The sequence below is a fragment of the Myotis myotis genome, unplaced genomic scaffold (genome assembly GCF_014108235.1).
Source record: "Myotis myotis isolate mMyoMyo1 unplaced genomic scaffold, mMyoMyo1.p scaffold_m19_p_11, whole genome shotgun sequence".
Lineage (NCBI taxonomy): Eukaryota > Metazoa > Chordata > Mammalia > Chiroptera > Vespertilionidae > Myotis > Myotis myotis.
The window spans coordinates 26143061-26287239 of record NW_023416315.1 but is presented as its reverse complement, the minus strand read 5'-3'; the positions used below and the strand labels follow the sequence as shown (position 1 = coordinate 26287239).

Genomic DNA, 144179 nt, shown 5'->3' with positions numbered 1-144179 from the left:
GCAGTCAGGTGAGCGGTTAGGAGCCAGGGGTCCTGGTTTGGAGAGGGTGCAGGCCGGGCTGAAGGACACCCCCCGGGTCCCCCCAGGCACAAATTTTGTGTACCGGGCCTCTAGTGATTATTAATAACTAGCTAATTATAATGATATCCCTTACTACCTACAGAATAAGATAAAACATGTTTTAAATAAAATAATTTTCAATGAAAGCTATCCAGAGACATGTAGATAAGACCTTGGTTACCAAGGAGATAACAAAAGCACAGGAGTTCTGTGGACACATTATTATATTTCAATTAGCTTTGTTCAAACAGACCAATAATATTTAAATATCTAATCTGTGAGTTATTGCAGGTAGCCTACAGAGAACATCTTGCATATACCTACACATTTTATTTTAATACCATGCAGAGATCAAAACAATGTCTCATTTGTATTGAATTAATTAGACATTATATTACTTTTAATTATAGAAAAGCAGGTGTCTATATCCTCAAAATAATACTTTTCTTAGGCATTCAATGATGTAAAAACCCACTATGTTAAAATTTGTCCAGAATATACCTCTAAATAAAAGTCCTAGTAGCAGCTAAGGAAAACAAGTTACAATGATCAAAATGTTATAAAGAAACAAAATTATAAGGGATATATTTTCTTTGGACATTGTAGAATGAATTCAAAATTGGAGAGAGGGCATGGACAGAGACTTTTGATTTAATTAGTTTAATACAATACCTTGAAATGTAAAAGGAAAAGGTACAAGACAAAATTTAAGAGCAGGGCAAGTTGGAATCCTTGAAAAAAAAACATTCTTTGTTTTAATCAAACTTGCTTGAATTTAAAACTTTCAAAGTCTTATTGTGTGTAGCTATGAGATGTCAGGTGGCAAATATTAACTCAGTGAAACAAAGGCATAAGCAAAGTGAGTAATACTGAATAAGAACTGTCAAGTATGAAGTGTTGCCCCTCACAGGGATGGTTTGCTATTATTTGACACAGTATATCATGTAATCTCCAGTAACGGCCTCCAGGATTGGAGGAACAAAGGGAGCACAACACAGAGGGTGTAGTAGAATACACTCACCCTGGCAACACACAGGTACAGGCAGCAACCACCTCCTCTTCCGTGTGTTTATATTAAACAAGTGGCCCAGTGCACAAATTTGTGCACATTGAAAGGAAATTAATTAGAAGAAATATTTTAATATCGCTATTCGCCCTTTCTCTAAAATAGAAGTGTCAACCAAATTCACGATCGACAATGACAGATCAAAACACATGCATGCGATTGGTGCCAGCGAGAGGTTTACATCCTATATAATAAAAGCTTAATATGCTAAGTGTCCGGTCGTTCGGTCAGCTGTTCAACCAATCAAAGCGTAATATGCTAATGATATGCTAAGGCCACTCAACCACTTGCACTGACCACCAGGGGGCAGTCAGTCAACTGGTCAACCAGTTGCTATAATGTGCACTGATCACCAGGGGGCAGATGCTCTGACTGGTAGGTTAGCTTGCTGCTGGGGTCCAGCTGATCAGGACTGAATGAAACAGGCCAGACAGGCCATGGAGCCCTCCCACGGTCCCCAGCTGGCCAACCTCCCATGCCCTTCCCTGGCCCCAATTGTGCACCGGTGGGTTCCTTCGGCCTGGCCTGCGCCCTCTCACAATCTGGGACCCTTCAGGAGATGTTGGAGAGCCAGTTTGGACCCGATCCTGCAGGCCAGGCCAAGGGACTCCACTGGGGCACAAAGTCATGCACTGGGCCTCTAGTATATTGATAAACTTATTTATTTAGACTTGATTTTTGATTTAGCTAAACTTTTTTCCAGCCCAGTGAAGCATCCCAATTTCTCTTTCAGGTAATTGTCAACAACACAGCAGTACATATCAACACAAAGCAGATTATTATTGTAGGTCACGTAGGGAGAACAAAGGGTAAAATATTTAACTGCAGCAGTGTTTGACTATATTCTGCGCAGTGAGAAAACCTGAAGTCATTTTCAAGGTCCACCAGTTCTTACTTCTTTTCAGTCAGGTCAAGTTTCTAAGCTTTCTAAATCTCCATTTTCCAGTTAATGAAAAGAAAGTAGGATTCCACTGAGTCTCCTATCTACCTACTCCTGGACCTCTGTGAGGATCAAATGAGATAAGGCACAGGAAAACGCATCACAGACATTTAGTTAATGTTTCCACTTGGCTATAAAGCAAGTTGTGTTCCTGGGCTGAAGAAACCCCAAGGAGGTTAGTCGCTAGGGAGAGGAAACTGGGCGTTGTTATGTGACATCATTACCTAGTGCCTATAGTGACAGTTTCTGGGCTAGGCTGGGCTGTAGGCTGCATTTTGCACCATGAGGTCTCAGCAGTGTAGGCTGCGATTTGGTAGGCTGTCGCTCTGGGATGGTGGCAGGGCCTGTGTCCCATTTGGGGGAAACAGAGTGTTGGTTTGTCGATGCCAGGTCCATGGTGCTGTTTCTCTGTAAATTGCCAGTGAGCGCCACGGCAGCTCCTGCATTGAGTGTCTGCCCCCTGGTGGTCAGTGTGTGTCATAGCGACCAGTTGAACTATTAGACAGTATATTAGCCTTTTATATATATAGATATTAATTGGGATTGCATCTAATGTTTCATTTCAAGTTCACAGAAACTACAGGAGTAGAATAACCACTTTGAGTTCAGAAACTGAACCACGTTAAAGTAGCAGTACTCTCACGAAGGGTCTTTTATAAGATGTACCATAGTAGCAATAACTTAGGCTTGGAATCGGATAGATCAGATAATTGCAGTCCCATAGATCAGCTGGGTGACTCTGGAAAATTTTTCTAACTTCAGGATTTTGGCTGAAAAGTGGTAATGTTCCATGTATCACGGATATGCTAAAACAATGTGTGTTCAGCACCTAATAAAATGTTCATGATATTGCAAAGTAAGTGGAAGTTGTTATTATAATATGGAAAGCTATTATTTTATTATTATTTTATCTCAGGATATTGAGGCAAATATTAAACCAATAAAAATATTGATATAGCTAAAACAGTCACCTATGGTTAGCCCTGTGAAACTCTTGCTTTGAAGTGTGGACAAAAGAAAGAGCATGTGTAAGAAAAATGACTCTATTTCTCTACGTGGACTTTAGGATTAGAATACCCAAGAAGAAGATTTTATGGATCTGACCCTTCTGTAACAGTTTACATAAATGAAAATCATTTTCAAAAGACTACCATTCATTAGTAGTTAACAGTGAAGGGAAATGAAGCATAATGTAATCAGGGTAAGATGTTTAAATTGTGGCTCTAGGTCCATCCATTTATGTCTAGCAATGCCCTGGAATCACTAGTTAGATATCAGAAATGAGTTTTGAATTTCTCTTATTTTAGACTAGAGGCTCAATGCACAAAATTCATGCAAGAATAGGCTGTCCTTCCCCCAGATGCTAGCACCAACTTCCCTCTGGCACCCAGGACCTGGGGTGGCTTCCTCTGGCTGCTGACAAGCACCCAGAACCCAGGCTTCGCTTCGGCCACCGGCATGCACCAGGGACCTGGGCTTCCCTCCGGCCCCGGCTTCGTCCAGAAGGATGTCTGGTCTAATTCGCATATTACCCTTTTATTATTATAGTTTGTGAAGTCAAGGTGTTAGTACTGGGGCTTAGTCCTTAACTCTGGTCACCTGCTAAATAATTCTTAGACATTTATAAGAGTATTTAATCTTTGTGAATCTCATTTCCTCACTTCTGACCCAAATGAATAATGCTATGTGTTTAATAGTCATGAAGATTAAATGAAACAATGTTTGTAAAGTGCCCAACTCATAGGGAAGCTGAGAAATATGAGCGTCCTTCCCTTCTACTCAGTCAAGGGAAATAGAATATTTATGAACTCAAGAGATCAGAAAAGCCTGACTTTTGAATTCTGAGAAACAACGAGTATCTTATTTTTACTAAAATGGTCCCATAGATTGTATAGAAGGGATAGTAAAGGAAGTATTTATGTTAGCCCTGGCTGGTGCTGCTCAATGGCTAGAGTATTGGTCTCCACAACAAAGGGTCAAAGGTTTGATTCCAGGTCAAGGACATGCAGCTGGTTGGGGTGTGTGCAAGGAGGCAACCAATAGATGTGTCTCTCTCACATCAAATTTTCACACACTCTCTCTCCTCCTAATCTCTCTAAAAACCAATGGGAAAATATCCTCAGATGAGGATTAACCCCCCAAAAAAGTATTTACTTTAACCATCTAAATACTATTTCTTGAATAGAAGTTTGGATGGGAATGGGAATAGCACTGCACACTAATATGTACAACTTCAAACTGTTTCTTACTATTTCATATTCACACACAACTAAGACAACTTGCTCCCTTTAAAAACTTTTAACAATCTTATGAAGGACACGTAGTTGAGGCTTAGAAACAAACAGCCTACCCTTTTTTGAATTATGAATAATGATTTCTGTTTTTAAGAACCACCCTTAGCTTGAGGAAAATTCTGTTTCTGATGCTGTGTTGGATGAAGCTGCTAACAGTAAGATGAGGCAGAATCTTCCCTTGCCTTCACTTATGTACAGGCTTTTGATGCCAAGAAGTGTTAACTTGGGTTTTCTCTCCATTTTCAAGGATACATTTTAGCACGCCTAGGCCTGGACTACCTGACAATGGCAATCTGACATTGGTTTAATGCCTGGGGATTAACATATATTTTCCATGGTTTCTGGGTGTGGAAAAAGGAGTCTTCTGAACACTGTCCGATATGTGGACATTACAAATCTGCTCCTGAGTTTTGGCAACATAGTGGTCTAATCTGGCAGGAAATGAGCCCTTTCTTACTAAAAATATTTGAAATGCTAGACAACAAATATCAACAATAAAATTAAACAAAAATTGGACAAAAGAGAAAAAGGTATGCCTGTGAGCAAGGAGTATGTTGGGTACTCAAGTGTGAGGTGGATAGAATTTGGCATTGCCACGTTCCTTCAATGTACTCAGCTGAATGTTACAGAGGCTGGGGCCAGGATTGTAATTCCACTGAAGGTGAACTGAGATTCATGTGGGTGCTAGAAACCTTACTGCATCTTCCAGGAAAGAGAAGGATTACATAGTGGTTTCAAGAACACGTGGAATATTTATAAGGATTTGCCCAATACTGGGCACAAAGGAAATCTGACCAATCATTAGGAAACAACAATGTAGATGCCCACTTAAACCTTAAACTTACACAAGCAGCACAATTTCCTTTATATAACAAACATCTTGTCCCTCTCCAAACAGAATCTATTGTCAATTTAACTTCCAAAAAATATCTGAAAGACTCAATATATCAGTCATTTAGGAAAGAATTATTCATTATTCAGTACCTACAATTTGCCAGCCTCCTGGCTCAGAGCTGGAGAGAATTAAAAAAAAAATTTTTTTTTCTGAAGTGACAAAAATTAAGGGAAATTATATAAATACTAGAGGCCCAATGCACAAAATTCATGCACTCAGGGGGAATCCCTCAACCTGGCCTGCACCCTCTCACAGTCTGGGACCCCTCAAGGGATGTCTGCCTGCCCTGAAGGCAGGAGAGGCTCCCGCCACTGCCGCTATGATTGCCAGTCATGAGCCCAGCTCAGGGATTCTGGCTGAGTGGCACTCCCCCTGGGGGAGCACACTGACCACCATGGGGTAGCTCCTGCATTGGGCGTCTGCCTCCTGGTGATCAGTGCGTGTCGTAGCGACCAGGCGTTCTACCATTTGGTAGATTTGCATATTACCCTTTTATTCTATAGGATACTAGAGGGCTGGTGCATGAAATTCGTGCACTTGGGGTGGGGGAGTCCCTCAGGCCAACCTGCGCCCTCTCGCGGTCTGGGGAGAGGGCCTAAGTGGGCAGTCGGACATCCTTAATGCTGCCACAGAGGCAGAAGAGGCTCCCGCTATTGCCACTGCACTCGTCAGCTGTCAGCCCAGCTTCTGGCTGAGCGGCGCTCCCCCTGTGGGAGCACACTGACTTCCCCCTGGTGATCAGTGTGCATCATAGCAACCGGCTGTTCTGCTGTTCAGTCGATTTGCATATTAGCCTTTTATTATATAGGATATACTACATAAGATAAAAGGTAATGCTGTAAAATTTGTATAGACTGAGTGAAGAAGTGACTCTGCAGCTGGGACTTAAAGAACAGATAAAATTGAACAGATACAGAGAGAGGGAGAAGAAGAAGGGGACATTTTCAGGTGGAGAGACTGGTAAGAGCAAATGTATGGAATCAGAGAATTGCACATTTTTAGAAAAACAGCAAGTCATCCAACTTGGTGGAAATTTACAGGGTGAAGGTGTACTGAATGGAAATTCTGAGAGCTTCAGATGCCATGCTAATGGCTGAGTGGATGGGATAAGGAACTGCAAAACGTCTTAAGGGAAAATGATGCCATCTAAATCATACTTCAGAAAATTTTATTTGGGTGAAGATATCTCTGTGCTCAGAACAGGGCCCACAGAGCTTGTGAAACACATGGACACAGTGAACACTGTGATGCAATGGGCTCCTGTACAGGACCTGAGCTTCATTTTCAGTTAGTGTGAGGGAGCGGGCCACTGCAGAGGTGAGCTTAGGCAATGCCACCTATTGGTTGTGGTCAGAGGGAGTGAGTAGTCACCAAACACCAAATCATTCTTTAACTTAAAAAAAAAAAATTGTGTATTATATAGGTCTAATGTCTAAAACACATTCTTTTTTAAAAAAAATATATTTTTATTAATTTCAGAGATGAAGGGAGAGGAAAAGAGAGATAAAAACATCAATGATGAAAGAGAATCACTGATTGGCCACCTCCTGTAACCCCGGGCATGTGTCCTGATTGGGAATTGAACCATGATCTCCTGGCTCATAGGTCAACACTCAACCACTGAGCCACAATGGCTGGGCTAAAACACATTCATAGATTCTGAAAAAGATAATCCACATCATGCTTCCTGCCCACATTTCTGTGGCAAAGAGAAAGATACTAGAGTGTCCCTTGTGATTTTACTCATTTCTAACCCGTTAGAAAAGCTAGAGTGTGAGAACCCTTAGCTTCAGAGTAAATGCCTCCTGGCTTCCATCACTGAGAATAAAGAAATCTCTGTTTTCACCCCTGAATGGGAGGTCACTAAGTGAGATGAATAATGTTCTGCAATTACTGCGCCATTCCGAATATGCTGAGTAATATATTTGTGTGCAGTTTGCACAACTTCTTAATTAGTTTTAAATATCAGCCTTATTCTAGATGACATCTAAACTTTAATATTATCCGATTCAAGCAAATCTGTGGTTTTGAATTTGCTTTGCAAATAGTATGTTCTTCAGGGTTGCTTATGCAGCAATATTCTGATCTCTGATGCCATATGATCTGTTTTAAGAATTTTGACCAGATACTTCTATTTAGCCACAAAAATAGAATACAAATCTCTGAATAGATCTGGTGAAATAATGATTCCAGAATATGGTATTCATCTGACTTTAAAAATTGCTAAAAATCTTTTCCAGGTTATAGTAAAAAGATCAAATAAACATATGTAATTTAGCTTCCTCCAGAAAAAGAAAAACAGTCATTCAAGCTTTTGCAAAGGGATCTTAAAAACAAAAAATATTCACAAAGAGGAGGTAAACAGCAGATGGGCCCGGGGGAACCATGGATACTGGGAATGACAGAGGCTGGGAAGAGGGCCAGGGGATATAGAATCCAGCTCTTTGCCCTGCCGTCACCAAGCAAGACCTGTGTCTTCTGGAGGGAACGCTTTTTCTTAATTCACAAAAGTAACTGGCTTAGCACGCCCAAGAAGGCCCAAACTAAAGTTGGCAGTGGAGAAAACAAAGAACCAACATGTTTATTTCAAGGAGCACAGGGACCGAGCACTAAGTGGGTCTGAGGCAAGTGACTAGTGTGAAGGCCATTTGAAAAGCTGGGTCCTTCTCCCACCCCATGCCTCGGGGGAGTGACTCCCACCCCCAGCAGAAATCTGGAGGTTTAGTCTCTGAGCAGGTGAAAAGGGGTCTCTGCTGGGGGGACCCCAGAGGAATTTCAGGGCTGCATTTCTGACATGAGGATGAAGTGACCACTGACATTCCAAACCTTGAACAGGGAGCACCCCCAGCCCTTTCCCTTCAGTTGGCTGCCTGAACAATGTCAGTTTCAGGATGTTGACCCTAGGGCAGTGATGGGGAACCTTTTGAGCTCGGCGTGTCAGCATTTTGAAAAACCCTAACTTAACTCTGGTGCTGTGTCACATATAGAAATTTTTTGATCTTTGCAACCATAGTAAAACAAAGATTTATATTTTTTGATATTTATTTTATATATTTAAATGCCATTTAACAAAGAAAAATCAACCAAAAAAATGAGTTCACGTGTCACCTCTGACACGCGTGTCATAGGTTCGCCATCACTGCCCTAGGGTGTCCTCAGAAACAACCCACTCAGGTAAACCTAGAGGCCAACCTAAGCCACACAGAGATTCCAGTCAGCTTTCTGTCTCTTACTCGTGCATGAGCCCAAGGCCAAGTCTTAACTGACCTCTGAGGGATGAGATGTCTTTAACGTGGACTATACAGTCTTGTACAAAGATGTTTTGGTCAACAAGGAACCACATATAGGATGGCGGTCCCTCATCATGGAGCTGAAAAATTCCTATCGCCTCGTGACGACATAGCTGAGGTAATGTCCTAGAGCTGCTGCAGGGACCTGTAGTGTGGCTGCCAGGCACCTGGTGCCTCCTACCTGACTTCCACTTAAGACTCAGCCCTCCCTTCTTCCTTCTCCCTCTTCTGCCTCCTCCTCCCTACTTTCCTTCTCTCTCTGTCCTCACTGCACCAGAGCACACTCCAGGAGGAACCTGGAGCCCAAAGCCTGACGTCACACCGCCAGGGTCCAGACACCTTTCAGGGAACAGGTCTGGTAGCGCCATGTATCCATTACTCACGCGTTTGTGGTGATGCTGGAGTAAACAACCCCACTGCACTGCCAGTGATGTAAAAATATTGTACTCACCGTGGTGTTACAACTGCCTACAGTGTTCAGTCAGTAACATGCTGTAGAGGCATGCGGCCTAGGAGCAACAGGCTGCCCGTGGTCGGCAAACTGCGGCTCGCGAGCCACATGCGGCTCTTTGGCCCCTTGAGTGTGGCTCTTCCTAAGCCTTAGGAGTACCCTAATTAAGTTAATAACAATGTACCTACCTATATAGTTTAAGTTTAAAAAATTTGGTTCTCAAAAGAAATTTTAATCGTTGTACTGTTGATATTTGGCTCTGTGGACTAATGAGTTTGCCGACCACTGGCTACACCATATAGCCTAAGTGGTTAGTAGGCTATACCATCTCTGTTTGGTAAGAGCAGTCTATGGTGACCCCACACTGATGAAATTGCCTAAGGACCCATTTCTCAGTACTCAGCTCTATCGTTAGGCCGTGCATGACTACAGTGATATAAGCAATAAAAAAGGGGACAAAACAAACTGGAAGAAACAGAAAAGACGAGGGACAGGGAAGCATTGAATATGTACAGATATGAGAAGATATTGCTTATAATGCTTTGGGTGGCTTAAATAAAATTGACAAATGAGGATGCTTAGAAATTAAAATATATTACAGTAAAAATGAAAAATTCAAAAGAAGGTGGGTAGTTGGAAGATATAATTGAGGAAATCTTCCCCAAAAGTACAGCAAGGAGACAAATAAATGATAAATAAGAAATTAGAGGAGCAGACGAGGCAGTCCAACATCTGATAGCATTTTTGTGTCCTATTTCTCTAACTCTTTTACTGCTAACATGAAACAGCATATATTCTCTTTTGAAGAATCTTTGAAAGGCATCTGTTGTCTTGGGTAGCAATAATCAAAGTTTGGAAGGCCATCAGCCTAATGAGTTATTCATTAGGGCCAATGCTACTCTTCTGTATAACCCTAAATTAGTACACACAGCACACCCACTTACAGGAGCAACACCATCCATACTGCACACTATCACTAAGTCACATACAGGAAGTTCTCTCCTCCATAACCAGATAGTCTGACCCTGAGTCACTGCTGTCCCCATGTTTAAACTTGTATCTCCTGGTACATAATGGACACCTACTAACATTCTGAATAAACATTGAGTGAATTTCCATAAACCTCCCTGTAGTGAAGGGATATGTTTTTCTCTGATATATATAGAAATTGAAGGTGACTCAACTTCAACAGCTGCAGTTAATTAAATAATTACTGTTTCCTTCACTTAATGCCTTTGGTGAGGTCATAGCAATTTAGTCACAAAAATAAACAAATAAACACCAACCCGCTTTGCAGAATTTATTCACAGAGCTCTGCAGCTGTCGAGTTACTCTATGATGAATGCATTTGGTGTTGAAGAACATGGAAATATACCAAACTGGCCAGAGACTGGCTATAGCATTGATGAGGCCTGGAAATTCTTTGTATTACTTAGTTACTATGTATTAAAATAATCAGGGGAAATCTGAGGTACACCACAACTTATTCTGATGCCAAGAATAAAGTATTATCAAACTATGGCAGCCCCAGAAGAAGCAGTAATGGAGGGGACTGTTCTGGGTATAGCTTCTCATTCCCTGCTTCTAGTTGCCACCATCAAATGAGAAGCTCACAGAATGGTTGAGTCACTAGCATGGGTTCCCACCTAATGTTGCCTCAGACAAAGGGACCCATCTTATAGCAAAGAAGTGGTAAAATTGGACACACAAACAAAGGTTCTACTAGTGTTTTACTCCAGCAATTTACAAATAATCAACTGCAGGCAAGTGTAACTCAGTGGTATTAGACCTGCGCTGCTCACTGGTGGCTCACTTTCTGCCCCCGTGCTGCTCTGTTTCCACCACACGGGATGCATGCAAGAACTTGCTCAGCCTTTCTGACACATGCACAGATCAGAAAAGGCAGGGACCTTTATACCCGGTGGGGGAGCATTGGACTGATAGCAGGAACTGGCCAGCGGCCAGCCTGAGCCCCCACCCCATCCACCCTGACCCCTCTTCAGGGTATTTTTTTTAACGTGGGTGATCTGCAGAGATGGGCATCTGGAGGGCTGGAGGGGTGGTGAGGGTGGGGAGAAGGTGACAAAGGTTCACCTGCCTGTCTGGCACCTCATATCTCAGCAGAGAAGCCAAAGCTAGCCATTCAGCCTTATAAAGTTGGGTTTGATTTCTACAAAAATAAGTCTTTTCATTGTTCTCCCGAATTAAATGATTCATGCTGAATCATCCCTAACAAAAGTCCAAAGTAATCATGAGATGGATTTAGAGGAAAATAATGGTCATTATGTCATAGACATATTATGAAATTAAAATAAAGTTGGGTTTTGAATATATCTAAGGAATCATCCTTATTATACTGAGATACAAATGTACCTGATTTGTTGAGTCCTATTGATTCCAGGCACTACTGTAAGCTATTAGAATAAATAAATCAGTGAAGCAAACAAAAGATCCCTGGCCTTGAGAACTGTACATTTTAAGGAAAGAGGAACACAGTAAACATTATAAAATTATATAATATTTTACCTGATGATATGTTACATCATCAGTAATTGCTGTGAAAATACAGTGAAGGATAGGGGAATTGCAAATGCTGTGATGAAAGGGGAGGAATCATTCTTAAATAGGGTTTTCAGGATATAGGAGGTATTTGAGCAAAGTCTAAAAACTGGGGCTAGAAATAGCCTTGTAGATATTTGAGGGAAGAGTGGTCCTGGAGGAGGAAATGACCCTAAGAAAACACGAACAACAACTTTAAAAATCATAAGGAGCTAGTGCCACTGAGAAAACTGAGCAAGGGGAAGAGTATAAAAAGATAAGGTAGCACCCAGCAATACATCCAAAAAATCATACACCATGACCAAATGAGAGTTATTCCAGGGATGCAAGGATGGTACAATATCCGCAAATCAATAAATGTGATACATCACATAAACAAGTTGAAAGACAAAGACGACGTGATCATATCAATTGATGCAGACAAAGCATTTGACAAAATCCAACACCCATTTTGATAAAAGCTCTCAGCAAAGTGGAAATAAAGGGATCATTCCTCAACATAATAAAAGCCTTATATGACAAACCCACAGCCAACATCATACTCAATGGGCAGAAACTAAACTAATGTCCCCTAAGAACAGGAACAAGACAGGGATGCCCACTTTCACCATTCCTGTTCGATAGAGTACTGGAAGTGCTAGCCATAGCGACCAGACAAGAAGAAGAAATAAAAGGTATCCAAATTGGAAAAGAAGCAAAACTGTCATTATTCGTAGATGACATGATATTGTACATAAAAAAACCCTAACGACTCCATCAAAAAAATACTAGACTTAATAAATGAATTTGTCAATATAGCAGGATACAAAATTAACACCCAGAAATCTGTGGCCTTTTTATAAACCAATAATGAACTCACAGAAAGAGAAACTAAAAAAATAAAAAATAAAAATAATCCCATTTACCATTACAACAAAGAAAATTAAGAAACCTAGGAGTAAACTTAACTAAGGAGGTAAAACACCTATACAGGACATTGAAAAAAGAGATAGAGGAAGATATAAACAAGTAGAAGATTATACTTTGTTCATGGATTGGTAGAATCAACATCATTAAAATGCCCATATTACCCAAAGCAATCTATAAATTCAATGCACTTCCCATTAAAATACCAATGGCATATTTCACATACCTAGAACAAACTCTCCAAAAACTTGTATAGAATACAATAAAAACTGAATAGCTGCAGCAATCCTGAGAAAGAACAACAAAGTTGGAGGGATCATAATACCAGATATCAAGCTATATTACAAAGCCACTGTCCTCAAAACTGCCTGGTACTGGCAAAGAACAGACATATAGACCAATGGAACAGAACAGAGAACCCAGAAATCAACCCAAGCCATTACGCTCAATTAATATTTGACAACAGAGGCAAAAGCATATAATGGAGTCAAGACAGTCTCTTCAATAAATGGTGTTGGGAAAATTGGACAGATACATGCAAAAATGAAACTAGACCACCAACTTACACCATACACAAAAATAAACTCAAAAGGGATAATGGACTTAAATGTAAGATAGGAAATCATAAAGATCTTAGAAGAATCCATAGGCAGCAAAATATCAGACATATGTCATAGCAATATGTTTACCAGCACATCTCCTAGGACAATGGAAACTATGGAGAAAATAAACAAATGGGACTACATCAAAATAAAAAGTTTCTGCACAGCAAAAGAAACCATCAACAAAATAAAAACAAAGCCCCCTGCATAGGAGAACATATTTGCCAATGTGACATCCGATAAGGGTTTAATCTCCAAAATTTATAGGGAACTCATACAACTCAACAAAAGGAAGATAAACAATCCAATCAAAAAAATGGGCAAAGGAATTAATAAACACTTCTCAAAGTGGACATACAGAAGGCCCAAAGTCACTAATCATCCAAGAGATGCAAAGCAAAACAACAATGAGGTGCCATCTCACACCTGTCAGAATGGCTATCATCAACAAACAACAAGTGCTGGCGAGGATGTGGAGAAAAGGAACTCTCATATACTGCTGGTGGGAAGTCAGACTGGTACAACAACTGTGGAAAACAGTATAGAGTTTCCTCAGAAAATTAAAAATGGAACTCCCATTTGACCCAGTAATCCCACTTATAGGAATATATCCTAAGAAATCAGAAACACCAATCAGAAAGAATATATGCATCCCTATGTTCATAGCAGCACAATTTACCATAGCTAAGATTTGGAAACAGCCTAAGAGCTCATCAGCAGATGAGTGGATTAGAAAACTATGGTACATCTACACAATGGAATACTATACTGCTGTAAAAAAAAAAAAAAAAAAAAAAAAGAACTCTTACCATTCGAAACAGAATGGATGGACCTGGAGAGCATTATGCTAAGTGAAATAAGCCTGTCAGAGAAGGATAAAAATCACATGATCTCACTCATTTGTGGAATATAATTAACAACATAAACCGATGAAAAAAAATAGATCCAGAGACATAGAAGCATCAAACAGACCATCAAACCTCAGAGGAAAGGAAGAGGAGGGTGGGAAGTGTGTGTGTGGAGTGGGGGAGGGAAGGTAAGAGATCAACCAAAGGACTTGTATGCATTCATATGAGCATAACCAATGGACACAGACAGTATGGGGGTGAGGGCATGTGTTGGGGGGTGGGAGCAGTTGGGGAGAGGTCAATGGGGGAAAAAAGGAGACATATGTAATATTTCCAACAATAAAGAATTTAAATAAATAAAAAAGAGAAGGTAAAGTGGATTAATTGGCCAAAGCAACTGAGAAGATGAGTTGACATTAAATCAGATGGAGAAGGTTGCAGAGAGACAGGAATATCATCAGTTTAGTGTTGTACATATTGATTTGTGATGTGTATTCCATATCCAAGTGGAGATGTTAAATGGGCATTTGGATGTCATTACAGATTTGGCTAGAGATCGAAATTTGAAATTCAGAAGTGATCAAATAGAATGAGATCATCAAGTGTGTGGGTAGAGGTGGAGACCAGGTGGAAGAACTGAGCCTGGGGGCACTTCAGGATACACTTGGGGAAAAGACAGGAATCAGCAAATGAGACAGTTAAAAAATGACCAGAAAGAGGAGGAAAACTAAGATAGTATGGTATCCTGGAAGGCATTTGAAGAAAGATTCTCAAGTGAAGGGGTGGTTACCTATGCTAAGTATTGCTGAAAGCTTAATGTGTATTGAGGAACGAATGCTTAATTTAGCAATATGGAGATCTGACCAAAAATCCTGGTGCAGTGGTGGGATGCAGAAATTTGATTAAGTTAAAAAGAAGTTAGAAGAGAAGTAATTTCAATAAACAGCTCACCAGGAAAGTGAATGAAGATATTTTTTAAATACGGGGGGGGCGGGGGGAGAGGAGGGCATAGCATGTTTGGATGCTATCCCCCCACCCTGATGTGAATGATCCAGGAGACAGTGAAGTAGGGATAATGTAGGAGAGAGAGGAAAATTTCTAGAGATGAATCAATGAATTGACTAGAGGGGATGAGTCCTAATGCACAAGTAGAGAGACCACCTTAAGTTATGTTAGCTACAGGAAGAGGCAGGATGGCAAATTAGGAAACTACAGATGCCCTTTTACATATGTTTTGCTTTCTTGGACAAAGTATTCTTTATTCCCTATTTAGGATTTATATATTACTTTTCCATGCCATTTATTGATAACCTTTCCATTGATGATGCCCATAAAAACCACCATCTATACATATGAAAACAATATGTCAACCATTTCCTCCACCAACATTCTCTATTCCCCTGATGTCCCACGCATAAAATGAAACCTTTAGAATACAGTAACTATCCCCAGTCTTTTCACTTCCTCTGCTTTCCTTCTTCCACCCCACCCCCACCCCCATTCTTTTCTTCCACCCTTAGGGGAAATCTTTGGAGTTGTTTTACTTCTCTTTTTTCATCATGAGTCTAACCCAACTTTTAAATTCTACTGAATTCACTTGACACTTTCAATTTCAAGCTATTATTAGAATCTCCCCACACAAGTTCAAGAACTTTATTAAAGTCTCTCAGGCCTCCAGTCACTATCTCTGTCATTGTACATTCAGATGTAACCAGATATTGTATGGCTCCTTGCTGACCACTGTTCCTATGCTCCTTGTCCTTATCCTTTTCTGACTAGTCTCATTTATTTGCTCTTTGAGGAGACAGCTTTTCCATTTCCTGACATTAGTGATAGATTTTTTAAAAAATATGTTTATCTGTAAATAGGCATTCCTTCACCTTAGCACATAGATAGAAAATAGGATTGGCTAGGCATAGGATTTTTTAAAATATATATTTTATTGATTTTAGAGGGAGGAGAGTGATAGAGAGACAGAAACATTGATGAGAGAGCTGTCTCCTGCATGCCCCCTAGTGGGGATCCAGCCTCAACCTGGCATGTGCCCTGACTGGGAATCAAACCATGACCTCCTGGTTCATGGGCCAATGCTCAACAACTGGCCTGGCTGAGCATAGCATTTGAGGATGCATTCCCTTTTCACCCAGTATTCTATAGACCAGATCGCAATGTTAGTCATTTATTAGAAACACCACGGTATCTAAAAAAAATACACCAATTCTTTACTCACCTCATTTTCTGAAGCTATCCAACAATTCTAAGGTGCAGCTAGGATTAAGAGCATATAGATGGTATTCTACTGTGATGCTGTTCTACTATTGACATTGCTGTACTGTGGTCTAGTATGGGAGACTAGAAGCCCATATTCCAGTCTGCCTTTATCATTTACAAGAGGCCCAGGGTACGAATTCATGCACCAGTGGGGTCCCTCAGCCTGGCCTGCGGGATCGGGCTGAAACCAGCTCTCTGACATCCCCCGAGGGGTCTCGGACTGTGAGAGGGCACAAGCCAGGCCGAGGGACTCCACAGGTGTATGATCTGGGCTGGGGAGTGATGCAGGAGGTTAGCCAACTGGGGAGGGACCGCGGGAGGGCTCCAGAGCATGTCCAGCCCATCTCTCCCAGTCCCGATTGGCCAGACCCCAGCAGCAAGCTAACCTACCAGTCAGAGCATCTGCCCCTGGTGGTCAGTGCACATCATAGCGACTGGTTGACTGGTCTACTGTCTGCCCCCGGGTGGTCAGTGCATGTCATAGTGAGCGGTTGAGCAGCCTTAGCATATCATTAGCATATTATGCTTTGATTGGTTGAATGGCTGACCAGTCCACCAGACTCTTAGTATATTAGGCTTTTATTATATAGGATTCTTTCCAAATAGAAACCTTAATCTTTTCTCTTTATGTCCAAACTTTTGGAATTTTACCCAACATAGTTATGAGGTGTGTTTTTTCTTATAAATCCTGACTAGAAATGGGAAATCCTTTTAATTGGGCTTTTTTTCAACACAGAGTTTTTCTTTATTATTCGATTAATTCATGTTTTGACATAATCTCCCCCCTTTTATTCTTCTGGAATTCCTGTTTTCTGACTATCTCCTTTATGTCACTTAGCTCTTCCCTTTTGTTTTCTAACCCTTTGTATTTTATTCTGTGATATTTCCTTTACTTTTCCTTCTATGCTACTAATTCAGTAATCAACAATAAACATCTCTTTCTATTAGCATGCTGAACTTTTAAACTTTTGAAGATGGTGTTATTTAAGTGCCATAAATTGCTTTGGATTATCCTTAAATTTTACTAAATGCTTTTTATCATTTATATACTCAAATGTCTAGAAGGTATGCCACAGCAGGAGTCTAGTTTGAGTGTCGATCAGTTATTTCTTTTTGTAAGTGAGTTGAGGTCTGCTTGAAGAGCTCCTTGCTAACATATTAACATGGCTCCTGTTGTGACATATTTTGTTGATACTTCTTTCTTATAATCTTTGTCAATCACGTGTAAAGCTTGGTGCTGGGTAACATTTCATGTGAGTCTTATTGACAACTCTGGCTGTTGTTATTTATGATATAGGTGGAATGCCTGTATTTCCACCTCATTGTCTCATGAGCTCCATGAAAGCAGAAAGATGACTCTTTTATCTGACAGCTATATTCCTGTGATATGTCTTGGTTCTAGAGTGAAGGGTGCTCACGCTGGCTTGAATTAGCAAAGAAAAGCCTCTTCGTGTGGTGGCCTGTGGTCTCACAGTTTACACATCTCATCATCTCACAATCCTAGCCACGTGATTAACTGGCATTCATCAGCACAGCTGCAGTTCATAAATCCATAACTTACAGATATATTTACAAGAAACAGTCCAGACAGATTGGGTACATTTGTTAAAAGCATTCCTAGTGACCGGGAGCTAGTAAATTTCATAGTCAATATTTGCAAGATGTGTGGTTGGGCTTAAAAGAAAAAGCACCTCAGCCGTTTCCAAGGTGAAAAGAATGTTACAGACCCACTGTCAACATCTTCCTGTGCAGCACCTGATCAAACAGTCAGCCAAACAAAAGCAAACCTGACACAGTGGTGAGGGCAAAAGGGAAAGGGCATCCTGCTAGGAAGGGGAGAACTGACAAGTCAAGGGAATCAGAGAAGATCTGTGTGAAAAAAGTGGCATTTGAACTGAGAATTGAAGGTGACAGAGAGTAAGAGAGAATTCTCCAGGGAAAGGAAATAGCATGTGGGTTGAGACTGGATTATGAGAATCAAGATAGACAATGGGGTAAAAATGCTTTCGGAGAGATCTGAAAGGGACAATCCATGGGTAGAGCACGATTAGTGATCAAAGAGAAACACTGCAGTGGTTTTAATGGGGGCGCACAGAGAATGATGTAAGCATTGGAGGTGAGAAGCAACTGGAAGTAAGGAGACGGGTTACGTCCTACAGACATCTTAGGAGAGAGGTGATGCCATGAATTGGGATCGTGTCATGTAGAGGAATGTGGTTTCATGCAAAAGATGGTTTGGTGGAAAAAGTGACTGAATTGGTGATCGGTTGTATATGGAGTGAAGGCTAGAGAGGTATCAATGACATCTCCGTGCATATCTCCATGACTTGCATTAACTAGATGATACCATTCCCACAATAGGAAACGCTGGAAGCAGAACAGGTCTGGGCCACAACGGGAGACAATTCAATACCGATTCAAAGCCAAGGAGCGGATTCTTGGCCTTAGCACTTAAGCGTGGTCAATCTAGATGTGTGTTGAGGTTGTCCAAAAGGCTCCTTTGGGAAGCAAATTATGACTGCATTTAAAACAAAGAGTATGTGCAAGAGTGGAAGGTCAATGTTGAGATCAGCAAACAGCTGCCCAAATATGAGAGAAATTAAACAGCAAATGGGTAATTGAAGCATCATTGTTGCATCTTTCATTTCATATCTCTTCAAACAGCTGAGGGCTACTGGAAAGGAGAAAATGGGAGTGGGATGATGAGAGCAGAGAGAAAGGGAGAGGGAGAGAATATTTTTGCTAAAATGTATGATATGTTGTGAGATATTAAACATTAAAGAGGGTAGAATGCCCTTGTTTTATATGTAGACGGTCCCTTTAAACATTAATCACAAAGAAAGAAATAGCTGTGCGCATAGGAAAGAGTAGGAGGGGTTTCCCAAACATTTGTCAAAGCTGTGCAGTAACTCAGTCCTAGATCCGTTGCTGGCATGTCATAGTTATGTGATCTTGGACAAGTTGCTAATTCAATACGTGCTTATTCAGTAAACATTCATTTATTCAACTTTATAATAATAGCTGCCCTATCCATATTAAATAAACTAGTGTATGAAGGTACTTTGAAAATAGTAAATCAGTTTTATATTTATACATATATCAATAATTATAAAATATTGTTACTATTAAATATAATTATTAACTCTCAGAACCAACAGCTACAGCCCAGAAGAAGCTGAAGGAATGAACAACAGATGAGACTCCAGTATAAACAGAGCAGGGTAAGTTCACAGTGGGAAATCCACATAAGGACAAATAAGGTGAAGTCAAGACTGTTTATGTTTTGGGAGGTTTTACTGGAAGTTCAAGTGCAGGAAAACTCAACTTTCAAGCAAATAACAAAAATCATGGAATTATCTTGCCAGGAATAAAATCTTAGAGGAGGGGACTTCCAAGTTTTTCTTTCTTTCCCAATTGTTTTTGTTTTTTTAAAAAGGTGTGAGGTCTGGGACAGCATGCAAGTTCCTGTAAATTGTGCAGAGTAAGTATGTGGTCACCTTTTCCCCCTCAAATTTAATCTACTGGGTAGTCCCATGGATTCTTCAGTAATAAAGATATCAACAGCTAACCCTGGGAACCTTTGAAGATGTGAGGGAAAGAAAGGTGGGTGTGTCATGAATGTGCAATGTAGTCATCAAGAAAGGCTGGGGAGAGGGACTTAATGCATGTCCATTCAATCATTTCTAAAATGCATTCCTTTTCAGTTTTTAATATTTCTGAAATTGGGATGCAACTTATGAGTATTTTTAGTGCATTATTTCTTGTACACATACACCCCTTCCACCATCAATAAAACCTTCAATTGTTAAATTGTCTTCATCTGGCATTGAAAACATATTTCAGCAAGGAAATACAATACTTTATATATAACTTAGAGTGATCACAATTTTTAATGATCTTGGCAATAAAAATAAAACAAATCATTCTTTTGCAAAAATGATATTTTGGAGAGGCTTGTCCATCTTCTTTCATTCATCTGAAAAACTTCATTAAATGCCTACTATGTGCTGGCTCTATCCCAGAAAAAAAATTTGATAGGCTCTTAGAGGAGGTGGTAAGGAGGTCAGCTTATGCTGAAAAGCCATCACTTCCAGATAGACCTGGGTTGCCTCTGCCATGTAGCAAGGAACTCACCCAGGAGGCATTTCTTTGCATCGTCTCTCATTTCCTCCTCTAGGCCTTTAATTCTCCAGACATGATTTATTTTAAGACCATGGAGTCTCTTAGAGGATACTCTTGACCAATTCTTGCCTAGGTTGAGATGAAGGTCATTGATTCTGACACTCCATGAGTAATCATGACTTACTAGAGGGTGTCCTTAAATAAGAACAACAATATGATTTCTGGAAGATTCCCAAACAATTCTAGTCATCAGTTCACCCCAATGATGTTCAAGATTAAGTGTTCAAGAATGGAATCCCCCAAATCTACCTCAGATATAAGGAATAAATTTTATTTTCTCATCATGACATTTAAGATTCTAAAGACTTAGTGTGAAAGAACATTTTCAACTCTTCCTTCCACTTACTTGTTATATATATCCATCCAAACCTCAAAATTATTCAATACCTGATTATTTTCTTATTACTGCCTAAGGTCTTTAATCATTATATTCTTCTATTTTTTAATAAAAGAGGAATACAGTAAATATATTAGTTCAGTGCACAAACTACTTCATTTTCACCCAATATAAGTAAACATATTTATTCACCACCCATACCAAGGTACAAGGCACTTAGACACCCCATAAGACTACCTCATCTGCCTCTCCAGTTATTAACATCCTTAGACATAATTATTTTTGTTGTGTGTCGCCATAGATTAGTTTTCTATAACGTAGCATGACTTAATTATCTAACAAGAATAAGACAATGAAAGAGAAGGGTAATATAGAAAGGAAAACATATTTTAATTTTTTCTGACTGGTTCCCTCTTTAAATAGCCATTCTACAACATACCAAGAACCATGAGTTGAACCTGGGTTATCATTTAGCGATAGCAGTGTCTCAAATTAATAAATACTGAATCCACAGTTTTACTGTTATCTTCATCTCTTCCATTATTTTCCCAGTAGTGTCTATGAAATAGGCTGACCAACATGTGACCCAGGAGAAAGAAAAAATTTCACTCTGAGAGAAGTGTCTTACGAAATGATTTATTTTATTTCACACGAAGATAGAAAGTTATAAAAGTGTGTTTGAAGAGACCATTAGGATTTTCCATGTTAATAGTATATTATTGACTACTTTTAAATGATGATACAAACCAGCCTTTAGAATGCTGTTCTAATTTGTATAACTCCAATAGAGAAGTTCCAGAATGGCATTCTAGAATGCTCTCTCACAAAATAGCCTTCCACTGAGCCATTAATCAAGAGACACTCTAATTAATTAGTTCAACAAGCTATAAATCTACTTAACCATATTATCACTGAGCTCCTTTTTCTTTGATTTTTACTTAAATATATCATATGACAATTCATTGAAACTATGTGTATTATGTTTCTGGCATCTTCTGATTGGCTTGTATAGTAATTCACAGAAAGGACAGGGAAGGAGAGGAGAAGTGAGGAGAGGGGAGGGGAGGGGAGGGGAGGGGAGGGGAGGGGAGGGGAGGGGAGGGGAGGGGAGGGGAGGGGAGGGGAGGGGAGGGGAGGGGAGGAAACACCAAACAAGCAAAAGGAAACAACTCCATTCTAATGTCAATTATAATCCGTGGTAGGGGAGATAAAAAATATGAAAATGACTACTACCGAGAGTCATGTCAAGATGAAGACACATTTCTCTATCAAGAAAAGACTGCAATTGGAGAGAGTGAAAGTTTAGGGCAGTTGTGCAGGCAGTCTGTAATAACTAAACTATGATTTAAGAGCATAAGTTGGGAATATGAGAAGGATAAGAGAGTCATTTTAGCAAAGGTAATAGGCACCGATAAGTATTCCTCAAAACCAAATATTTAGAACTGAAATGTCCAAACTCATAAAGCCCTTTCTACTTCTACCACCAATTCTATTATTGCTGGAGCTCAGAACAAACAAACAAAAAGGAAGTGATAGCCCAACAAATGCTGTCAGAGCCCTGTGTGGAAATATAAGGAATCTGATCCCAAGGGTCACCAGAGGGTCATCCCAAGGGTCATGCAGCAGGAAATAATATGCCAACTGACACAAATCCTCTTTTCCCTTTGGTTAATAGGAAGAAACTTAGAAGTCATCCAATGTCAGTTAATATCAAATCAATCACTATTAATAGAAAAGTCCAACTCAGCGTTGCATTTTCACTGGCCTGAAAAATGAGGCTGGGAACAGTCGGGCTGGTATCAGAGTTCAGCTTCTTTCCTTGTCTCTAGATTGAACCACTGTCCTGTGATATCAAGCAGAAGCATAATGAAAGCACTGGAGAGGCTATCCCACATCTACTCCTGACATTTTAAATGCACATTTTAAATGTATTTTTACGTATTTGTCAAAGAAATCTGTATACACATCTAGCTTCTTATACATCTCACTTCATCTATTGCATGATAGCACATTTTATATTTGTTCCGGCATTCTGCTGTACAGATGGTTCTTAATTCATGGAAAAGGGGGAAAAAGATTTGTCAGTTTTCTTTGCAACCTTTCTTTTTATATGCTCGGTGGATATATAACATTCCCAAATGGTTCAGCAAAAGAAATAGTATTCTTTGCTCTTTTTTCCCCCTCTCAGCTGCTCATTTCTCTCAGCCGGTCATGTCAGGCTTATTCAATGGAGTGGAATTCTCTTGTCTTGACTATTTGAGTCAATCCAAAATTGCTTTTGAGAAATAGTTGTTTGTCCGTTCTTAATTTCTTAGAGTAGGCACTCTGGTATACCTGGGAGCTACTTGTTTTTGAGCAGAACAAAAGAGCAAAAACTCACCTTCACTGTAAGTGAAGACTATTTATATATTTATCTTTGCTGCATATTTCTTAAGCAAGCCACCAACCTTCTTGGCACCTCTTTTATCACTGAAACTTAAGATGATATAATGATAATAGTAATGAAAATTGTTAATAATTGGTGATTGGCATTTTATGACATTTTCATTCAACTTTCTACATACATCATCTTCTGCATTCTTTCTCAACTGGGATGCTTTACATAAAGAGCACATGTAGACCGTCTCCAGGCTTCATGCTATGTGCCAGATGCCAAAAACACATACACGAGAGGATTCTGGAGCTCTCAGAAGAGGCCTTACAGAATATCACTAATTCTTTTCTCTGTTTTCCTTGTGTGAGTCTACCTATTATTGTCACATTTGAGTTTTAGCTCATTTGTTTAGCTTTCTTAAAAAAGTATTTTAGATCACAATAAGATAAGTCATATTATAAAGAAGGGTTAAACTCAACCCCTTTCCACTATTCTAGTTACTGAATCAAATGCTGGCAGTCAGGTAATACATGATATAAATGTGATTTCATCAGTCATTTATAGCAACATTTTCATAGTGACATGACAGTTTTATTTCTAAGATGCAAATCAGATCATGATGCTGTCTTCTCTAAAACGCTTCAGTGGCATCTTATACCTCATTGTTGAAATTAAAACTCCTTAGCATGAAATATATATAAGGGTCTTTGTTATTTTGCTTTTGCTTCTTGCTCCATTCTTTGTCACTTATTGCCACAACCCACCTTTCTTCACTTTGTCTTATAGTTGAGGCTGCAGCCTTACCAATCTATTTGCATTTTTCAAACACAACATACTCTCAACACCCATGTGTTGCTTGGGCTCCATAGAGAGTATACCTCCACCTCTTCACTTTCCCACTGACGTCACTTCTCTGGAAATGTCAGTCATCCAGAATATTGACTAATCTGAGATGAAATTAAAATAGGTTCTCAAAAAAACTAAAATCGATGTTACAAAGACCAAAGAGAGACCAAATTTAGAGCCTGTTAACTCTAAATTTAGACAAGACCTATTATCTGGTTTCTATGTCTATACCACATTAGAAATAGCTAATTTGAAAAAAGATGTGAACTGATTGATGAAGCCTGGTAATTAGCAAGAGTTGAAATAGGAAAAGCTGGAAAACATCAAAGGAAGAGACCAGAAAAAATTTAAAACTTTTATAAAAGATTGCAACATAGAGCAATGTGCATTATTCAGAAATAGCTAAATTATGCTTAGAATATACATTATATACAGGAGTAACATGCATTGGTAGAAAATTTTATCAGGCATTTTGCAAAAACTGTGATAAAGTATTTCATAACATGAAAGGGGATAATAAAGAATGGGAATTTATTATCTAATCAGATAAAACGTGTGGAATAATTGCATAATTATTGATAAGTATAGTATTTTATTTGGAAGTCTTAACACATAATAATAAAGTTATTCTATATTAAGGAAAGCTTCCAATAAACAATGACCAGATTTTTTTTTTTCTTAATTGTATTGACTCTTGACAATACTTTTTCAAAGCAAAAAGAAATATTTGTGTGGCATTCATAGATTTGGCTCTCAGTTATACCAACTCTTAATATTTGTACTTAAAGAGGGTCCTAGGCACAGGTTTCCATATAGGATAGCAGTCTGTTTAAGGTATAATACTAACATATTAGTTTAGATGTTTCATGATATGAATACCTATCAGGCTATTGAGGCAAGAAAGTCAGGAAAAAAGACTTCCCAGGTGCCCTGGTAGCTATTGGAGTCCATGAAGTTGTAAGAATACATGATAACTTGATGGAAGGAAATGGTAGCCCAGAAGAACATTCCATACCTCAGCATAGTTCCCCATTGGGAAAAGGTACATTTATTTTCATTAATGCACATTTCTGAAAAAAAAAAAAAAAAAAAAGCACATTTCTGCAAAATAAGTCCACAGGGTGTTTTGTATTGTGCCACAAGAAAAAGAGAAAATATTCTCAATGATGAAGGGTACCCTTTTCTCTTGCCAGTAACTAGATACTTCCTTATTGGCTGAAAGATATCATTAGTCATTTCCTTCTGAGCTATAACTAGAAAAACCTTTCATTTCACTGTCTATCACTAAGTAGGAATGAAAAGTGAATTTCCTCTAAATATTTCTGATTCACAGTCTCATTTCCATTTCTCCACTGTGACCTGCTTATACACTATACACTTCTGTGATTTAGGGTTCTTCTTGCCGTTCTTTTTTTAGCATCCCCCCCCCCCCAATACCATTTTGTCTGTCTTTTTTTATACATGATGTAATGAATGCATTGAAAAAGAGTGAAAATACATATAGCAACTTGCTATTTCTCTTCCTAAAAGAGTAAATCTTGGAAAAAATTAATTGGGCATTAAAAAAAACTGTCTAGTACATGACTGGGAAATTTAGAATATATTCAGAAAATAATCCTCTTATAATAGGTCCTCAGTCACAGTCTGATACCTAATGACTTTACTAATAACCCTGATAGCCATCTGGCATTGAAAGAGAGTTGGGCCCTGCCCAGTGAGTCTCAGTTGGTTGGAGCATTGTCCTGTACACTGAAAGGTGTGCATACCTACGCTGTGGTTTCACTCCCCAGTTGGGGTGCTCATGGTAGGCCACCACTGGAGCTTTCTATCTCACATGGATGTTTCTCTCTCTCTCCCTTCTCCTCTCTCTAAAATCAATAAGCATGTCCTTGGGTAAGAATTAAAAAAAGAATAAGAAAGAGTTGGGAACCTCATCGCATCGCCTCCGAGTGTTGCTGAGGCTAGTGTTGCTATTCCAAGTGGACCCTGAATCTGGGTTTGGAGTTTCCTTTTTCAAAACGATCTTGTTCACACAATGCAAGTGGCACCTGGCAGCGGCAGCAGCCTTGGACAGACCACAGCCTTTTTTAAGAACACTCCCCAAATGTGCTTCCTCTGGAGTTAGAGTCCAAAGACTCAAGTTTGACTCTAGGGCCTACCACTTAAGCTTGCAAGCTGTGTGACCATGAGCTATTTACTTAACTTCTCAGTGGTAAAGCCACGCATGAGAATGGCCCTACAGCTCGCAGGTGGTACTATGCACATGAAGGCACTGAGTAGAAACATCTGGCATATGCGGTAGTTAATGCATAATCAACGTTAGTTATTTCTATCATTAAGGTAAGGAGTTATGTAGAAAAGAAAGCATTGATAAAATTAAAAATCCCCTGCAAATCCATTTTCAGTACCTTTTGCTGATAACATCAGAGAGAACACAATTAGATCCTCACCCTCCTGAGCCATATATGGAGTCATCAGGGTCATTTCAGGAAGTGGCCGGAAATTTTGTGTTGTTTTAAGCCAAGTAGGAGTAAGAGGAAAAAATACATTAGTTCCAGCAATACGTCACTAATGGAAGGCTCTCAGATGCTTGGTGCCACTCTCCAAAGAGCCGCTTTCTGGCTACACTAAGAATACAGAGAACACCACGATGTGAGAACAGGCGTCAGTTATTATGCTGTGTAGCTTCCATTTAGTCAAATGCATAGGACTCTCTGCTTGTTCTTCCTTGTGAAAGGCGACACAAAGAAGGGATGGGAGAGTTTAGAAGATGTGAAAGTCTAAGAGCCTGCTGAAGTGAATAAAATGATTAGTATGGGACAAAAAGGAACACATTCACTCAGGCTGGATTCTAAATCAGCTTTCTGCAATCACCAACTCAGTTCAATGAAAACCCTCTTCAGAAAACAAAACAAAAAAACCCTCTTCATTCAAAAATGTTAACATCAAATGAGAAATTCAAATAACTAAAAAAAAAAAGGAAAACAAAAACTTAGATGTTGGGAGGACATGTCCAAGGGCTTTAAGAAAGAACAGCTGTAATCCTCACAGGAAAAAAGTTATTGAATGTGCACAACAGAGCATGGGCTGGGAAGCAAACACCATACTTCTTTCAATGGCTGAGGTGGAATAAAAAATGTGTGACTTGCCCTGGCTGGTGTGGCTCAGTTGCTTGAGCGTTGTCCCAAGCACTGAGAAAGAGGTCGCAGGTTCCATTCCTGATCCAGGCACATGTCCTGGTTGCAGGCTCAAACCCTAGTAGGGGGTGTGCCAGAGGCACCCAGTTGATGTTTCTCTCTCTCCTTCTCCCTTCCTCTTTCTAAAAAAAAAAAAAAAAAAAAAAAGTGTCTATTCTGTTCATAGCTGTCTCCTTTCTTTTAACTAACAAAAGTCTTGAATTTTCATTTCAATTATTTGAGATTTGAATTTCCTCTTTACATTTTCTAGAGAATAAAAGTAAAACATTAGATCTCCCTATTCTGAAACACAGTGGATTACTTGAATAAAAGAGTGGAAAAGGAAAGGTGATGGGAATTGTTATGAATATTAAAGTTTTATGTGCCACACAATTGGATAACTTTGAGTAGTTTCTTTTTCTAAGTATGTTCCATGAATTATCTTGTTCATTCTCACAATAATCCAATAAAATATATCCCCCCCCCCATTTTACAAATAAGGAAATAATCTAAGAGAAGCTAAGTGATTTGCCAAAATAAACTCAGTAGGTTGTAGAAAGTCGAGCGCAACCCAGATCTATCTGCCCCTGGGCCTTCGCTTCCTAGTTCACCACGCTCCAGTCGGCCAGAGAAAATCTACCGGAGCCTGATTCCTACCATGGACTAATCGCTGGCTCTGGAAGGAAAGCCAGGCCGCCTTCCTCCTGGGGGAAGGCACAGCCATGCTAGAAAACAGCGGTGGGCAGTAAGGCTCTGCTCCAGGCTTACTTCCTCCTTCTGTGGGGGCTGAATTTTTCTCTGGGTTCAACCTAAGCAGCATAAAACCAAATGCACTGCCTCATTGAGCAGGGTATCAGTAATGAGCCTGCACAGGATTCCTGGCAGAGAGGATTACAAAGTAAATAGCTTGTTTGGAAAGAGTATTTGAGCTTTCGAATGGAATGGAATTAATTCTCCTAAGTGGAGGAAAGTAAATTTTGGCACATAACTTCTTGCTTAAGAAAGAAGTTATCAATCCATGCCCTAAGTTGTAAATAATTAAGCCAGATTCTTCCCAGAAGCCAGAGCCTTCCTTGTTAGTGATGCAAGCACTCAGGACTTTATGATTCCATTTTATTAATTAGCTCTGCATGGTTGAGAAGAGACTAAGATAACAATGGACGCTGAGACTTAGTGAGGGTCCCAGGTTATTCAGTGAATCATTTTTTGTTCCAGCTCAAATGCCACCACTGCTGTCTTGTCCCTGATTTCCTCCTCTAGGTTGATGTAAACTTCACCATGTGGCTCTTCACCTCATAGAACCTTATATGGGTTAGGAATTGTCTCATATACTTTACCTTTCATATCTCAACTACACTGTTAACTCCTCAAGGCCCAGGACAAGAGCATATATGTCATTTCAATTCTGGGATGCAAGACATAGTGTGACAATACTTTACACACAATGAACCCAAACAAAGCATTTAACATCATGAGCTTTCATAAGCCTTGCTTCTGGGCATCTATAATAATAAAAGCATAATATGCTAATTAGACTGGACAGTCAGACATCCTTCTGGACAAAGCTGCGGCGGCTGCGAGGGCTGAGGGCAGACAGCTGCATCAGAGTAATGGGGGTGGTGCCTTCCCCTGATCAGCCCGGTTGCCTCCCGCAGAGGGAGGCCAGATTGCGGCTTAGGCCATTAGTAGGACATCCCCTAAGGGCTCCCGGACTGTGAGAGGGCGCAGGCCGGGCTGAGGGACCCCACCTCCCATGCATGAATTTCGTGCACCAGGCCTCTAGGACAGTCATAAAAAGAGCTGAGCCCTTTTAGATTTGCTGGGTACTGCAAATATAAAATAGTTATGTAAAATAGCAAATCCAATATAGTTCTAACAGCTATGTCTGGATGATTTAATTTAGTCCTCACAAGCATCCTACAAGGAAGGGCTCACAGTCCTCCCCAGTCTCACCTCAGAACCTACTTCCTTAACACTCTGCCACTTTGCCAACTACTGAGAGGACCCAGAACTAGAAAGAATTTCAAATTTTCCATTTACAGAAGGAGAACTGAAGACCCAGAGAAGGTAACTAGCTTGCCTATGGTTAAACTAATATTAAGTAGCAGAACTCAGCTAGACCCCAGTGTTCTGGTCCTGAGCTCAGTTCATCCACTACAGCATACTGCCCTATTTGGGAGGCAGTACATATATGTAATTTGTGTGCAGTTTTAATGTTTTAGAGGAAAACTGTAGTAATCACAAAGGTTATCAGTCCCTTGCATACTCCATTCATGGCATATGAGTGACCTTTACAAAATAGTAATACATAATAACTTATTGTTTTAAAGGTAGCATCCCTAACCACTTAATGTTGGAAGAAAGTGTATTTCTTAACTACTAAATGGAGAGGTCAGCTAGGAGTCCTGAGTGATGTGAGATTCTGCCTTGATGAGAAATCCTGCTAGGATTTTTCCACGCAGAAAAACAGGGGGTTAGGCTTTTTTGTTGTTCATTTGTTTTAATTTTTAATTTATTTTTGGTTACCAAGTATTTCAGACATAAAAGTAGAATACATATTGTCCATCCAAGCATCTATAGGTAAAAATAAATAGGTTAAATGCATGTTAATATTTTGCTGCATATGGTTCAAAGCTCCAATTAGAAAAAAACAAAAATGTAATAAAAAATAGCCAATGGGTACGCGTGCTTCCAGACCATGTGTGTGCACCCTTCTACGTAGAAGTAAAGATACTTGCCTTGCTGCCTGACTCCCGAGTATGTTTTGTGTTCTACGGGACCCCTGAATTTGGGGGCTCACCTTATCTCTTATAGGGATTAAAGTGAGAGTCCTGTTGTCCTTGGTCAGCTGCAGCCTGGCACTGACCGGGAGGCTCTGACTGCTGATCAGCCATAGAAGGCACATTCTACCCTGGCTGGAGCTGGAGATGCAACCCTTCCTCCCCATCTGGAGCTGCCTATTATCATGGGAAGATGAACAACTTTGCTGCAGAAACCAGAATTGCCAGCCCTTTGAAAATCCCCAGCCCTTTTGCAGACCTGCAGCCTTTGCAAACCTCCAGCCTGCTTACCTGTTAACTGCCCACCTGGCACTCCTTTTGGCTGCTTCCCCATGTAACCCAGCCCTTGCATATCACTAAGCCTTTGAAGACCTCTAGTCCTTTTGCATACCTATAAACTGCCCTTTTGCCTACTTTTCCTTTGTGCTTTTGCTATATAAGCAACTGGCTTATGGTGGGGCACAGAGCAGATTTCTGTGGCTGACCTGCTGCTCTACCATACTGCTGGCAGTATTGGAATAAACGCTTATATATGATTCAAACAAACTGCCAATGACCCACTGCCCATCTGCTTCTTCATCTCTAAATGTGATCACTCTTCTTGCTATGCATTTCCCCTATGTGTGTCTTTTATACTTCCTCTCTATATAAATGCATGTAATCATAAGTAACACAATGTATATATTTAAAATACATAGGAAGGGTCCCTTTCTCCAGTGGGAGGATGCTGGTGGTAAGGCAGATATAACTACCATGTCTTCTGGGGCTTTGACGAAACCTCAGATATGAGGCCTTATGGCCAACTGTCTGCGATTGCATATTGTTGGAGAGATCACTGTATCCCTGGGAGATTGCAGCTTTCTGTAACTTTACTGTGACTGAACCAAGAAAGACATCACACGTAGATCTCTACAGAGATTATGATCCCATGAAAGATTTTGAGGACATGAGGAAGGCTGGTATCTTTCAGAGTGCAGTGACCCCTGGAATGTCAAAAGCATCTTTGGGTTGAATTCCATGGAAGTTTGTCACTGACCTGTGTTCCTGAACAATGAAACATGACTATTTGGGCTAAGGACTACTTTTTATTGATAAATAAACAATTAAGAAATACTATGGATAGTAAGTCTTTTCTTAGTTATTTTAAATATAATTCTAGGCACTTGTGTCAGATTGGTTAGGGATCTAAACTGTTTATGAACCTTATGAAGATGGCTTAATTTAAGTATTAAAAATGTCATTATTTTAGGAAAAAACAAGTATAAGAAGTGTTACATATCGTACGAGTCTTTTTAGATCTTACTTTCTTCATTCAACCCATGCTTTTGTTTTAACCTTTAGGTACATAAATTATAACCTTAGGTGTTAAGGCATCCAACAAGAATGAGCATAAGATTATTTTGAAGGAAAAATCTTAAACAGCAGATCTCGTTAAGGCAAAGAATATTATATATCTTAAATTATGTATCTTGTAATCTTTAATGTAGGTGGTATACTTCTTAAAGGTGAAAAACTGACAGAATAAAATTGGGGTGGAGCCCTGGCCAGTGTGGCTCAGTTGGTTGGGCTTTGTCCCATGCACCAAAGGGCTGGCTGGTTTGATTCCTAGTCAGAGCACATGCCTAGGTTGCAGCCTGATCTCCAGTGGGGGGCACGCAGGGGGCATCTGATAGATGTTTCACCCACATCCACGTTTCTCTCTCTCTTGCCCCCTCTCTCTCTCTAAAAATCAATTTTAAGAAATCTGAAAAAAAAAAAATTGAAGTGGAGATCCCAGTCCTCTGAGGCTTTAGGCCTGCTGCCTACCCACTGCCTTTCCAAAACTCCCATCCCCACCCGCCATCATCTCCTTATTCTCTCTCCACCCAGTGGAAACTCATCTTCCTTTCCCTTGAAAACTTGCCACCCAACAAAATCTCCTAACAAGTCCCCCACCCCCTGCCCCAGGAGCTCTCTTGCAAATGTCCTCCCTATGACAAATTGTTTTGTACTTCTTGATACATTATTCATGCTTTTAGTGGGAGAAACCTCCTCAAGGCGTTTGACACAAATTTCTCATTTCCCACATCGGTTGTTGTGTGACTAAAGCATAAGCATTTATACGTAATTTTAAGAACTCAGTGGCTTCTTGAGTGATATTTCTCCAGGACTCCACTGTCGAATAGATGGTGTTGACTTTATAAAGAGGTAAAGAGATGAATAAGGCAGTCTGAAAATTAGAGACACCAGTAAGCATGCTGGTCTCTGACCCCAAAACTAGATGAAAGCCGAAACACCAGCACAGGGGCCAAATCACCTACAAAGTAATGATTTGCTTATGTAGAAGTCACGTAATAGTTTTGCAAAACACTCTTACTTATATTGCCTTATTTGATGTTCACAACAGGGAGATGTTTAAAAAAAAAAAAAAAAAAAAAAAAAAAAAGAGTGATATTTAATGCTGTAAACTAGACCCTGGCCAGGTAGCTCAGTTGGTTAGGACATTGTCCCTATCTTCCAAGGTTGTGGGTTTGATCCCGGTCAGGGCACATACAAGAACCAATTAATGAATGCATAATGGAACCACAAATTGATGTTTCTCTCTCTCTCTCTCTCTCAAAAAAAAACAACCAAAAACCTAGAAAAGTAATTTAAAGCTGTAGACTACTCTTCCTTCTAGTTTGCCTCTATCTTCACATGTATCATCCATTATAGAGTACTGAGACTCAAAGCTGGAGATAGGCTTGCCTTTTCGAATCCAAATCAAAGAGGTAAACACACAGCACCCCCTGAGAAAATAAGCATTTTTCAGACAATGTTCTCACAGGGAGGGGCCTGCTTGCCCTCTGACAAGGTCCACTTGGCTGTTGACATTTTGCTGAAATACTGAAATTGGGGCTAATTAGCCTAAACATCTGTAACAATATCTGGGAGATTTTACGCTGCTGCACTGCATTAAGATAACAAAAGATTAGGTGAGGATGTCACAATCTACACTTGGCAATTCTGTTTGTGCTACCGGGACCCCAGCCCCATGTCCCCGATAGGAGTGGGGGAAGGTGTGGCCCATAATAAAGGTCTGTGTCTGAGCCACATACACACCCTGGCAGCTGGAGAATGTTCTCTCGCTCCCCACACAGTAGTTCCTGGGATGTGAATGTCTTCTCTAGTCTATTTCACTTGTCTCTGGAAGGCCATACATTGCAGTGTTATAGGCTGAATTGTGTCCCTCCCTTTCCACTGGTAAAACCAGCCCTCTTTGCTGTTTCAACTTTGATATACAGCGCATTCCAAGAAGTTTCTTGAATTGGTTTTGGGAGGTTTAGAAAATTCATCTGACCGCACTCACAGTACTCTACAGTTATATTTGGTATTAAATATGTATCCTTACAATGGCTTAAGTCTGATTTCTGAAATTACTTTGCAGTTTCCAGTTTCTTCTTCTTAAGGTACTAGTGATAACCAGCCACCAAGGTAGCTTTATATTTGCCTCCTGCCTGAATTCCTCTTTGTCTAGTTTCTGTTTTCCATGCTGTTCTTTTCTTTTTAGGAATTGTCACTTCTTTGCATCTGAGTCCTTACTTCTCAATCCCAGCATATGCAGTTCCCCAAAATGAATGCAAGAGCAACATTTAGCAACAGATGTCTAGAAGAGCTTTCAGTATGTAAAACCTTGGCTGCCTATGTATGGATTGCCCTCTGAGTGATACCTGCCTGCTTTCTTAACTCGGCAACACTGCTCACCGACCTGAGAACCTGTGGCTTTTTCTCCATCATGTCGGAAGGACCGGAGGATCACTGTAAACCCCTCATGGGCAGAGACATTTCCAAAGGCCTGAGCTGAACTCATCGGGGCAGGGGTGATATTTACAATATTTAATAACAAATAAGGCATTAGCACACACTAATCAATACTGATACTTAATATTATGCAGCAATAATGAATCATCTTCAAAATGATCCTAAGAAAGGCCCAAAGGAATACTGAAGTCCATCAGATATCTTCCTGTAGGCCTGGTCTTATTAGGGGCATAGCAACATGACACTTGCTAGTCACTTGAAAAGCCCAGAATCATGTCAGAACCATAGCCACCTTGTCCCCCATTGGACTGCCACCTGACACTGTTGGCATCATTTCTCCATCCCAAATTTATGGCTTCCTGAGGCTACAAGAAACCCTATTCTTGTTCCTGCCTATTAAGCAGATGAATCTTAATCTACTGAGACAAGGGGTTGGTTAACTATGTCTTCTTTCATGCAGTCACTCATTCCACTAAAGTTAACTGAGTTCCAAATATAGACCAGGCACTGAATTTATTTAAAAATTTAATAAATAAAATGATTTGATTATGTGTAGGAATGAAAGGCTGACTAAGCCATTTTGTTCCCAAATTCTCTTTGTAGCACAGGTCTGCACTATACTTAAAATAAAAAGCCTTAACACAGAGCACAATGTGGGCAAGAGGCCTCCTCTCATTTACGGAAACTGGGAGAACAAAGAAGAGACACATATATCCAAGTCATCACCGATAAGACTGTGTTATAATCTCAGGAGTTGTCACTACTTGGTAGAAAGAGGAAGAAACAAAAATACGCCCTAACTTGGTTTGGCTCAGTGGATAGAGTGTCGACCTGCGGACTGAAGGGTCCTGGGTTCAATTCCAGTCAAGGGCATGTACCTTGGTTGCGGGTACATCCCTAGTAGGGGATGTGCAGGAGGCAGCTGATCAATGTTTCTCTCTCATTGATGTTTCTAACTCTCTATCCCTTTACCTTACTCTCTGTAAAAATATCAATAAAATATATAAATTTTAAAAAAGAAACAAAAATAAAATGTTATTAATTCATAATGGTGCCAATGTGTAAGGCTACTTAGTTTCATCATAAATATTTGTCTGTAGTCCTCCTATAGTCAGTATTGGCTAGAAATCTATTGCTTTGTTCGAACTTAGCGCAACCCTAAATAGCTTTGTGTCCCAAGGACTCCATTTTACATATTCAAAATTGACTGCTTTGTTATTTCTCGGGTCTTCAGTTGCAGATTATTGGCTCAGCTCGGTGAATTTTGCTGTATTTGGACCTGGGTCTTGGCCACAACTCCTTAATTTAACACAAGAAGGGTTAAGTCATAAGTCTATGGAGACCTACTTCCTTATCTGCAGAGCCCAGGCTGAATTAATGGGAGGTGTTCCCGCAATTAGAGAAGCAGTGCCTTGTGTACTCATTCTGGAACTTCCTTTAGAACATGAACTTCTTGAAAACAGGAGTTATGACCATATTTACACTTGTCTGTCAGGTGCTAAATACGTGTTTTAAATGAATGACTAAACGGATCAGTACGCTCTGGACAGACCATTAGGTTTAGTACTAGGCAAACATTTGAAGAGCAGTATGGGCAAACCAAAGAGAAAGTAACAAATGCAGGGAAGAATCTGGGAATTCTTTATTCGAAATGAAGGAAGTTGGGATGTGTAGCCTAACAAGAAAATACGTTAAGGTTGAGGGAATAATAGTTGTCTCAAATGTCTGAATATAGAATGTAGAATGGTGTTGGTGAAATAGGTTCCTCCCACTGACTACAAGATCCAGGAGAGCAGGGAATAGGTCCTTTTTGTCCTCAGCACTTATTTTTTTTAAAATATATTTTATTGATTTTTTTACAGAGAGGAAGGGAGAGGGATAGAGAGTTAGAAATATCAATCAGCTGCCTCCTGCACACCCCCTACTGGGGATGTGCCCACAACCAAGGTACAGGCCCTTGACCAGAATCAATCCTGGGACCCTTCAGTCTACAGGCTGATGCTCTATCCACTGAGCCAAACCAGTTAGGGCTATCTGAGCACTTATGCCACATATTAGGCACACAACCAGAATTATCCTATATAATAAAGAGGCAATATGCAAATTGACCATCACACCCTTGCACAAGATGGCTGCCCCCATGTGGGCACAAGATGGCTGGCAGGGGAGGGCAGTTGGGGGTGACCGGGCCAGCAGGGAAGCAGTTAGGCGCCGATCAGGCTGGCAGGGGAGTGCTTAGGGGGTGATCAGGCTGGCAGGCAGGCAAGTGGTTGGGAGCCAGCAGTCCTGGATTGTGAGAGGGATATCCGACTGCCGGTTTAGGCCCGATCTGTGTGGGATCGGGCCTAAACCAGCAGTCAGACATCCTCTGAGGGGTCCCAGATTGGAGATAGTGCAGGCTGGGCTGAGGGACACCCGCCCCCCCAACCCCCCCGCCCAGTGCACAAATTTCGTGCACTGGGCCTCTAGTTAAGTGATAAAGGAATGAAGGAACACGTTAATTAATGAGGTTCAGAAGTAGATTAGGGCTCAACTATAGGCGGACCTTCATAAATGGAGAAATGATCAAAACTTAAATGACCTGTCTTTCTGAGTGGTGAGTTTTGCAGTATTTAAGCTGTTGAAATACAATCTGGATGATCATATGGTAGGTTTCTTTCAATTGTAAGATTTTCTGATCTATTCTCTGGACTTCTAATGCGTTACCCTTTATTTTCTGGATCAATTGGTTCTGACAACTATACTCAATATGAATGTGACTGATATTCACCCAAACATCTTGGGAACCATGGTGAGTTTATCCAAACCTCTTGGAAATCATGGTGATTGACCCAAGAAACACCAGAAAAGAAGCAGAGACAGGAATTCAATCCCTCATTACTGGCAAAGGAAGACACAATGAAATAACAAAAATTTCTAAATAGATATTCTATTAGACTCTTTTTTTTGTAAAGAACTTCAAACAATTAAAAAGATATTTTTGTATGGAAAATAAACTTGTTTATAAAAATAGAGACATAAAAACATCAAAAATCAACTGCATTACATATATGTGTATATACTTTTTTTTTATATTGCTACAGTATGTTTACTGATTGGGATGGGCCACCCTACATAATCCTATATAATATACTAGAGGCCCGATACACGAAATTCATGCAAGGGGGTTGGCCCTTGCAGCTGCGGCAGCTTGCCTCAGCCCTCACTTCATCCAGAAGGTCATCTGGAAGGACATCCGGAAGGTCATTCAGCTGTCCCGTCTAATTAGCATATTTCGCTTTTATTATTATAGATAATTTTAGATAATCCTTTTACAGATGGCTTTGACAGTCTACACTTTTATTCATTAGAGTGTTTTAGGGAGATATATCAACCCCTTTGCTCTAGGGATTCTTTCCAATTACCTTATCCAATATCCAGAAAATATTTATTTTTTTTATATCCCAAAATGTTTACCATTTCTTTTCGAAAGACAGGAACAACTGTCAAAGCCACTTCTTCACAGTTAATTATAACTGGGCCTCTCTCAAGGTCTTTTCCTGTACAAAGTACTTAGTCACACAGAATTATTTCTACTTGAAATAATCCTGTTTAGACAGGGTTGTAGTTTGTCTAAGACTTTTTTAAGCAGTGGAATGTTTTGAAACACAATCTCCTTTATTAATGTAAGAGCCTTGCCCGTAAACTTGAGTTAATTCTGTCAAGTCAGGAATTACTGATAGATTCCTGAATTTACTCAGAGCTTTAAATGTTGTGTTCCAAGTGCCCTTTGCCCCCCAAAATCAAGGAGTGCATTAATGCAGTTGTCACTGTAATATTTAATAAGAAATCTTGTGTGCAATTTTTGAAACTTTCCATTTGAAGGTGTTTTCTTTTGCTCCTAAATAATACAGAAGCTATCAATATACAAATAGGGCTGAGAAAGCAGGCAAGCTGGTCGATGATGCTTACTCTGCATTCCCAGTACACAGAAAAATGGAATTTAAGAAGTCTGTAGTCCAGAGAGAAGAAAAGTCTTCAAGTCCTCTGTTTTTATTATGCACACAGTTGAAATTAACTGTCAAATGAGCTTTAAAGCTAGCTAAGTATAAACAGAAAAAAAAATAAGAACTTATGGTTAACACAAGCATGTCTGTTGTTATGCCGCAAAACCACGGGGGAAGCAACAGGAATGAATTGCAGTAATGATGACAACAGCTTGTGCTATTTTTCATGTTTAATGTTTTGTAAATCCTTTAAGATAGTGAGCATTCACTCAAGGCCTTTCTACATATAAATTGAACTTTTGACCAATTATCCAATTATTTTTTTTCTGCCTTCTCTGTAATTATTTGCATGCCCAGCTCCTCCACTGGATAGAAAATGAAGTAAGAATGGATTTTCTTTGTTTACATCTCATGCTGTGCATAGTGCTTTAGACACAGATAGACAATGAACACTGTTTTCTTGAAAGTAGTTACTTTGTATATAGTTCTAAGACTAATAGGTCTACTTCTATTCTTGTTGCCAATGAGAAAAAAAGAGGAGGATAAGGCAAATGGTGAGGAGAAAGGGAAAGGGGTGGAGGAGGAGACTAACATTGACTGGATTGTCATAATTAAAACAATGAATTTCCATTCAAATATATTTGGATCATTGCTCACATACATGGTACTTGACTTGGCATAATTTAGTGTTCCTTAAGTGCTAATTAATGGTTAAGTCACGGTCATGTTGTAGGGAATCTCGAGAAGGATTTCAAAAGATGCTTTACAAAAATTGTAAACACTGAAAAGTTTTTTACACCTTCTCCATATTTTAAATATAATGTGCAGATGAATACGGTATGCCTAACACTGGCCTTTGTAAATCGAAATAATGTTTGACAAGTACTTTTTCCATAAACTGGCCAGTGAAATTGCAAAACTGTAAGTATGTGTATGTGTGTGTGTGTATAAATATATATGTATATACTAGAGGCCTGGTGCACGAAATTCATGCACCTATGGGGGGGGGGGGCGGATCCTTCAGCCTGGATTGCGAGAGAGCGCAAGCCAGGCCAAGGGACCCACAGGGACACAATCAGGATCGGGGAGGGATGCAGGAGGTTGGCCAGTGGGGAGGGACCGAGGGAGGGCTCCAGGGCATGTCTGGCCCATCTCATTTAGTCCCAACTGGTTGGACCCCAGCAGCAAGCTAACCTACCAGTTGGAGCGTCTGCCCCCTGGTGGTCAGTGCATGTCATAGCGAATGGTTGAGGGGCCTTAGCATATCATTAGCATATTATGCTTTGATTGGTAGAATGGACATTTGGACACTTAGCATATTAGGCTTTTATTATATAGGATATATATATATCCTATATAATAAAAGAGTAATATGCAAACTAACCATCACTCTGACACAAAGATGGCAGCACCCATAGCTACAAGATGGCGGTGCCCAGTCCTCTCAGCCCACTGGAGTCCTCCAGTACCAGGGGGCGGCCACTGAGAGCAGGGCCTGCTTGGCCATCACTGTGGTGACCGGCCAAGCGGTCCCCACAGACAGCAGAGAACCAGGGGAGTGGGCCTAAGCCATCAGCAGGACATCCCCTGAGGGCTCCCAGACTGGAGTGGGTGCAGGTCGGGCTGAGGGACCCCCCCACTCCCCCACTGCCCCCTGTGCACGAATTTTGTGCACCAGGCCTCTAATATATATATTTGAATTAAGCGAATAATTCAGTGTTTTGTAATCAGGAAAATTGGTAACCGAGTAACTTACAGATGTCCTTGCAAAGATTATCCACATCAGAGTGGTGTGAGCTTTATCAGGTCTGGTCCTCAGCCAAAATGTTAATTAGCAGGGTTTGTTCTTAGTATATCTCCCTATCAACTTTTGCACCTTATATTTAAGTTTTTGCCCTTTCCTCAAAATAGTCGGTCTTCAAATCTGTGACACATTCTTGTTATGATAGTTTCCATAACTCCCTTCACCTATAAAAATATCCCAAATCCCTTTTGAGCGACAGTGCAAAAAGCATGATAATGATTTAAAGTGTTCTCATTCCCAGTTTTATTTTTAACAGTGGCTTTCAAGTCTCAGGAAATCCCTCTGTCCCAGTAAATTGAGAAAGGTTGCTTACCCTACTTGCACTAAAGAACCTAAAATATGACCACTGGGGAAGACTTTTTAGCCTTCTCTCTCAAATTGCAGCTCCCAGTCACAGGTTTTGCTGCCTCTTCTCTCACATCCTTGTTCTGAATAATCTGCTTGCCTCACTCAGAGTCAAACAAATTCTGCCTTTCTCCGAGACACTCCTCCACCCTCTGCCGACCCCCTAAGACACATTTCCTAGATTTGCCCAGTGTGATCTGCATGATCTAAGCCTTCCATTGTTTTGGTTGTCTCAGTAGCAGATGATAATCCCAGGCATTTCAGTGGTCAATAAAATATAAACAAATTTATAAAGGGGTCCAGGTTCGTGTCATAATCCCTACCGAGGACACCTAGTCTGTTCTTAGACTGTCTTCATAGTTTCCCACCTGTAGAAAGAGCATTCTTTATCCACAGCACTGAGATCCCATAGTGACAACAAAGAAGACCCAGAGGAAATTATCTACCAGTGCATATTATCTATACCAGTAGTTTTCATTAGTTCTAATAAGCAGAGTTTAATGATATAGCTTGCCTGAGGCCAGAGGACAATGTAGTGCAGTGGTTCTCAACCATGGCTGCACATTAGAATCACCTGGGAATCTTTTTAAAATCGTGATTTCTGGGCCTCATCCTCCGGAAATTCTGGTTCTTTGTTACTAATGTTGTGGCCACACCCCATAACAAAGAAACAGAATTTCCAGAGGATGAGGCCCAGAAATCAGGATTTTAAAAAGATTCCCAGGTGATTCTAATGTGCAGCCAAGGTTGAGAACCACTGATGTAGTGAGAGAGTTCCAGCTGTCTGCAATTCTGCTCATTACGTGGGTCTGAAACACCTACCACTTCTCTGGCATCTATGAGTTAGTTGCCTGTGCTAGAGAAGGAAACTCAAAAAAGCTCTTTGCAGGATTGTTCAAAAGTCATTTGAACAAAGTAGTTGATTTCAGTAAATAAAAAGAAACAAAAATTGACCAAATCATTTTTCTTATGGGCTGAATTATCATGTGTTTTAATACTAACCTCCAGAAGCTAGGAATATGACTGTATTTGGAGATAGCAACTTTCAAGAGGTAATTAAGTTAAAATGAGGTCACTAGGGTGGGTCTTAATCATGACTGGTGCCCTTAAAGAAGAGAAGATTGGGACACAGACTCAGGCAGGAGGTAAAAAAAACACGTGAAGACACAGGGAGATTACCATCACAAGCCGAGAGGCCTGGAACACATCCTCCCCTCATGCCCTCAGGAGAAACCAACCTTGACACAACTTTGCTCTTGGCCTTGAAGAAAATAAGTCTCTGTTGTGTAAGCCATCCAGTCTGTGGTATTGTGTTGTGGCAGCCCTGGCAAATTAATACACCTTTTCTAGTAGATAAACACAACATACTAAGGGCTTTACAGCGCTCTCATTAAGGACAGACTGGGAACCTTGCTCGAGGCAGCAGGCCAGAACAGGTGGCTTAATTTCTCACAGTTGGTTTGCAGCTCTCACATCTGAACTTGGACTCATATCCCTAAGCACACAGCAATCTTCTTGGCAATCAAATTGGGGGGGGGGGGGGGGAATAGAAAGGTTCTCTAAGAGAGTGAAAGGAGGACTTCAGATTTTTTTTTGTTTCAACTATCCATGAGAGCATTGAAAACAGCTTTAGGAGTGTAACATCAAGTGTTCTTCCCTCCTCTTCTCATGAATAACCTTGATCACTAATCTTTTATTTGTCACAACCCACAGCATTCCACTCAACCCTAAAAAACATAATAGTACCTCCTGAAGAGCATTCCTCCACACGGAGTAAATTGTGAATATAACCAAATGAACATTAAACAAACATTGTTTTAAGAAAGAAAATGCACGCCATCTTTGTATGCCCCTTTCATTTTGCCCCATTTTTCACTGTCTTAAGAATCATCAAATTCCTTTCGCTCATATTACCATGCCCCTTCCTCCTTGGACGGTATTTAGAAGTTATTACAGATTCAAAAGGGGAGGTACAGGTCTGCAATGAAAAATCAGGTGGCTGAGAAGGACAGAAATACCTGCTTTTGTAATTCCATTCAGAGAATGTTCAAAGAAGTTTTCCCTGCTGTTTTTCACTGGCTGGTCATGCCCTGCGATCTTAACTACAATTTTCTCATCGGGAGCCTCCTCCTCTATCCCTCTCTCCCAATTTCTTTGGGCAGCAGGTGAGGTGCATCTACCAGGTTATGGGTCCTGCTTGAGAGTGTGCAATTAAGGATATCTGTCCCTGGGCCTACTGGGCCAGGTGAACCCATAGTCTTGACAGGGTTTTAAATGGCTCTGTCATGTCATCAGCAACTTATTAATGGTTTATAGAATGCAGATACTGCTGGTCAAGTTCCATTTAGCTAGTGTTTGATTTATTGCAGAAGTTTGTAGAAGCTGGCCCATTGCCCACGCTCATAAGGACTCATATGACTAGTTTCTTGAATTACACGTGAAGCATAAAGGTTTCCTAACACAGAAAATAGTGTTGAGTTTAAACTCACTCACATTTTTAGTGGAAAATTGCTGTTGGTCTCCCCAATATCCATCTCTTCCCATTTCCAGGAACAGATCTTGATTAGACCTGGTGGTCTGGACAGGGTTAGAAGGAAAGAGCATGTGACCCAGATCTGACCAATCAGAGAGCCACTGATTACAGCCCTCAGTGATTGGCGGAGGGATCAACACAAAGCCTAAATGGTTCAATCATAGGGACTCTTTTTTTGAGTTATAAGGAAATAGTCTCTTGCCCTACCTATCAATCAGGGTTCATTCGGAAAAGCTGAGTCTCTGGCAATGATGTACAATAGGATTTATCACAATGATTTGACCAGACACATTACCTGGTTTTTTCTTTTGTTTCTGGCACTGAGCCGGAAGTTATAGGTCTGCTTGAGTGAAGGAAAAATGGGCGTGGGCTTGGGAAGAGCAGGGACAACTAGAATCTGCATTTGTCAGCCACTGACACCCATGTTGGTCCCTCCCAGGCGCCAAGCCTGCAACCCAGCTGCTGTGGATAACCCACAGAAGTGGTGCTCTGCTGCAGACTCACACCCACACGTGGCCAGGATTTGGGGAAGGGAAAGGCCGAGAACCTAGGGAAACTGGGCCTGCAGGCCCGGCAGCTGCCTCCCCGGCTGACAAGCTGAGTCAGCGGCTGCAATGGGGCCTGACCCACCTCTACCTTCCAGGAGTCACAATGGCTACTGTTCCACTGTGACCATCCAGATCTTCCAAGGATTTCTCTTGAGGCAAACTCTAACCAGAATATTCAGTGGAGAGAACAGAACTCTGGGAAACATCGTTTAGTTTGGCCAAGGTGACACATTACAAAGCCATGACACCTGAGACTGGAACAGTGGGAAAGGTGAGGCTGAGCTGCCGCAGCATCCTGCCCATAAAGAGAACACAGAACTGCTGGGCTGCTTTGTGGGGCCTGAGGGTGAAACATGTAATTAAAGGCAGAGAAAGGGGGAGGGGGAAACCCAAACAAGCAATTTGATTACTCCCCCAAGTCCTGGAATTCCTGAGACTACCCCTGGAGTTTTCAGTTGGGAGGGACAATACATTCTTTGTGCTGAAGCTGATTTGAAATGGGTTCTCTGACACCGGCTCCGGAGAACTGCTCAGTGAGTCTCAGCATAGGGTTGCTGAGGTTGCTCTAACTGAAGTTTCTTCGTAGTTTTAAAGAGCAGCCTTAAGTTGCATTAAATCAATCCTGGAGAAAACAAAGCAACAGTTATTTTGTATCTTATTATTGATTAGTTAAGGAGAAAAAGTAAAATATATATTCCATTTCTAAGAAGATCAGCACAAAGAGAGGAAGACAATGTTCCCATTGTCTCTGGATAGTCTTCTTTCATTAGAGCATTAGACCATAATCAAGTTCTCTGCTATCTCTCCCCTCACACTTTCCTCACTTTCCACCATGAAGTAAGAGGCCTGGGTGAGCACTGAATCATATTTTCTGGGAGTAAAATCCAACAGAATGGATTTTCTGACTATGACAAAGTGTAGTAACTAAGTGCATATCATTAAAACTTAACATGCATACAGTCAACATTACATGGAACTTGCCAATCTCAGATACTCCTTATAACACTGAATTTGGTAGAATCAGTATAAGTAAAACTAGTAACTTCATCGTGACTAAATTTTGATTTTCAACTACTAGTCATATATTTATATGAATATATTAAATGTCTCAGTACATTCCAAAGGTACAAGTCTGAACTTAAATATTAGAAACAATTAAAGTCTGCTTCCTGGTGGTCTCAAATGTCTCAGAACAGAAAGGAAGAAGCCACAGATCCTCCTACTCACCCCAGAAGAATAACCAAAAAGAGTACTATAGAAGGAAAATGAGATATAATACATTAAGGTCAATGTGAGGTTATTCAGCTCATCACCCCTCCTCAGAGTCACTATCCTTTTAAAAGTGGAACTACTCATTGGAGAGAGAATACCTGACTGTCTTTTTAGCAAGTGCCTGTAATCCTTTGTAATTCTACAATGAAAGTAAGGCATAATTAAGCTGATCACATTAGTTATAAATATATTTTTCAATGGGGAAAAATTAATTCAACATGAAATTTAACAAATGACAAATCACTGAAAAGAAGACTTTCTCCAAAAATATTTTATAGAAACAAAATCATTGAATATATTTGCAAAATCATCTTAATACACTGATAAATGTCTCAAATTCTTAATCTATTTTATTCTAATATCTTTACATTTCAAATAGGCAGATCTTAATTATTTTAATTAGTTTTACAATCAAAATGACTATTTTCAGGCTCTTAATAATTCATTTAGAAAAAGTTCAGTTTATATAAATAAATTAAGCTATTATATAATGTGATTTAGGTGTGTATTTTTACAGCTTAAAAATTATTTCTCTGGTGGGATGACAAAAATTTGTTTATCTAAAAGCATGTCTTTCCAGTTTAATATTCTCTTCTTCCTATAGAAATGGAGGAAATTAATGTAGTGGTTCTTGACTGGGGTCCCTGAACCAGAGGCATCTGCATCACCATCCTCGGGCACCTGGACCTGCCCCATCAGAAATTCTGAGGGTGGGGCTCAGCGGTCAGTGCCAACAAACTCTCCAGGTGGTTATTTTATTCTGATGAATGTCTTTGGAGTAAGCCCACCTGGTATAATGCCAACATATGATCTTGGAACATCACTCGCTAAGCTCTACAGCAGCACATGAGAAAACACTCCATATGGGAGAGCAGGGAAGAATTTTTATGTATAAGAAGAAACAAGATCTATTTTCATTAGAAAAGCCTCCAGCAACATAATTTTTCATTATTTTCCTTGTCCTTCGAATTGCTTCAAATATTCCTTAGGCATTACAAAAATTTAAGAAAATATAATTTACACGAGCGCAGTATAAAAATTCAAGTTTTGAATTTTCCAATTACAGTATTATACGATTTTGAGTGTACTTTCTCTATTGCATTTTCATATCACATAGTCAAAGCTGTTTACTAGCAGCAACTTTTTTTAGATCAACACCACCCATTAATGTAGTTCATTCTGCTCCTTCCAGGAAACTAGTCATCCCCTAGCTCAAAACTTCATATGGTATTTTCTACAAAAATGTGTTGTATCCGTTATCGATATGAGCAGTTAATGAGCCACTGTGGCAGGCACCTCCTTAATTGGCCTTCATATTAGGGCTTTAACAGATGGAAGTAGAGGATTGCGGCGTACACAGAAAAATTGTTATGTTGCAAGCTGAGCACTGAACTAAAATCTCATCCTGAGGCATCATTAGAGGGAAAGCCTGAGGAAACGAAAGAACTATCTATGCTTCCAAAATTGTTGAAGAAATTTTAGATTAATTGTTTTTGATGCTTTTAATGTTATCAAGGATGGGATTTAAGTGCTTTATTAATTCCCTTGATTTGCTGCCAGGTATTAAAGGCAATTCATGATTACTGAGCTAATCTTTTCTGATTATGGATATCCATTATGGAAAGAAAACTAGAAATGATTTATAAAATATTAGAATATATTTATAAGAACAGAAAGTTTGGACATGGGTTTAAAATTTGAGAGGATTTATTACAAGATTATAAAATATCTTTGTGTCTATTAATGTTGAAACCATCGCTTCATCCTTAAGTTACAAAGATCGTGTTTTTCATTTTTTAAACTCTTCTTAAACTTCCCAGCCACAATCACAACACATGATGCTATGTAAACCTGAAGTGACTTATTTCATCTTACTTCCTCAACCAGCTAACAAAATCTCTGTCTTCTCAGACCCTGGAGCCTGGAGAAACCCAGTTATTAATTCCTTCCCAAAATTCTCTGATTTGCTGACATGTTAATAAGATTCCAAGAATGTTCTAAAGAAAGCAAAATTACCACTCAATGACTGTGTCCTGAACTTCCAAGTCATTTTTTCCCTCTCCCAGAATTTAGTTTCAACTAAAATAAATTCCATCCTTAAATGTATGTATGTAACTCCTTGGTCAGGCTTTGTACTGTTATCATCAAATATAAATATAGAAAGCCGTAGAGATTGTTCTGAAACCCTAATTCAAGTTACCTTTTCCAGCATACCAAATGCCCCAGGGTGGATGTATTAAAAGCTCTGAAAAGATTCTGCTTTCACTTTTCAGCCAAATGGACATGTTTTATTCAGGATCCCAAACAAAATCCTTATTCAGCTTGTCCACATTACCTTTGAAGGTGTGTCTTTCTTTCCTTTACTCCTTCACCCTTTCAGGCATTGCCTGCCTTGCCTGCACTCCCTCCCTCCAGAGGGCTTCAGTGGTCTGAGGGACTCCATCTTCCACCATCCCAGACTGGAAGCAATGCCTCCTCCTCCTTCGGGCTCATCATGCCTTTCCCAGCGAAAACTCACTTGACCCCCCTGATTCAGATGATGGCCTCCTATCTATACTAGTATATCTTTTGGCATCCTAGCCTCTCCACTGCAGCCATTATTCCAGATGCCATTTGCATTTAACTGCATAATTTTTTTTTATTATTATCTGTATCCATCACTTGGCAATCCTGATGTCAGAGAGCATGCTGGTTTTATTTTCCCATTATTAACCTCAAGAATGTATGTGCCTACCACAAAAAAGGAACACTCACTCCATCTGTCAACTGAATGACAATAAATGAATAAGCATCCAAAATATATAAATACTGGCAGGTGTCCAGAGGGTTGAACCCATGAGTAAGCACAGACCATTTATTTCTGAGCTCTCTGCCAGTAGTTCACCTTTATACTGGCCCAGATTCCTATATCATCTTTATAAAACACTCTGGTACATAAACACACACATGTGTCTGCATGAGCATGTGAGCATGCACACACACAGGTATCAGTGTTTTGAGTGGTTAAGACTATTACATTCAACAGTGATAAAGGAAGGTTTTATTTTTAAAAATAACCCCTGTTATTAAAAATCCCTGAGACTTAATGAACTATTCTACATTAGGATCCTGAAGTAAGGTCAAGGATTAGCTGGTCCCAAGATGCTGGAGGAAGGTGGTGGAAACTCGTGTCCATGTTTGCAGGCAACAGATTTCTGATAACTCGCACATCCTTTTTGGCAGTCTGTCAAGAGATGGTGAACAAGAGCAGTGAGCTTTAATTAGAATGAAATAGCTACCGTTTCGCTGTAAGTTTTAATATGCATTTACTCTTATATTCTAGATTTTAAAAAAACAAAACCAGGTTTTTCAAAGAGAAATCCTACTTCACACTAGCGTTTAACCCTGAGCATCCTATCCAGTTCTTAGTTTCTTCATATGGAAAATGGGAATAATGCTGGCACACTCCACTGAGAAATAAGAGATCAGATTTAGGAAGCCTGCAGCCCTGTGCACAAAGTGTGTGTTTGCTTCTGCTCTCTCCCTGTCTGCCTCCTGGTAAAATGGCATGGTTCACATTGAGAGCTTCTAGTTTATCTGGGTATTGGGTGATGTGATCATGCTAATAGTCATTTGTTTTCACTTAAAGAAATTAAAAGTAACTTTGAAAAGGAGAGAGGGTTTTTCTTTCTCAACAACAAAGCAGCTCAATGTTTGCATCTGAAATAGATACAAAAATTCATGTCTGGTTATAAAACCCATTTTAGATTTTGTGTTCTGCTGTGCTTTCACATGGGAAATATATTTTCAAACGGGAAAAATAGAAGCACTATTTTTCTGAGGACTTTCTCTTTCACACACACACACACACACAAACACACACACACACACACATTTTCCCCTATTATTCTCCCTCCTCCACAAGACATACCCTTCATTTCTATACTTCTTCGGAAGTGGAGAATGCAGTTGCTCTCAAAACCTCTAAAGAATGTACTAGTAGTAAAGCTCCGGTTAAGTCTCGCCATTGTTTGGTCACAGGGTTTTTCATTCTGTCCAAAGCAGATTGCAGGTCTTGTAACACATCTCTGTAGCTATTTCCGTAGTGAGCACCCCAAGTATAGAGAAAATCATAAGCAGGTTTCCACATCATCTATAAAGAAAAAAAAATAGACTGGAGTAGTGTGGAAGGAAAACAGGGTGTGAAACAGATGCCTAAAAAGGGTTTAAAAGCCTCCTAAGACTTAAAAGAAAATGAAATAGTAATTATATATGGACTTACTTAATGTCATAGAAAACATGTTTTAATAACTATCAGTTTCCTATGACAGCCTTGTGTCTCTAAACCAAGGACTACAAGCAGGGTCTGACTTCCTCTTGATCCACCATCTATACATTGTGCCTTGCCTTGATGTGAATATAAAATTATTTGTGCAATATTTTGATGATAACATGTTATGAGATAATATTTTCATGCTCTGAGACACTTTTAAGCTTAAAATAATAATTCTTTTACTGTTATATGTATCTGTGTTGAGATTATGACCACATATCATAAGAAGGAGATGTGCAGTATTTCAATGCTTAAAGTCATTTTATTCAAGCAAGTCTATAAACAAGGGAAAATGTAGCCTCATGACCACGTCAAAGGGAAAGCAAAAATCTAATTATCTAATTAAAAATGTAATTTAATAATACATTTTATGACCAAAAGAAAGATCAATATTCAACACTTCATTATGCTTTCTCTCATTACCCACCCATACCAATGACATCATTGTTTCCATAGAAATAAATGCACGTCAAAGAGGATCTTCATGCACAGGAGAATATGTAATGGTAACCAGGGCAACCAGGCTGAGAGAGAATAGAGACAAAGGCTGACCAAATAAGACAAATTGTATAATACTCACACACACACAGACACCTTAAAATAAATTTTCTCTAGGAAAACAACAAAATGAACCATGCAGTTATAATTGGAATATTTGAAAAATAAACTTTATTACTTGCTACTTATTTGGGCTCACTAAACTAATTCATTTGTAATGTTATCACTTGCAAAATGCAGGAACACAGACTGAGCTAAATATTATGCAGAGTTGCTTTCTTAAAATAGGGCCCCCATTGACAGTAATAGCAAATGAAGTAGGGCCTTAGGATATAATTTTTCACCCTCCTCTGATATCCCCATATATGCTACTATGTAAGTTAAAAGAATGAAAGACCTATATAAGAAGTATCATTATGTTTCAAGTCAGTCTATACAAAAGGCCATTCATCAGGCTCAAAAGATCATTTGAAATTATTTGTCCACACTGGCATTGCTTGGGTGTCATGAACATCCATATCTTTACAAAGTTTGATTCTGCAAAGTAGAGAAGGGAAGACAATTATCAAATTATATCATATCAAGGTGGTCATGATGCAGCAACAGAAATCTTCCCAAATTTCTGTATAAGTTTTACCCAAACCAACCTACCACTCTGAAAGAATGTGAATGAGGTGTTCTCTCGCCTATTTTTCTAAGCACTGACTGAAATCAAACCTCCTAAAAGTACAGGCCACCACTAATAGCTCAGCAGTGGAAGATAAGTTGAGGCACATTAATAGAGCCTTTTTGCCAGACTCAATCTTGTCTGTTACAGCTCAGATGCAAAGAAGCACTAAGACATCAGGTTACTCTGGAGTTGGTAACCCTCTGTAAAAGCTTTGACACCTGTATTCTATGTTGCATTCACTTAATTTTCCCTGATGCTCAACTAACAGGTACATTATTTTTCAATTTGTCATGTATTGTTTAAAATAATGGTGTTTACATGTAAAAGATTCTAAGACTTTAACCTACGTCCCTTAGTGACAGAGTCTGACAAAAGATGTATTTGAGGACATTTAACAATAAACAACAACTGAGAGCATTTCAGTACCAAGGTGATAGCAGAGTATCACAGAAAACCGATGTCTCTTAAGAACTGTGGACACAGACACTAGGGTGATGAGGGTCTGCGGGGAGGAGGGGAGGACAGGAACGGGCTGGAAGAGGTTAATGAGAGGAAAAGGAGAACCTATGTAGTACTTTCAACAATAAATATCTTTAAAAATTAAAAAGAAATCACAAATAGGTAATTTTCTGGTTGTTCACTATTCTACAGATTCAGAATACCTTCACAGTCTAAACGGCCCCACTGACTTCTCAGGGAGAAAGCGCTGCATCCCGTGTCTTGCTGCTGCATGTGGATTGCTCTGTATAGACAAGCCCGAGGGATTCTTAACCAGGAAGCAGCCCTAGTGCTGCAGGGAACAGGAAATACACCAAGGTGATGCAGGAGTTGGAAACTGCTAATTCAGAAGTCCAGTGAGACATCTATCTACTCAGGCAGAGGGCAAGATAACCTCACTCATTATTCAATTTGTACTCATAGCAGGACAGTGAGGCCAGCTCTTACAATTTAGAAAAATTTGGATAGATTACTTCATCCTGGCCCTAATTAAGACTTCTGAAAGTGTAAAAAGACTTCTCAGAGGTCCCCTCAATGACTCTGAAGTGCAAGGAGGGATATTGCCCTAAACTCATTGGAAATTCCCTAGAGTCTAAGCCATAAGCGGCCTAGAAATGGATACAATTGCAATGGGCTGAAAACACTAGGAAAATGGTAAATTTCATGATCTGTACTAAAATATGAGCATATTTCGCATCCTATTTTTTTTCCTCTTTGCAGCAAACTAGACTTGAATATTTCTTCAGTGCTCAATTTGATTTTCTATATATAATATCATTGGTTGCTTGCAACACAGATGAAGAAAAGCACTATTGTAGCACAGATACAATGGAAATATTCAAAATACATTGTCGTTCATTATATAATTATTTCACTTTTTAAACTAAGAATTATTGAATACCTACCAATATAAGTGATTTTGTTACATGAAGGGATAAAATTATTACTAGAGTATGGCTCTTGTTTTTAGAAGTTTATAACATAGAAGGAAGATGGGTACTTGAACAAGTGCCCAATGTATAAAAAACAGGACTTGGTAAATAATAACAACTAAGAAAATGCAAAAAATTACTTGCATATTTTAATTCAGTGTGAGATAGAAATGATAGTTCCATTAACTGAGGACCTCTATGGTATAAAACAAAGAGAAATGGGTGTTGGCATCATACTACCAAAACCTGGCTTCACATCTGCGTTCCATTGCCTATTGAATGGGTCAATGTGAGTAAATTGATCAAATTATCTGGTTATTTTAATCCATAAAATATGGGTACTAACTTCCAAGTCCTGTTTCCAAGACGCTTCATGAAGTGTCTGGCACATAGTAGGAATCTGAGTACTTTTTGGGTGAGGTCAAGATAAGAAGTAAAGGCGGGGCTATCTGATAAGAAACTGAATGTGGAGATGACCTCCAGAGAGCAGTGGAGGGTTTAGCATCACTCATGATAAAGTAATGATAAAAGGCATGAGAGTAGAGGAGAATGCTAAGGAAGAGGATAAAGGGATGAAAAATTTAATCCTCAATTAAATCTACAATTAGGGGCACAGTATGAAATAAAAACAACAAAAAATGGAGAGAAACTGGAGCCAGAACGATGGAAAATGAAACAGGGTGCTACATATTGCAAAAGCCAAGGCCTACTGACATTCCAAAAAAAGATCGGCAGTGGTTTGCTGAAGCCAGGTCCCAGCAGCTCCCCAGAGCCCGCTGTTCACATAGCCTCCCAACTCCATGTTCAGTGACACATTGGGAGAGTAAAATCATCCATGTTAGAGTATTCACACTTTGGAAATTGGCAACAGCTACAATTGAAAAGTAGGTTGTTAAACATCTACCAACATGCCACTCACTGAGGACATCCCTTTTTTGTTACCTCCTCTGCTACCCCTAACATCAAGTAACGTGGAAACATGAAGGAAAACAAAAAAGCTAGGATTTGGGCAATTAGTCTTTGGAAACTTTGGAGAAGGCAGTTTAAAGAGAGAGGTGTAGGGAAGACTTCAGGAATGAGTAGGCGTCAAGGAACTAAAAGGCACACAACAAATGGGTCACATTTGGAATTTGAAAGTTAGAGAGACAAAGCTAGAAGGGGAAACAGTGAAAAATAAAAGTGTTTTTAAAAGGGAAAATATGTAAAAAGTAATATTCTACAATAACAAGGAAGGTTTGTTTTGAATCCTAACTTTGCTAGATGGAAAATTTCGGGTTGTTGAGAATTAAAGTGACAGCATATGTAAAACACTCAAGAAAAAAGAGTTAAATTCCTTTTAAGCAGGAAACCAAAGGCAAATATTAAAATTATTACGGAGCAGGGGTAGGTAATTAGGGGGCAAGTATCAAGAAAAAATTGAATGGGAATTGGGTCAAAAGTAAATGTTACAGTTATGTATCTTGACACACTGATAAAAAATGTTAAATTTGGGGAACTCTGTTTTCCTTTAATAAGCAAATGTCTGTCAGATATGGTAAAAATAACTTTCTTTATTGAGAATTGCCTTAACAACACTTGACAAAGTCCAGCTTTCATCAATGCAATAAACAATTGTTTGTTGTCCTTTATGATATAGATATATGACACCAGACTTCAAGCCCTTAAATACTTATTTTTTTTTCTTTTGGCATTTCTTATTATCTTATGTCATTTTAGTTTTCTTACTCAGCAAGTAAACATATATTATTAAAGGCAAAGACACAAGAGGTAACTTGAATATATTCATTAACTATGGACTTTATAAAGCTATGTTAAAAAATACATACAAATCAAGGCCACAGAGAATTCTAAACTGTGTGGCAAATTAAAGAGAAATGAAGTAATTTTCTCTGGAAATGTTTGAATGAATAAAATGAGTAAAATAAACAATATCCTTTCCAAGATAACCTGTTATGTCCTCCAAAAGCTGGAAATGAGTGGTGGACTGCCAGGACCTCTTCCAGGTTTATGTTATCTATCTATTCAGTGGTTTTAAAATAGTTCTGCTCTTGCTCAATGTTATGATTTAAGGGAAAATATTCAGAAATGCACTAATGCTTTGACAAATCAAAAGGAAAGCATGCTGCTGAGGGTTTGCTTTAGTAGAATTATTCTTAACCACAAAATAATTCCGCTCAGAGCCGTCTCACTTCTGTCACAAATACTGGACCCTCAGGCATCATTCTTACCCCTCTACTCTTAGATATTTTAAATGGTAACTTCATGGTGTTACTGGTTCATCTTTGAATGGGAAGCATAAGGCTGATCAAAATGCAGAGTTGCTAATTTCTCATCTCTGTGCTTTGATCTCTGTGTGGAAAGGGCAGCAGCATCAATAGGCATTTAACCTATCAGAGTTGAGCAGTTTTCTGAAGTCCCAGCATCTGTGTGGGAGAACTATGTGTTGCTTTAGTTTAAAGGAGACTTCCTCTTCAACAGCATTTGTGAACTTACCAATTATAGGTGCTGGAAGGACTGCCTGGAAATTGTAAATGATAAATAATTATTAATAAGGCAAATTTACCTTAATATCTCTGCAACTAATTATACTAAAAATGGAACATTGCTTTTATAGTACTAGAGGACAAAGACAAAGGTAAAGGAGCAATGAAAAAGTGATAAATGGAATAACAAAAGAAAAGAAACATGGGTAGAGATTTAAAAAATGAAGTTTTCCAAATTTAGAGTGACTATTCCCAGAAGCCAGTAAGATTTTAGATAATAGTCTAGATAATGAAATGCAACATGAATAAAAGCAATTCATATTGCAGCATAGCAGCTATGTCTTTTTTGAGCTTGTAAAATATGAATAGCATAAAGAAAGCAATTAGTTTTAACTACCTTTGGATAATTACATTTTACTACATTAAAGGATTAATAATCCACTTATTTTCCTCATAAAACTATAAAATCAATGTTCCATTTTTAGTATAATTAGTTGCAGAGATATTAAGGTAAATTTGCCTTATTAATAATTATTTATCATTTACAATTTCCAGGCAGTCCTTCCAGCACCTATAATTGGTAAGTTCATAAATGCTGTTGAAGGGGAAGTCACCTTTATATTCAGAATAAAACATATTAAGGGTCCCTATTTCCTCAGAAGGAAGATGATATTTGGATAAAACTTGACATAAGATTCTCTTGGAAAAGACTCTAAGACAACCATGCTTTGTTTGTTTTAGGAATAACCAACCACTTGGAATGCCAGGGGTTAAGAATGAGCCAGAGGAATATGGAAGACCCATTCCTTGTTAGTACATTTGCTCAAAATAGTCTAATATCATAAGGAAACCTGCTGGTCAAACCATTCTCACAAATTCCTAGTTAGGAAGATTCCAGGCTGCTTCCTTGTCATCCAACCCTCAACATCCATCACAACTATATATTGGTAGAAACTCTGAACATCATAGTTTAAAGAAACTGGGCTTCTCTAATCCAATCTTTCAATGTGGAGGTAAATGAAAGAAAATACAGGGTGTGGAAAAAGTAGGTTTATAGTTGTGAGTACGTGAAACACAGTTTATCTTGTATTATTATTTACTAGAGGCCTAGTACACAAAATTTGTGCACTTGGTGGGGGGGGGGTCCCCCAGCTTGCCCTATGCCCTCTCACAGTGCGGGAGCCCTGTGATCTATCGCCCCAAAGAGGTAGGCCCTATCCACCAATCAGGGGCTCCTCAATGGATTGCCCCAAAGAGGTAGGCCGGAGCCAGGGGTCCTGCCTCCATGCTGCGCAGAACCGCGGGACCCCCAGGCCTCACCACGCAGAGCCACTGGGACCCACTTCCACGTCACGCATGCAGCATCAAGTCCTCGCCCACCTGTGCGTGCCTGTTGCACACGGAGTCTCCTGGTGATGGATTGTGATGGCGTGAGAGAATCACGGTGTGATGGCATGAGGGCATGACAATCATTTGCATATTAGTTCTTTATTATATAGGATTAGTTATTGCATTATTTTCCATACAAACAACTGTAAACCTACTTTTGCCCCACCCTGGATAGTGGTAAGAGCTCTGGATTTAAAGAACCACATCATGGGTTTGAATCTAGACTCTTGACTTATTAGCTCTAGGATCTTGGATAAGTTGCAAAACTTCTCTACAGCCTTATTTCCTCCTACTGTAAAATAAAGGGTGGAGAGGAAGGGTACCCAAAGCCACAAAAGCACTGCCAAGTATACAAAGTAAACAGGTCAAGGGTCCTGGCACACACTAGGTGCTTGATTAATGCTAACTGGAGTTTGTACTTGAAATGACATTAAATAACAAAGTTGTGGCCAAACATCTAGAAAAGAAACCCAGATCACCTAGCCATAAATCTAGGGCCATTTCACTAAGGTATTCCCATGAATCTACCTCAATATTAAGCAGTTTGAATAAGCGTTGATTTGAGTCTTATACATAGGTGGACTTTGGTTTTCCGAAATTCATTATTGTTTGTGTTCCTTAATAAACCTCGATATAAAATATCTAAATCAAGTATTAGTGTCTCAAAATCCATTCTAAAATCTCTCCATAATATTTAACCTAATGTGATTACTATTTCTATTTGATATTCAGAATGGTAATGAGACATTCAATATATAATTAAATAAAATATCATAGGAATACAATGCTTAACCCCCTTAATTTTACTGTGATCTCTTTTTTCTTTGTTCCATCATTCCAAATAATGGAGTCTTTTGGAATTAAAGACTAGCAGCAGAGATAAAGTAGTGTAAAAACTAGACAATGGTAATCTAAATATTATGTCACTATGCCAAATCTCTAGTACAAACAACAAATATTTAGGGAATTGTTATGTACACTGGTAGGTACATTTCCATATAATACTTTTCCCTTTTTAAAGAAACTGCAAATATATGTCTTACTGAGAAGAACAGCAAACTATAGATTTCAGTGCCACTGCTAGAACTGAACCAGTTCCAGCAGATGCAGACAAAGCCACGTCTTTGTAAGCAGAATCTGGGAGTTGCCACATGAGCCAAAAAAACCATTCGAGTCCAAGGACATTCCTTTTACCTTTTTCAAAGAGATATTTTCCAAGGAAAATGAAATGGTGTTAAGCCAGTAAGAAAAAGCTGACCAGCCAAGACTTTTTCTCATTTGTTTCCATGTATAACAATCCTGCCAGTTTCTCAGAAGACATGCTGACTTTTCCCTTACCTGCATTCTTTCTATTGTTACTCTCAGACATTTTACTAAAAATTACCATTCAGTTCCTCATTCTCTTTCCAAAATCACTCAACGTCATCCAGTTGCCAAACTCACCTCTGCCTCTTAGTCAAAATAACAGATAATAATGTATTTAGTTATTATAATCTGCAAAGCATTGTCCCAAATATTTCAAATATATCTTTTTAAAATTTTATTTATTTATTTTAGAGAGAGGAAATGAGGGAGGGGCGGGAGAGAGAGGAAGTGTGTGTGTGTGTGTGTGTGAGAGAGAGAGAGAGAGAGAGAGAGAGAGAGAGAGAGAGAGAGAGAAGATTGATTGGTTGTTCCCTTATTTATGCATTTATTGGTTGATTCTTGTATGTGTCCTGACTGGGGATCAAACCTGCAACCTTGGTGTGTCAGCATGAAGCTCTAACCAACTGAGCTACCTAGCCAGGGCCACATATATTATATCTTTTAATTCTCCAAACATCTGATGAGTAAAAGAATATTATTTGCCTCAATTAAAATGAGTCCTACAAAAGTTAAAAATTTCCCAAGGTCCTAGAGCTAATAGATGGTAGAGCTGCAACTTGAATCCAGTCAAGAAATCTTAACCTCTATGCTATGGCAATCATTAGAGACTCCTTTCTCCACCAACATCAAAAAATATATATCTAACCACATATCCCAATAATTATTAGGATAAAGTCTACCCTCTAGCCCACATATCCTCCTTACTGGTCTCAAGAAGTCACTGAGGTCTCCATCTAGTCCTCTCCAATTATTCAACTGCTTCCCATCCTTCAGGATTAGGCTGTGTTCCCTGATGGTTCCTCCCAACTTTGATCTTTTTCATTTAGTTAATTCTGAAAGGGATTATCGGTAGAGCACAGTGGAAAGGACTGTGCATAAAATACCTGAATTTGAATCCTCATTCTGTCACTTAAGACCCATGTTACTCTGAATAACTTACACAAATTCATTCTCTTAGTCTGCATTCCTATAAAAAGCAGATGGTATAATGTCTTCCTTAGAAAGTTTGTTGAAATAAATGATATTGTAAAGAAAATGTTCATACACTCAGTTCATATACAATAAATTGCACAACTATTATCATTCTTATTCTTAGTTTCACTTTTTAAAGCATCTAACCATATACTTCTTTAAAATATAACAATTCAAATATAACAGTTTATCACAATTCCCAGGCCAAATAAAATTTGGCTTTAGAGAGAAAAATCATATTTTTCATTGTTGTGTTTTCTTTAGCTCCTAATGCTCCAATGCTGAGAACTGAAGTCCCTGGGGATGTGTTAAGTATGGTTGAATTAAATACTAAGAGAAAATATACAGAGGGGAAAAAATACTAAACAAGCAGGAGGAATTCCATATAGAATTTTTTTTAACTTATTAAACAATTAATAAAATTAGCTATTTGAGGTTGACCTACTCTCCCATGTCTTATCTGGACTTAGAATAAAGGGTTCTGAACACTACAGAAGCCAGTCATAAATGAGGAAAAACAGATTCCGGCTAGAAGATAAAACAGAGAATTAGATCCTCCCTGATTAAGTGTTGACCACAAAAAGACATAAACATACCTTGCCAGTTCTAAATCTATAGGTGAGTGGCTTCTGAGAAGGAAAAAAACTATTATAATTAGAAATATTGACTGTGTTGGGCTTCCGTAGGGAGGGTGGCCCACTCTGGCAGGTCAGATAAGAAATCAGCCTCAACTGATGGGTGCCTGTGGTTGAGGCAAGCATTGGTAAAAGGTATCTTAAAGGTGGAAGTGAACTTTTAGTGTCCTTGGTGAATAAGTGTCCATACTGAATAAGATGGAAAGAGCATAATCTATTCTTAGGCAGGGGGCCAATGAGAGAGCGTTGCTAGGATATGATCATAATCCCCAGAGGGCTAAGTGAAGAGTACCTAATTTAGGCCTGTGAATATCTTATCTTTGAAATCCCCAGCACTGCTCCTTGTAAAACCCAACCGTTTTTAAAAATGTGCTATTTTTCTAATATTTTATTGATTCCTATTTTGTTTAAATAGAAGATTTAAATATCTTCATAAAAACTCCAATTTTTACTAACTTTCACAGGAAAACCTTGGCAACAATTAAACATCTTTGCATAGCATAAGTGTCTAACGGTCATATTTCAAGTTTTATAGTTCTGTTTTTATGTAGGAATTGCAATGTCATTAGAAAAATTGAGTAATATTTATTAAAATTTAATATAGGGAGATGATTAATTTAAAAAGTGACCTTCTCAGAAGTCCCCAGAGAGAGGCTTTTCCCCCCCATCTTATAAAAGAGTAAGAAATGGCCAAAATACTCAACAAAAATCTAACAGACATACTATTAATAATCTCCATTCTTTAATTGGCCTGAGGCTTGATGAAGATGTTTAGGCAAATTTTAGTAGTATCATAACTTGAAAAAAGAAGAAAAAAGGTGAAATGAGATGCTTAAAGCCCCCATCCTAACCACGTCTACCAGCTCTGTCATTCAGCCACCACATTGGATTGGGAGTGGGTGGGAAGAGTGTAAAGCACAAGGACCCCAAAGTCAAAGGTCTGCTCTCTAAAAAAATGGTTCTACGCATGCTTTTAAGCAAGTAGCAGCCTCCCTACATTTTACATAATATTAGTGCCGACCCACAAGTTTTTGTTCAAAGGATTAAGTTTATCTTTGAAATGTGACCAGAACAGTGCCTGGCACAGAGTAAGTGCTAGACAAATGTTAGATACAATAAAAATAGAACAAAGGGAAAAGGAGACGTTGAAGAGAAGGGAAAGTGAGTGAGAGAGTTGGACTGTAGGCATTGGAAATTTTCGGAATGTGTGCCCTCTGAAGTGGTGAGATAAAGGAAATAAGAGACATTATTATCTCCCCAGCCCAATTCCACTTTCCTTCCTCTGAGTCCCCTACCCAGAACTACTATCAGTTTGTTTTCAAATCAACTACTTGACTTGTAAATTGATCATATTTAAGAATCATCTCCTTCCTGAGAGAAAAAATTATGCAGCCATGTTTTTTTCCAGGGGGATGGAAATTAGCATAGATTTACTCTTTAGTTTAAGTGGCCTAACAGGTAAAGATTCCCATAGATTATTTGGGGTGGTTTAGGCCAATATACTATGGATTATGTTTAAGAATTTAATAACCTGGATCAGAATGATGATGGTTAGTATTAATCACAATGAATTAAACATTAGTCCCTCAAAAGACACCTAGGGGTTTTCCTTTCTGCTTCTGAGAATTTATTAACTTTGGCACAGACTTAGTTATTTGGGATTCGGGCTGTGCAAATGTAAATAATGGAAAAGTAGGCTGTTTGGCCTCCATCAAGATTTGGGGAAAGACAAACTATAAACAACCATAATTAGAGAGAATTCAGATGCTTAACAAAGCTGAGAGAATAAATAACTCTGATAAATAACTTTCAACAAACCTTTTTAAAAACAGAGACTTATTAAGAAAAAAATTCCTGCTTTCAATTAGACAATTTTTAAAAAGATTTTTTACAGACCTTTTAGGTTTAAAGAAAAAGTGAGAGGAAGGCGCAGAGATTTCCCATATACTTCCTGACCCTCATAGGCATAGCCGCCCTATTATCAACAATTCTCCCCATAGGTGGTATATTTGTTACAATTGATGAACCTACAATGATACAGCATAATCACCCAAAGTCCGTAGTTTACATTAGGATTTACTCTTGGTATTGTGCATTCTATGGGTTTGGACAACTGTATAGTGACATATATCCATCATTATAGTATCACTGCCCTAAAAATCATGTGCTCTTCTTATTCATCCCTCCCTCCCAATCCCTGGCAACCACTGATCTTTTTACTGTCTTCATAGTTTTGCCTTTTCTAGAATGTCATATATTTGGAATCATACAGCATGTAGCCTTTTCAGGTTGGCTTATTTTGCTTAGTAATATGCATTCAAGGTTCCTCCATGTCTTTTCATGGATAACTTGTTTCATTTTAGTGCTTAATAATATTCCAAGTTCATTTTATCCATTCACCTACTGAAGGCATCTTGGTTGCTTCTAAATTTTGGTAAATGCATATATATATATATATATATATGTATATATTTAACCCTCACCCAAGGGTATTTTTCCATTGATTTTTAGAGAGGGAAAGACAGAGAGAAATCTCAATGTGAGAGAAACACATCAATTGGTTGCCTCCTGCATGTGCCGCCCCGACCAGGGCCTGGGCTGGGAAGGAGCCAGCAATTGAGGTATATGCCCTTGACCAGAATCTAACCCAAGACCCTTTGGTCTGCAGGCCAATGCTCTATCCACTGAGCCAAATCAGCTAGGGCTAAATTTCGGTAATTATAAATAAAGTTGTTATAAACATTCATGTGCAGGTTTTCGTGTAGACATGTTTTCAATGCCTTAGGGTAAATACCAAGGAGCACAAATAGAAGATATGGTAAGAGTATGTTTCATTTGTGAGAAACAGCCAAAGTCCCTTCCAAAGTGGCTGTACCATTTTGCATTCTCACCAGCAACGAATGAGGATTCCTGTTGCTCCATATCCTCAACAGCATTTGGTGCTATTAGTGTTCTGGATTTGTCGGTTAGAATAGGTGTGCAGTGATATCTCAGTTAGACAACTTTCTCATCAGTTAACTGATATATCAGAGCAGCATATCCCCCTAAATGTTGTTGTTCTTGTTTCTTATAAATTCCTCATCTTTTAGCTCATTCAGTAAAAAGTGATTTGTAAGTTGTAAGGGACTTCTTAGGGTACAGAGATAAATGTAGTCTAAGAGGAGGAAATATGTCAGCCTCCAGCTACTCTTGGCTGAAAGGTCTTGTTTAAAGGAGAGGTAGGCCCTAGGTTCTCAGAAGCCATCCTGCTGAGACCTCCACTGCACATGCTGGATTCAACTGACTTGATTTGACTCTTGTCCCTTCATGGAAAGGTTGTTTTGTTCTGCACACCCAGCTAGCATAGTTGCTTCAAAGTAAGAAAATTTTCTCCAGCTCTATTAATTTCCAGCTCTATGCCCCAAAAGGAAGTGGAGAACACAGCTTCTGCCTCTTACCAAGTCATCACTAATAAGAGAGATAATCTTCCCTTAACTGAAATACATATCTTGAAAATGCTTACACTCATGTGAGAGAAAAATACAGAACATTTTATAGGTGCTCATCACTGGAATATTTTTATTTAAGTCATAAAAATTGTCACAATTCATTTGCTAAATAGAGCAAATATGTATCTAACTTATGCCTAACAGTATACATTTAATATTAATAAAAATTAAATTTTATTTAATTTAATATTTGCAAGATAAATATTACTTTGTGTTATGTGCTGTCATTCTATATTTGATGTCTATAGTTTCTATTATACACAAAATTGTCAAAGAGACAATGAAGCTCTTAGAGATCTTTGTTTATCATTACCATCCACCCTCTTAATGCTTATTGTCACCAAATATTATTTATCACAAATTACTAAATCTCTGCCTAACGCTGATAAATACTTATTATTGTATAATTTTCCCTTGCCCTGACTGAGTCCAATCTCCTCACTTCAAAGTTATGTGTTCTCTGCCTCAAATTCTTCTAGGCCTGCCTAATAACTGACTAGCTATCCAATTTGGTCAATTCATTTGATTAAAGGCCATGTTAATATGCAATCCAATAAGATAAGCATCAATATATTTTACAGGCTCTCAATGCATATTTTAAAGGCCTTTAAAGAGTGATATGTGCATATTTCAGAAAATATCAATGATTATAGGGACTGTGACTTCAGTTAGGGGTCCTCTAGAACAGAACCCCAATTTATCCATGTAAGTGGTTCAGGATTGACTACATTTGGTTTACTTGGTCTGCAATTTTTCACTATTGAAGTAGACAAACAGAAATATTACCTCCACAGCAACAGCTCCAGCTTTTCCTCGGTGAGGAATTTCATATGCCTCCACTTGCTGCTTTGTGAATCGTACTAGCTTTTGAGCTAGTTCCCTCCAGCCTTTTCCCAGCTTGACAGCTGAAGTCAGGAGCGCAGCCTCTTGGATGATATGCGCTACTATCCCTTGGCAATCCATCTTCAGTAGGGCCTGCAGCAAGAATTACATGTCACAATTAAAAGCAACTAATGTGGGCTTTTCCCTAGAAACTCAATTTTTCATTACATAATCTAAAAACTGGCATCCTATTTTTCACCACACATATATTTGAGTTTCCTAAATTTTAAAAAGTTGATTTACTTTTAAGCAAATCCAACCAGCAAACTACAGAGGACACAGCTGGACCAAAATTAGAGGAGATTTAGGGCTAACTCAGTGGCTAAATATAGGGCCTTGGGTAAACCACTTAACTAATATGTTTCTTAATATCTTTAACTGCAAAAGGAGGATGTTGAACTAGACCAGTGATGGCGAACCTATGACACACGTGTCAGAGGTGACACGCGAACTCATTTTTTTGGTTGATTTTTCTTTGTTAAATGGCATTTAAATATATAAAATAAATATCAAAAATATAAATCTTTGTTTTACTATGGTTGCAAAGATCAAAAAATTTCTATATGTGACACGGCACCAAAGTTAAGTTAGGGTTTTTCAAAATGCTGACATGCCGAGCTCAAAAGGTTCGCCATCACTGAACTAGACACTTCTAAAGACATCCTGAGGTTCTAAGGGTCTATAGTTGATCAATTCAGGGATGATAATTCACTCTTCAAAAAATAATCCCTTTCCTTATCAGAGGATTGACTACAGTATTTCTCTGAGGAGCGAGCACATTGGTGCCAATAAACATTCTATTCTTCATTAAAATGTGATTTAAAATTCACAGAATTCTGCCATTGCATGTAAATGAGACACTACCACAACTTTGAACAAAGCTATTGATAATAATAACTTTAAAAAAATTATCCCTCTCCCTTCATCACTAGTGTAATTTTGCCTAATATAAACCATAAGGTATTAAAGATAAAACATTCAGTCTTCTATAATGCAAAATGGAATATCATCAGACTCTTCCTTAATTAGGCATCTAAGCCTTATCAATCATTACACATTTCAAACAAGTCCATGAGTTTCTTTTTTGCCTTGAATATATTTTTAAAATATGGGATTAAATCTATCTACATTTCTTTTTTGTTCAAATAAGCAAAAAAAAAAAAAAAATGTTGGGTGGCTCCTCATCATTTAATTGCACTTAAAAACACTGTCTATCATTATGAAACAATAAGTAAAAATAAATGACCAAGTAAAGTCACAGACGGTTCTTTCCCATGGAACCATTAGAAGGACTACCCATAGTCTTTATACTAGTACATAGCCCATACATTTATAGTGAGGATTTATAACTACAGGGAGAAGTAGTACTGAGCCATCAGGCCCCTAAGGTTCTTTTACTAAACTGAGGAGTGGGATTAGCTATGCTTATCTCAGTTTCTTGTTTCAAGGGGAAAAATCTGCACTTAGAATGCAAAACCTGAGTTTAAAGACCAGCTCCACATAGTACAGGACTTTAGGTAAATCTCAAAAGTATCTCTATTTAATGATTTTAAAAATAAATACAGCATTAATAACACCCCATCTAATTTCCTATAATCATTATGAAAGTTGAATCAGATGCTCAAGTACTTTGTAGAGTATCAAGTTGCAAGTATATAAGGACAGTCAGTCTCAATGTCTAGAGATGACTACAGAGTTTAGAACCCACAATCTTTATCAGCTCCAATCCAGCTACCCCAAATTAGGATACAATCCAAGAAAAATGTATACTTATTTGCAAATTAAGTTTCAAGAGGTGGCCTCTATACCATATTTTCCATCATCTTCTGGTCAGACAACCACACCTAAGCCCCTTCCATTTGGAAATCCTGAAGCCTCCCCTGGGACACCCTGGGAGTTTTTAGCAACTACATCCTTGAATAAGCCCTCCACCAGCACTGTCTAGTTTGTCACCAAAGCTACTCATTATCATACATCAACACAGTCAGGTTTAAACTTTCAGACCATTTGGCCAATATTACCTTTCTTGCCACTAAGTTCAACAAAGCAATTTTCAATTCAAATCTTCATGCAGTATATGAACTATGAGAGATAATGAGCTACTGCAAAATATATGTGCAGCTTTGACCTTGTAGATCAGCCAATGACTCTAAATGGCCCAGATTAAGTGATACTGCAGCACATCACCATAAAACTATACATTCAACTGCATAGGGGGCTTTTAAAATTTAACCCTTTCTGTATTACTGTAGAATCATCAAAATAATTGAAAGAGAAGAAATATTTTAAATATTCCTATTTCTTTATTACATAAATTATTGTTAATATCATTGAATAAACTCCTCTTTGACATCCCTCGAGGGGTCCCAGATTGTGAGAGGGCACAGGCCAGGCCGAGGGACTCCACTGGTGCACGATTGGGGCCAGGAAGGGATGTGGGAGGTTAGCCAGCTGGGGAGGGACCGCGGGAGGGCTCCAGGCCATGTCCAACCTGTCTCATTTAGTCCCGTTAGCTGGACCCCTATGGGTTGGAGTGTCTGCTCCTGGTGGTCAGTGCACATCATAGCAAGTGGTTGAGCCGCCTTAGCATATCATTAGCATATTATGCTTTGATTGGTTGAACAGATGACTGGATGACCAGACACTTAGCATATTAGGCTTTTATTATTATTTATACATTCACATTTTAGAAATTTTTAGAAGTATGCTCTTGATTTTTCTTATTTTTATAAAATACCAAATTTTCTTTTTAAGGCAAAATAGTTGATCATCTTCTTTATAACTCTCCACTGAGCCTTATACTAGGTTGAATATTATGAGGAAAAAAAATGATCCTGTGAGTTCTATTAAAACATGAGGATTAAGAAGAAAATAAGCAATATTATTTTGGCATTATGATGAATCACATACAGAAGAATATTAAATTGCTAAAGTAGAGGACATTGATTATATGTTTTTTAAAAACCACTATAAAGCAGACCTATAGCAAAGGCCAAGTTAATTAGTTTTGTTTCAGTTTGCTCTCATTCATGTAATTGGAATTTCTGATATTTTAAGAGTTATTCAAATATTTGGGAGAGAAAAAGAATCTCTTAACTATATGCTCTAGCACAAACAGAAACTTTAATCTTCCTTTAAAAGATGATCCTATGGGACTAGTTTCTGGATCTAAGAAACTAATTATATGGTCTTGCAGGAAAAGCTATATATGTATATACTGTAAATTGACTTCAAATTATTTGAGAATGCTAAGAATTTTTTATCTCCTTCTCTCATATGTTTGGTTATAAATATCACCAAGTTAATAAAGTTTTCTATGGTAAATTAATTACTGTGATCAAGCAATACTCACCACAACAAGCTCATAAAGAAACTTTCTGGTATTCTTGTCTCCGTGGCAATCTTCCTTTAACTTCTTTAAAACATAAGAAACTTTTTCTGATTCTTTGTCTGCATGTGTTCGTTCAAAACCTTCTAGTGCCAGATGTGAGTAACCCAGGACATCAGCTAAAACTTTCCAATCATAAACTTTTTCTGATACCAAAGTCAATATAACTGAGTAGATATAAGTCAGTTTTTTAAAGGGCAGGACAATTTGTTCAAGAAGGTTCCTGGTTGTGAAGACACGATCTGACATTGATATTACTTGCTCTTTTGTAATCACCTTGACATTTTTGCAGTGTACAAGTCCAATCTTACCTCGCAGGACTCCCACATACCATTCTTTCACTCTGGACTGCCCAATGGCTTTTATCTTACCTTCTCCAAGAAGAGCTATTGTGTCCCCTTTGATATATTCAAGTAAGTAGTCAATCTTGTTTTGTCTTAGCACTGTCTTCAGAGTCACTCCATATTTGGTAAAGTTTAATTTTTTGTCTTGAAATGTAGGGTATTTAACATACACTGCTGGTAATGAAGGAGCAGACTTTATTTCTTTCTCTTTCTGCAAATTACCTGGCAGATTTAAGTGTCTTTTTAGGTTTGGGGCTGGATCAGGTGTAGTGATAAAAAACTGTGTCACTGGTCTACCATTGGGAGGCCCCAACTGAACCTGGAAAACAAACAAGTGCATTTTTCTGGAGTCAACTAAAGAAAATAAAAATTGTTGATGAAGTACTTGACTTGCTTGCAAGTGCTTTTGTTTAAGTTCTTTCCTTTCTCCTTCTATCTTTACTTCAAAACCAGGATCACATGAAAAAACAGAAATACTTAAATCTTGCGGCTTGTCAAGTAAGAATGAATGCTTCCCCCAGAGCTGAAACACAACTGGAGAGGTGTTTTTTCCACCCTTCTTAATATCAGAGATTGTAAGCTTTCCTGGCATATAACTGTGTCCACAAACTGTGAAAACAATAGTGAAACTGGGATGGATATATTTGGGTCCATAAATTCCAATTGAGGTGGTTTTGTGGATATAATCCCAGATGGTGGCAGCTGGTGACTGAGTAGCTTTAGCTTGTGCAGCAACCACTAGATACATCACCTGACTCAAATCTATTAGCTTGACTTGGATGGTGTCTTTATAAATGTAGCAGTTGTTTAACACTGTGAAAGGGCCTTCTTTATTCGGGCTGTGTAAACACACCATTTCTGTCATGACTTGGCTGAAAGGATCCTTTCTCACTTCAGCCCCGATTTTCATCTCCAGCAAAATGGCTTCCATTGTGTTAAGGTTGCCTAACATGATTTCCAACAGTGGGCTTACAGTGCATGAAAGATCATGATTAAGCATTTGTGGAGGATCAAGAAAAACCCTTAGCGATACCTCTTGGAATTCACCCACAGCTACATGACCCTGGGGCACATGAACAGTGATATCTGATTCAGGTAATTGTACTGACCCTCCTTGGTGGTTTAACTTACAAACTACCACAGTCTCTGCAACTTGTGTTTGGGCCCATCCAGGACTCTGATTAATTATATTCAAATCCAGGCAGGAGCGGGCCAGCTGGCGTTGACTTAACCACGCCATTTTATAAGCCTCTCGATCATTTTGAAGCCATTCTAAGTCGTGTTCCAGGATCTGGTCAGAGTTACGTGTATTCTGATGGGCATGTGCTTTGTCATCTAATATGTCCAAAAGTTCTGAAACACTTTTAGATCTCACTGATTTCCTTGAGGAAGACTGCCTACACAACTGATGCACATCAAGTTCATCACCAGAGGAATCCAAAGAATTTCCAGTTTCAATTTCTCTTAAAAAGAGAAAAGGATCTTCCTTCAAGATGGAAATATTATTTTTCTTCTGGTTATTTCTTAGCTGAGTTATATCATCCAAAAATGGGTTAGAAGCAGACAGTTCATTCCAGAATGGATTTGTAGCTTTGGAAACATTATTGCTGTGAAGTGTGAAAGCATCTGGCCAATTGAGAAGCAAACTTGAGTCTGGACATTTGTGGCATTTTAGCAAAAACAAGGAAAAAACAGAAGTGAGTGTCATTGTGAGATACAACCAAGATTAATTTTTATTAAAAATTCAAGACTTTTTAATTGACAGTATAATAGGAACTGCAAAATTAATGTTAAATTTGGATAATTTTTCATGCTGTGAGAAAATGGAACTAGTTCCACCAGTTCATTTTGACCATACGTCATGCTATTTTATCTTCAGACATAATGATTTATAAATAAATAAATGTTTAACAATTTAGATATCAATTTAACACACTTCCTTCAAAAGGACCCAGACTAGATATACTTATGCCTTATTGTTTTGTGTTTGACTTTCACAAAAGAAAACCTCTGAACAAACAGAATAATTTAGTCAATTACCCAGATTTTTGTCTAAACATTAAATAGTTGGTCTCAATATATCTAGATTATTCATTAATTTTTTTCTTTTCTGATAATACTCAATATGTGAAAAATATCAAATATTATCAGTTAATAATTAAAATAACTTAAAAATAATAAGCCAAATAGACAATGCATTTTTAATATTATTTCCTGACAACTTTGTTGATAGATTTTAATTACATCAAAGCCTGGCCAGCATGACTCAGTGGTTGAGCGTTGACCTATGAACCAGAAGGTAGTCAGTTCCATTCCCATTCAGGGCACATGTCCAGGTTTCAGGCTCAATATCCAAAGTGGAGTGTGCAGGAGGCAGCTGATCAATGATTCTCTCTCATCATTGATGTTTCTATCTCACTCTCCCTCTCTGAAATCAATAAACATATATTTTTAAAAATTTTCATATACAATAAACATCAGATTAGGAAAGCATTCAGCTTTGATTTTCAAGTTTAACATGACAAAGAACAGGTTTACCACTATGAAATAAAAACATTGCTTTGAAAAGAGTATTTTAAGAATCAGCAACACATTAAAATAGTCAAATATCAACTGTAAAGAATTTCTACATATCTCACAAATATTGAAGTCCTTTTTATGTTGAGAGCTACTCAGACTTGGTCATTTCTCAATAAACAGTGGTAATGATTCTGTGGACTTTGTGTGGCTAGTAGTGCTTTAGTGAAAAATGAAAGCCAAGAGGCCAACCAAAAGAGAAAAGTGAGTTCAAGTAAACTGTCAGACTTTCTTTTATTAAATATACATATATATATATATATATTACTGTCAGACTTTTTTACTTTAATATTTATAGAACTATTACCTTGATTGAAATAAGTTTTTAGTGGCATATATTAAAATTTAGAAGATGCATTTTGAAAAAAAAAGTTGTATTTCTCCTATTTCTATACTTTCATCAAACCAGTTACATATAACTCTTAAAACTACTTTTCCTCTAAGGATAAATTTAGTTCTTTTATGCTTTATAAAGATTTCATAGCTCACTCCAACCTCTAGAGATGTCTTCAACCCCCAAATTCATTATATATTTACTGGTATTATATATACCACTCATTTAATAATGAATTTTGCCTCCTCATAATATTTATTGTAATCTGTTGCCTCCACTATTTTGTTCTTTTTAATAATAGTGTAAATATTTCTATGATAATAAGGGATTTTCTAATTCTTTTCATCTTTTGTAGCACTTTTCAGAGGTAGACTTGCAATAGCTGCTAGTACTGGATGAAAACATCACAACAATTATACATTCCCATACCTGTGATATTGCAATTTTTTGATGATTTTTGGGCTTCCATGTCAATCAAATTTCCTTCAGATATGCTTCGTGAAATTCCTCCTAACCAAACATGGGCTCTTTCACTGGTTAACATTTTTCCACCTACAAAGTGAAAAATAGACAACATGTAAGCATATATATGTTATCAGAGAAACCAAACTCAAGGTAATCACACATATTTAAGTAGAAAATCACATAGAAAAATACTCTCCGTAGGTCCTCTCTTTCTGGTAGGATGCTAGAGTAGATAAGTATCAGCACTTCATTGAAAAACACTCTGATCCTGGATTAATGCAAAAAAGAAGATCTAGAAATGCATTTGTAATCCTATAAAAAAGTAATAATGAAAATCCCAAGGATAATTTTTTTAAAAGCGAAGTGCAAATTTCAATAAATAGACATTCCCTGTTTGATGACTAAGACTAAAAAATCACAAAACTGGAATTCTTCCCCAAGTCCTTCTACACATCAATTCAGTTCTAATAAAAAAAAAATCACAATGTTATCTGATCTAATAAAAGACAAACATGCAAACTGACCACACCTTCACTATGCCTTAAACCACGCCCACCAGTCAATCAGAGTGACTATATGCAAATTAACCCAACGAAAATGGCGGCCAGCAGCCACGGAGCTGGAGCGAGCAGGAGGCTTGGTTGCTCCAGTGATGGAGGAAGCCAAGCTTCCCACCTGCCGCGGCCGGCTCCAAGCTCCACTGAAGGCAACAAAGTTTCAATTATAGAAGGTAAATAAATCCAGGAAAAAAAAGAAGAAAAAAAGGAGAGGCTGGGAGCTTCCATCGCTGGGGGGCTTGGCCAGCCTGAAAACGGCCCTCAGCCCCTCACCCAGAATGGCCAGGCAACCCAGTGGGGACCCCCCCACCCTAAAGGGGGTGTGGCCAGCCTGAAAACAGCCATCAGCTCCTCACTCAGGCTGGCCAAACCTCCATGGGGTGAGGGGCCTCACTGCGGGGGACTTGACCAGCCTGCAAACAGCCATCAGCCCCTCATCCAGGCTGGCCAGGCACCCCAGTGGGGACCCCCACCCTGAAGGGGCTGTGACCAGCCTGCAAGCAGCCATCAGCCCCTCACCCAGGCTGGCCAGGCATGCCAGTGGGACCCCCACTCTGATCTGGGACACTCTTCAGGGCAAACCAGCTGGCCCCTACCCATGCACCAGGCCTCTAGCTTATATAATAAAAGGGTAATATGCAAACTGACCCTAACAGCAGAACAACTGGGAATGACTGGTCACTATGACACACACTGACCACCAGGGGGCAGACGCTCAATGCAGGAACTGCTCCTGGTGGTGAGTGCACTCCCACAGGGGGAGCTCTGCTCAGCCACATGCCAGACTGACAGCTGCCAGTACAGCGGTGGTGGTAGGAGCCTCTCCCACCTCCTCAGCAGCACTAAGGATGTCTGACTGCAGCTTAGGCCTGCTCCCCTCTGGCAAGTGGACATCCCCCAAGGGTTCCCGGGCTGCCAGAGGGATGTCTGATTACCAGCTTAGGCCCAATTCCCTAGGGAGCGGGCCTGAGCCAGCAGGTGGTCATACCCCGAGGGGTCCCAGACTGAGAGAGGGCACAGGCCGGGCTGAGGGACCCTCCCCCCAAGTGCACAAATTTTTGTGCACCCGGCCTCTAGTGTGTATATAACATATGACATATATATGTGTGTGTGTGTGTTTGTAAGTCCTTATGCTATTTTAAAATGTATATATTATACCTTGAGAATATTATGCTAATTGAAATCAGTCAGAAAAAGCTAAGAATCATATGACTTCACTCTTCTCTATATATATAAAATCCTAATATGCAAATTGTTCCCTCAGGAGTTCAACCGGGAGACCTGGAGTTCAATTGCTCGCTATGATGTACACTGACCACCAGGGGACAGCACAGAATGAAGGAAGGCCCCCAGCCGGCAGCTGGCATTCAGGGTAAGGAAAGCCCCAATCGGCCCTGATTGCCAACCAGGCCTAGGACCCTACCCATGTGGAATATAAAACTGAAACTCATAGGCAGAGAAGAAGGGGGTTACCAAAGGGAAGGGGAATGGGGGAGTACAAGAGGGTAAAGGGGTCAAATATATGGTGACAGAAGATTATTTGACTCTGGGTGGTGGGCACACAATGTGATATACAGATCACATAGCATAGAAATGTACACTTGAAACCTATATAATCTTATCACCAGTGTCATGCCAATACATTTTATAAAAACTAATAATAAAAAAGATCACAAAAAAGAAAAAAACAGAAAGCAAAGGGCTAATATTCAAAATAACTCAGAAGAAGATTACAAAAATAATGTACACCACAGATACCAGCATTCATTGTAAATAAGTGCTGAGTAAGACAATATGAAATTGGAACAGAATTAGACTAAACACACAGAATACTCCCAGAAGTAGACTCACCCTCACAAGGCAAAAAATGGGAGAAGATATACCCATTACATGTGACTAAAGAAGAAAAAAGGACTAAATTCCAAAATATATCAAGATTTCTACAAATCACTAAGCAAAATAAAAACATTATTAAAAATTTTGGAGGGAAAATATCTGAACAAGCATTTCTCTGAAAAATTAAACACAATGACCCCTAAATAAATAAAATATGCTCTATTTATTAATAATAAGGGAAATGCTAAATAAAACCACATGAGATACAATTAGTACCAATCAAATGTGCAAAAATATTTAAATCTGGCAACACCAATTATTGGCAAAGATGTCAGGCAAAGGGGAACCCTATACACTCCTATTGGAAGTATCAATAGGTACAACCGCATAGAAATCAATCTGGCATTGTCTAGGAAAGATGCTTACAGCCTACTCCCCACAATTCCAATCCCACTTATTTGTTCTAGTAAAACCTCTATATGTTCATTAGAAAAGATATACATAAGAGTGTTCATTATATTATATTAACAGGAAAGTGAAATCAACCATAATATCCTTTGTTATATGAATAGATAAAGAAATTGTGTCTTAATATACAGTAGTATCATGTAACTATGAACACAGATAAATTACAACTAAAAGTATCAAAATGTACTAAACTGAAACTTAGCCTAGGATTTTTATGCTTTTGTATGCAATTGTAAATGGGATTTTTTTTTTTAAATTCCTCCTTCTGGTTACTCATTATTAGTGTAGTAGAGGCCCGGTGCACAAAAATTCATGCACTCAGGGGGGTCCCTCAGCCTGGCCTGTGCCCTCTCGCAGTCTGGGAGGCCTTGGGGGATGTCCAACTGACAGCTTAGGGGAGTGCGCCTAAGCCGCCAGTAGGACATACTTAGCGCTGCTGCAGAGGTGGGAGAGGCTCCCGCCACTGCCTCTGCACTCGCCAGCCATCAGCCTGGCTTGTAGCTGAGTGGCACTCCCCCTGTGGGAGTGCACTGACCACCAGGGGGCAGCACCAGCCCCACCCCCATCGCCCAGCCACCACTGCTGGTTGCTGCTGCTCCCCAATCTCTGTCCCCTCCCTCTGCCTGCTGGCACCCTCCTTGGCTGGCCTGCCACCCGCTCGCCGGCCCTGCCCCTGCCCACTGGTCATTCCGCAGTTTGGTCAATTTGCATATTAGGCTTTTATTATATAGGATAGGAATGCAACAAATTTCTGAATATTAATTTTATATCCTGCTAAAAAGTTTTTTTAAATCAGATTTTACAGAGTGCAAAAATGAATAGCAGCAATGAGACATAAGTAACCTACAAGGTCAAACAGCTGGTGAGTGATTAACTCAGAAATAATTACTCATACACAGTTCAGCTACCCCATAGAGCTGGACATTGTAACCCCTTGTCAGACTCAAGTATATTCTGAGACTACCACCTTCTAGTTCAAATTTACATTCATGCTAATTTCCTCACTTCTTGTTCTCCTTCATGTGTTAACCACATGTCTTTCAATGTTGACTCTTCTTTTTTGTGATATTCATCTTTCAAGTATTTGACATTTTACTTCCAAGAAGTTTATTTCATTTTTAAAAGAAATCAAGCCTTTTCTGGTATAAAGAGCAAATTAAATGAAGAGAGGACGAAAAAGGGAGGAAAGAAAAGGAGAGGAAAGGCATATTTTCCAAACATGATGAATAAGCAAATGCAAAACTTATATCAGAAGGTGCCATACTTTAAAACATCAAATGGGGCAATAGCAGTTTTTTTCCTTTGATAGTTGAAACTACACGGAAAGATTGGGCGAAAAGCTGAATTATGCAATATGCAATTTGCACTGAAACCTCAAGTTTCCTGGCAGATCTTCAAAATTTTGTGGTTGATTTTACCAACTATAATGTCAAAATCTAAGAGTCCTTAGGACGCCTCAGGTAGCTAAAACTTTGAGATAGGAAAACTAAGTTCACATCCTTCAACAAAATTAAGCAAATAAACATAAAATATGAAAAAATTTAGATGCAAAAGTATATTTCAAAAAGAGAAAGTACATTTTCAATTGAAAACCAATTTAGATGGATCTACCTAAACTCTAATTTCTTGTGGGGAAACAAGCAGAAAGAAAATTTATACCTAGGATTCCTTTGAGACAAACAACCCTTGATGTAAAAAATAGTTATAATCCAGTCAAAATAGTTAGGAATCCTCACCCATATAAACACCAGGAATGGTGCCTTATGCAGCTATGATTCTGGAAAATCATAACATTTCAGAAACAAAGGCACAAGTTGATGATTAGCTAAAATTCTTTCTGGTCACCCAAGCAGATCTTCACTGTCCTTTAAGCCAGTGGTCCTAAATCTCAGCTGTACCAAAATCACCTGGAGCGCTTGATCAACGCTGTTTGCTGGACCCAGCCCAGCGTTTCTCATCTTGCACCCAAGAATTTGTATTTGTAACAAGTGACCCAGTGGTGTGATGCTGTAGTTCTGGGGGCCATGTTTTGAGCACCACATTTTGAAAACCCTCATGTTAATTTCTTTCCCTGGCTAAGCGAATTTCTCCCTATTCTCTGGCTGCTCCCACTAGTCTCCTCCCAATCTTTTTATGTACACACACACACACACACACACACACACACACACACACACTTCACAGGATGTCATCCTAAATCTGGGTTTTTTCCTATGAATACAGGGAGAGCTGGTATAAGAGGAAAGCCTTTGACCAGAAGGCCCACCTGTGAAGGGTAGTGCTTGTTTACACAGGTACAAATAGCCAACCACATTTATCATTTCCCTGTGTTTTCTCCCAATTAACTTTATACTCAGTGGCAACTGTTGTCCTAGATAGAAATGTTTAAAACTTTGTCTAAAGAAGCATGAGTCAGTCTTTGTTGGAATGAGTAAGTGGTAAAGGAGCAGTCTTCTACTCACTTAAATGGGGACAACATTCTTGACAATATGCCTTTTCCAACAAACTTATTCTGATTCTACATGATTCATTATTTTTTCCATAAAAAGATGAATAAAATTTTGCTTTTCATTTAGTTTACTGTTTAAACCAGGCTTTAAATAACTGAGAATATTCACTAAGTGTACAAATTAGCAAAAAATATCAGATTTATTTTTTTGGGGGGGAGGGGCATGAGTTTACAAAATAATAACCAGGGAAGCAATACTGTTTAATATAATTATTTCTTTAAAATGTATTCTTTTGAAGTCATGTTTATGGTGGCTAGTATATAGTGAAAATTGCTATTTTTAGCTATCCAGGAGGTTCAAAGTAATTTCCAAATAGTCCTTGAATACCTCAGATCTCCTTTATGTTTCTATGATCTATACTGCTTTTAACTCTTGACCTATGTAATATTAAAAGTACTTCCATGCAAGCTATAACTCTTTTTTAAAATATGTTTATTGATTTCAGAGAGGAAGTAAGAGGGAGAGAGAGATAGAAACATCAATGGTGGGAGAGAATCATTGATCTGCTGCCTCCTGCATGCCCCCACTGGGGATCGAGCCTGCAACCCAGGCATGTGCTCTGACCAAGAATCGAACTGTAACCTCCTGGTTCATAGGTTGATGCTCAACCATTGAGCCACACCGGCCTGGCACTGGCTATAACTCTTATAGGTGACAGTAAATGCTAAAATGTCAGAAGAGCAATTATTGGAGAGGTGGATTCCTTCATTTCCTTAAGGCCAAACCTAACCAAATAGGTTGGCATTCCCTTGTATATGTGACTGCCCGAGTGGATCACAAAGGAACTATAACCAACTGATGATGCTTCCCTGGTGTGTATGAAGCTTTTACTGGATCATGGTGTGTATGGTCTCATTGGATGTTACCCTAGGCCGTGGTCAGCAAACTGCGGCTCGCAAGCCACATGCGGCTCTTTGGCCCCTTGAGTGTGGCTCTTCCTAAGCCTTAGGAGTACCCTAATTAAGTTAATAACAATGTACCTACCTATATAGTTTAAGTTTAAAAAATTTGGCTCTCAAAAGAAATTTCAATCGTTGTACTGTTGATATTTGGCTCTGTTGACGAATGAGTTTGCCGACCACTGCTAGGGCATCTTCTGATGGGCATCTTCTGATTGGTAGTGTATATACCCACGAACAGTTTATCACTGGTCATTATTACTAAAGATTTAAAATACCTAACAGGAAAAAATTACAGAAGTCACTTATCTTTTTAAAAAAAGGCTTTATGAGATTCTCCAAGGACCCTGGTGCATTAAACTGTATTAGCAATGCACAATAATTTTGATGATGCCTCCAATCTTGGTAACTCAAAACATCCTGTCAATATGTTATCTTGTTAATATCAGCATGTCAAACTATCACTTTCTTCATACTCAGGATCTTTCCAGCACTGGCAGAACTGAAATTTTGGAAAATTAAAATATTTGTGCAGGATAACATCATATTAGTGAGCACAAATCAGAAACAGAGAAACAGTAGATCAGAAATTATTTTATGTCCAGCTAAATGATGTAGCCAAAGAACCTTCCCAGAAACCTCATTCTGGAAGGGAACATGTAAGGACTCTCACCAGATTCACAAAGGAATATTTCAGGGCTGTAAAATAACAAAACAAAAAAATCCATCATAAGGGCTTTTATTGAGTGCTTCCTATATTCCCAATACCATGCATGAATTTTCTCATTTATAATTTGCAACAATTCTAAAAAGTTTGTTCTATCATTAGTCCCCTTTTAAAGATAAAGAAATCAGGTTTAAGGGATTTATTTGCCCAGGATTGTATAGGTGTTAAGCAGCAGAGCCATGGTTTCAATTTAGGGATACCAGACTCTAGAGAACAAGCTTTTGAAACCTACACTGCGCTTCCTACGCATAGGTCAGACTTTCCTTCCAAAGGAAGTAAGATTTGGGACTATGCCTTAGGCTTATTGCCGGGGAACATCAAACCTCATTCATGATCCCAGGAGATCTTCACCAAGTTCACAGCAGGGCCCACAACATGAACATGTGATCTGTGCAGTCATACAGGGTCGCTTTCTCACAGAGTCTTTATGCTTGGCGTAATGGTCTGCTGTTGCCATCCTGAAATACTTAATATTGTGGTTAACAACAAGTCCCATATTTTTATTTTGCACTGAGCACTGCAAATTATGTAGCCAGTCATGGTTCATGAAGTTGGAAACCCTTAGCCTTCAGACCCAAGGGAAATGACTACAAGTATAAGTGCTCATGGAGAAAAGCAAAAAGCATTATTAGAAAGGTGAAGAAGGCTCATTTTACAGATGACAAAAGTGAGCTTCAGAAAGACTAAATGAATCGCCCAAGGTAGCAGGTTCAGAAATCAAACTGTTATCTCCTGATCAGAACTTCTTAAAAAGGAGGATATGAGAATAACTAGTTTTACCCATTCCATGAATTCTATAAGAGTAAAATATGAGTTATTTTAAAACTCTGATGCTATTTCATGTCACAAGTAATAATAGCTTAGATTTTAAGACTTTGAAGCAAAAATAATGAAACATTTAACTCACTGAGAGTGAAATAAAGTGGTCTCTAGCCTCATGCTCCCCTAGAATTATATATCCTACCAAACAAGGACTACCCCCTCTTCCTCACTCTTCAGAGGGCATTTTAGCAGCTATTGACATTATTTCTTGGGACAAGAATAACAAAGGAGGCCCCGAGGTACAGTAGGAAGAATGCAGGCTTTGAAATTAGACAGATATGGGTTCAAAGCAAAGCTGACAAATGAATTCACTGGTCTGAGTATCACTTTTCTCACCAACAGAATATAAAATATCTACTTTAAATAGTTGTTGTAATGGTTTGTGAATTATATCTCAATGAAGCTTTTTTTTGAAACAAACCTTACTATAAAGATTAAATTAAATACCATAAATCCCCAGCTAACACGAAATAGCTGCTTAAAATGACAATTCTTATCTGTTTTATTTTTCACATCTGTGCAAATTCTGTTGGTTTTAGCAAGAATAATGAGTGGCTACTGACAAAGATGCTTAAGGAATATTGTAAAAGAGGAAGAAGAAAAATTACTGTGAAATTTTAATTGCTATTTTAGCTTAATTGATTGTTCAACCTGATAATGTTCTTTTCACTTCTCTAAAGAGGATAATTGAAAAATTACTGTGTTATATGATAACCAATCTTTTCAGTAAACACTTTCCCCACTACTATGGATAGAAATAATTATAAGATTCCCAATAGGCTTTGCCAAGAGAAAAAAAAAAAAAACCCTCTGACAAACATTTTGTGTACACCCACAGTCTTCCTTGGTTTGAACTTAGAACACTGGTGTGAATGAATCATTTATATATCATCTGGCAAACGGACCTCTTGACAGAGGGTAAATATGAATGGTGAGTCGCTATTAAATGAGAACAAAATGTTCATGCACCAATAATTGCTGTGGGAAGGAGCACAGGAAAAGGTTGGTGGAACTGATAAGATTAAGGAAAGGAACACACATTATGCCACATCATCCAATGTGTAAAGCAGGAGTTTCCCTTAAATTCTCAACAGTTTATTACATCTAATTTTTAATGTTTCAGGGAATCATAGTGGGTTTTTGTGGTCAATTTCATAAACTGAGAATTGTGTACAAAGTATGAACTGTTTATCAAAGCAAAAACTTGAAAAATACTAATATGTGTTCATATCTGAATATATAGTAAGACAGGCAGACGTAGGTATAAATGTATGTACATATATAACTTAGCTACACAAGAATAGTTTATTATTAGTAATGCCTCACTGTTCTGGAAATTGGGAAGTAAAATATTATTTCCTTTCTGAGAGATAATTAAGTCTTCAAAATTTCACTTATTTGAAGACAGTATCACGGATTGATGAAGTGCAAAAGAAGTCTGAAGAAGGAAGCTAAGAGAGACCAAAATTTTCCTGTGTAAGAAAGGAAACTGACTGAGGGGCTTGGAGGTTCCAACTGTGGGTGATTGCAGCCTAAAAGGGAGATGGGTAATAAGATATAACCAAGGAGAATACTCTCAGTGGAACACTGAGAGGTATACTTTGTCAACCCTACCATCTACTTGGTCCATTCAGAAATATTCATATTACTTACTGATGCAAAAAAAAAATTTTAGTGAATAAGAGTTGTTGAGACCTACTCAAAGGCATGAATAACAGGAAAACACAGCTGCTCAAAGGAATGAATACATAATCAAGGGGGATCATCCATCAAGCTGGGTTTGCCCAGGATGGCCCCATTTTGAAACTAAACTCTCTCAGTCCAGGGAAAACCAGGGTAATTGGTCACTGTGATTACACAGATAGGGTATAAATACATGGCCCCACATTGAGGATGTGAAATAGTCAATGTAAATTCCTTCTACTTGAACAACATTTTTAAATATTTAAAACCACTATGTAGAAAATACAGACAGATATATTTGAGTTGTAAAGAAATAACTAATTTTAATGTTTAAATTACATTTTTTTCATTCGATTTCAGGTGTTAAATTCTAATAAAAACAACAAATTAAATACAAAGGAAACCATTTGGAATAAAATAAATAAAACTGTCTATCACTGTCTTCTTTATTTTATTAAATCAGTCTGAAAGATTGAGCCCCCTCACCTTGCAGCCCAAAGAACTTCCAACCTTTCAGAAGGAGCGCTGCCTTTCCCTTCCTCTCCATTTCCCCTTTTTTATTTAAAACAGTGAAATACTGAGTTGGGAGTAGTGTGTCCTTCTGCTGAAACCCACACTGCTTCATGGGAGCTGGTGGGTTCCTTGTATTTAGCTGGAGAAACTTGAAGGAGCCTCAGAGTTGTGTCCACAGCACCTCGTGGTGCCAGGTCGGGACCTCTTGGGCTGCTGCTATTCCAGAACTTGTGATGGTCTTGCTTCCAGCCCTCTAACCGGTTGCCCTAATGAGTTTAGTGTAAAGTAGTGGTCCTCAACTAGTCCTCTGCATCAAAATCAACTGTGGAACTTTAAAAAAAAAAATACAGATGTACAGTTTTATCCCAAGACCACAGTGTGGAACCCAGATATCATTTTTTTAATTTTTGTATTTTTTACTAGAGGTCTGGTGCACAAAAATTTGTGCAGTCGGGGGGGGGGGGGTCCCTCCCAGGCCTGTGCCCTCTCACAGTCTGGGACCCCTCAGGAGATAACGACCTGCTGGCTTAGGCCTGCTCCTGGGTGGCAGAGGACAGGCCCAATCGCTAGGTGCAGCCCCTGGTCGGGCTCAGAGCAGGGCCGATTGGGGAGTTGGGGTGCCACCCCCATCATGCACAGAGTAGGGTGGATCGGAGATTGCGATGCCACCCTCAGTCATGCTCAGGGTAGGGCCAATTAGGGGGTTGGGGCATTGCCCCGTCAAATTCAAGGCAGGGTCGATGGGGAGGTTGAGGCGCCACCCCCTGTCACTCACAGAGCAGGGCCCATCAGGGGTTTGGGGCACTGCCCCCTGTCACGCACAGAGCAGAGCCCATCAGGGGGGTTGGGGCTCCATACCCTGTCACGCACAGAGCAGGGCCCATCAGGGGGTTGGGGCACTGCCCCCTGTCACACACAGAGCCGCAGAGCGATCAGGGGGTTTGGGCTCTGCCCCCTGTCACACTGATCGCGGTGCCGGGAGGCCTCTCAGCTCCGCTGATCCCAGTGCTGGGAGGCCTCCCGGCTCTGCTGATCCCGGTGCTGGGAGGCATATTACCCTTTTACTATATAGCATAGAGGCCTGGTGCACGTGTGGGGCCAGCTGGTTTGCCCTGAAGGGTGTCCTGGATCAGGGTTGGGGTCTCCACTGGGGTGCCTGGCCAGTCTGGGTGAGGGGCTGAGGGCTGTTTTCAGGCTGGCGGTTGACTGAAGTTCCCAACTGCTCCTTTTTCTCTTTTTCTTTTTTTTTTTTATTCTGGGCCAGCTTTAGCTCTGGCTCCAGCTCTGAGGCCTCTGCTGCTGAAAGCAGGTATCTGGTTTGTTTGGGTTCTATAATCAAAACTCTGTATCAACTCCAGCTCTGAGATCCCGGCTCGGCTCGCTGAAAGCAGGTTTCTGGGGTTTTGTTCAGCTTCTATATTTGTAACTATGTTTCAAACTTCAAGTTCAGAGGCCGGCAAGGCAGGCAGGGAACGTTGGAGTCCTCTGTCACTGAAGCAAGCAAGCCTCATGTTAGTTTCAAGCTGCCTGGCTGCCGGCCGCCATCTTGGCTGGCAGTTAATTTGCATATCGCCCTGATTAGCCAATGGGAAGGGTAGCGGTCGTACGCTAATTACCATGTTTCTCTTTTATTAGATAGGATTGATTAAGTTATTACATATGTGTCCTTATCCCCATATTACCCCCCAAATCCCTCCCCCACTCATGCCCTCACCCCCTGTTGTCTGTGTCCTTTGGTTAGGCCTATATACTTGCATATAAGTCCTTTGGTTGATCTCTTCCCCTTACCCCCACCCTCCCCTACCTTCCCTCTGAGGTTTGACGGTCTGATTGATGCTTCTCTGTCTCTGGATCTGTTTTTGTTCATCAGTTTATGTTTTTCATTATATTCCATAAATGAGTGAGATCATGTGATATTTATCTTTCTCTGACTGGCTTATTTCACTTAGCATAATGCTTTCCAGTTCCATCCATACTGTTGCAAATGGTAAGAACTCCTTCTTTTTTACCGCAGCGTAGTATTCCTTTGTATAGATGTACCACAGTTTTTTAATTCACTCATCTACTGATGGGCACTTAGGCTGTTTCCAAATCTTAGCTATGGTGAATTGTGCCAGATATCATTTTTATAAAAATTACCAGGAGATTCTGATGCATAGGGAAGACAGAGAGTCATCAAATCATAATTATAAAGTGATGGGAATATATTTGTTTTGTTTTGTTTTGTTTTAGACAAGCATATTACTAGACATAATAAAATACATGGCAGCTCAAGATGCCCATCTCTACAAGTCAATCCTTCCAGGGGTGAAGACACTGCCCTAGACTTGGGATTTCAGGGTGATCAATGAAAAACCTTTTCCTGGTATAGGTAGGGATTACATCTAAGACCAGCTCTGCTCTTACAGTTTGGGACAAATACTATCTCCCTCAGTATACTTTGTTGGGTTCATTTTCTCCTTGATTCTTCTTTCTCTTAGAATTATAAGATCTAGAGAAGGCACTTTGGACATTAAGACAATGTAAAGACCCGCTTTTAGCATAAGCCTTGGTTCTGAGTGTAGCTTAGGCAAAAAGAGTTTTCTTATGCTCCAGGGGGCAATTTTCTAGCTCACTAAACTAATAAATAAATACACACACACACACACACACACACACACACACACACACACACGTATATCCCAAAGAATACCTCCCTAGTTAGCATTTTCCTAGTAAAAGCATCTGGGTTTTAAATACATAAACTTTATATGGTATAAGTATCTCTTTTGAATCTATTGGCCAATGACTTTCTAGGAAATATATATATATATTTCCTGTAAACTTAAAGGAACATTTTTAGCTAAACAATATTTTAAAAAATTGAGTTTCCAAATCCAACAAGTAGAACATTAGAATTATAATTAGTCATGTCAAAATCACAATAGTATAGATAAAGGAAATATGACTTTTGAACATATATATATATATATATATATATATTGCAATTTCTTTTTCTCACTTAAAAAATTGAGAATCTGAAATTAAAGGACAAATTACTAACTTAATGCATGAAATTTCTGAGTCCCTTTGTATCTGTTAGATGAAGTTTTAAAACTCTATTGTTCAAGTATACTCTATAATTATTTTACACATTTGGTTATAAGTTTCTGCTCTGAGTGTGATAAAATTTCCAACCATGATTTAAAATTGTAAAATCAACTTTTCTTGTAATTTGCTCTATTTTTGCTTCATAGGCTCAGAGCTTTGCTACTAAAACCATATAAATATGTAAAGGTTATGTTTTCTTATTGAGTTTTCTCTTTATTTTCTGTAGTATTTCTTTTTATTCCCACAAATGTTTTCTAATCTAAATTATATGTTGTATTGCCATTCCAACTTCATTTTTATGATTGCATTTATGATTGGTATGACCTGAGTGGTATGATCTGACTGTTTGAAGGAGAAGAGAGTGATAAGCTGTACTGTATTTGTTGATAGGTCAGGTAAAATTGGAAATAATAATTTACTGTTGAATTTGGCAATGGGAAGTCATAGGTGACCTCTATAAGAGGATTTCTGCTGGAGTGGTGGATAGGAAAAATGATCCCATGGCATAAAGGAGAAAGGCAGAAAGATATTTTTATGATTGCTTACTGTAGATTAACTTAGATTTGCAGTAATTAATAGTAGCTAACAATTAGTGGGCACAGACAGGGTTATAAGTACTTTACACCTGTTATCTCTTCTCACCAGCACAATAGTGCTGTGGGGTAAATGATATTATTGTCTCCACTTGGCAGTTAAGAAAACTGAGATACATAGAGATTAATGAATTTACCCAATATCATCCATCTGGAAGTAACAGCCAGAAGCCAAAGCCCGAGAATCTTGCCCTGATGTCCATACTGTCAGTGACCACACGCAGAGTAATCAGTGTCCCTGAAGACACTAATGTGAAAGGCCTTGAAGATCTTCTGAGGGAACAACTACAAGAATTACCGGAAAACCAAGATGGCGGCATAGGTAAACACCGGAGTTAGCTGCCTCGAACAACCACTTCAAAAATACAATTAAAAGACGGAACGGACATCGCCCAGAACCACAGGAAGACTGGCTGAGGGGAAATTCTTCAACTAGAAGGAAAGAGAACAGCATACGAGACTCAGAGGAGGCGCAGTGCGGAAAATACAAAGGTGCGGAGGTACGCACAGAGCGGGCTGGTAGCTGAGGGCGCGGTTGTCGTTTTCAATCGGGAGGGAGTCTCAGATTCTGAGCTCCAGTTCTGGGCGAGTCTCTAGGGACCCAGACTCAAACAGGAGAAGCGGGACTGTTTGGCATCGGTCGGAACGTGAGGGCAGCTTTCTCTCCGAGGTTTGCAGCGATTGCTGGGACTCTGAGAGGCAGAGCCTCTGGGGACGGGACTGAGAGCAGCCATAACTGCTCCCTCCACCCGCTCTGTTGATCCCGTGACACCCGCCCCGCCCAAGCCCTGTGCAGAGCCATTTGCCAGATAGCCTCAGGCAAAGGCTAGATTAGCACCTCCCTAGAGGACAGAAGTTTTCCCACTGCAGACACAGCTGATTCTCACAGCCAGTTGGCCTGGAGGTCAAATCCTCCTAGTATTAACTACAACAATCAAGGCTTAACTACAACAAGACTGCGCACAAAGACCACTAGGGGGTGCACCAAGAAAGCATAAAAAATGCGGAGACAAAGAAACAGGACAAAGTTGTCAATGGAGGATATTGAGTTCAGAACCACACTTTTAAGGTCTCTCAAGAACTGTCTAGAAGCCGCCGATAAAGTTATTGAGATCCTCAAGAAATCTAATGAGACCCTCGATGTTGTGATAAAGAACCAACTAGAAATTAAGCATACACAGACTGAAATAACGAATATTATACAGACTCCCAACAGCAGACCAGAGGAGCGCAAGAATCAAGGCAAAGATATGAAATGCGAAGAAGCAAAAAACACCCAACCGGAAAAGCAAAATGAAAAAAGAATCCGAAAATACGAAGATAGTGTAAGGAGCCTCTGGGACAGCTTCAAGCGTACCAACATCAGAATTATAGGGGTGCCAGAAGATGAGAGAGAGCAAGATATTGAAAACCTATTTGAAGAGATAATGACAGAAAACTTCCCCTACCTGGTGAAAGAAATAGACTTACAAGTCCAGGAAGCGCAGAGAACCCCAAACAAAAGGAATCCAAAGAGGACCACACCAAGACACATCATAATTAAAATGCCAAGAGCAAAAGATAAAGAGAGAATCTTAAAAACAGCAAGAGAAAGAAACTCAGTTACCTACAAGGGAATACCCATACGACTGTCAGCTGATTTCTCAACAGAAACTTTGCAGGCCAGAAGGGAGTGGCAAGAAATATTCAAAGTGATGAATAGCAAGAACCTACAACCAAGATTACTTTATCCAGCCAAGCTATCATTCAGAATTGAAGGTCAGATAAAGAGCTTCACAGATAAGGAAAAGCTAAAGGAGTTCATCACCATCAAACCAGTATTATATGAAATGCTGAAAGGTATCCTTTAAGAAGAGGAAGAAGAAAAAGGTAAAGATACAAATTATGAACAACAAACATGCATCTATCAACAAGTGAATCTAAGAATCAAGTGAATAAATAATCTGGTGATCATAACAGAATCAGGGACATAGAAAGGGAATGGACTGACTATTCTTGGGGGGGAAAGGCTTGTGGGAGATTCGGGAAGAGACCGGACAAAAATCGTACACCTATGGATGAGGACAGTGGGTGGGGAGTGAGGGCGGAGGGTGGGGCGGGAACTGGGAGGAGGGGAGTTATGGGGGGAAAAAAGAGGAACAAATGTAATAATCTGAACAATAAAGATTTACTAAAAAAGAAAAAAAAAAGAATTACCACCATGTGACCAGAGCTCCTGTTACATCCATAATGGGGGTCCAATTCCTTAAAGTCTTGCTCCTTGGCCGCACAGGTTGCGTTTCTCCCTGACTTCCTCATGTTGTTTCTCCAAACCCCCTGGAATCTTAAAGCATTTTTATCCTTTTAACCTCATAGCGACCTGCTAACTTGGATGTTTTGTGAGTTTTTCAATATAAATGAGTCATTTAATGACAATATTCTAAATGGTCCTGGAAACTTTCAGAAGAAAATATTGGTCCATAAATATAAAATATTTATTCACTGAACTAAGTACTTAAAATGAAAATAAATTACTATCTTAACAACACGATAGGTTCACTGAGTGAATTTATGGCTGTGGTCATGGTGGAGCACCATAAAAAATGTAGCATCATATTTAAAAATGAGTAAAATAATATAAACAGGAGCCCAAATACTGAAAACATAAAATTAGTCTGCTGTGCTTATATCCACTGTGAAAATAATTAAAATACTATGTGGAAATTTTGAAAGGATTCACATAAAGAAAACAAAGATGTCTGAAAATTGGTTTGCAGAATTTGAATTATCCTGTTTGAAGTAGGAAAGAATAAACATAAAGATTCCTTAGGGAATCCAACTAATAATTTTTAAAATTATGCATAAAGAAATACAATAAGCCAAGTAAAATATCCTATAATTTAAATATACTGTAATGTGGACAAAACTGAGTAAATTATTAAACATACCTCAATTGGAATATTATGCAGTTGGTAAAGATTATCTTGATAAAAGTATGTAACAGCATGAATCATACTTATGAGACTAAGGTAAGATGAGAAAAATTAAACGTGGTACAAAATTAAATGCATAGAATGATTACTATTGTGTTTTAATCAAATCAGAGAAAGAACCAAGATTGGTATGACATATTCAAAAATTTCTAGTACTGTGTTTAAGTGATAAGAATGTTTATACTTATTTTCATATTCTTTTTTATATTTTCCATATTTTACTGAGCAGATATATTTGATTATAAAAATATTATTTTACACAGAGAAAGTAATCATAATTAAATCATAGGTAGTTTTTAAAGAGGGAGACATTTATAGAAAACCAGGATAAACAGGAAACCACAATGGGAACAAAGGAAAATTCTTAAAATGAAGATGAACTGTAGTGTGAATTAATATTTCATGGCAATCCTTTCACCTTATAGGTCCAGCAACCTACTAATCGTATGACCTCTTCACTGCCCCTTACCTGACCTGCCTCCCTGCTAACTTTCTCTTTCTATATTCATAGCATAAATGACAGGAAGTCAAATTGCCTTCTTGCATGCCTCCTTAACTTTCTAAATACTATACAACTTTCTCCTACTAACTAATGAAACCATACATTGGTGAAATCTAACATTCTACCTACTTGTCCTAATATAGAAAGCTGTTGATCTTGCTTCATATTTTATTAACAATTTTCAAAAGAAGCCATCAGAGAGATCTTCCACCTGTTCGCAACACAAGCCTTGAAGTATTTGGAGCCATGTATTTAGATTTCTTTCCTACTGGAGGCCTGATGCACGAAATTCATGCATGAGTAGGCCTTCCTTCCTCTGGCACCCGGAACCAAAGCTTCCCTTGCAGTCCAGAAGGGTGGCCTGTCTAATTAGCATATTATGCTTTTATTATTATATATTACTGTGGATGAGTTTACAGCACAGCCAGCCAAGTCTCCCCATCTACATGTATGCAGATCCCATTCCTGCTGACCTACTCAGAGAAAATGCATCAAAAACACTCTTCCATCTTTCCTACATTACAAGTTTATTCCCCTCTATTACATCTTTCCCATAAGCATAAAAACATGCTGATACTTCTGACATCTTAAACAAAAATTCAGCCAAACCTGTCTTGATTTTGGTTCACCTCACTGTACCTTTCCCTTTGCAGCCAAATAGACATACAACACACACACACACACACACACACACACACCCTTCTCTCCTTATCTACAAATACTTTCTTCCTTTCTTTTTATACCATGAGATTATTTTTGCCCACCCCCTACTCCACCAGAAATGCTCTTGTTGAGGTCACCTATGACTTTCTATTGCCAAATTCAACAGTAAATTATTATTTCTAATTTTACTTGACCTATCAGCAAGCACAGTACAACTTATCACCCTCTTCTCCTTCAAACAGTCAGAACATATCACTCAGGTCATACTATTCATCCATGTTCAAGACCTTGCAATGACTTCTCAGCCAAGTAAAAGCCAAAGTCATATGGCCTACATGGCCCTACTCAATAGCATCTGGCCCTGTTGCCTGTCTAGGGTCTTTCTCCTTCCTCATGACTCCAGCCACTCTGGTTACTTGCTACTCCTTGATAGCACAGGGCACATTCCTGCCTCAGGGCTTTTGCACTTACTGTTTTCCCTTTCACTAGATATTTCATCAACATCTCAGATATTTTCTAAAATAGCACCTCATTAATGAGGAGTTCCCTGGCCTCCTATTTTAAATTAATAACTCAACACATATTCATTGTTGCATTTCTCTTCCTTATTTTTTTCCATACCACTTACAACAGTTAAATATGCTATATAAGGGGCTAATTTATTTTGTTATGTCCCATTTTCCCCATACTAGAATGCAATCTTCTTAAGGGTGAAGATTTATTTCTTTGCCTATTTTGTTCACTCTTGTATCCCCAGAACCTAGAACAGTTTCTAGTACATAGCAGCTGTTCAATAAATAATTATACAGTAAATGTTGAATAAATTTTTATTTCCCCTTGAAAATTGAGAAAGAAATAACTGGATTAACAAACCAAAATTAATGTGCAACAAATCAACAGAAGTCTGTGAAGGTTTTCTAGGTAGTTTGTGAATCTACTGTAAATCTGCCATACAGGTAGTTTACACGAATGGCTGACTTTTGTTTAAAAAATGCTAACCGCCCAGCTGGTGTGGCTTAGTAGTTGACCTAAGCACCAGGAGGTCATGGTTCAATTCCTAGTCAGGGCACATGCCTGGGTTGTGGGCTTGATCCCCAGTGTGGGGTGTGCAGGAGGCGGCCAATCAATGATTCTCTCTCACCATTGATGTTTTTCTCTTTCCCTCTCCCTTCCTTTCTGAAATCAGTTTTAAATGCCAATCACCGTGCAAAAGCTCTGGAAAGATAATCAAGAAGTGACAGTTAAATTACATCGTCAGCTCTAGACCAAAGTGAAGGAGGCTGCCTGCAAACATAAGATGGGGGAAAGAAACTGAGACAAGTAGACAGACAGACAGACAGAGATGCAGGGAAGTATATGAGACTCTGATGACTATCCTTCTACCTTCTAATCTGCATTATAATCAATAGTATATTAGAGGGTTAAAGTGGCTCATTATAAATGAGTAGAACAATCACAGAATATCTTCACTTTCCTAAATTATCTTCAGATTCATACTTTGAGAGCTAGCAAATGTCTACATTCTTTAGTCTACATACATCCCAAGATCTCATTCTGTGAATATTTGAATAGCTCACTCCTGATCTAGTTTGGTTATTAATTTCAAGCATTTATTTGTTTTACAAGCTCACAGAGACAGTCGCATGAAGTGATATTCTAAATAACCCCCCCACTAGCTTTAATAAATAAGCTCTTAGTTTGATGGAGGCCAGTCTTTTGTATCCCAAAGTGACTTACTAATAAAAGAAGGACATCTAGGATATGGACTAACAATAAATAAGTGGTACTCTAAAGATAGAAAGATAATTATCTAACTGACCAGGTTTACAGTGCTAAAAAATAAACCAGGGCCATTTTATGTTTGCTCAAATATATGTATTCCAAATCATTTTTTTTCTAGTGAACATCAAATATAATTACAGTGATGCCAAATTAAATGTTTAATTTTAAAGTTTTCCACTTAACTTCCTTTACCCAAAACATTTTTATCCTAATATTTTAAGTATTGTTTAGCATAGTATATTTAAAGCCAAAAATTAACTAACTAATTGTTACTGGATCTTAACATTAAATGAAAGTTTTTTTCTTGGTACAAATTTTGCAAAGCTGACAAGTGAATATAAGAGTCAAGGTATAACAAATAAACATTCCTATTGGTTGATTCTTTTCAAAAAGGAATTGCCTGTGCCTTTTCCCACCCCACAGCCTGCACAGATCATTCTAAAGCATGAAAACTCTGGCAAAGGTCACGGCTTCAAAACAGCAACGAAGCCAAAATCTGTTAGGTTTTTGTCAAACCAAGAAGCATGAAAGGATTTTCATCATAAGCCCTTTTCCTAATAATAAGCACTTTTTTTTGAAAGCCTGTCTGTGAACTTCTAATGACAGAATGACCAATAGACCTATTCCTATGACTTCTGCTGATATAATTGGCATCTCATTTTTATCATTTAACTAAAATAGTAAAATAATAAAAATAGATGAGGAAATAATATATATAATACATAATATGTATATATATTACTATAAACTAATGTTTTTATTCAAGCCTACTATTGAAGAAATTATAATTTTTCAAGTTTACTAAGGAACATTTAGTAATTTTATGCAAGTTACTAAATTATATCTATCTTTTCTTACTGTCATAAAGCCATGTTAATGTTCTACTAAAACCAATAGATGATGTTGTTGAGCAGATAATTTATACAAGAAGTATACAAGTAAGAAAAAATTTATTAGCCTGTGGTATATTAAATATGACTTCTAATTCAATTCTTAGCTATCCTCCTATTGAGATCCCCATGAATCTAGACTGGCCTTAGTGGTTTGCTGGACTAATAGAATGCAAGCAAAGCAATGTATTGGGATTTCCACGTCTATCATGCAAAGCCTTGGAGCCTCTGACTAGGTCTCTTGGAAAACTTGCTCTAGGTCAGTGGTTCTCAACCTTCTGGCCCTTTAAATACAGTTTCTCATGTTGTGACCCAACCATAAAATTATTTTCGTTGCTACTTCATAACTGTAATGTTGCTACTGTTATGAATCATAATGTAAATATCTGATATGCAGGATGGTTTTAGGCCAGTGGTCGGCAAACTCATTAGTCAACAGAGCCAAATATCAACAGTACGACTGAAATTTCTTTTGAGAGCCAAATTTTTTAAACTTAAACTATATAGGTAGGTACATTGCTATTAACTTAATTAGGGTACTCCTAAGCTAGCCTTTGCTAAAAACGTCCTCAATCTGATTGAGGTACATTCACTGAGGTCGACCCCTTCCAACTCTCCCATCCACACTCATCTTGTATACTTGTTTCATCTATCTCCTTTCATTCATCCTCTCTATATGTCCAAACCATCTCAACATACCTTTCTCAATCCTCGACACTACAACTTCTTTCACTCCACAACGTTCCCTAAAATTAACTTAATAAAGTTTCAATCGCACTATACGTGCGCACCCGCACATGGTATTTTGTGGAAGAGCCACACTCAAGGGGCCAAAGAGCTGCATGTGGCTCGCGAGCCGCGGTTTGCCGACCACTGTCTTAGGCAACCGCTGTGAAAAGATCGTTCGACCGCCAAAGGGGTAGCGACCCACAGGTTGAGAACTGCTGCTCTAGGTGAAACCAGTTTCCATTTAAGAATTCCGACTGCCCTGAGGCCACAAGGTTGAAGAGTCTACATATAAATGCTCTGGCAGACAGTCCCAACTAAGCCCCTACTTCTAGTCATCCCTGCAAAGTGCCAGAGGTGAATGTGAAGCCATCTTGAACTCTCCAGTCCACCCCACCTGCAAGCCCAGAGCCATAGTTCATACTATACTGAGCATAAAACCACCCAGCCAATCCCGACCTAAATCTCTTAGCTACCTATTTGTGAGATATAATAAAATGCTTGTTCTGAGCCGCTGTTTGGGGGTAGTCTGCTTAAGTAGCAAGAAATAACAGAATATGCTCCTTTTAAGGAGCAAAGAAACGCACACTAACACAAATTATCCCTGCAAAAGGTAACCTGGTTATGCTAGCTGTATGAGCTAAAAATAATTAAATCACAAACCACAGTACTAATGAACTTCAGGGATAAAGTATGCTTATATATTACTAGTGAAATGGAAAATAATTACCAGGTTCTGACACACTGCTCAGTAATGACAGAGGCAGGGAAACCAGCTTTTCTCTTTTTCTTCAAACTGAGAAAAAAAGTACAACAAAGTCGTTTCCCCTTCTCATTTTCTTTCTCCTTAGTTTTTATTAGAGAGAAACAGGAAGAACACTTTTATTTGGCTTCATGGAAGGGGTGTAAAGAGCCTCTTAAGTAGGCCTCACTCCTTTCACTGCACACAAAAGCTTAACCCTGAATCACTCAGGTGCTACTGAGAGCCTATGCCATCTCTGGCCACGGTCTAGCGAACCGCTCACAGCATACAGTTCTTGTAGTCCCATCCCCAAATCAATTCCAATCAAAAGTAAAGCATATTACTCCAGCCTCCAATCAAAGTGGCCTTTACAGAATGATGGCTTAGCACTACCTCCTTGGTTTTTACTCATGATAAAGATGAGATGCCACTATATATAAAATTTCTCTATTATTTTTGTAAAAGTTTAGTCAGGGAATTTGCCCATTGTGTCATCATATAAAGCTATATATGGCAAATTTTTTCTCAGCATTTAGGATAGGAAAAGTTTCTTCCTCCTAATGTTAATGTTTTCTCTTATAAAAGACTAGTACCCTCGCATGCATTGGGTTTTACCTTGCCTACTAAGGAAACTTAGGCCAGGTTTTTATGCATTTTCCAGTAACTTTCCATATCCCAGTTGTTTATTTGTTGAGTATTTAATTTCTTCCCTAATCACCATACCTTGACATTATTATGTGAGGCTTAGCTTTATTGTTAATGGTTTTCAATTTTAATGTATACGTACTTATATGATTGGGTACTTCAAGTTATATTGGGGAAAGGTTGTATATAACAAAGTGTGTTGATGTATGCATATGTGTGTATTATATGCAATATATATTATCATTAATGGTCATAGAAAACTGAAAAGATTTAGCAGTAATTTAGAACTGAAAAGACCTTAGCAATCACTTACGTGAATGGTTGCAAACATAATTCTCTCATATATGAACAAATTTCTTCAAAACTTAAATACAGTTGGATAATTAATATATAAGAGCAAAGTTCATCCGGTAGAAAGGGAAGGGGAGCATAGCCTCCACCCCTCACCTTGTTACCACCACTTCCCCCTCATGAGGAGCTCTGCTGTCACTCCACAGAGCGCATCGTTTTCCATGGTACACATTTGAATATCATTGATCAGCTTCAGTTTCTCCTTTTATAAATATAGAAAAATGGGACAATGGATCTTCTAAAAACACTTTCCTGATTGCCAGATGTTTATTTTTGTCACAGTTGAGAAATCAACCCCACTATTGGTTTAAAAGTATGGTATTTCTCTTGAAAAGGGGTCAATGATTTGGTGTTTTGTTAGAAGTTAAAGACATCTAAAGATTTTTTAAAACTCAACAATGATGCAAATATTATTTTCTCTTTCCTACTTCTCCCAGGCCTATCCAGGGAGGTGCTGTCCTTTATTCTTTTCAGATTTGCTTTCCACTGGTTTTGTCCCCTAAAATATCTCTCTCTCTTTTTTTTTTTTTTTTACCTCTGAGAAAAGAATTGGATGGCTCTCCATTTTTTATATTTAATGAGCACAGATAAGATAAAGATTCTGTGGAATCTTAGTGATAACTTGTTTTTCTTTCTTGACCATTTTAAAATGTTGACCTGACTTTGATTTTTAACATTATATATACCAAATTCTATTGTCTGTTAGCAAAAGCTGCACATGTCTCTGTGTACCAGCAATCAATAAACTGAGGAATGAATAAGCTTGAGAGCATGGTTTATTTTACAAAAGTTTCCAGACAAAAACTAAGAAATATAATGTTATTATATGATATACAAAGATTTCAGACAAACTGCAGATACATCATATGTTTTTTAAAGCCACATTTGAACTACAAATTTCAAAGTCACAATTTTTCATACTCAATTTTTCAGATGAAACAGGAAAGCACTGAAAAGTTAGAATCAATTTTTGTAGACTTGAACGTATTGGCTTTTATGAGAAATGCTTCCAAAGCTACAATTTATTGTTTGTTTTCATTTTTTTATGCTACATTCATAGGCTTATTTTGTCCACTAGAACATATAGGTAATGTCATTGATAGAAATGTTTAATAAAAACCATTTCAACATTAAAAATTTCAAGGATCATACGAAGGTACCACCACTCTCTAGCAGTAAAACCCTGAAGTAGCAAAGTCATTAGGGCAGATTGTCTTCCAGTTACCACACTGGCTCATCCAGGTAGAGGAAGGAACGGGAAGGCCTGAAGTTTGGATATTAGCAAAGAAACCTCAAGGAGACTACATATACCTGGATGTCCCTGAGAGCACAGGATACCAGGGACATGGAGGACAGTGGTGGCGGGAAAAGCAAACCATTGCCAAGAAGATATTGATCAAAGCAATGTCTGATCCCCTTTCATGAGTGCTGGAAAAACCTGGCACTAATTAAACTAGTGCCTGAATGAAGTCCCAGGGGCTTTTCTGAACTAGAATGAGGCGTTGGATGGGAGATCAAGAGGAATAAAGAACTCAAATGTATCAGACTAGTTCAGGATATAAACAATGAACAAAGCAGGACTACCAAGGACTCAAGTTTATTGGATGTTGGTCTCCTAGAGGCCGGGAGGGGATGAAAAGGGATCAATTGGCCAATGTAAACACTGAGGCTTATCCAGGCAAGTAAATATTTTGTCCAGGCTCCACCCTTTGGTTATGTGGTCATGTCTCGATAAGCTCCTGAAGTCTGCCCCTGGTCCTAGCTTTTATCATGGAGATCTCCATTCTGATATCAATCTCATCTTTAATCTCTCTAGTTACCTTTAATGAAGCAAGATTTTTATAAGGATCACCAATTGATAAGTCAAATGACATATAGATTATCCAATTATTTCAATCAGAAGAATAAATCCAAGTCATCCCATACACCTCAAGCAGTCTTGATACAGAACAAATCATTCAAATGAGAGACCAAATAGGACTAAAAGATAATAATCTGAATTGGCAAAACAAGGAAGAGTTCATGACAAAGAGAGATCTACAGAGGACACTGAGTGAATCCTTTGTACATAGAAGTATGATGATGAGACTATGCAGAGAGAGGCTTTTCTAAATTACTGAGCATTATAAAATACGTTAAAAATGCAAAGCCCTCTGTAGATACCAGATCCTATGTGAGTTATTTTTCTGACAGTAAAAAGAGAGGATGGTAATAATAGTAATCTGAATTTATAGAGGGCCTATCACCTTAGACACTTGTGCTTTAGAATGCCGGCTTATCAATCTTCAGGACTATCTTATAGGAAAAGTAGCCAATGCTCTTAGCTCCTTTTGCAGATAAGAAATTGAGACACAGACAGATTATGTGGCTTATACAAAGCTTACGCAAGGAAACTGGGAGTAGAAAGAAAAATCGTTAGCTATGAAGGTGGGAATGTGGCCCACAGATAAGGAGTTGGCAGACTTGACCATCTCCTGTTCAGATGCATGAAGAAAGTAGGCATCATCCCAGCTAAAGATATCTGAGGCATAAGGGGATTACACCATGAAGAGATCTGGGAGTGTGTGGAGTGTCAGAGGCAGCCATTTAATGCAGGAGACAGCAGTGAAGTATACAGGTGAAAGCCTTGGCTTGCCTTGTTCAGCATAATGGCCATTCTGGCACCTTCTTGGCCTGAAGACAACCCATTGCTCTCCCACCACACCCTCCAACAACACTAAGGAGATCATCACATAATCATCAGGAAGCAATCCACTTCAGAACCATGCTCTACTAGTAAAATGAAATGGCTCAAGTTAAACGGGAAACACCCAGCAACAACAGAGCATTATTAACATGAGAAGTAAACAACACAATGAATGAAGAACTTACAGAGGTGAGTCAAGAGTACATAAAATGTCATTCAAAGATAATACTACAGAATCCACTTCAATCCTTACCACCTTCTTTTAATAATAAAGTAGACTGTATTTTTAAATAAATAATTCTTATTTATTAAGAAAATGTTTAAAATAAATTTAGAAATAAATAACACTAGGTATTCTATAAAATGAATCAATAAGAAAGCTGTAAATTATGAAACTATATATATATATATATATATATATATATATATAGGAAAAAGGTTTTTAGAAAAGGGTTTTATAAAGCAGTTTTGATTTAAACACATCCTATACACTTATTAGAAAGAAAATGAAGGAAAAACAAATTACTATACCATTTTGCATGCACACACACATATGCATTTACACTCATTTACACTCATTTAAAATATTACTAGAAATGGAGAGCTACAGATAAACATAAAAATATCTTTCATTAACAAACACTAAGTTATATTTCAAAATAATGATAAAAACTGAAGAAAAATGTGATAACATCCAAGAAAAAAAGAAGTTACTGAGAGACCACTAGTATCAACATTCTCAATCAATTTACTCATAACAACAAATCCTGGAAGAAAAAGTAAATTATTGTCAAATTGCAACAGGCAAAAGTGCACAGGTTAATTATAGGGAATTTCAACTTTAGGAAATGGCTTAACTCAATTCAAGACATGAGAGAGAAAGCAATTATATAAAAGGGGAGCCAAAACAATGCACTCAACAATCTGTACCCAATTTCCTATTTTGCTTGAGTCAGGAGAAATTCCCATTGCTTCATAGCTAAAAGACATCCCTTGCGATGCCAGCCTAGAAACATGGGTCTATCCAATGTCTGCATGCCTATCATCTGCTTCCAGGCAGAGTGGATATTCAGTGAGAATACCTGGGTACCATATACTGGCTAACATCCACTCTGATAGGTTGGTGGATGTGCTATATCCTTTTTTGAATATTTCACTCTGCATCTAGGAAAGTGTCAACCTAAGTTGTTTAGCTCTCTTTTTTAAAGTCTTCAAAGATGACTGGGGATTATTTGTAATGATGGATTTCTATTTGTATGTTTCCTTATTAAAAATATATATTCTAAAGGGAGAGATGTGGCACAATGTCATCTGAATTGATAAATCAAATATAAAGATGATCTTGATGGGTACTGGTCATACCCAGAGGAAGGTGGACACAATCTGTCGGTATGAAAAAGAGAGGAATGAAAGGAGCAGATGGATCATGATACACAAGAGGACAGGCGAGGCTTTTCTGCCCCATGGTGTCATGTAGTGTTTATGAAGTGGGTTGTGAAGGTTGAGTTGTCTGGCTTCAAATGCCAGTCCACACTGGGGTTTGTAGGGAGAAGAAGGGTAAAGAGTGCTTCAAGTGAAAGGAATGTGATACACAGGACATGAACATAAGAGTGAACATTCAGGAAAGTAGTGGAGGAAGGCTGGGCCATAGCAGTGGAGTAGGAACAGAGGTAGAAGGTCTGGGGAAGTAGCAAGAGAAAAGGATGCAGAGGCCAACAGAGATTGGTCCTGAATGGTCTTATGAGACATCCCCAGGAGCTTGAACTTTAGCCAATAAGAAAGAAGACACAGAGGAGTTAAACTAAGGGAGTAACATGATCCTGTCTATGATTTACATTTTAGAAAAATGGAAAGCAAAAGGTGGAACAGAACTAGAGGCAAGGAGAGGTGGCAGCTGCCTGAATTAGGAAAGTAGGGGTGAAAATGGAGAGAAGTGGACAGGGCCCAACTCATTCTTCATCTTCTGCTCCTGAGCTCCCTAAAGATTCCAAGTCATCCCTTGAGGTCTTACACTCAAGACCTACTTACATTTCATTTTTGAGCTTCAGCCTCTAGGGACACACAACTTGGAGGTCACACCCTTAGTCTATGCGCCAGTTGGACCTCTCAGACCTCCTACTAAGGAAGAGGGGTGGTGTTCATAACTCACTGACTGCTAATCATCTTTAGTTTTTTTTTTAATTGCTCCTGTATTTTCTCTCTCCAATAAAACAGTTATCCCCATACACAGCTAGATGTTTAGTGTGAAGCGATAGTTTTATTATGAATTTCATTTCTCTTCATTTGTCAAAGACCAGAAAGTAAATCTGGTCTCAAAGCAATCTGTGCATAACCAAGTCAGTGATTACTTTCTTAGAGAGCCATATACCAAAGTGAAGGGATAATATAGGTAAATGTTGTTATTTAGTACTTTGTTGTTGATACTAAAACCTTTAGCATTCACTAAAAGTCTCGTAATCGAATCTATGTCAGTGAATAAATTTTATATGTTGTAAAATAGGAGGTATTAGACACTAGTTACAAGATTGTGCTTCCCACAAATCCAGTAATGATATGGAGAAGAGCAAAGCTTCCTTAGGGATTCCTAGATTTCAGAATATTCCTACATGCATTTTGAAAGTATAGTTAAGTCAATTCTATATTTTATACTTGCCTTGAGGGTTGACCGATGTGGCTTAGAAGAAAGAACATGGGACCTGGAATGAAAGAACTTGATCACGTTTCTAAACCTCTCTGAACTTTGATTTTTACATCTATTAAGTGGGAATAATAACTATCCCTTTTCTAGCATGTTTTGTGAGAAATAAATGGTGTAATACCTGTGATAAGGACCAAAAGTTCTGTGGTATGGGGAATGTTCTATATCTGTTTGGTCAAATCATGTAATCAGTAGCTACATGTAGCTATTGAACATTTGAAACATGGATAGTGCAAGTGAGGAACTGAATTTTGTATTAGGTAATTTAAATTAATTTCAAAGACAGGTAGCTAGTGGTTTGTGTTTAATTTGTTCCTACATCAAGTTAATTAACTCTATGCTGCTCTGGAAATCCTTTGATTAGTATATTGTCCTTGTTTAAGAATGAGTTTCTCTGCCTGGCAGCACGGCTCAGTGGTTGAGCACTGGTATGAATCAGGAGCTCAGGGTACATTCCTAGTCAGGGCACATGCCCAGGTTGCTGGCTCAATCCCCAGTGTGGGGCAGGAGGCAGCCGATCAATTCCATCATTCTCTCTCATCATTGATGTTTCTCTCTCTCTCTCCCTCTCCTTTTCTCTCTGAAATAAATAACAATATATTTTAAAAGAATTTTTTAAAAAATGAATTTCCCTTATATGTAGGCACAGATAGGTATATAACCATTTTTAACACAATTTGTGAGACAAATCAGAATGCAATTATATTTTTGGCCACCACTTTCCTTTTAAAAATGCATTCACTACGGGGAGTTTTTTTCTAATACCACTGATGAAAATTCCCCAGTTGGCCCCAAGTATCTTATGGTCACTCTTAGATTTAAAGAAAATCCTGTGGTTACTTTAAGTTGCAAAATGCAGTTTTGATTCATAAATTAGAATGCCCCATCCAATATTTCCATCAGCATAGCAATTTTCAAGTGTAAGACAGATCTCCCTGCACCCCCACCCTGTGAGTCTACAGCCTTCTGAGGAGGGTACAGCGCAAGTCTCTTTTTCTTCCTCACCTCCTCTATCACCCAACTTGCAAGCTCCTGTTATTGAAACCTCTAAAGTTGGAGAATGAGGAAGAAAAGGGAGAAATAAAACAGAACATTTTTAATCTACTGCTCTAATTGTAAGCTGGCTTTGCCTCTGCAATATTTATTGCTGATACTGTGTGTAAGGTGTGTGTGTGTGTGTGTGTGTGAGTTTTGGGGTATCCTCACAAGCTTACAACTACCTGTACATTGAGCAATGCATCTAATTCTTCTGTCAGCTGGCCTTCCTCAACCCTCATTTTCTAACAGAAAAATACCAGCTTTGCAGGATACAGTTTCTCTAAACTTCAGGTATAAAAAGCAACCTCCCTCATTTCTCTACATTGGGTTAGCTATCCAAAAAGCATTCTCACAAAATCCTCTCAGTGTTTTTATCTCTTTATTTTTCTTTAAAACCAGGGAGTGAGTGAGCATATCAGGAATTATGAAAATATCTCCACTTGGGATTTTTTTTTATTTTTTTATATATATTTTATTGATTTTTTACAGAGAGGAAGTGAGAGAGACAGAGAGTCAGAAACATCAATGAGAGAGAAACACCGATCAGCTGACTCCTGCACATCTCCTACTGGGGATGTGCCCACAACCCAGGTACATGCCCTTGACCAGAATCCAACCTGGGACCTACAGTCCGCAGGCCGACGCTCTATCCACTGAGCCAAACTGGTTTCGGCTCCATTTGGGATTTTAGTCAGATATACCTTTTTGGTATCTGACATCTATTGTCTTAGAATCTAAGTCAAATTTTCCAATTTAACATCTTTGATCACTGCAGCTGTGTTAATATCAGCTAAAGACTAGAAATTACATTAAAAAATCATCAATATGATGCTCAGTGGTTGAGCATCAATCCATGAATCAGAAGGTCACAGTTCGATTCCCTGTCAGGACACTGCCTCGGTTGCAGGCTCAACCCCAGTAGGGGACGTGCAGGAGACAGCCAATCAATGATTCTCATCATTCATGTTTCTCTCTCTCTCTCTCTCTCTCTCTCTCTCTCTCTCTCTCTCTTTCTCTCTCTCTCCCTTCCTCCTTCTGAAATCAATAAAAATATATTTAAAAAATAAAAATCATCAATATGAAACCATTAAATAAACTCGGGCATATCCATAACCATGTGGTAAAGAACAATGTGGTCTCTTCATATGCAATGATATGAGTCAATCACCATAACAGGAAACTAAAGGACATTCCATATGCTTAGAATGTTTATTACTGGAAGCTTTCCAAAGAAACTGAAAGCTGTCATGCTGTCCTGAGGAGAGGACTCAGATGGGAGTCTGAAACCAGGCATTTCAGCTTACTTTATATACTATTAGAGGCCCAGTGCATGAGATTCGTGCACTGGGAGGGGAGAGGGTGGAACAGGGGAGGGTCCCTCAGCCTGGACAGTGCCCTCTCACAGTCTGGGACCCCTTGTGGGATGTCCACCTGCCAGCTTAGGCCTGATCCCCAAGGGGCAGTCAGACATCCCTCTCGCAATCCAGGGCTCTCGCATTCCGGGACCCTTTGCTCCTTACTGTCTGCCTGCAGCGGAGGCAGGAGAGGCTCCTGCCACTGCCACTGCACTTGCCAGCCATGAGCGGTACTCCCTCTGTGGGAGCACACTTATCACCAGGGGGCAGCTCCTGCATTGAGCTTCTGCCCCTGGTGGTCAGTGCGCATCATAGCAACCAGTCATTCTGCCATTCGGTCTATTTGCATATTAGGCTTTTATTATATAGGATATGCTTTTATATTACTTGGATTTTTTATTATATGTAAGAATTACTTTAACTTTTTATTTAATACCTTTGTAAATATATTTAGATACATATTAAGGCCTCCAGTCACAGTTCAATTTTTAAACATACTATGTTGTCTCTTTATTGGGCACATCTTTTTTTTTCAGCCCAGACATCCTGATACAGCTGTGTCTAAACTCCAGTCCAAGTGAAGTGCACTTTTCAAATCATTGTCTAGCTCATTTATAAAATCTATAACATGAACCTTTGTAAACTTGCATGAAACATCAAAGACAATAAATATATCTGATTTTTCAGTAAATAGGTGACCTGTAACAAACATGCTTTCTTTTCCCAGATTACAGACAAAACATAAAACCACATTCATACCTTTTCCATCTGGAAAATGATGCCTGATTCTTGATATTAAAAAGCAAGTAACAAAAATAGATACAGAGACAAAGCAACATCGAACAGACTGTCAAACTACAGCGGGAAGGCGGGGGAGGGTTGGGGGGGGGGTAAGAGATCAACCAAAGGACTTATATGCATGCATATAAGTATAATTAATGGACACAAGACACTAAGGGGCAGGGGAGGCCGGGGGAAGGTCAAGGGGAGAAAAAAAAGGGAGACATATGTAATACTCTTTGTAATACTTGAAGCAATAAAACAAAATTTAAAAAAAGCAAATTATATTTTTATTGAATTTTCAGTTTATCAAAATCATCCACAAAGAAAATAGCCCAGTGAGAAGGGCCTGCTCACTTTGCTATTTTTCAATTAGCAAAGGATAAAGAGGCTACTTCTAGCACCTTAGTCTGAAGTTCTAGAGCTAAATTTTTCAAGGAGAAAAATTCAGCAAATAAAAAAAGTTTAATATGTGAATCAACACAATTTATTTTCTTTAGAATAAGAAAAAGGAGGAGGAGGAGGAGGAGGAGGAGGAGGAGGAGGAGGAGAAGCAGAATCCACATAGAGTTGTACCTCTGATAAATTTTCATGAGTTCAAAATTGGGCTATTTTCTAGAAGTGTAAGAACTTTGGTCATACAATATTTCCTGTCATCTAGTCAGGAATAGAAATTTAAAGCTATGTTTTGGAATTTTAAAAAAGTTAGGTACTTAGTTCCATACAAAAGAAAAAAGAAATTGTGAAAGCAAAAACTTACAAGACAACATAAATTACAGTATTTCAATAAATATTCTAAAAGTGTATTTTTCAGGGCAAAGCAAGAGTTGAAATTAGCCCAGATCCCAAAGGTCTTCCTTGTCATCTCCCTGTTTGTCTTGTCTGTGGCTGATTTGGTCATGACCCAGGCAACCTAAAACTGCCCCTCCTCCACTCCATTGTCCTAGAGGTTTGCCTACTATTGCTTTGATAATTTCTTCCCTGTTTTCTTCAGTATTTCCACCGATGTTACCTGTTTATTTAAACATTCCCTATGGCTTTCTTGTTCTTTTCACTTTCAGTGATCCCTTCGAGCTATTGCAGCCTTTCCTATGATTCCACCCCCCCCCTCCCTTTTTTTTATGGGAAAAACTCAGTGATCTTGGTCTCTGACCTAGATCTCTGCCCTGAGCTACAAAACCATAAAGCCATCATCAGAATGTCTCCATGTGAATGTTGTCATATCCTATGCATCTCAAATCAGCATCTCCAAGGTAGAACTCATCTGCTCTTCCTTTTCTCTACTAACAGAAATGCCTATTTCTTTTCCTTAAATCTGCCTTTATTGATGGTTTTATCAGGCATATCAGATGAAAATTTTGGAGCCCTCTTAAACTTCATCCTCTCCCTCATACATTTTATCCTTGTGCTTGATAAATCCTACTACCACAGTCAATCTCGTTTTGCCATGGCAGTGTCCTGCATTCGCCCTTGTTACATCATTTCTGGAGCCCCAGTGACCCCTCTGTTGCACTGGCTTCCCATTTTCTCAACTCTTCCTTCCCTAAGCCTATTTACCCACTGCCTCTGAAGTCATCATACTGAAACACAGCTCTAATCATGACATTCAAGTGTCTGTCCCTGACACTCTAGTGAAGCTGTTCCAGATAAAAGTGCCAGTGAAATGTAAAAGACACCTTTCATTCTTAGGCCTCTCTGTGACATGTGACACTGTTAATGTCTTCCATCTTGGAAAGTTACTGTCTTCCCTCACTCTATACTTTATTGGATTTCCTCCTATTTCTCTGGTCTCTCTTTGTCAGTCTCTAGTATGGCTATTTCTCCCTCTGATTAAACTTTAATACTATTATGTCAGGAGGCACCATCATGAGCTCTCTTCTCTTCTCCTGAAGCAGTCCTTAATACCTCTGGGAGAGCCCATCCACACCCATGACTAGCTATGCTTGGGTATCTCTGACTCCCACAACTATCTATTTCTCACCTATATGTACTCCTGACTCCTGGACCTGTCCAACTGCTTAAACAATTTCTCCATGTGGATGGTCACAGGCACGTCAAAGACTACTAGTCTCAACTGAACCTGTTCCTCCTATCTTCCCTATCTAAGGGAACAAGGACACTACCATCCACCCAGTTAGTTACCTATGTCAGAAACTGGGAGGCAATCCACAGTCAATTTCACCCCTTCCTTTCCCCTGAGTCACTGTCTGCAATCTATCAATTTCTGCAAAATTAATTTCTCTAAAATCTTTTATAACATTCCATCAATAATGTGACTTCATTTCTGCAGGTTCTATTTTTTTCTCACCTAGATTTCTATGATAAATCCTACCTAGTTTTCTGCCTCCATCTTTTCTATTCTCCCTTCACAATATTTTAAGGGTGATATTTCTAAAATGTAGGTTTCATCAGTTCAGTCTCTTATGAACATCCCATAAGAGCTTTATATCTCTTGTATGATATGGTCAGGAGTTTTAGTGGGTAATATGACATATAATTCATATTCTAGAAATTTACCTCTAAAAGCAATCAAACATGTCTAAGATGTTTGTAAAACAATGTTCAATGTGGCACTATTCACAATAGCAAACACTGACTACAGAAAAAGATGAACAGTAGAGGATTGGTTAAATTATAATATCATATATAATGAGCAACTTAAAATTATGTTACAGAAGACTATATAATGATATGGAAATGCATAGTATATTGTCAAGTGAATTAAAATTATCCCATAACATTTTTTGTAAATTAGTCATCATTAATATCTATTATAGCCATAAAAAGACTATCAGGATATATACACAAGGTCTTTCCTTGTATATCAAAGATGTATATCCTCCATAATTCTGACTGTGGTTCTCAAGTTTTCTAGAGTGAACATGCCACATTTTAAACTCAAAATAAAAGAGCACATAGTTGCTATTTTATAAAAGACTAAACTCAGTTGTCAAATTTCTTCAAGACATTTTCTCTAACCCAAAAAACATCTTGGAATATCTCTCACCATGGTCATCCCTCTTCTCACCACAGTTCTCCAGCCTAGGTTAGGCATCTGTGTCTTGTGCAACCACTGTTTTGTTTATCACAAGGCATTATCAACTTTTTTATACGTTTTTTCACTTCCTCTGTAATAGGAGCTCCTCCATCCCTATATCCCCTGCACTAAGCAAAGCACAGGTAGAATAAATGTTTACTGAATAAGTAAATGAATATTGCCACTCACCTCACAGTGACTCACACTGATTCCTCAATGACTTCAGAATAAGTGCACACTCCTTAAGCTGTTATTTCAAAATCCTTCATAATTACAGACAAGCTTTTTTTTCATTCATATTTTTGGCCCCATTTCCTAAATTCTACATGTTCAAGTACATCTATCTATGGGGAGAGATGGTGTCTTTCTTGTTCATATTATATCCCACACTTTAGCTCACACACAGATGTTAAGAAATTATTTGTTGAGTTAATGATTGGATAAATTAACTTTACCAAATATATCATGTACTTTTCAATTTCCCATATTTTCTAGAAAGCTACTCCCTTCATTTTTTGCCTCTCTAACTTCCTTTCTCTTGTCTCCAAGGCTCAATAAAGTTTGATCACGTATAGGGATCATTTTCCAACCTTGCTATAGAAATTAAATCCCCCCAGTACAAATATAGTATTTACTTGACATTTCCCATTACTGAATTATGCACTGGCATGCTGGGTGTACATTCCTTGGGTGTTTTGGGAAGTCACTCCACTCTTCTCTTGAGAGACTCATATATAAGTTTTCCAACTTATTTTTTTCTGGTCTCCAATGATTACAATTCAAGCAAATATTTATGGAGGCTTCTTTTTAATCCCATTACACTGAGCATCATATCTTCTAAGGAGTGGGAATTAACCAACAGTGATACCAGGAATGGCATGAGTGATTGATGGATTAGCACTTCCCTCTCTTTAAGTTTTTATGAGAACATATCTCCTCTATTGTACCAGGATTCCCATGAGGGCCATGCCTCAGTCACTCTTTAACCCCAAGTCCAGTGGAAGAACATTTTAGGATTGTTCAAAGTAATTGTTAAATTAATAAATGACATTTCCTAGAGCGAGTAGACCATAAAGGTATTCAACAGCAAAACCAATACTGCCCTCTCAAACAATAAACTGTATTTATCAAGTGCTTTTGAAACTTTCTTTCTCCTTTGTTTCCATTCTAATTCTACCCTGGACTTGCTTATATAGCTCATCAGAGAATTTTCATTTAAATATATCACATGCAAAATGTTGCACACTCATCACAGATACTGGTTGTTGTCACTAAATACCATAGAGGTTAATTAGTTTTAATGGACAGTTAGGCATTTGAGTGGTTTTTCAAGAAAAGGTTTTCCAAAAAGTCAATAATGACATGCTTTAATGTTTAAAATAAATAAAACCTTAAATTGTCTTTTGTACTCCAAATTAGCTAGTACAGTTTAAAATAAGATGGTGTTTCACTGTCTTAATAGTCTTTATTATCTTGGGGGCACAGACACAAAAATAATCTGTTTATAAATAAGCTACAGGCAATGTGAGAAAGCTGCAATAAGTAATACTTTTGGCTGTATGTAAAGTTTTCAAGTAAGTTGTAACTAATAATTATGACTTCATAATTGCTATATCTGTCAGTATCCATGAAATCATATTAAAAATAACTGTTATGAATTAGAGGTAATCACATAATTAAATTAAGGACGGTATAAAAAGGATCACCACAAAGGTCAAGACAACTTTAAGAATATATCAGAAATACATCATAATCACTATTAATTATTGTTATGTAAAAACTAGGCATAAACATAGGTGATCCAATATCAATCCTGAAGTTAGATCCACTGAAAATAGACTTGAACATTATTTCAGGAGTCAGTGACACCTTAATTCTCTGTCTTCTTATTAAAAATTGTAGTGAAAACATATATAATACAAAATTTACCATCGTAACCATTTATAAGTGTACAGTCCAATAGTGTTAGGTATATTTGTGATGCTGTGTGACCAATCTCCAGAATGTCTTCAAATTGTGAAACTGAAACTCTACACCATTAAACATTTCCTATTTTCTCCCTCCCCCTAACTCACTGGCAACCACCATTCTACTCTGTGTTTTTATGAATTTACTAGTCTAGATATTTCACATAGTTAACTCATACAATATTTTTGTCTCTTTAATCTGTTTCTGAAGTTCAATTGAAACTTAATTAGGAAGAAGCCAAGTTCATCCTCTATCAGTTATTGTCTAATCATCTATTTAGTACAATGCACTATGCTAATTTCACTCTAGTAACCCAGTGAAGTAGGTTTTATGCCAACTTTACAAATGAGGAAATTGAGTTTCAACAAGGTGAAACATCTTGTCAAAGGTCACATATTTAAATCAGAGGGGCTACTGAATCCAACTTCACCTGACTTCAATGCCCACATTCTCTTCAACACAACTGGCTGTTTTTTGAAATAGTTACAATTTTTAGAGGTTTTCAACCATTTACATATTTGAAGCAAAGCAAAGTGGGTTTTTTTTACATTTGATTTTGGATGTTGCATGTCTCCCTCCTCTTTTTCTTTCTTTCTTTCTTTTTTTTATTATTAGTTAAGGTATTACAAATGTGTCCTCATCCCCCTCTTTTTATAAATTATTTTATTTTATATCATGTCTCAAGGTATCCTATTCCATGTGTCAAAGTTTATTCTAAATCATGTCCCACAAATTCACAAAATATAAAGCTCTGCTTGGAAAGGAAGAAGCATTTAGTTTCTTCAGTTGTTCTGGAAATGACACAATTTCCTATGTGTATTATATATCAGTAGGGAAAAGAATATTAAATTTTGAAAACAACACTTACAGTTGTGGAAATGAACCCAAGCCTCTTCCGTTCAGGAACATCATGTTAGTGAATGAAAGTCACTCTGCGTAAACCAAGGGCTCTCTTCAAACATGTCTTGCTCTGCGTGTGGCACCTGAACTGCAGCTTACAGAGCCACCTGGGACTAGAAGTCCTCCCAGTGTAGTTCCAGGCTGCCCAACCGGAAATCCTAAAAGGCAGAAGACTACAACACCCACAATTCATAATTCCTCACCTGAAACCAGGATGAGAGGGTGGATGGCTACAGTTTCACTTTAGGAAGAAAGAATAAGTAGATGGAAAAGCAAAGCACTAAGTATGTAGATGGGAAAGCAAAGCAGTAAGTAATCAGGTGGGTATGTCTAAGAACAATTTATAAATATGAACCTATTTCTTAAAAGGAAGCAGAAGTAGTTTGATGTTTGCCAAGAAGTACGAAGGCACCATCAGTGTTGGCAAGAACTAAAAAGTCTTCATGCCAACAAAACCTCATGCTGCCGTGTAACCGGCCCCACCAGATTCTCTGTCAGTGATTCAGAGCTGAGGATGCCTCCCAGCCGATGGGCAGGTGAATGAAGACTTCCCAGGGAGGACTAAAAGCCTCTGCATCAGCACTATGACTGTCACTCAGAGAAGCTACAGGCATAATGAAGACCTTCATCCTCCAAAATACCCAAGATTTTTTAAAATGTGCTTTAAAAAATGTGAGCAAAATAGAACCCTTGTTGATATTCCCTTCCATTTCCCTTTCCATTTCCTCATATGATGTTTTCCTTCTGTATGATTCAGCATTATTTCTGATTGCTCAAAGTTCAGGAACAAGAAATTTGGAGGGGAAAAAGAAAAAACAAATTTTAAAACTTGAGTAAAATGAAAGTGGCAACAATTGTTTCTCTTCTTTGCAACATCAGGAACATAGAGTACTAAAAAGAAACAAACGAAAACTAAGAAAAGGGTTTTCATACAGGATCTGTCTCTAGCCTTTACTTTCTGTTGGACACAGCCCAGAAAAATCGATACAAACAAGGTATTGGCTTAGTTGGGCCCAAAAATGTAATGGACGGCTTCAGCTAAAATACCACACAGAATAATGGCACAGGATAAATTTCTTCCCCTTTTGTGCACTTTCTCTCCTTCCTCTCTTCATGCCACCTCTCTACTGGGGCTCCCTGCTGCCCAATCTACGTGATCCACCCAGAGCCCTGCTAACATTTCCCCTTGGATCATCCTGCAAGCCAAACTGAACCGTTCTTTTTCCCTTTGTCACAGGTCCTTCAATCTCCTGACCAGACCCCAATATTCCCGTATGTCACGGATATTCCTTTAAAAACAAATGGTTTTCTATTTCTACAAACCTGCAAATTTTGCTCTCTGTGCTGTTTCTTCTCCCTGGGCTACTTTTTGCCCACCTTTAAATGTTCAGATCTTTTCTTTCCTTCAAAGCCTAATGAAAAAAGCACTCTTCTCTAAGAAGCCCTCCCCAGTCTGCCCTAATCTGAATTATTCTCTCCCTCTTAATAAATTCCATAATATTTTATCTAGTCCTCTCCTAACAGATGTTATACTTTGTTTCACTGTTGTGTGTGTATGTGTGTACACACGGGCAATGCTACTGCCCTGTTTGAAGGTAAGCCCTTACATTATTCCCACCTTACTAACTCAGTAATTTACATGTAGCTGTTTCTGATAATCAATGAATGAAATAACTGAGGTATTGGCTCTAAACTGGATTTTAGTACCTAATGCCATCTTGATCTCTCTCAGAAAACATTTTTGCTTTGAAAGCTCTATATATACTATTTTCAAATTCCTCTGTGGAGTAGTCTGGTGTGGCCTCTGCAACCATATTTGCCTAAAGGTAAGGTTTTAAATCCGAGTCCCTGAAATGAAGGCTCCATGGCAGTACTCATTGCTTCCCCAGCTCTGCCTCGTGCTGTGTACTTGGCTTTCTAACAGCTTCCCAGTGATCTGCCCCCAGTACCATGACTGCATCTTGGAGAGCTAGCCTTGCCTCCATCTATGAGTTTCTGATCATCAGCTCCAGCATTTCTGGTTTCCTTCCCCTTTAATCTAATATCCTAGCTCAGATGTGGAAACTCTGACCTTTGTACTTCTTTCAATAGTTCTTAATCACCGATCTCTCCCACCCAGGGAAGGGAATTCTCTCGGCAGTGAGTTCCTCACACCTCTGCTTCTACAGGATTCTCCTGGTCCCCACACACTCAGCTGCATCTTCTAGCTGTCAGCCACTTGGGAAGAAGTGAACCTTCTAGATACTGCTGACACACACTGAGATTTCTATGGGCCATCAGCCTCGAAGACAGGCAGGAGTAGATGACTGTTGTCTGGACAGTCCTCCCAATTCTTCTCTGTTATATCATAAGGAATGCTAGCCCCATAGCCTGCCTGTGTGAGTATAATGTAAGATATCTGAAACTGGGTCTGGGATTCATCCTCCACCCATAGTTTAGGGTTGCTTCCTTAAGAAAATCTCTTCTTGGAGAAACTAAGATGGCGGCATAGGTAAACACCGGGAAATTGTCGCCTCACACAACAATTGAAAATTACCGCAAAGGACAGAGCAAACATCATCCAGAACAACAAGAAGGCTGGCTGAGTGTAAATTCTACAACTAGAAGGAAAGAAAAGCACACTGAGAGCCAGAGTTGCTGCAGAGGTGAAGTGCAGAGGTACAAGTGCAGAGGTACAGCCGGCTCGCGTGCGCGCGAGTAAAGGGGGTGGCACCTGAGGACGGGGCTGTCTTTTTGAATCACAAGCTCCCGACTGCTCTGAACTCCGGTTCCGGAAAGTCTCTGGGGACCCAGGACTCATACGGGGAGAAGCGGGTCTGTCCGGCAGCGGGCGAACTTGAAGGCGGCTTTCCCTCAGAGGTGCTTGCAGCAATTAGCGGGTCACTGAGACCCACGACTCCGGGCGGAGAATCAGCCATAGCTCCTTGATCCGCCCTTTGATTCCCTGAGACCCCGCCCCACCCAGGCTGCGGCAGAGGCTTTTGCATGTGAATGTACCTAACTGCAGCCGAGCCAGGCAGACCCGGAACTTCCAAGAGAAGGCCCAAGGCCCCGCAGCGGCTTGCATTGCTTCACAGCTGAGCCTCTTCATGGCTCCTGCTGTGTGGCCTCAGGCAGAGGCTGAATTAGCACCTCCTTAGATCCAGGAGCCACTGTACCCAGTGGTCAGAGGGGGACCATCCAGACTGCAACTCCTCAGACCCATAAGGGACACACTCAGGGAGCAGACTCAGTGAGCACCAAAGCCCCACTGAAGCAAGTCTTGCCCCAGAAGGGTATCTTCAGCACAGAAGTTCTCCCACTTTAGACACAGCTGATTCTCACAGCCAATTGGCCTGGAGGTCAATTCCTCCCAGTGATTCTACAACAACCAAGGCACCAAGAGTGCACCAAGAGTGTCCACCCCAGGTAACTGGGGAGGCTGAGCTACTGGGCCCTACAGGACACCTGGCGCGCAGGGCCACAGGGAAGCCGCCAAAATGCAGAGACAAAGAAACAGGTCACAAATGGCAGAAATGGAGGAAAGCCAACGATTGGATATAGAGTTCAAGGCCACGTTTATAAGGTTTTTCAAGAATTTTATGGAAACCGCCGATAAATTTAATGAATCCCTCAATAAGTATAGTGAGACCATGGAGGACATGAAAAAGGACCAACTAGAAATTAAGCATACACTGACTGAAATAAAGAATAATTTACAGAGATCCAGCAGCAGACAAGAGGATCCCAAGAATCAAGTCAAAGATTTGAAATACAAAGAAACAAAAAATACCCAACCGAAAAAGAAAAAAGAAAAGAGATTCCAAAAATATGAAGATAGTGTAAGGAACCTCTGGGACAACTTCAAGCGTACCAACATCAGAATTATAGGGGTACCAGAAGGAGAGAGAGGGCAAGATATTGAAAACCTTTTTGAAGAAATAATGACAGAAAACTTCCCCTACCTGGTGAAAGAAATGGACTTACAAGTCCAGGAAGCACAGAGAACCCCAAACAAAAGGAATCCAAAGAGGACCACACCAAGACACATCATAATTAAAATGCCAAGAGCAAAAGATAAAGAGAGAATCTTAAAAGCAGCAAGAGAAAGACAGTCAGTTACCTACAAGGGAGTACCCATACGACTGTCAGCTGATTTCTCAACAGAAACCATGCAGGCCAGAAGAGAGTGGCAAGAAATATTCAAAGTGATGAATAGCAAGAACCTGCAACCAAGATTACTTTATCCAGCAAAGCTATCATTCAGATTAGAAGGTCAGATAAAGAGCTTCACGGATAAGAAAAAGCTAAAGGAGTTCATCACCACCAAACCAGCATTATATGAAATGCTGAAAGGTATTCTTTAAGAAGAGGAAGAAGAAAAAGGAACTCTTACCATTTGCCACAGCATGGATGGAACTGGAGAGCGGATAAATACCACATGATCTCACTCATTTGTGGAATATAATGAACAACATAAACTGATGAACAAGGACTGATCCAGAGACGGAGAGGCATTGATTGGACTGTCGGGACTTGGAGGGAAGGTAGGGGAGGGTGGGGGTAAGGGGGAAAGATCAACCAAAGGACTTATATACAAGCATATAGGCCTAATCAATGGACATGGACAACGGGGGGGTGAGGGCATGAGCGGGGGGGGAGGGGTAGAGGGTAATGTGGGGACAAGGACACATATGTAATATCTTAATCAATAAAAAATATATTACGAAAATCTCTTCTTTAAATCCTTTACCATTTCCTTACCTTGTACATGTTTCTGATACTGATTTATACAACTGTCAGACTGGGTTGATATACTTTGTTCATTTCTGCCCTAAAATCATGATCATTTGCAGCCATGAGATTTATTGTACCTAAATAATATGGGCATCTGCTATTTCTTGACAGATAGAAAAGGGTGTGGAAAGCTAGCCCCTCCTCCAGTGTGTGAGCTCTAAGGGGGGTTCAGTAGAAACGCACTGTAGGTTCTGAGAATGAAATACTATATCGGGAGCAGGCCTCAGCATTCAGCCACGCAGACTACACCATTGTATTCTCTGCCCAGTTGGGAGAGCTTATCAAGGACTAATCCCATCCGTCAGTGTGGGAATGTGAAGGTGCCAAGAGGTCCAGTGAACCTTCAAATGCCAGGGGTTAAGAAAAAGAGGTTACACTATGCCTTCATGACTCCAGAAATATTGTAAGAATCATCCATCAGTGGGTGGCACGCTTGTGCCATGTTCCAAAAAAGCCTGTTGGTCAAGCACCAGAATCAAATCAGACTCCTCCACAGCAGGCAACCAGCCAGGACCCAGAGGCCATCACATGGACTCCAGACCCCCTTCTTTCTGCACATAATGTTATGTCTGTTCTCCTACCATATACTCAAGTACCATCTTGGTGAGAAACTCACTAAGGAGGATGAGAACATGAAAGACTGAGAACTAAAAAGGAGTCACCCCAAAGATCACTTAAGCCAAAGAAGACTGATGTTTAAAATCTGCTTCACCCATCCACATGCTAATGGTAACAATTAGCATGGAAGCTGAAATGCCAGTGCCTGACTGTCAGGCGAGCCTGAAAGATAAGGGAGAAGCAAAGCACTCAGAAGGGCTAATCGGACACAGCTATCTGGGACCGGGAATGGCACAAAGAAGCAGGGACAACAGAATCCAATACCTTGGTGAACAGAGGCAGCTGTTCAAACAATGTCCTGCGTGGAAGTGGCTGTCGCAGCCATGGAGAGCACAGTCCGAGACTTTCGGCGATGGTCATACAAACCGTGGTTTCTGGGGCTTAGCAAAAACAACTAATTTAGTTGATCTCTTACCTCCCCCCAAACCTCCCCGGGCTTCCCACTGTAGTTTGACAGTGATCAACCAAAGGACTTGTATGCATGCATATAAGCATAACCAATGGACACAAGACACTGTGGGGTAGGGGAGGCAGGGGGAATGTCAAGCAGGAGGGTGAGGGGAGGGCGAGGGGGGAGGAGACATATGTAATGCTCTTTGTAATACTTTAAGCAATAAAAACTAAATAAATAAATAAATAAATAAATAAATAAATAAATAAATAAATAAAATTAAAAAAATAACTAATTTATCCCCTAGCATGACTGCATTTTGGCAGCTGTTCTGTCTTCACAAGCTTGATTCTCCAGCCTTCCCAGCAATTGTGGAACTGGAGTCTGGTGGGTTGTTCTCTGATTTGTATTAGCCAAAGTCTGTTACTATTGCCTGGAACTAAAAACTGAGACATCTAACACAACTCTCATCTCACTGTAACATGCATCACTTCTGCCTACCACACTATATTCAGGCTCCATCAGATTAAGGACTGGATGTTATTTAATCTCCGTCCAAAAGCTCCGCAGTGCCTGGCCACGGTACATATTTGTTCATCTCAATTGAATGACCAGTAAAATGACGAAGCCTTGTTCAAAGTTCCTTCTAACTTATAAATTCTACAACCACATGGAGGCTCTCAATTGCTTATTAATGCAGCAGTAATTTTTTCTCTTCATGCCACAGTGCATTGACAATTTAGCCTTTGCCCACTGTCTGTTTCTAGCAGGAGCAGAACAAGTGACTCTTTGCACCCAAAGGGGGAAATCAAACACACAACAAGTGGTTTAACTATGCCCAGGCAGTTAATTAATAATCAAAAGGGGATTTTCCTGGTATCCTTCAATGACCTATGTTAAATGTCACTCATATTCAGTCCCAGTAGTAAAAATATACCAGAAAAAGTAATAGGAAACAGCCATATTCCCCACAAGCTCAAATGTTTCCCAAAATGAGGCTATCTGGGAGAGAGAAAGGCCACACTTGCAAGCTTATAAGTTCCCCCTGGAGTTTTTCTCTGTCCTGTTTCAGTATTACTGACTCTCAGACCCTGGCCTGTCTGTCCATAACATCCGTTTTCTGGTTCACTTTGTCCTGAGTCATGATCACACTGTAACTTTCCAAAAATAGTTAATCACTGTGCCATTTACCAGTTAATTTCAGTGAGTAGCTCAAATCATAGTAAAATGTTAGCACCAAAGTTAATTTAGGTCAGATTGATCTTATTTCCTTAGATTAAGAAAGTGAGCCAACTTTTTCTTACAATTTCATATTTTCCTTCATTACATCTTTCTGGCTCTTTACTCAAGCATCAGATGGATCATCCATAAATTGACCTCTATCCACCAAGCAGTAGTTTAGAGTTCATCCCTCTTTTCTTTCATTTGTTGCTTTCAGGATAACACAAGGAAGTATGTGCCAACTCTGCATGATTATAGATGTTTCCACGCTGCCCTTTTGCTACTAACCAACAACAGAATCCTCTGTGCAGCTTTTGCTAGAACACCTACATCCCTGTACTCCTTAGCTTGGATCCCCTTCCTGCAGCAGCAGGAGGTAGAGTCCTCTCAAGCCACATCTTTCTGATCCTGTCCTCACAGTCATCTCTCTCTCTCTCTCTCTCTCTCTCTCTCTCTCTCTCTCTCTCTTTCTCTCTCTCTCTCTCTCTCTCTCTCTCTCTCTCTCTCTCTCTCTCTCTCTCTCTCTCTCTCTCTCTCTCTCTCTTCTTTCCCTCCTCCTTCCTTCCCTAACAACAGCTGAAAGAGCTACTATTCAAAGGACTCACTGATTGTATTGGGACCACCGCGTAACCCAAAATACTACCCACCCATCTTGAAATATACACCGTAAATCACATCTGCAAAATCCTTTTTGCCATGCCAGGTAACACAGTCACAGGTTCCAGGGATCTTTGAGAGGCCCTTATTCTGTCTGCCATGCCGAGTTTCCATCACAGGAAATTCTCTATATAGTATTCTAGGAGTAGAGTTGGGTCTCTACAAACTTCCCATTGGAGTTGAGAGAAAATATTTGTATTTGCACACAATGTTAGGGGAATATATATTATGGGAGAGGCATAAAGTAAGGCCCTGGGTTCTCCTTACATCACCTGCCTCTGAGTTGTCACCCATTCATTATTACATTATGAGAGACCTATGATTCGGTTCTAAAGGCGATATTCTCTCAAGAGCAATTCAATGAAATTAATTATATAAGATGATATTAAAACAGAAATACACCTTAGAAGGGTTCCCATTGCAAGGATTCATCAACCAACATTTTAGTAGGGATTAGTTTATGAAATGGGAAAAGTAAGGGAAGGATAAAGGCAACATTAACTTGAAGAGTAGGAATTTGGCTGTATCAGAAAAGACTATATGAAGTGCCTCTCACACCCCCATGAAAAAGGAGTATGTTCTCATCTCATGAAAGAATCTAGTAATATATATAATTTCTCATGCCTTACACAGGACTCTTCTGCATGGATGATTAATCACAGATGACTGGACTGAAAATGAATGTCTACATCAAAGTGGGCCAAATGCAAGATAGGCCAGAATTTTTTAAACTCTATGTTAGACCTATTTGTTGGTCATGAATTAATTCATCAATACTTCTAAGTGAAATGGAATATATGAAAATGGACCCGAACAGAAGGGATAGATGGAACAAAAATAATAATATACATTAGATTAGCTCTATGTGCATTTGAATAAAAAGGGTCAGTGTTGTTTCAGTGTGTGGTGGTGGTGGTGGTGGTGGTGGTGGTGGTGTGTGTGTGTGTGTATGTTTGAATACTGGATCAAATACAAGATTTTTTGTTTGTTTCTGTGGGCAAATATGAAATCTATGGAACTAAATAGAGGTCTTATGAGTATTCTGGCATGAGAGCTATGCGCTATCAATTTTTTTAGTGTTTTTTTTTTTTAAATATCAGATAGTAACTAACTAACCAACCAATCAAATTATCTCTTATGACATGCGAATGAAAAACTTCAAATAGAGTTACAGGCTCTGGAGTGTTGCAAAACCAAGATAAACACCTTGACAAGACGGAAAATAGAAACCACAAACTAGTCAAAAACTTGAGTAATATGCAGAGACCGTGGGAGGATAGAGCAGCCAGGTGGAGGGTTGGTGACTGGTGGTGACAGTAGAAACAGACAGAAAGAAGCAGAGTAAGAGAAAGGCTAGTCACAAGAAGGTCAGAATCACAGAGTTCAGAAGCATTAAATACCCATTTATAAGGCAAGGCAAGATGAGCTGTTAGTTATTCTCACATTCAGTGAATACTGAGTGCTTACTATGTGCCAGAGACTGTTCTAAGACCTGGGAACACTGCAGTGAAGAAAACAGACTCAAACCCATGCCTTCACGGAGTCTACTTTCTATTAAGAGTTATACTCTATATTTGAGTTCTTTCTATTTCACAAATGTCACAGTGAATTCCTGTGCTCCCTAACTTTGTTCTCTATCCTTTCAACACCCTAATCATCGTATTTCTTGCAACATGAAAGAGACTAATTACTGTGACCCAAATTAAAAGATGATGACTTAGAGTTTTACCTAGGGCTGGTTGTAAATGTACAAAACTCTCATTCTAAAGGGGATGATGTAAGAGCATGTCCTTTGCAAATAGATAGCTTTGGGAACAAGAAAATGAATGAGGTAAATTTAATATGATAAAGGTTTCATCATTGTTTCTAGGTTTATTCATTTGCAGGATATTTATTCATTTATTTGTTCATGTTTTTATCAATTAACTTATTTTTGTTCCAATAAATGATTCTCTTTTTGAGGAACCAAGAATTACCTGTTAGTCAAAATTTGCCTAATTCTGTTAGCAGCTCTCATTGCATATCCCTTCTGTTTTTTCAAGAAACACTCAGCATCACCCTGGCTGGGTAGCACAGTCGACTAGAGCATCATCCCACCACGCCAAGGTTGTGGGTTCAATCTCCAGTCAGGGCACATATAAGAACCAACCAATGACTGCACAAATAAGTGGAACAACAAATCAATGTTCTCTTTCCCTCATTCTCTCTCTCTCTCCCTCCTTCTCTCTCCCAGGGATTTAGACCTTCTGAGAAGCAGCTATTCTGTACATTGCCTGTTATCCTGGTAGAGAGAGCGTCTGATAAATTTCATATAGGTAATGATAGAGTGTGCCCAGAATCAACACACATTCTTTTTGCTCATAATTCTTCAGCCCAAACAGCACACATGGCCACACTCACCCATGATTAGCTAGGAATAGTCCCTTCTCCATGTTCACTGTCACTATCCTACTCCACACTACACACATTCCTTGCCTGGAATTACACAATAGCCTAACTGGCCTCCCCTTATGCACTTTTAATGTTCTCAAATCCATCTTTGCATTGAATAGGGACTGTTTTTTTTCCAAAATGTAAATACAATGCCCTCATCTTAAAATTATTATATAGCTTTCTCTGCTGTCACAGTAAAGCTAAAATCCCTATTTGGCCAGTAAGGCACTCCATCTGTCCATTCTCAAACTATAAACTCTCAATAATTGCTCCTCACCAGAGGAAACTTCTTTTGGTTCCAGAAATTTTCCAAGTTTTCTTCCACCAAAGAGCCATTGCACGTTCTCTCTAACTGGAATAATCTCTTTTCTCTTGTCCATCCACAAGAAAGCCTTCCTCTGAGTATCTATATGAAGCTTTTACTACCATGATAATTTTTGTGAGTAATTCGTTTGTTGTTTAGGTAGCTCCTTGAAGCCAGAGCCTGTGTTTGTGTTTCTCCGTCATTATTTTCCCAGCTGCTAGCATGGTGTCTGGGATACGGCAGATGTGTTTTAAACATAATTTGAATGTCTGAATGGACATTTTTATATTCCTTTGTATACTCAATTTTAGAGGAAACAATATTTATCTCTTTGTTCAAAGTTGCTCCAAAAAAACAAAGAGGGAGTGAGGTTCTTGTCACCTGGAACATTTATAAATATATTTTTAGGACTAGATTAGAATTTTCCTAAAATGTTACTTGTTTATGATAATTATTAGTGATAACCTCCATAATAAAAAGGGCATAGTTATTCATCTTTTCCCAATTATTTCTCATGGACATTATTCTAACATGATACTTAGCATAGAGACTAGACACATACCCAGATGGCCATTTCTATTAAAAAACAATGAAATGGGGCACTGTTACAGTGACTTCTCCCCTTTATATTTCAGAAGAAGTTTATGAATTTCCCAAAATGAGTTTAAAGTCATGTACGTAATAAACACAGGCCTACAGAATTCACTGAATTTCTGGGAAATGAAATGAAGTAACCCCACGCCTAGTGATTAAGGCAATGCGTCACCTAAAATCCAAGCTGATAATTTAAGACAGTCATCCTAAGAAATGAAGCTGCCAGTATAAAGAAAATAATTTATCTTAATTTGGACTCTTTTAAGTTATTAAGATTCCTCTGATAGAATTTTAAATGCTGTTCTACAAATATGTTCTTTCATACTTAAAGGTATAATTTGCATGTGCAATTGAGTAATCAATTTCTCAATAACTGACAAGGCACTAGAAATTTTACATTTTTTCAGATTCAAATCCATATTTAAGGTATATGCATGATCAATAAAGCAATTGAAATGAACATTACTAAATATGTCTAAGAAAGACAAAATGTCAAATATGTTTGAGACTAAAATCAGAGAAATGTTACATTAATTACTCAGTATAAAACATTAACTTCTTGGAGATACATAACAAGTGAATTTTGGTACTATTATAAAAAATTAGTTGCTTCTGTTATTATACCTACAAAATAGATATCAAAACATATAGAATAGATTTGATTCTATTCCATTCATTTTTGCAGAAGACTATTAATAGTTTACTCATTATCTAGAAAAGGCCCTACTGAATAAGATTTTAATGATGTTTAAGTCAATAAAAATAAATAAAGAAAAAAGAAAAAAAATGATGTTTAAGTCATTCCTAGGTATCATGAAACTTATTAGAAAGATACAAAGGTACAGTCTAAAGAGATATTCTTACCATCAAAAGGTTACTTAGAGTTTCTCAGGTTTGAAATTACCTTCATTATGCAAATTCTTCCCTTATTTCTTTATGTAACACACAACCATGAATCAGGCATTGCAACAAACTGAGACTCAAAGGATTTATGTGCATGTTCTTAGTGAATGAACCAGACTAGACCCTTGGTCCCTGGGCTTTTAATTCAGTGTTTTATCCACTTTGCCATAGTGACATTTAATATAATCTTTCTGGAATCATCAATGTTCTAACACTTTGAGTATTTTTAAATAAATATTTTGTATAAGTAGCTAAAAGGAACCATTTAGTAAAAAGGGAAAAATAATTTTCAAAAGAGTATTTGAGGATCAAAAACACTTTAGGGAAATGGTTTAGGATTCCAAAGAAGAAATTAAACAGAGAAAAGTCCCTTTCTTATTCACTGGTGGGTAGATGAAAGTAAAAGTTCTGAAATATGAAAGCGCTCTGGAGCTCATTTGGGTACATTTGCCTGTAAACTGTGTAATGGAAAAGAATGTTTCTGGGCAATTTAATGGCCTTAGGGGGATAGTTTGTGGGTCACCACACAATTTCTTTTTATATTCATGCTGCTGATACTGACTTGCCTATGGGTCTCCTGACCAAGTTTTCCGATATCATTGAGAACGTGGAGGTAACAGAACAATACTAGATTTGAAAGTGATTTTCAAAGATTCTTTCACACATAATTTCTTTGGGGAGAGGGGTTGTGGTAGTGACATTGGGGAATGGGCAGATCCCTGTCTGAAAAGACTGTCATGCTATTTTTTAACAATTAAAAATTATAGAGAATATGACTATTGTCACATCAAAATCAGAAAAATCTATGTTGATTCTGCTTTGACATTTTTCAAGGAGAATAAAATGCAGGCATTCCCTAACAAATGGCCCACTGAATATACAGAGTGATTCTTCTCTATAGTCACTTTCCATCATTCCTTTCCTAATGGAGCACTGACCCGAGGGCTTTTGGAGCATCCTACAAAGAAAACTCACCTTATATCACTCCAGAGTAACTAACAACCATGAGTATCTAGTGGCTTCTGTTAACATTGTATTCCCATGCCCCTAAATGGTAAGGAGACTTTTGTCAGATGGTAGTATCAGAACCATTATATGTTTGAGAGGCTGCATTCCCAATTCCAAAAATTTGACTTACATGCTATTGATAAGGTGTCTTTTTTTAAAAGTAAACATGGGATAAGCCCGTGGTTGGCAAACTGTGGCTCGCGAGCCACATGCGTCTCTTTGGCCCCTTGAGTGTGGCTCTTCCACAAAATACCACGTGTGGGCGTGCGTACAGTGCGATTGAAACTTCATGGCCCATGCGCAGAAGTCAGTTTTCGGCCTGGCGAGTCTATTTTGAAGAAGTACTGTTGATATTTGGCTCTGTTGACTAATGAGTTTGCCGACCACTGGGATAAGCCCAAGGCATATCTATATCTATATCTATATCTATATCTATATCTATATCTATATCTATATCTATATCTATATCTATATCTATATCATCTATATCTATATCTATATCTATATAAGCCCAGCGACCGGAATGGCCGGTGGCTATTATGTGCACTGTGGCAGCTAACCAGCCTGATCCAGGTCCTGATTGGCCCCCAACACCCCAATCAGGGACAGAGACAGCCGGCCAACCACCTGTGGCCCCTCCATCAGGGCAGGCCAGCTGGACCCCACCTGTGCACGAATTTGTGCACCGGGCCTCTAGTATGAAAAATAACAGTCAAGTGTGAGAGTGGTTTGAGGGACTGGATGGCATTTCTAACCATTCTTCAGATGCTTCTAAAATTTTGCAATTTTGCTGTAGTAGATAAAATACTGACATAGAAATTCAGAAATGTGGATTCACATCCCAGCTCTTCCACTTCCCAAGATATATGACCTTGACCCAAGCCACACTTTCCCCAGCTGGAAATGGGTGTAATCTCCATACCGCCACATCTCATTCTTGTGAGGCAGCAGAGGGCTGTTACAGGGCACTGGCTTCAAAGTGAGACAAATGTAGGTTTGGATTTTACCTCCATTATTTATCATATTAGAGAATGTCTCTGAGTTGCAGTTCCTTATCTTCCAGTATTTTGGGGAGGATTGATTAAAAATAATATGTGGCTAATAAGTTCTGGGCCAAGAGAAATTGCAATGATCATAAGAGATGTGGAAGGTACTCAGAAACTATAGAGTGTTATCTAATATAGAGCATTATATTGTTAAGCAAATGAATATGTATAGCCATTATGTAATTTAGATCACAACTTGAAGTCACAATGCACACTGAACAGTCATAAGAATTCATCACTACAAAGTCAATCACTTTTCATTCCCAGATTAAAATAGGACATCCAACTGATCCAAGCTATTTCTTCAGAAATCTAAAGTTTTGGAGCCTCTGTGGGCTGACTTGCTGTTGAAGTCACAAAGGGCTGTTTGACCTTTTCCTGAGGAGGGTGGAATGCACTCTGCTTGTGTTGGGGTTTCTCCTGTGTAACTGAATTACTGTAGTGATCAGGTATTTCCTGTCTTTCTCCTCACAGGACGGCTGCTATGATGTCCCCACAAAAGCCTCTGTCCTGACTGCAGGGGAGGAAAATGGGAAGTTGATTTCAATGCTCACTAAGGATTTAATTAGCCAAGGAATCAGATCCCTGTCCCATTTTTAGCCTAGCTCTCCAAGAGAAGCATATTGAACCTCTAAATCATTGTCTGAAAGAAGCCTTTGGTGTGCCTGAAGGCTGATTGTAATATTGCTTGATTTACAAAATGTGCCTCTTAGCAGTCTGAGTGAATTCCAATTTCCATCCCTAAATTATATAGCAAAAGTTTTACAAAGCCACTATCTGAGTCCTATTCTTGCCCTTTCCAGATATTTTGATATATGCAAGAAACACAAAAGTGTTGTGGCTGGATTCAGAAAGTATGTGTGCATATATATATATATTTGTTTATGAGACAAAATAAGATGGTAATAGGCTGGATACAAATCCAAATTACTAAATGGCTACAGGAATTTCAAGTCTATTACATTCCTAGCTTTACTTGAGAGACAGACTTATCATAAAAATGTTTAATATTTAAGCCACATTCTATGTGTCCTTTAGCCTACTGATTGAATGTCATATAACACAGGTTTAAGTTAGAATCCAGGCTCCCACACTGACTGGTAGCTGATGACAAATTCCCAATCTCTCTAACCCTCATTTGTCCTATCTGCAAATAGAAATAATAAAAATACCTACTTTATGAGACCATTGTAAAGGTTAAACTACTATCTTTATAAAGCACTTAGCATGTCTAACTCAAAGTAATTTGACAACTATCTTACATGGAGATACCAGGGTTTCCTTAAAAACATATACTGACTTAGATTTTTTTTTTTTGCCTACGATCTCTCGTGATATTGTTTAAGATCCTAAGGACAAGAAAGAAAACAAGAAACTGAAAGTCAACTGAATTATATGAATAAAATTTTTTTTTAAATAAACAGCATAATTTTGAAAACAAAAAAGTTAAGTCAACATAGAAATGGTTGTTGAAATTCTGAAAATTCAAGAGGTCTCAGAACTAGAAAGCTTTAAGTCTTCAGCCCTAGAGAATCCTGAAGACTAGATGGGGAGAAAAACAGAAAGAGAACTAAACTACAAAAAAAATTAAGGAAGTTACAGAGTTCTTTGAAAAGATTTAGAACAAAGTGGCATAGAGATTTGAACAGATGATTTTCAAAAGAACATTTCCTTCATCCATTTAAATTAGTACTCACTGAGTGTGTGACATATGCAAGGCTCTAGAAAAACAAGGTGATGCAACATGTTCTCTGCCTTTAAGAGAATTTCAACACCATAAGAGGATTATTCCAGCCGAAATTCATGCCAGGAAAGGGGAGGAAGTACAGAGGAGGGACCACCTCCACGTCCTGGGCAAGAGGCTGGCAGTCCAAAAAGCCTTAACAAAGGAGGTAACAGGTAGATTGAACTGAACTAGAAGGGTGAGTAGTAACTGGCTGGGTGGAATGAAGGAAAGGGCATCCCAAGCAGACAGACCTGTGTGCACAAAGCCACAGAGGCTGGTAATAGCCCGGCATGCTTGAGGAACTGCAAGTCTGAGGTGGAGTTGACGTGGGCAGTACTTCTTCCTCTAGAGCAGTGGTTCTCAACCTTCTGGCCCTTTAAATACAGTTCCTCATGTTGTGACCCAACCATAAAATTATTTTCGTTGCTACTTCATAACTGTGATGTTGCTACTGTTATGAATTGTAATGTAAATATCTGATATGCAGGATGGTCTTAGGCGACCCCTGTGAAAGGGTCGTTCGACCACCAAAGGGGTCGCGACCCACAGGTTGAGAACCGTTGCGGGCCTTTGCATGCTCCATGAGCTCTCCTCAAAAGGTTCATTTGGCTGTACTTCAGGTATGTGTTCTAGTCATTAACATACTCAGCTTAAATGTCACATCTCTAGAAAAGATTTTCAAAGCTTACAGCTTAATTTAGCCACCCTGTCATTGTCCAACAAATAACCCTATTTTTAGTCTATGAACACATTTGATTAATATTTTAAAATTTCCCTTATTGGCTTATCTGTTTATTTGTTTACAGATGATCTGTCCTTAGTAGTTCCTTGAAAGTAGGCACCCTATCATGTTCACCACAGTAGCCTCACTGCCTAGAATTCTGCCTATCACAAGTAGACAATAAATATTTGGTTAAATAATGAAGTAAGTTGGACATATAAGCAAGGGACAGAGCATGAAGGGATTTGTAAGCTGTCTTAAAGACTGTGTGTACCCCTACCCGGTTTGACTCAGTGGATAGAGCCTCAGCCTGCAGACTAAAGGGTCCCAGGTTAGATTCCGGTCAAGTGCACATGCCTGGTTGTGGGCTTGATCCCCAGTAGGAGGCAGCTGATCAATGATTCTCTGTCATCATTGATGTTTCTATCTCTCTCTCCTTCTCTCTTCCTCTCTGAAATCAATAAAAATGTATTCTTTTTATAAAAAAGATTGTGTGTATTCAGTAGTTGAAGAAGCAGTGATGATTAATAAGTAGGAATATATATATATGTATATATATATACATATATATATATTTAATCAAGTTCCTGTTAGAAGCTCACTCTTATGATTATATAGAAGATGCACTTCAGATGAATGAGACTAGTTTGAAATCTACTGAAGTAACTAATCCAGGACATCCACAGTGAGGGAGGTGAGTTTTTTACTGATTAAAAACAAATTTTTAATTGAAAGGTTGTAAGGGTGAGACCGGAGGCTGAGAGAAGAGTCTACTTCGACTCTAAGGTTCATGACATGTCGACAATTCAAGTACTTGAGAAATGAGTTTTCTAAGTCTTAAGGAAATCAGTGGTGCCAAATGAAGGAGAGCACTCAAAGGAAATGAAAACAGAGGAAAAGCTGTGGCAATGTAGAAGTCACTGGTGACATTCCAGAGCACAGATGTAGGAATTACTCCCATTTGCTACCAATAGTAAATTAATAGTGATAGCTCCTTGGTGGCTGCTTCTCTTTCCACCTCTGGCTGCACCTTGCCACAAGGAGATTCTCACAGACATGTGTGAAAACACAGCCCACAGGAGCAAGCTTTGTCCACACCAGCTTCCCCTAGTTGCCACTCAAGCAGATAAGTACACATACCGCAGCTGTCTCTTCTGGAGACAGCCCAAGAATTGCTTAAGAAGGCATGGGGTCAACTGGACAGAGAATTCCACTGTCCTGGGTCCTGGATAAGGGGGTATCATGGACTCTGCCTGGTCCATTCCCATTGCCTTGAAGATTCCTTGACCAATGGGAAGCAACAGAGCTGGAGGAGGATGAGAGCATGGGGTCCAGAGCAGAGGTCACCTCTATCTGGGTCTAAAGGCAGGATGGATTGCAAGAGAAACTCCAGAACTTACATCCGGTCATCTTAAAACCATCTGAAATAAAAGTAAAAGTCTCCCTCCCCAGAAGTCCCAAACATACCTGGTTGTTCCTCATTCATTGTAAGTGGTCACAAGCCCATACTATTGTAGGCACCAACTGCTTTGGCCAGGAGGAATGTGATCAACTATTTGATTTAACCAGGGTAGGCTGTGACCTGAGGGAGGGGTATGGACCCCATGGTCAGAGAAGGGAGGAATGGTGGATGCTAGGTCAGATAAGGTGAAAGGATGCTGAGGGACAATGGCTTTTATGTGTGCACTACAGGTGGGCATGAACCCAGATTCCAGGGATTATGGAGCAAGAAGGAATTAGAATGTATGCAGCAGCATGAAATACTGGTCATAAAAATAAAGGAAAAACATAGTTATAGCAAAGAAACAGAGGTAAGGTCTGATGACAGTTTTGTGAGACAGGGAAAATTTGAGCATTTTTGAATGTAGAGGAGAGCTTAAAACTTGGAAGTACACACAACACTTGCAGTTGAAATGCAGATTCTGATTCAGTAGGTCTGGGGTTGGGGCTTGAAATTTTGCATTTCAGACAAGCCCCCAGGTGATGCTGCTGGTTCATGAGAAGCAAGGATATAGAGAATTAAGTATCAGAGAAAGAACCGGATTGAGATTGTGTCAAAGAAAAAGATGAAAACCAGAGGTTTCCAGACTGTGCTCCTCTTTGGCCCCTTAGAAGAGCCATTTCCCCAGCAGAAAGGTAATCTGGGCACATTCCAATGATCTTTAAAGAATACTTTGAAGAATATTCTGAGTAGAGGCTCACCTATTATAAGCATAAAACAGGAATGATAAGTCTGTTACTCTCGTCCTTTCTATGCCCTCAATGAAAGCATGGCTTTCGGCTCTAGCTGGTTTGACTCAGTGGATAGAGTATCTGCCTGCAGGCTGAAGGGTGCCAGGCTCCATTCCAGTCAAGGGCACATGTCCAGGTTTTGGGCCCAATCCCCAGTAGGGGGCCATGCAGGAGGCAGCTGATCAATGATTTGCCCTCATCATTGACATTCCTATCTCTCCCTCTCCCTTCCTCTCTGAAATCAATTTAAACACACACACACACACACACACACACACACACACACACACACACACACAGCATGGTTTTCATGTGTGTATGTGTCCATGCATGTTCATGTGTGCGTGCTTGTGGGCATGTGTGTGTATACGTTGAATTATTTTGACAACCTAGAAGCTGACCACAAAGTTTCAATCACGTTGTTAGTGGTCCCTCATGACTTAATTTTCAGTCATATAAATAATGAAACTGAGTTAGAACTTCACAATGTCTACTTTCTATAACTCAGAGATCTGAAAAACCATATAAATTTGCCAAGTAATGAGGTGTCAGAATCTCAGGGTAACAATACTAAAAAGTACCTTGTTAAAATAAGGAAGTATTCATTAGTGAAAATTTATTTCTGCAATTTTTGAACTGAAACAAAAATTATGTCATTTTTTTTCATAGATATTGACCTCAGCAATGACTTTTCTGAAACATTAAGCAGGGTATTGTTGTGACAAATATTTTCAATAAAGCCTTTTAATTGAAGTTTCAAAATGCTTCTTTGTAACAAATCTACCATCCCCAGTGTCTCAATTTACTGTTGGAAAATAAAACATTCTTGCAAGTATAGAATGTGTATCCTAAGATTTTACCTTGGTATATTATTCTTTGTAGAACATTCTGTAAATACAATTAGTCCCTTAGTATCTTGAATACCTGATAAAATTTGATTAGAATATTTTCCTCTTACCTCCTCATGGCTCTTCAATCCATTTAATGCTCACCTCATTGTCTTGGAACAGGAAAGTATAACAGGCATCATAGGAATGTCTCTAAAACCTGTTGTTTTGTCTCTGCAATTAAATGTACAGTTTTTTTAAAAATCTATCATAAGTCACTAAATCCCCCTCCTTCTAGTTCTCCTACTTCCCATGTTAAGTCTTTCATTTCCTTTGTCTGGACTTATTTCTGACTGGCTTTCTCAATGACTGTCTCCACCTCATTTTCTTGTCTCAGCTTATATGTCACCCCTTCAGAGAAGTCTTCTTAATCTCCCTCCACAAAGGGACATTCTGTTGTTTTCTTTCACAGCCCTCTCCTTAATCCCATCATAGTATTACTAATAATTTATGTGAATTTGTTCATTTGATTATTTTCTGTCCCCTCTTTAGAATACTTAGTGCATAATCTCAGCTACATATTTTCCCTTGACATTGGTTGTAAGCCTGAAGCAAACATATATCACATATTACTTACTCTCATAATTTGTGTTAAATAATTATGGGAAGAAGGAACATCCATAAGCTCTTTTACATCAGAAATTCACTCTTTAATTGTTATATATTTCATAAAACTTGTATCTCCATACTTGACATAGAGTAAGTAGATGTTCAATAAATATTGGCTGAATTAATAAATGTGTAATCAGATAAATGTTTACAAATGTGAATAATTTCACTCTTAGCAGCCACAGGAGAAAGAAGAAGCAGGGACCAAAAAGTCATGTTATAAATCTCATGTATACACCAACCACAAGTACCCTTTTGATTTTGGTTGATATTTGTAAGGCTTTTCCCTGGTCTTTCCAAACACTACCTACAAATGCTTTACTGAGAGTACTTGTCTAAAAAACTCCTGCAATGGAAAAATCATCTAATTTTCTCTAAGGTTTCAGTTTCCATCAACCTGTGCTATTATATTCTACAACTTCTTGTGTTCATGAGGATGGAATCACTCTCAAAAAGAATAGACAGATATTTAGAAAAACCATGATCTTTCATCACACTAGACTGCTGTCCTATGATCATGACCAGTGACCTTCCTCAGCCATTTTGTGCCTCATGCCATGCAGTTTCTTTTTCTACTTTTCATTTAGAACCTGATCCACAAGTTTATATTTTTCAAAATAAAAGACTCATGCAGATGTCTGTGTTTAAGAGTTGAGGCCCTAAATCCAATAGCTAGGTTCTATGTCTAACTCCCCTGATTATATGTATGACCTTGAGCAAGATAGATGTTTAACCTCTTTAGGTCACTACCCACAATCCTATATAATAAAGAGGTAATATGCAAATTGACCATCGCTCCAACACAAAATGGCCACCCTCATGAGGTCAAAGATGGCCACCCCCATGTGAACACAAGATGGCCACCACAAGATGGCTGGCAGGGGAGGGCAGTTGAGGGTGAACAGGCCAGCAGGGGAGGGCAGTTAGGGGTGACTGGGCCAGCAAAGGAGGGCAGTTGGGGGTGACCAGGCCTCAGGGGAGGACAGTTAGGGGCAACCAGGCCAGCTGGGGAGCAGTTAGGCATCTATCAGGCTGGCAGGGGAGTAGTTAGGGGGTGATCAGGCTGGCAGGCATAAGCTGTTAGGGGCAATCAGGCAGGCAGGCAGGCAAGCGGTTGGGAGCCAGCATCCTGGATTGTGAGAGGGATGTCCGACTGACTGTTTAGGCCCAATCCCACTAGGCTGGCACATAGTAAGGGCTTGATACCAGCTTCTATCAATTTGATATTCTTTTTTTATTTGTAGAGGAAAACTCCCAGGTATTTTAAAACAGTAGAGGGGGAAGAAATAAAACATTTGCCACTTGTCTCAAGGCGACTGAGGAGCTATGAATACCATCATGACTCTTTCCTGAAAAAGCAGGGTGAGAGGAAGCCTAAGAGGGAATTTAGCTCTCTGCAACACACTGGAATTCCCCAGGAACAGGGAAAGCTTCTTCACAGATGTACTGAGAACTCCTCATGTTTACTATTTTGATAAGTCATTCTGTAGTATTTTTTCTATATCTCTTGGCCTTTCAAATTTTGCATCAACATTTAGATGCATTAACATTGTTAGATGACAATGTCCTTAAATAAATTGAAGTAACAGAATGGCAATGCTCACAATGAAAAAAGATAAATATGTATTTAAAATAGCATTCTAACAATTCATCAAAAAACCCATTGTCACGCATGCTCACTTACACATTGTGTGTTTGTGTGTGTGTGTGTAGGTGTGCATTCACAAAAGTGTGAATAATACTGAATTAAGTCCCAAACCAAGATGGATAAGAGCATCCATCCATTCTGTTTATACCTCCCCTCAAATGTCTCAATTCCATCTTCACTTGAAAAAGAAATATAGCCAAACAACTCATTCATAAAGTTACTATATAAAATAATTCATCTCCTTATCCTGCTTTGAATACCTATTATTACATTATAGATTCAGTTTACTTATTGTCTATCTCTTTATTAGCATTTAAGCCCTGTGAAGGCAAGGAATTTGTCTAACTCCTTCATAGCTATATCTCTAGCACATAGTAGATGTCAATAAATATTTGTGCAATGAATAAATATAACTTAAAAATCTGTGAAATATTGAGGCACTGTATTTATTTGCAGAACACAGACTCTAGTCAAATCACTAGTTGAAGTCAGTATTAGCAACAGTATGGTGTGGCATAAATGTTAGCCTGAAGATCTAGATTTTAGACTTGGTTCTGCAACCAATGTGAGAATTTAGGCAAAAAGGGTATGGCTTTTATATCTGCCAAATGTCATAGGTGATAAGGGAGGCCTTTTCTCTGCTGTGCTTGATTCAGTACACTAAAAAGGATACCTTGTTAACTCCCTATTAACAGACTCAGATTGTTTGTTTTAAGGGCTAAGGTTATGAGGGTATGAAAAGCAGATGGGCAGCATGGAAAGATGATCAGTTTCTTTAAACAAATTTTTACATTGAAGTTATTGATGTTATTGATGACTCTCAGAGATGACAGGACAAGCAGTGACGTAATTTTGTTATGCTATTATGATCAACAACAAAAATGAGTTTCCTCATTTGATTATCTGTTCTGAAAAATAAAACTGTTAAGTATTCAAGGCAGAACCTAATTGAAATTACAGAAAATAATGAAGTTGTTTATAATACAAGTATTTAAAATATTTGGCTACTAATTAATAATTTGAAGCATTGCTAACTTAGGCTTTTTTAGTAAAGCTGATGGAAACATAAAAATAAGTATATGAAAATACAGACCTAATTCCTTGCATTCATTATTCCATTGGTTCAGATTATCATTTGCTTTGTGAAAAAGCTTCCTTCACTAGAAAGCTCAATGAAGAGCACAAGCTGCCATTTTCTTGATCTGGAGAAAAAGAATGGAAATCAGGGTAACAGATGCATGTTTTAAAGTTTTACACAGTATTCCCTTGTTGACATGCCAAATGCAATGCATTATAATGCTTTGACATAAAATTATAAAAGCCCTAACTCTATTTTTTTTAAAGTATCAAGCTTCACAATAGTTCCAGGCCTGAATATATTCTGCTCTAGAACTGAGTTTCCTTACAGCAATCTCATATTTGGACAGCGAATACTGTTTCGTGACATATAAAAACTGGAGTACAGTATATTTACTGCATGAGTACAAAATACTGTCATATTTCTGAATGACTTAGTAACCACAAAACGTAATAATTTAAAATAACAGAAAATTAGAAGAAGAATTGTTCACCAGGGTCAAATAAGGCAGAACAATGGACTGTTCACTCTAGATTTCCTTTCACACATGAAGAAAAGCATGTTTGTTACACTGAAGGCCAAAATAATTTTAAAAATTATAATTTCTAACGAGTAGACCTAGAGGTCCTATACAAAACAACTCTAACAATTTCACAGCCTTGGGAAAGAACTAGAAATGAGCTATGGACAGTGAAAAGTGAATCACAGTTACAAATACATAGGATGTACCATGGAGATAAATAGCAATAAGAAGATCAAGCCAGAAGTGTTATCATTTTTTAAAATGGCATCTTCTAGTTCACTTTCTTGTGTTATGTTATTCACACTAGCCTTGAACATTTGTGCGAGGTAACATTGCACAGAAAAGAGTAGGAGTGGCATCAGAGCACTAAGTTCTAAACCAGACTATGCCAGTTTCTAGTGAGGAATCTGGGACAAATCACTTCACTTCCCTTGAGATCCAATTTCTGAATTACCAAAAATAAAGGCGGTATCTTTTGCCCCAAGGTTGATTGGGAAGATTAAAGGAAAAGCAACATCCTTAATGGACATCCAATAAGTATTAGTTTTTCCTTTTCTTTTTCTAAAAATACAAAACAGTCCAAAAAAAGTCAAGTGTTTTCCATGCTTGTTGCATAAAAACGTGACCATTTCAAGCAATAAATAGCTTGAGTTTGGCAGCCATGGGTAATCTTTAATCAGAGAGCTTTTAAAAAACAACAACGATCAACTCAAAACTTTTTATGGAAATCACAATAATAATCACTTTTAAATTCTCAGTTTAATGACCTACAGCTACATAAATGACCACCAAAATGGATAAGTACTATTTTGTTCATTTATGTATGTAATATGTATGAAATACTATAATCCAAAGAAATTCTATTTGTTATCTTAATACGAAGAAGACATAATTGAGTTTTTAGGCAGAAAATGAATTCTGGATTTTGTTTTGCATCATGTGAGTATATTCTTTAGAAGTGATAATGACTTCAATATGGTATGTACTTTATTAAGTAAAGGCAGAATTGTGGAGGCTTTATTTTTTCTTTTCTTCAATTTCACCATCCATTCTAAGTATTAGTGTATATTAAAAGCCAAATTTGCTTTCTCTTCCAAAGATCCATAATGTGTTAAAGTTGAAAGCTATCACCATGGACAGCAAGACCTAACATCGGGAAATGCATGTCTCAGCTTCTCTCTCCGACTCCTCTCCACTTCTCTGAGCCCAGCATACTCTAGGTTCTCAATAAATGCTTGTTGGATGAATTAAGAAGTGAATGAATGATCTAAAGAACTTCCACAAATTTAAATAAAAATCCATGAAGATAGAGCACTTGATTGATACTTATTGATATCATAATTAAAGTAACCATAATAGGGCAGTGCAGAACTGTGCCAAAGGGGGTAAATGTATTTGTGCTTTTGAGGAAATGGATTAGGTGTTGTAAGTAATATGTCCAGAAAAATAACAACTACCTAAAATCATTGTAAAAAGCACCAGGCGTTGAATTTGATCTAAGGACTCTGCTACAGGCTGGGAATACAAAGATGAATATAGCACTTGTTTTCAAAGAGTTCACAATATGATGATAGAAATTAACCCATAAACAACAGAAAATAAATGTATATATAAAATAGAGGTGTATTTATGTAAACACATACAAAATAATAAGGTACACAGAAGCAGGAATAATGAATGACACTTGGGGTACAGGGTGTAGGCAGGAAGGGGGAGCATTGAGATATGCCTGAAGGAACAGTTTAATGGGTCTCAAAGATGAACCGGATGTTATCAGTCACAAAAGGTGGGAAGGACATTCAGGCAGCCAGTAAAGGTATGGAACAGCAGAGAGGCCAAAACCAAATGTGGCCGGTTTAGAGAAAGGCAGGGAGATCAGTGTGATGGAGCGCAGGTGGAAAGTTGGTGTGAGTATCTGGAAGGTAAGATTAGAGGGCTTTGTTTGCCATTTAGAAGAATCTGTATTTTATACTGTAGGTCAGTTGTTTTCAGATTATAGAGTCCCCTCAGGACCTGCTGGGAAAGAAATCTTCTTAGTTTTTATCTGTTTAGGCTTCCACTTAAGATTTTCTTTACGGAAAAAAAGTTACAAAATCTGTGTTATAGGTAATGAGCCTCTTAAAGGTTTTTTGTTTTGTTTTGTTTATTTGTTTTCTTTGGGGGGGGGGGGTAAATAGATATACAATTTAAAAAATCATTGGCTGGATCTTCTGTGGGAGTGGGAAAAGCCCAAGGTCAGATCTTGAGAATAATTAGGTTGCCAACATGAAAGATCTGGGGAGCCTATTTCAAGAGGGCATCAAGTGGGATGCACAGCATGCCATTGGAGCAGAAAGTTAGTGCTCTGTACAACTCTTCTCCACCCCCTGGAGTAAATGAATGGACTCAACATTAAGAAAAAGCTAATCAGGATTAGTCCCAAGTTTCAGCTTGGATTTTTGCATATATAAAGAAACTCTTCCACATGATAAGGAATAAGAGAAAAAGATCAGTTTTAGGTCCAAAAATATGGATTGAATTTGAAGTATTGTAGTCCATGTAAATAAATATGTGTATTTAGGGGATGGGCATAAAAGTGTGGCGCAGGAAAGAAAGATCTAGACTGATAATACAGCTTTTGGAGCTAGTGGCATAGGAGTGTGTCTTTAGCTATAAGTATGTAGTAGATCCCTCAAGGAAGATGAGTATGTGAAAGGTCCAAAAATAAATTTTACTTTATTTAAGGGGTAGGCAGAAGGATAGAAATCTGTGAAAGAATCTAAGTAAGAAGGGAAAGAAAAAATAGGAGGCTGTAGTGTCACACAAAGTAACAAGTTTCAAGGAGAGGGTCAAACATTGCAGAAAGATCAATCAAGTAAGACAAAGACTGAGGAGGGTCTGTTGAACTTGGCAATATGCACCGCCTTAGAGACCTCAGCTAAATCAGACCTACTGGTGGAATGGTGAAAGCAGAAGTGAAATAGTTAGGAATTTGTGGAATGTATAGAAGGTACTGGGGTTCCGTTCAGAGTGAACTTCAGGAGTAAAAATACTATGTGTGCAGATTTTGTTAGAGGCTTCAAGAAAGTCAACATGGCTGTAGGAAAATATCAGTAAGTGTAAAATTCCTACTTACCTATGAAATCAGTACCATCTTATAGAGAAGAGGTATTGGTTGTAAGGACCATAGGGTTTTTAAAGGAAATTAAGAACTTTTGGAATAAAAAAAAGTAAATTGATAGACTTCATCTGATAACTGATTTATAATTTTGTCTATTCAGTCTGGATTAATTTCATTTGTATTGCTATGACTGTATAAAATTAGATCAAACTAATGAGGAATTCCAAAGTCAAAATATCACATAATGGCCATAGCCAGGAGAATTGGTACTGGGATTTGGCAAATCTCTGTGCTCTGTCTTGTAAGTAGAAGAAACACTGAAGTATTCTGAAGGCAACAAATCAGGTCAAAGAACATGTAAACAGCTCTTTCTCAACTAAGGAATAGATGAAGAACAGCATGGCCATTCTAGCATTAATGGTATTATTATTTTTTTAAAGTTCAAGGGCTAACATATTTTGTTAATTTGGTGAGGAAAGCAATGACCTACTTTCTATAACTATGTTCAGTGAGAGAACAAGTGAATTTTACTTTTCAAGGACTCTCTTTTATTCCAAGAATAAAAATTCTTCCACACAAAATACTTATGTGTGTGTGTTTTTTTCCAAAAATGGAGAATATAATTTAAGGATTTATGTTTCCTCCAATTTTGATTATAACTCTATCATCTTTATTATGAACTAACAAATTTCTAAATAAATACCTGTTTAAAAGTTGAATACTGCCCAGCTGGCGTGGCTCAGTGGTTGAGTGTCAACCTATGAACCAGGAGGTCATGGTTCAATTCCCTGTCAGGGCACATGCCTAGGTTGTGGGCTCGATCCCCAGTGTGGGGCATGCAGAAGGCAGCCCATCAATGATTTTCTCTCTCATCATTGATATTTCTGTCTCTCTCTCTCTCCTTCCCCTTTCCTCTTTGAAATCAATAAAAATATATTTTTTTAAAAAATTGAATACCTACAACTTTGTTTTATTTAACAGGTTAAAATATACCCTACTCTAAATCTAGTCAGTTTTGTTGACAGTTGACTGATACAGGCAGAGAATGTCTATAAGTTACTTGAAAGAAGATGGCTATATTGCCAGGGCTTCACAAATGTTCAGTAACTTCTTACTAACTAAATTAGGTCATATATAAAATAATATTGGCCAAAGTTCACCTATTCCCATTGTGATGTCATCTTATTTTGAAAAAATACTCCCCAATAATTAAGGAATATTAAAGAACTCAATAGCTGTTAATCTTGAAACCAGGTTTTGTTTGGATTCATTTGAAAAGTTATCATTTTCTATACAAACAGAAATACTTTAATCCAGATATCAAGAAATCAATACCAAGAGGGCCAAGGAGACAATACAAAAAGGAGAAATGTGTGGGTGTAAGGGACTAAAGATATTGTGCCTGAAAGGGGTCAGACCAGTGCTATATAACTTCAGAGTATCATGCTGCATGGGCATCTGGTCCCATATCATTTGATTTTTCAGGAGATCCCAGAAATATTTAGTTTGAGGCTAAATCTCCTACTTTAAAATTTTGATTTCAATTAATTTTTAAAACACCATGTGATCAACTCCTCTGCTCTAGGTAAATACTTGCCAATTAAGGTCTTCAGACATCAAACACATTAAGAAGGATGAAAAATTGCAGTAAACAAATTATTTGTTCAGTCTGTGCCATCTGGATTACAAATAAACTTTCTCACTGATGAGGGTATAAAATACACTCTATAAGCTATAGGAATTATTCTCAAATTCTTTTTTTCACCTTTCAGCTGCAGCAGTCTATAATGCTACCACAATCTGGAAGTTGAATATTAAAATGAATAAGAAGAAAACAGACTTAAAAACTTTGTATAATTTACATTGCAGTTGAGACCAAAAGACACATGGTCTTTTAGCACAAATACATTATAAACTACAACACATAACCAAAATTCAATTAAAATACACTTACATTAAAAGATTAAAAATGCAATTCCTTTCATTATTAGAAACAACCACAAAACAGCTTATTCCTGATAACATAAATGAAGAAGTCACTATGTTTTAGGTATATTTTATGACATAACATCATTTAATTGAGGAAGGGCACATTTGTGCAATTCACTTATGACTTATTCGTTGCACACGTCTGGATCATAAAGTATTGTTCTATCACATAGGAAGCACACCAGGACCCTACTCAGCCAAAGCACCCAACAGTAGAAACACCACATGTGGGCCAACTTTTGTGATACTTCAGTGGAAGGAGTTAGATTAATTCAGCTGTGGATTTTTCCCTAAAAAAGAGTATCAGTCTGCACCATGCAATACTTTCTAGACTATACTTTAACAGTTATACACTTAGATGAGTATCGTTGGGAAGGGAAGGTTGTGTTTCTCAGCACAACACAAAACAAATGGCACAGAAGCAGAGAGAACTGAATTGGAATCCCAGATCTGACACTCATTGGGTATGTAACCTTGGATTAATCTCCAAAACTTTATTGAGTAGCTTCCATATGCGAGGCACTATGCTAAGTACTGGGTGTACAAAAGTGAACAAGATATAATCCTGGCCCAAAGCAGCTTAAAATTCGATAGGAGAATCAGAAGAGAATAGGCAATTTCAACACAGAATCATAAGGCTATAGTAAATGTAGGCAGCGTATTTTTGGAACATAGAGAAGTAACATCTATGCCAAACTTAAGCTGTAAGATTTCCTAGAGGAAGTAATATCTGGAGGAAGGATAGAAGGCACGTAAGTGAAAAATATTTTATAAGGAGGAGTTAACATATTCAAAGGCCAGACATTGAAAGAGAGCCTAGTACTTCTGAGGACCTGCTCAAGGTTTTTATGGCTGTGCAAATGTACATGATGGACTATCAGCTGGACAATCCTCAATGTTTATCATAGCCAGAAAGTTTGAAGGAACAATAAAAAACACTACCTTATTACTATTCATTCATTTCCTACTCTTAACAAATGGTTATGTCAACCTACTATGTTTAAGAAACTGTAGGTCACCCCAGCTTGGACCTCTTCTTACCTGCTCCATTCCAGTGACATAGTCAGGCAGAATGAAAAAGAGCTCGTGTATGAAATGCTTCAGTGTGAAGGTTTCTAAGACTGTTTCAAGAAAAAGTTGTCTTTAAATGTGGAAAAAGAGACCACCCTGGAACAGAGGAGAAGGGAGAGTGCAGGTGCAGTAGTACCTGAAGATATTCAAATAGACCCCAGGACCACCTTTAGTGTGCCCCTGTACCTTGTTGACTCCAGAGGACCCAGGATCCAGACCCACATATCTGGACTCAGGTCCCAGGCCCATCATTAAAGACTCAAGAGCCAATAATCCCCCAATGTAACCAGGCCCAAGGCCTGCCCCTGTGGACCCAGGACCTAGGCCAGGTCCCATGGACCCAATCACCAGGCCTGCTCACTTGCTGACCAGGTTCAGAACAGCCTGCCCAAAGACCCCAGTGGCAAGTCTGCTCACAGAAGGTACCAGTCAGCCCACCAAGATTCTCTGACTTGTAAAGGGATTTTCCTGCCTAAGCCAGTCTGTAAAAACTGTAAAAGGTGCCTGCTTCATCAAATGTCCAGACAACAATGCAAGACCACAAGGATTATGATTAATCAAGGAAACATTACACCATCAAAATAAATAAATAAATCTCCAGTGATTGACCCTAAATAAATGGAGATCTATGCACTATCTGACAAAAAAAAAAAAAAAAAAAAATTCAGAATAATCCTCTTAAAGATTTCAGTAAAGTAAGAGGAAACACAGACAACTGAAAAAATTGGGAAATGTATGGACAAACTGAGAGCTTAAAAAGAAACAGAAGCAAAAATACAGTGTTGAATACAATGACTTCAGTGAAGAATTTAAGAGAGCATCAACAACAGACTCCACCAAGCAGAAGAAAAATTAGTGATCTAGAAAACAAGTCATTTGAAATTGCCAGTTGTGGAGAGCGGCTACAGCATTCGGACAGGATCAAGCCTCAGACTGACTTGTGGCAAAGTCATATACAAGTCCCAGCTTGGAGGGCAAAGCCCTCCTAGCACAATTATAGCCAAAAGGCTATGGTTGTAAGCTTGACCTTATAGTCTGATCCTGCAGTCCTAGGTAGCTAAAGGATGTGGGTTGTAGGGGGTGCAGCAAGTGCTGCCTAAACAAAGCTTGATAGAGTTCAGAGAATGGCAACAACAGGAAAGAAGTAGATTTGAAACCCGCAAGAACATTGAAAACATCTTGCCCTTGTTTTGCTTTGTGTGATCTGACTATAAAAAAAAGCTTCGGCTTATAGGCTGTATCACTGTTTCCTCATTCAGGCCCAGTGATCCACCTGGTCCCAACTGTATTCTCTTATCTGTTTTCTTTAATCCTTCACATCCCCTACTTATATTCACCCCTGGCTGTGCTGGATGCAGTTCAGCCAGTTAAAGGAGCAAAAAGAAAAAAAAGAGTGAATTTTGGGATATCATTAATAGAAACAGATGGTATGTCTAATGAATTCCACCAAATATTTAAAAAAAATAATGAATGCCAACCCTTCTCAAATTCTTTGAAATTTTGAAGAGGAGAAAACAGTTTTAAAATCATTTTATTTGGCTAGCAATACCCTGATACCAAAGTCACATAAAGACACTACAAGAGAAGAAAACTATAGGCCAATATACCTGATGAATACAGATTCAAAAATTCTCAACTATTAGAACTTTTTTTTTTTAATCCAAACCCAAGGATATTTTTCCATTGATTTTCAGAGAGAGTGGAAGAGAGAGGGAAAGACAGAGAGAAATATCTATGTGATTAGTTGCCTTCTGCTTGCACCCTACCAGGGCCTAGGTGGGGAGGAGCCTACAACGGAGGTATATGCCCTTGACCAGAATCAAAACTGGGACCTTTCAGTCTGCAGGCCTACATGCACTCTATCCGCTGAACGAAACTGGCTAGGGCTCAACTGTTAGAACTTTTAATGAGAAGTTTCAGCATACAAAATCTACATGTAAAAACCAGTTGCATTTCTATGTACCAACAATGAGCTATCTATAATAATAAAAGCATAATATGCTAATTAGACCAGATGTCATTCCAGACATCCTTCTGGATGACCTTCCAGATGAAGCCAGGGCTGTGAGGGAAGCCCGGTCCCAGGTGCCTGCCAGCGGCCAAAGGGAAACCCGGGTCCAGGGTGCCAGAGGGAAACAAGTGCCGGAAGCTGGGGGAAGGATGGCCTACTCTTGCATGAATTTTGTGCATCAAAATTCCAGGCCTCTAGTCTGGAAATAAAGGAAGAAAACAACTCCATTTACAATAGCATCAAAAACAATAAAATATTTGGAATAAAATTAACCAAGGAGGCAAACACTATATAACACATTAATGAAAGAAACTGAAGAAGACACAAATAAGTGGAAAAATAGCCCATGTTCATGGATTAGAAGAATTAATATTGTTAAAATACCCATGATACCCAAAGGCATTTATTTTTATTATTTAATATATTTTAAATTGATTTCAGAGAGAAGAAGGGAGAGGGAGAGAGATAGGAACATCATGATGAGGAAGAGCCATTGACTGACTGCCTCCACATGACCCACACTGGGGATCCAACCTGCAACCGGGCATGTGCCCTGACTGGGAATCGAACCCTGACCTCCTGGTTCATAGGTCAATACTCAACCACTGAGCCACACTGGCCAGGCTATTTTATTTTTTAAGCCTCACCCAAGGATATGCTTTTATTGAATTTTTTAGAGAGAGGAAGGCAGAGAAAGAGAAAGAGAGAGAGGGAGAGAAAGAGAGAGAGAGAGGTGAGAGAGAAACATCCATCGGTTGTCTCCCAAACACATCTCAACTGGGGATCCAACCTGCAACCTAGGTATGTGCCCTGACCAGGAAGCAAACCCGCAACCTTTTTCTGCACAGGACAAGGTTCCAACTAACTAAGCCACCCAGCCATTTATTGATTCAATGTAATCCCTGTCAAAGTTCTAATGGCACTTTTTTACAGATATAGAAAAAACAAACCTAAAATTCATATGGAATTACTAAAGACCCCAAATAGCCAAAGCAATCTTGAGAAAAAACAACAAAGCTGGAAATGCCACACTTCCTCATTTCAAATTATACTACAAAGCTATAGTAATAAAAACAGTATAGTACTGGCATAAAAACAGACCTGTAGACCAATGGAACAGGATTGAGAGCCCAGAAATAAATCCATGCATATATGTCCAACTAATAACTTACAAGGTAGTAAAAAATACTCAATGGGGAAAAGATAGTCTCTTTAATCAATAGTGTTAGGAAAACTGGATATCCACATGCAAAAGAATGGAACTGGATCTTACACCACTCACAAAAATTAATTCAAAATAGATGAAGGACTTAAATGTAAGACCTGAATCCATAAAATTCTTAGAAGAAAACAAGGAAAAATCTCCTTGACATTGGATTTGACAATGATTTTTTTGGATATAACATCAAAAGCACAAGCAGTGAAAGCAAAAATAAATAAGACTACATCAATGAGCATAAACAATAAACTACTAGCTAGATAGTAAATTTGAGCCCCCCAAATTACTTGAACATAAATTTTCTATTTTTAAAAAAGATGAACAATCTATTCCCTAAATAAGCAATCCCAGTTATTCACAATTTTGACTTTATTCATGATAGCAAAAAGAACAGTAAACACAACATTCACTGTTCAGAATATGTGTGTTTCACTAAAAACTATATGTTATAACTGGACAATTTTAGGCAAGTAACTACTCTCTCAAGTTTTACAATAGTCAAAAGGATATGTGTAAAGTAGTTATAAAACTTATGAAACACAATATAGATTTATGAAACAACTAGAGGCCCAGTGCACAACATTCATGCACTGGGGGAGGGGAAGGTCCCTCAGCCTGACCTGCACCCTCTAGCAGTCTGGGGCCCCTCGGGGGATGTCCGCCTGCCAGCTTAGGCTCTAGGCGCTGCTGTGGAGGTGAGAGAGGCTCTCACCACCGCCGCTGTGCTCGCCGACCATGAGCCCGGCTTCTGGCTGAGCAGTGCTCCCCCTGTAGGAGTGCACTGACCACCAGGGGGCAGCTCCTGCATTGAGCGTCTGCCCCCTGGTGGTCAGTGTTCATCATAGTGACTGGTCATTCTGCTGTTTGGTCGATTTGCATATTAGCCTTTTATTGGGTTTTCTCCATATAACTCTGTTCCTTATATGAAAACTAGAGGCCTGGTGCACAAAAATTTGTGCACTCGGTGTGTGTGTGGGGGGGTCCCTCAGCCCAGCCTGTGCCCTCTTGCAGTCTGGGACCACTCGGGGATGACCACCTGCTGGCTTCAGACATCCCTCTGGCAGCCCCGGAGCCCTCGGGGGATATCCACTTGCCAGCGGGGAGCAGGTCTAAGCTGCAGTCAGACATCCTTAGCGCTGCTGAGGAGGTGGGAGAGGCTCCCACCACTACCACTGTACTGGCAGCCATCAGCCTGGCTTGTGGCTGAGCAGAGCTTCCCCTGTGGGAGCACACTGACCACCAGGGGGCAGCTCCTGCATTGAGCATCTGCCCCCTGGTGGTCAGTGTGTGTCATAGTGACCAGTCATTCCCAGTCGTTCTGCTGTTAGGGTCAATTTGCATATTAGCCTTTTATTATATAGGAGTGCCTGGCCAGCCTGGGTGAAGGGCTGATGGCTGTTTGCGGGTTGGCCACAGCCCCTTCAGGATGTGGGTCGCCGCTGGGGTGCCTGGCCAACCTGGGTGAGGGGCTGATGTCTGTTTGCAGGCTGGCCACAGCCCCTTCAGTGTGGGGATCCCCACTGGGGTGCCTGGCCATCCTGGGTGAGGGGCTGAGGGCCGTTTGCAGGCTTGCCACAGTCCCTTTAGGGTGGGGGGTTCCTGCTGGGGTGCCTGGCCAGTCTGGGTGAGGGGCTGAGGGCTGTTTTCAGGCTGGCCATGGCCCCCAGCCTCCCAAGCTCCCAGTGGAGGCTGGCTAGAAGCAGGTATCTGGGATTTATTTGTCTTCTATAATTGAAACTTTGTTGCCATGAGCGGAGGCCACAGCCAGCTCAGGGCAGGTGGGAAGCTTGGCTTCCTCCATCGCCCGGGCAACCGAGCCTCCTGCTTGCTCCAGCTCCGTGGCCTCCATCTTGGTTGGGTTAATTTGCATATAGTCGCTCTGATTGGCTGGTGGGCATGGCTTGGGGCATAGCAAAGGTATGGTCAATTAGCATCTTTGTCTTTTATTAGTGTAGATTCTTATCTAGCTAGTGTTCTTTTATTATTCTTCACTTATTTTATTTTGATGTATTTATTTCTCCTTATGACTTACTAACACTTTATGACTACCTTATTTTATAACCTGACTATGATTAAACTAGACTAAACTAGAAGGCCCAGTATTCACTAATATATTGTACTGTGCTGTGACCTTTTGATAATTCTCAAAGACAATGAGAGATAGTAATAATATGAATGCAGAGGGAAGCAATTACTTTTGGTAATTTATCTAGAAAATAACTATATGTGACATTTAATTTATTATTTCATTTACATTTGATTGAATCAACCTATATTATTTTGTTTTGTTTTTAATTAACTTATTTTTTTTGCATTTTCTTGAAATCTTTTTCTTCATATTCTAGAAGATATGTAAAATACTGGTAGTTATATTTTTATCAGTTTATATGAAATAAATGTAATTTTCCAAACAAGACTAAAAAAATGATAGGAGGTAATTCTTAATTAGATGAAAAAAATAAGTTATTTGAAGTTAAAAGGTCTTACATGCACATGCATATTTAACTAAACATCATGACGATGCCAACATATCTTGACCTCAAGCCCTATAGTGATTCAAATCAGAATAATTATACCAGCAGGTAGGCAGAGAGTATTGTGCATAAATGACCTTTTTTGAATCTGCTTGGCCTTGTGTGAAGCAAACAATATATTATTTTTTTATTCAAATATTTAGAAGATGTGTTGCTACTTACACTTTTACAATATATTAGTATTTCTATGTTCACTTTTTTTAGAGTATACAACTTTATTATTATGCTTTTTTTTTTAGAGTTTGCTTTCTTGTTTTCAAACAAGATGTATTATCTATTATATGAATTCATTTATTTTATCTGTTATTTATATCTATTTATTATCCGTGATAATAAATATCCAGTTAGAAAAAAACATTCCCAGCGGGAGAATAATAATATTAATACCATTATGCAAAATGTCATTTTAATTTGTATTTTGAATAATTTTATAGAGCTAGAGTCCCTGGAGCTTCAAGTCTATTTTGACATCTGCTTAATTCATCTGCTTAATAACCAAGCTATGCTGAAGCAGTTGTGTTATCAAAAGAAATGATTGGTGCTGTCCTATTATTAGTTGCATGGCCTTCTGTTTCTCACCTCCTAGACTTTCATAGAAATCTAACAAAAAACATAAGCATTTGGAGTACAGGATCATAAAATTCCTTCTGCATTATTTGGTCAGTTATTTAACTGAATTTTTTAAATGTTGAAGATTTGGCCCTGGCTGGATGCTTCAGTTGGATGGTGCATTGTCCCTTACACCAAAAAGTTTCAGTTCTATTTCCGGTCAGACCACATACCTAGTTTGTGGTTTGATCTCTGGTTGGGGTGCGAGTGGGAGGCAACCAATCAATGTTTCTCTCTAACATGAATGTTTCTCTCTCTCTCTCTCTCTCTCTCTCTCTCTCTCTCTCTCTCTCTCTCTCTCTTTCTCCCTTCCTCATTCTTTAAAATAATTAAAAAAATATATCCCAAAGTGAGGATTTAAAAAAAAAATGGTTGAAGATTTGGACAAAATAATAAAAATTCAGTTTATTATCTCAATGTTCCTTTTTTCTTCTGTTAAGTTTGTGAAATTCCTATATTTAGGAATAACTGGTGAATGGTATACTATTATTAATATTCTATTTAACAGAGCTACTATACACTTTGTGTGAGAGTTTAAATAAATATTGGATTTTAAATCAACTAGCATTTATGGGGTCCTACTCTGTACCAGGTATTATATATACTACAATTTTTAATGTGTCATTTAAGCCTCACAATAAACTATGTTATTATTATAACCATTGCACAAAATAACCAATAAAAAGTCAGAGGTCCAGGAGTATGCCTCAGGTTCCAGGCTGATAAATGAAGTATAGAAACTTAAACCTAAAATTCTCATTTTAAAACTAGCATCTGTCTTACCATAGTACATTTAATACGATAAATAACAACAATTATGAATATGAGACATCTATTATATGCCATGTACTTTTCCCATTTGTCACAATCCAATGAAATTAGCTCTATTTTTCAGATAAATAAATTGATGATCAAAAAGTTTAGACAGTTGCCGAGTCACCCAGCAGGTAAGGGGTGAAATTCAAACTCAAATTCTAGCCAGGCCACCTGACTTCAACATTTAAATTTTTTCCTAAGATATCATGCTGACTTCCAATTGTAAATAAAACTTACAAAACTACAGTTCAATCTATATGAGATGAACAGTTGGTAGCTCAGGAGTTAACACTTTAAGGTCATCATTAAGGATTCCTTTTCCATTGCTTATATATGTGAGGTGCTGGCTTGAGTGGGGTTTTTGTTGGTTTGTTTGTTTTTGTGTGTGTGTTTTTGTTTTGTTTTGGTTACCAGAGATTCAATAAATATAAATGATTGTTTCAATTTTTTATTTTACTTATATTTGAATATTTGGCATTATGCGCTGTATTTTAAAAACTCTGGCAGGGTCAGTTTTTCACACAATCAGATTAATAAAAAGTATTATAACAGTTTCGGTTAGCAAAAGGAAACTAAACAAACATAGGAAAGGATTAAACAAAAAAATATATGTAATTCATTTTGTGAAGTGATGTAGTCTACTGG

General features: G+C 38.7%; 1 protein-coding gene across 2 annotated transcripts; it reads right to left on the bottom strand.

Moving 5' to 3' along the window:
• Positions 1-44477: 44477 nt before the first annotated feature.
• MACC1 (MET transcriptional regulator MACC1) lies at positions 44478-106931 on the bottom strand. 2 transcript variants are annotated; one of them, XM_036327955.1, is made up of 7 exons: positions 106779-106931; positions 76698-76840; positions 69342-69464; positions 65622-67654; positions 62174-62362; positions 48056-48277; positions 44478-47368 (listed from the first exon to the last, which is right to left on the bottom strand). In XM_036327955.1, exons 3-6 carry the CDS (start codon positions 69454-69456, stop codon positions 48065-48067), a joined length of 2550 nt encoding a protein of 849 aa, XP_036183848.1. In that variant the 5' UTR covers positions 69457-69464; positions 76698-76840; positions 106779-106931; the 3' UTR covers positions 44478-47368; positions 48056-48064. The 2 variants fall into 2 exon arrangements, with proteins under 2 accessions (XP_036183848.1, XP_036183847.1); XM_036327954.1 differs by lacking the exon at positions 76698-76840 and having other exon boundaries at positions 106779-106930.
• Between the last annotated feature and the right edge of the window lie 37248 nt (positions 106932-144179).

Bases quoted from the DNA above. Each gene is read 5' to 3' on its own strand.
- MACC1 (XM_036327955.1), bottom strand. From the start codon at position 69,456: ATGTTAACCAGTGAAAGAGCCCATGTTTGGTTAGGAGGAATTTCACGA. The intron at 67,655-69,341 runs GTATGGGAATGT...ACAAATGTCCAG, and splicing joins AAAAAATTGCAATATCACAG to ACTCAAGTTTGCTTCTCAAT. The intron at 62,363-65,621 runs GTGAGTATTGCT...TTCTTGCTGCAG, and splicing joins TTCTTTATGAGCTTGTTGTG to GCCCTACTGAAGATGGATTG.